This window comes from Borostomias antarcticus (genome assembly GCF_949987555.1).
Source record: "Borostomias antarcticus genome assembly, chromosome: 3".
NCBI classification, from domain to species: domain Eukaryota; kingdom Metazoa; phylum Chordata; class Actinopteri; order Stomiiformes; family Stomiidae; genus Borostomias; species Borostomias antarcticus.
The window spans coordinates 14,536,459-14,680,015 of record NC_140236.1 but is presented as its reverse complement, the minus strand read 5'-3'; the positions used below and the strand labels follow the sequence as shown (position 1 = coordinate 14,680,015).

General features: G+C 48.2%; 7 protein-coding genes across 9 annotated transcripts in view; 3 read left to right on the top strand and 4 right to left on the bottom strand.

The window, feature by feature from the left end:
* LOC311307096 (acid-sensing ion channel 1A-like) overlaps positions 1–4,290 on the bottom strand; it is a gene marked incomplete at both ends in the record, with an annotated part of 62,774 nt that extends 58,484 nt beyond the window's left edge. The window contains 1 exon segment of the mRNA XM_084435857.1: positions 3,929–4,290. Within this exon segment, the coding sequence (XP_084291983.1) occupies positions 3,929–4,290 (362 nt within the window).
* A 2,047-nt stretch (positions 4,291–6,337) lies between these two features.
* Positions 6,338–9,172, top strand: spryd4 (SPRY domain containing 4; the record flags this gene model as incomplete). Its single annotated transcript, XM_084436051.1, has 2 exons — positions 6,338–6,467; positions 8,610–9,172. The coding sequence occupies 2 exons, from the start codon at positions 6,338–6,340 to the stop codon at positions 9,149–9,151; spliced, it is 672 nt and encodes a 223-aa protein (XP_084292177.1). The 3' UTR covers positions 9,152–9,172.
* Positions 9,173–9,683: 511 nt separating this feature from the next.
* LOC311329703 (glutaminase kidney isoform, mitochondrial-like) lies at positions 9,684–28,728 on the bottom strand. Its single transcript, XM_084461600.1, has 18 exons — positions 28,493–28,728; positions 27,909–27,984; positions 24,985–25,106; positions 23,438–23,567; positions 23,240–23,319; positions 22,880–23,043; positions 18,914–18,972; positions 16,598–16,630; positions 16,424–16,482; positions 16,118–16,184; positions 15,951–16,001; positions 15,097–15,273; positions 14,826–14,957; positions 13,111–13,203; positions 12,704–12,765; positions 12,397–12,473; positions 12,156–12,219; positions 9,684–11,333 (listed from the first exon to the last, which is right to left on the bottom strand). Exons 1-18 carry the CDS (start codon positions 28,681–28,683, stop codon positions 11,171–11,173), a joined length of 1,800 nt encoding a protein of 599 aa, XP_084317726.1. The 5' UTR covers positions 28,684–28,728; the 3' UTR covers positions 9,684–11,170.
* Positions 28,729–40,533: 11,805 nt separating this feature from the next.
* On the top strand, positions 40,534–63,179 carry col2a1a (collagen, type II, alpha 1a; the record flags this gene model as incomplete). Its single annotated transcript, XM_084436240.1, has 53 exons — positions 40,534–40,627; positions 42,847–43,056; positions 44,603–44,619; positions 44,833–44,865; positions 45,716–45,748; positions 46,014–46,067; positions 46,626–46,727; positions 46,933–47,010; positions 47,898–47,942; positions 48,173–48,226; positions 48,758–48,811; positions 49,797–49,850; positions 50,174–50,227; positions 50,416–50,469; positions 50,624–50,668; positions 50,862–50,915; positions 51,107–51,151; positions 51,285–51,338; positions 51,731–51,829; positions 51,965–52,009; positions 52,166–52,264; positions 52,500–52,553; positions 52,732–52,839; positions 52,958–53,011; positions 53,229–53,327; positions 53,688–53,741; positions 53,895–53,993; positions 54,148–54,201; positions 54,300–54,353; positions 54,552–54,605; positions 54,731–54,784; positions 55,033–55,077; positions 55,196–55,294; positions 55,507–55,614; positions 55,777–55,830; positions 55,975–56,082; positions 56,398–56,451; positions 56,590–56,697; positions 56,864–56,917; positions 57,286–57,339; positions 57,563–57,724; positions 58,139–58,246; positions 58,590–58,697; positions 59,265–59,318; positions 59,445–59,552; positions 59,681–59,734; positions 59,886–59,993; positions 60,113–60,166; positions 60,747–60,854; positions 61,200–61,488; positions 61,847–62,034; positions 62,370–62,612; positions 63,033–63,179. The coding sequence occupies 53 exons, from the start codon at positions 40,534–40,536 to the stop codon at positions 63,177–63,179; spliced, it is 4,476 nt and encodes a 1,491-aa protein (XP_084292366.1).
* A 2,160-nt stretch (positions 63,180–65,339) lies between these two features.
* Positions 65,340–78,621, bottom strand: aaas (achalasia, adrenocortical insufficiency, alacrimia). Its single transcript, XM_084436472.1, has 17 exons — positions 78,544–78,621; positions 78,169–78,284; positions 77,696–77,823; positions 77,233–77,288; positions 76,934–77,025; positions 76,762–76,808; positions 76,243–76,341; positions 75,118–75,261; positions 74,863–74,983; positions 73,017–73,141; positions 72,814–72,874; positions 72,530–72,620; positions 71,751–71,844; positions 70,803–70,870; positions 69,585–69,666; positions 68,936–69,020; positions 65,340–65,523 (listed from the first exon to the last, which is right to left on the bottom strand). Exons 2-17 carry the CDS (start codon positions 78,277–78,279, stop codon positions 65,368–65,370), a joined length of 1,560 nt encoding a protein of 519 aa, XP_084292598.1. The 5' UTR covers positions 78,280–78,284; positions 78,544–78,621; the 3' UTR covers positions 65,340–65,367.
* A 2,268-nt stretch (positions 78,622–80,889) lies between these two features.
* Positions 80,890–87,522, top strand: map3k12 (mitogen-activated protein kinase kinase kinase 12; the record flags this gene model as incomplete). Its single annotated transcript, XM_084436050.1, has 13 exons — positions 80,890–81,439; positions 82,283–82,466; positions 82,692–82,883; positions 83,059–83,217; positions 83,315–83,473; positions 83,955–84,063; positions 84,205–84,314; positions 84,791–84,907; positions 85,363–85,497; positions 85,607–86,390; positions 86,482–86,549; positions 86,730–87,012; positions 87,346–87,522. 13 exons carry the CDS (start codon positions 80,890–80,892, stop codon positions 87,520–87,522), a joined length of 3,027 nt encoding a protein of 1,008 aa, XP_084292176.1.
* Positions 87,523–89,209: 1,687 nt separating this feature from the next.
* On the bottom strand, positions 89,210–95,516 carry pcbp2 (poly(rC) binding protein 2). 3 transcript variants are annotated; one of them, XM_084462101.1, is made up of 13 exons: positions 95,376–95,516; positions 93,966–94,099; positions 93,719–93,742; positions 93,577–93,609; positions 93,291–93,407; positions 93,053–93,184; positions 92,808–92,936; positions 92,289–92,363; positions 91,727–91,786; positions 90,919–90,991; positions 90,758–90,813; positions 90,347–90,516; positions 89,210–90,020 (listed from the first exon to the last, which is right to left on the bottom strand). In XM_084462101.1, exons 2-13 carry the CDS (start codon positions 94,032–94,034, stop codon positions 89,984–89,986), a joined length of 975 nt encoding a protein of 324 aa, XP_084318227.1. In that variant the 5' UTR covers positions 94,035–94,099; positions 95,376–95,516; the 3' UTR covers positions 89,210–89,983. The 3 variants fall into 3 exon arrangements, with proteins under 3 accessions (XP_084318227.1, XP_084318228.1, XP_084318226.1); XM_084462102.1 differs by having other exon boundaries at positions 91,745–91,786; XM_084462100.1 differs by having other exon boundaries at positions 90,758–90,991; positions 91,745–91,786.
* Positions 95,517–143,557: the final 48,041 nt, after the last annotated feature.

Genomic DNA, 143,557 nt, shown 5'->3' with positions numbered 1-143,557 from the left:
AACTTGATAATTAGCACCTTATTATTAGGAAATTACTAGGTGATTTCAACCTAGTTTCTAAGAAATTACTTGATAATACCACCTCATTACTTGGAAATTATAAGTTAATTTAAAAATTCTTTCTTGATAATTACCACCTTATTATGAGGAAATTATTAGGTAATTTCAACCTTATTTCTAAGAAATTACTAGGTAATCAGCAATTTATTACTAGGAAATTACTAGGTAATTTCGACCCCCTAAAATAAAGTGTTACCCACAAAGCTGCAATCAGCATGTGAGATCAAATCAAATCAAGCTTTATTTGTATAGCACATTTCATACACAGAGGCAAACCAATGCGCTTTACAGAGAGCAATGGGTGGTATGCATAGGTCCTACCCATACATGTTCCAGAGGGAAGAAAAAAAAAACAGTTTCACCCAGGGGCCCAGAAAAGTGAGCTGTAAAAAAATCTTGCCTGACCTCTCAACGAGACAATCAAGCAACCTCGGTCTCTCCGCTCCTCTGACTCTGGACTCCTGTCCATCCCCCACTCCCGCCTCAGCTCCGTTGGTGACCGGGCCTTCAGTGTTGCCGCCCCCACACTCTGGAACTCTCTCCCTGCCGATGTCTGAAATGCCACCTCTCTGGACACTTTCAAATCCACCCTCAAAACTCACCTGTTTAATGTTGCCTTCAATTTTTAATTCCACTCTACACACACCCAGTCTCCATTAGCTTGTAGTCTCTAATATGATATTTAAGTGAATCATATAACAAAGCACAATAAACACTTAGCAGAACTGGCTCATGGAGAATGCCGCAAGGCAGAGGTGAGGAGACAGAAAGCAGAGAGTCAAGAGTAAACCAGGCCAGGTCCAGCCTGGCTTATGTGCGTGGCTGGCTTGTTTCTGTTCAGGACTGGTAGGACGGAAGCTAGTCATGCCACTGAAATAGCTGTGAATTTAAATGACATGAAATAATGTCTGATAAATTAAGATAGGTCTTGTCGCCTGCACACATCAGTTCCAATACTTCCAATGCTAATCCAGCACAATAAGAGCGGGATAGCCATTTAGCTCATGGGCTCACAACACCTAGCAGCAGCTTCCATAACATTAATGGTAGCGGTCAGTGGCTAAAGCACTTACACTGATGATAACATAAAGTCATCCCCATCAGACCCCGTCGTGAACCCTGGTCTCCCGGGTTGGAGTCCAATGCTCTGATCACTACTCTACTTGTAGTCGAGATTGGTGGGTTGGTTTTGGTGTCCTTCTTCCGGTCCCTAGTGTGGGTTGTGGTTAGAATAAGGGTTGGGGTTGGGACAGGATCTGACCTATAAGGAAAGGGGTAAAGGTTGGAGTGAAAGGATGAACATGTGGAGGTTTGGGGTATAGTCCCATAAAGTCATCCCCCCCGGGTCTTGAACCCTGGTCTCCCGGGTGGGAGTCCAATGCTCTCACCACTACTCTACTTGTGCAGTGGAGATCAGTGGGTTGATTTTGGTGTCCTTCTTGATGTTGGTCTGCTGGGACTACTGCCTCTTCTGGTGCCAACAGAGAAATGCAGGCCAACATTGTCCGGAGTGACGGAGGGAGGGAGGGAGTGATAACCGGACAAACGCTATACTAGGTGTGCTGGCTTACAGCCACGCCCAAAAAAGGGGTAGGCTTGGCTGGATAGGGACAGCTGGTGACAGAGTGGGAAGGAGCTGGACAAGAGGAAGGCAGAGATTTCCCAGCTTTTTCAAGAACCCACTATGACAGAAGAGTTCCGGTATGAGAGATAGTTCAAAAAGAAAGAAACTGGGACTGCGTTCAAGATTCCACAAATCAAAACCAAACAGCAAGATGGACGGCTAGTATTGGGCCCAAACCCATCTGCAGCGGTTATCCTCCACATCATCAACAACTGTAACATATATCATCACACCGTATCACTTTGTCACTCGTCCAACCCTTCTCTCACCGTTGTCAGTTCTGTACGTGTCAATTCATTCTCCTTCGTCTCTCTACGAGCTCTTCCACCAAAATACATCCAGCCGTTCTCCCTCCCCCTGTCACTGTGACGGGTGTGTGTGTGTGTGTGTGTGTGTGTGTGCTGATGAATCTCTGGTAGGTGTTGATGAAATGCACAAGCTGTGCCGCAGAGTCCAACACAAACAGAGGCAGGAGGGGGTGTCCTGATTGGTTCGTCATCCTGCATCCGCATGCCCTGACATTTGAGAGGAAACAGACACTGCATGGCTAGGCGTGTTCTAGGACATGGATACCGCAGCGCTAGGCGTGTTCTAGGACACGGACACCGCAGCGCTAGACGTGTTTGAGGACACAGACACCACAGCGCTAGGCATGTTTTGGGACACGGACACCACAGCGCTAGGCATGTTTTGGGACACGGACACCACAGTGCTAGGCGTGTTTGAGGACATGGACACCACAGCATTAGGCGTGTTCTAGGACACGGATACCACAGGGCTAGGCGTGTTTTAGGATACAGACACTACAGGGCTAGGCGTGTTCTAGGACACGGATACCACAGCGCTAGGCGTGTTTCGGGACACGGACAACACAGCACTAGGCGTGTTTTAGAACATGGACACCACAGTGCAAGGCGTGTTTTAGAACATGGACACCACAGTGCTAGGCGTGTTTTAGAACATGGACACCACAGTGCTAGGCATGTTTTAGAACATGGACACCACAGGACTAGACGTGTTTTAGAACATGGACACCACAGTGCTAGGCGTGTTTTCCATACAGCTTCACAGGCCATTATTAGTCACAGTATGGCTGAATGAGATCCCTCTCCCTTCCTTCATAGTCACCCTATGCCTACAGTGGCTGAATATAAAAATCTATATTCTTTTGACATAATTACCTACACAGTTAGCCACAAGATACAGATTGACAGTTAAATACAACCTGTATCTTGTTATCCTGTTATCTCAAGATACAATAGTTTGAAGTTGGCAATCAGAAGACAGAGACGCTTCCCTCCAGACGGGCTGCATTCAGTGGTTCATGGCGGTAAGAGGGCGTGTGCTGAGAAAGGAGGATCCGACGGGAGCGCTTCTCTATCTGTGCTCAGCACAGCGGTTTAGTGTCGATCAAGACTAAGTACGCTCCTTTAGGGACTCATCATCTACAGCTCCTCTGGAGCCTCCTCTCAAAGTAACATGCCTGACCAGCAGAGAAGAAGCAAGGAGGAGGATGTAGGCCTACAGTATGTGACGGATTGAACATAACGCACCCAGCTCTGGGTTATTTATATCCATAAGGTGTATATAGCATGTACATAATCCATCCTTACCGGTACCTTATCTTTATACTGTATATTTGTACTTCTTGTGTAATTTGTACATTTTGTATTTGTAGTTATCTGTAATGAGCACATATCGGAGGCAGCAGCAACATTTCACTGTGTCCACTGTACATGTGACGAATAAAATACTCTGAATCTGATAAACCATGTATCTTGCCTCTAGGCTGGACTCAGTGTTTGGTTGTGAAAGCAGGACATAACTGGTAGAGAGGTTCTGTAATTCAATAGACACACATGAGATAGATCTACAACCTAAACCTAAGCCTAAACCATGTCATTGTATTCTTCCCAGTACTGTGCTTCTGACAGTCATGTCAGAGAGATATATTTGAGATGAATGCAGACAGCTACTGTATTTTAGCCTACATCTGGTGGCAATGTAAGTCAATGGAATAGAGTGCATGGCTATATCAAATCCATCATTTGGAGCCTACGACTGCCTGAGCTACTGTACTTATAGCCTACTATACCGTGGTTCAGTAAATCTGATTCTGTCTGGGCTACTGTACTTAGCCTTCATCTGTATTGTGGTTCGATAAACCTGTTCTACATGTGTATTGTGGTTCGGTAAACCTGTTTTACATGTGTATTGTGGTTCAATAAACCTGGTTTACAACACCTGTGGTTGAGCAGCGCGAGCAGCTCTCCTGCGTGGTACAGGTCGTTGCGCGTGACGCGGCTGAAGCGGAACGAGTTGAGGTTGCAGAAAGTCACCGCGGGGAACACCATCACCGGGGTCGCGATCTCGTCCAGCTTGGTGACGTGCGGATACTCCAGATAGAAATGTATTCGATCCACGCACACGTACAGCAAGAAAGTCAAGGAGCCGAGGAAGAACACGAGCCACAGACAGCGCTTGATGCAGGCCCGCTCGTAGGTGAAGATGTGAGATATTCCGTGCAGAGTTGAGTTGTGCGCAAAGACCTCAACTGGGGGCGGCTGGCTGCAGTCTATTTCTTCGGTTTCTACTTTGAGGTCCATTTTCACCAGTGCTCTAAAACTCAAGCCTGGTTCACAATTCTGAACAATCCACACACCGAACTATTTCAGTTCGGTAGGCAGCCGACTATCTCTCTTTCACAACTTGAAATACATTTATAAGAATATAAGAAAAACACACTGAACAAAATCGTGTGCACATCCATAGTTAGTGTCGCCTATATGCGCTCTAGTTAAGCATCAGATTTCAGTCTATAGAAATGTCCAGTTCAGCACAAAACTACACCTGTGGCATGCAAAGCACTGTTTGACGTTAGCAATACGAGGCTCTCTCTAGGCTATTTAACGGGTGGCGAGCATACTGAATACGCGGGCTTCGCTGTCGTGGTTACCTTCATTCAAAAGCCGGGATGCAGACAAGCTGGACTTACAAACCAAGCGAGCAACACTAGTCAAAACAAAAAATGTAATTCAACAGCATCAGTCTCCAAGATGCCCGTGTTGTCCTTAAAAGATCCCATCATTAATAGTGAACGCTTCAAGACAGATTTTGTCTGGCAGGTAGGCTATAAAACGCCTCGTTGGAAATATCTGTTGTGTTAAGGCTACAACAGGCTATTCCTCTATCGCCAATTAATTAACCTTTATAGTAGCCTATACTATTGTCAAAATAAGACATGTTATTCCTATATCAAAGCATGAGAAAGAAAGAGTTAGACGTCCGTCTTGATAGACCAGTCATTTGATGAAGAGTTCATCCACCCCGTGTTGGTTTTGCGAATCACTTCAGATCGTGTTCTAGTCTGGAGATGCCCCGCCGGACCGCCTGGTCGGTGGATTAGATTAGATCCGGAGCGTCTTTTTCCTCAGCGTCTTTTTAGCCCTGATGTGCGTTTGTGTGTGTGTGCGTTCGTGTGTGTGTGCGCGCACGCGTGCGTGTGTGTGTGTGGCAGAGAGATGGCAGAGCAGAGTGTTAAGGGAGATGACCAATCGTGCTGACTGAATAAGTGGACTGCCGTGGTATTCCGTTACGAGCCAACTCAACTTCCCTTTCGTTATATCCGCCCATGCACAGACCCCGTGGACTCAATCATCAATCATGGACCCATATCAAAATGAAAACGCGTGAGAGAGAGAGCGCGCGCGCGCGAGAGAGAGAGAGAGAGAGAGAGAGAGAGAGAGAGAGAGAGAGAGAGAGGGAGAGCATAAGCAGTCACATTACCATGGATGCATAGCCCGGAGATGCCCAATCGAACTGAAACTGTCGACTCATTGGCAACTAGCCTATATAACACCAAGACGCTGAATTCGGTGTGTAGATTGTAATGTAACATGTAGCCTAACTCATCACTGGCGGTAGGCTATACGCACCAGCGTGGAAGACGCAGTGAGGAGTAATTATATGTGTTCATAAATAACCCAATACCCATATAGCCTCCATGCGACGCTGGTAGAAAATGAATCAAGTTAAGTAGCATTGGAGTCATTCAGGCTTTGGTAAGATAACAAAATCTTTCTATGTGGCATTAAAGATGCATGCATGCACATCTTACATACGTTGGGATCAGTTTCCATACCCTTGCTAAATGAAAGCGTTCCACTTGACACCAGTGTTGTTGCCCATAGGTCAAAACCAGTGTTTGACTTTCAAAGTGGAATACAGTCATTCTTTATCCAACATTGGTAGACATAGCTAGACTACACCATGCATAAAGATTGCACAATATAGTATCTACGATGGCGTGACCTAAAAGCCTAACATGTAACTCACCTGCAACTGCTCCAGAGGCCTCTGCAACAAATAACTCGTAACTGCAATCATTCACACTCATTTCCTTTATTACCACTTTCCAGGTGTGAAATGCCTGTCTAGTCAGCTCTAATGTAGGACCATGAACAGTGGACGATACACCAAACCAACCACATGGCTGGCTAACCGGCGCTCTCCACGGTGCTGATTTGGCAAAATCTCGGTAGTCTAATCCAACATGCTAATTTGGTCTCCCTACCTGTAGGTGGCGCCATTATGCAAGGATCCTAGTTTCGTGAAGACTGCTTGGGAGAAGGAAATACAAACATGTGAGGAAAGATGGCGGTGCCCCTGGGCTTGCTACGGGTCTGTCGCTTGGCAGGTCGAACTTGCAATCAGCCTTTCAGACAGACGCGAGAAACATTTTCGCCAGCACAAAGGTGGTACATCACTAGAGCGACTGGAAACCGTGAGTGGAATTGTATTACCGTAAACACATAACCAGTAGCCATAGTAGAGAGACTGGCTCATTGCTTGGCCTTTTCCTTCAGCTCATAGAAAGTAGCCCAAAGGTCAGCCAGAGGATTGCATTGTATTAATGACTCCTATCGTTGCCTGGCGCGCCCACATGTGTTTACACACATCTCGATTCGTTCGCATGTAGGTCTACGCTATTATTTATGTACCATTATTTAACGACATTAAGTCCGTTTCTTTTGCATTATTATGGTTACGTCACGTAAGATATGCACACCATGTGTAGTTTACCGTTACAATCAGCGGCAGGAATTGGGACAATTTATGATGCGGTTCATCTTCAAAGCCGTAGGCTAACCATAGCCCACTTGGTTACAATTTAGCCAGCTAACGCAACTGATTAGGACATTGTGGTATTGCTAGTTGATGGCACCGCATTGTCTCTTTAATCTGAAATGTGGATGCAGTCATCGTGGTTAGGACATTTAGGCATACATTTCCGACATTTCTTCTGTGTCTGCTAACTGTCTGCTGGGACATTCTGCATTGTAGGGATCTATTGCAAGCTTAGGGCTGTCCCCTGAAAGTCGACGAGTCGAATCAGTCGGCGACCCTTAAATATGGGGTAGGTACTAGGTAGTTTGACATCAACAAGGCCTCCGTTTGGTCATCTTTTTCAAAAGAACCCGCCCCTCCCTCCTGTCAATCATGATGTAGTCCCTCCCTCCAAACATGACTGGTAGGTGTGGCGAGATAGATACCCTGATTGGTCAATACATTCGGGCGCGGTGCATTCTTTGAATCCAAAATACAGAGGCAGCGGTAAACACAGAGATCCAAGTTTATTCTCAGAGCACTTTTGTTACCGATAGCTGAAAGGATATTATGCTCATTTTACCAAATAAAGCCAAAAGCAAACTACCTATCCCACCTTTAAAGGTACCCCGAGGAGTTTATTTTTGGTTACGAAACAGTCTAATTTGAATGTGGGTGAATCTACATTACCCACACTTGTTTATGTGTCCATTTTCGACAAATGTCATTTCTTGTATGTAGTTTATTTTTAGATTATTATTTCGTGGTCGGGTCGTCCAGAAGTTCCTTGGAATGACAAAACGATTTACTGCAGTAGCCTACGGCGCCGACAAGACTTAAGATAATTTAAATATGAGCGTTATATATTGTCAAAAGTAACATTACTAGTAAGACCTATGTAATTACCTCGTCAGTGGCGATCATTCCGTCTTCAAAACACCCGGCTCAGGTAGCTAAGGTTTACGACAGTGCGCGGGGAGGCTACTGGGAAATGTGGCCTTTTTGGGCGGAAAACCTACACTTCCCGAAACTCCTCGTAGGGCCTTTAAGTCGACTGAGATTCTTTAAGTTGAGCAGTCGTTTTTTACTCCACTGTCAAGATGCGCTGATGGGCTAAGACAATTCATTTGCCTTGTGATTTAAAAAGGACAGGCCAATCATTCGTTTTAGATCTAGGGCTATTACTGTAGCTATTTGTTGTGCAGTAAAATGAGACTTAAGACTGATAGCCTATAGCGGAGGGAAGGCAGGGAATCCTTCTCCCCTCCGTTGTGCGCCTAGTCTACTGTGCGCTAGCAATCACGTGCATTTCCCAAATGGAATATCACAACACAAAAATGCTTTCCTAGATCGATGATCTTGTATCTTGTGACTAAGATATCCGCTGGAAAAAAAAAAAAGTTCCGATAGAGAGATTGAGCCGCAAAAATGTTTCCATGTTGACTGCTGCCCAACGCAGAGCCTATTCGCGCACACTTTCAAATGCGCAGTTGAGGAGACTATATATCTTCAAATCGCCCAACAATGTAGGCTATGGGAAACACGGCATAAAACATGGGGGTATCTGAAGGAAGCTAGATGGACACTGTGGGCTAGATGATTCATGTTTAGCAAGAAAAACAAGCGTCTTTTGTGCTGCCTGCGAGTTTGAGTTAGTTTGACAGCTGTCCCGACTCCCGCGGTCTCCCCTCAGACTAACATTAGAAATATGGGGGGGGGTCGAATCTCTGGTTTGAATAGGCAATCTGATTCGACTCACGAAATTTAGAGTCATGGACAGGCCTAAAGTTGATGATGGCATAACTGTTATTCTTCCTAGACCTCCATTTCAAGCTGGACGAGAGGACCGCGCACAGTAGTCTGGACCTGTTCAAGAAAGACACGGGCGTCATCTACCGCATCCTGGGCCTGGACCCCAGCCGCGTCCAGCACACCCAGGAGCGCTTCCGCGAATGGGCCGTCGTGTTCGGGGACGGGCAGATCACCGGTGGACGCCACTACTGGGAGGTGACCGTTAAGAGGTCCCAGGAGTTTCGCGTGGGCGTGGCCGACACGCTGATGTCACGAGACGACTGCGTCGGCACCAACAGCTCCTCCTGGGTGTTCGGCTACGTCCAGCGCAAGTGGTTCGCCATGACGACCAACAAGATGGTGCCGGTGGCTGTGGTGGGGAAACCGGACCGCGTGGGCGTCCTGCTGGACTACGAAGCCGGCACGCTGGCGCTGGTGGACATCCGGAAACACCAGGTCATCCACACCATCAAGGCCCGGTTCAGGGGCCCGCTCTGCCCTGCCTTCGCTCTGTGGGACGGAGAGCTGCTCACTCACTCCGGCCTCGAGGAGCCCCAGAACTTGAAGTGAAGTGTCTCTGTTGTGACGTGGCTGGGATGGAGAGTGGGGTGTGGGGGTGTGTGTTGGTGGTGGGGGGGGGGGGGAGCTGGGATGGAGAGTGGGGTGTGGGGGGGTGTGTTGGTGGTGGGGGGGAGGAGCCAGGGATGAGGACGTGCATGGAGCTATGCAGCTGAACAACCCTTGAAAAGCAATGTTTGTCTTTCAAAGCTGAAGTGTTTTTTGGTCTGATTTTGAACAGGTGCAGAGAGTTGGTCCTCATAGGGCCTCAGGCAAACTCATCCCAAAAGCTGAGTTTTATATCATTACCTCATCTATCTTTGTACGGCGATATACTGATGCAGACAGTATGTATAGTTCTGTATGTTGGGAGATGAGGCTTGCTTTAATATGAAATGTATTTAAACTGTTTCTAAATTAAAACCATACTGTTTCATAAAATAAAACCATACTGTTTCATAAAATAAAACCATACTGTTTAATAAAATAAAACCAAATGATTCATATTTGATTTGAGTTTATTTACAGCAAAAATGGAACAAGTTTTAATTTAAGGAATTGAAGCTCACATCGAAAAGTGAACTTTAGGAAACAGTTTGTTTAACAGCAGCAAGTCGAAAACCAATAAAAATAACAAAGTCTTAAGAAAGCTTTTCCCTTCATCTTTGATTAAAATGTATCAAAACAGCGAAATAGACCACCTAAATGACTGGCTTCCCGATCGGATGCGAGACAATCTGCTCTCGACCTGCTGTACGATGACATGAAAAAATATATTCATACCAAATACAAGCTGCGATTCCTCAATCTTTGGCAATAATCATTAAATAATACAAACTTTATGTTGAGGTAGACCCATGTAAAAATAGTTTTTTTTTTTACTCTGATATATATTATATTTCTAACTTGTCCAAAGAAAATATCAATGTTGCCTCTGATCAATGAAAGCAATTCATTAAGTTTCATAAATAAATTAATTACAAACACTAGACACAAAGTATATATACATAAAATGTGCATCACAGTGGCATTTCAGTGTGCTAATATATACATTTGACTTCCCAGGGTGGGCTGTGGTTATCATGGCCAAACCCATGACAACAGCAGACCACTTGTCGCAGTCTCAATCTCCAAGTGTTGCTACTAAATCCCTGTCATGACTTTACTACCTCCACAACATGATAGCACTACATCCCTCAGTCATGACTTTACTACCTCCACAACATGATAGCACTACATCCCTCAGTCATGACTTTACTACCTCCACAACATGATAGAACTACATCCCTCAGTCATGACTTTACTACCTCCACAACATTATAGAACTACATCCCTCAGTCATGACTTTACTACCTCCACAACATGATAGCACTACATCCCTCAGTCATGACTTTACTACCTCCACAACATGATAGCACTCATTGCTTTCATGTGCAGCAAAGGGGCAGATGTGAAGCCCTTTTCTCTCATGATACCCCCTCGTGGGGAGGATTCCCAACAGTCACACAGTCAGTCACGCAGGTCCAGAACATGATGCTCTGTGTGTAACCTCATAACCAGTCTCCATACGAGACAATCGGAAAACACCGCCGACCAATCATCTGAGGATTTCTATATTTCGAGAACCACCGCTAAAACCAGCGCCTGCTGCTTTGGATTGGTTCAAACCTGAACAAACCTACGCCCTAAAGACTTTGGATTGGTTCAAACCTGAACAAACCTATGCCCTAAAGACTTTGGATTGGTTCAAACCTTAACAAACCTACGCCCTAAAGATTTTGAATTGGGTCTGCAATGCAGTTTTTTTTTTTTTTTATCTCTTGGATTGCTCCTGCCATGCCGTTTTTTTGTTATTTCCACCCAGTTTTAGCAACGAAAGCTGTGAGAATGACCTCATTCTCTAGTCAAGTGAAGTGTTTAGAGACTGACCTGTGGGTCTACCTCATGACAATCACTCATTCCCTCTTCATGCTTCTCAATGCATAATCCTTTATGTTTACAATAAAGCTGAAGGCATCTTTCTAACTGTTCTCAAACCACAACCTTCAGTGTGTCTAGCGTGAGCGGCTTGGCCTGATCGTCTGGGTCGGCCTGGGGGCCAGTGCAGGGGTACATGTGCTGGTACTCCTGCAGGATCGTCACCACCTCATCCCGGCCGAACTGCACCGCATCATCGATCGCGGTGTTTCCCCACCTATCAGAGCACAGAGGGGGAGACGAGGAAGTGAATGACTGTTAAGTGAATTCCGAGAATTTTCCTGATTTTTTAAAACGGCCTGATGATGTCAAGAGGCCCTACTTGGCATGCATTGTGATGCGTACAGTGATGCGTTGATTGGACAGTCTTGAGAAATGGTCTAAACAGCAAAACGAGCTGTTTTTGAACTAGGTTTTCAGTTCTGAATGTTTATTTTCACTCAGATTAGTGGATGAGACAATAAATGAGACACTAAACTATGACATCAAAAATGCATTTTTATTATTTCAAACTAAATTTACAGTCACTTCAATGACTAATTATGTCGGGCTCACACTACAGGATATTTAAAATCCTAACCAATTTCGAAATCGGGTTACATCACGCACATAAGGAGAATCTTAACAGATATTCTTCTTGCGCATCTCAAACAAGCACACACGGCAAGATTTGAAAATAACGGCTCATCACACACTACAGGATCTTATCGTGCCCGAGGGAGCAACGAACCACTGGTCTCGCCGTCTCACTTGTAAAGTCGGGACATACATAATCTTAAATATCAAACATGTTTGATATTATAGGGGCTGCCCCGATGGGTCTGCGAGCCGATCGGGAGGTATAAGATTGGATCTGTAAACCCCTCACATTACAAGATAATCTGGGCTGATCATCGGCCCCAACCAACGTTCCAGAACAGATTTCTCCTCCTATTGTCGGGAGGGGTGAATCGGGGATAAATCGGCCCAAAAATCCTGTAGTCTGAGCCCGGCTTTAGTGAATTCTCCTGAAAGACGTGCAGTAGTAGATGACACCTACCTGTCCTTGGCATTGGGGTTCACTTTACACGTCTCTGTTAAGAAGAGTACCACCTCTACATGACCTAAACAAAGGGTCAGATAAATCCACATTATTATAGGATTGAGTTTGTGAAGAAAGTTATCCCCTCAGTTTGTTCATATCATGAAATTAACGAGACATTTGACTAGCTTCTATACCCTGCTATACACATGCAATGTCATCAATGCTCTTATTACCATAAATTACCATATAAATCTACCTTCAGCTGCAGCGACGTGCAGCGCCGTGCGAGAGTCATAATCCATCTCCTCCATGTTGACGCCAGAGAGGGCAAACCTAGAGGGATGGATAGAGGACAGGGAGAGAGAGAAGGAGAGAGAGAGGGGAGAGTTCAGTAAAAGGCTAATTAAAATGCCAGATGGCTCAGCGTGTTTCCTGATTTAAAGGCGCTGTGAACAGCCCAAATGAACTGTCTGCCGTAGGCTGGACAAACAAAGGGAACAACATAGATATGAACAGTAGCCTCCTCCTTGACGTCAGCGTGTCTGAGAGTGACTGTACTGTACCTCCTCAGGGCAGAGACGTCTCCGCTGTAGGCCGCGAACATCAGGTTCACCACAGACTTGTTCTGATTGGACGAAAAGCAGCATCATGGGTAGTTAGGACAGAGGAACGCTACTGAGAATGGTGTAGCACGGTGGACAGTGTCGCACAGACAGGCCTATCTCGTTTTAGACTAGCTGTGGAGAAAGTCTGGTTGCAACCCATTATTATTCTGGGATAGGGGGAAAAAAATATTTCAACCAATCACAATCGTCTTGGGTTGGGGGGATTGAATCTGATTGGTGGCGAGAGAAATAGCCGGCGCCAATGAGAGGCTTATGCCAAAAACCTACATCCTGTGAGTCAGACTATAGTAGACGTGGCCAGTTCAAGGTGTCTGAGGATGAGGTAGCCGGTGCGTTCAGCTCACCCGGTCATCGTCGAACTGGCGCCGTGGATCCAGCTTCTTGGTGAAGTGTTTCAGGTTGTCGTAGTTGTGGAAGTTGAAGAGGGAAACCAGCTCCTGATCACGGGTCAGATAAACACACTATCAAACGACCGCTCTCAAACTAAACCTTCCAGGTCAGATAAACACTATCCAACGACCGCTCTCAAACGGAACCTTCCAGGTCAGATAAACACACTATCAAACGACCACTCTCAAACTAAACCTTCCAGGTCAGATAAACACTATCAAACGACCGCTCTCAAACGGAACCTTCCAGGTCAGATAAACACACTATCAAACGACCGCTCTCAAACCAAACCTTCCACTGTGCAGGGTTTCTGATATTTAAACCTTCCCAGTTCCCATGGGTACAGATGGGAAGGTTGGACCAAGGGTTCGACTGGGCATGCGAGCGAATGTGCATCATTTACAGTTTTGAAATTAGATTTACAGTGTTGTGTGTTGAAGTAGTAATTAGCCACGTCTAATTCACTAAATAAACCTTTTCCAAATTGAGTGAAATTCAGTTTGAATATTCATCTTTGGTTCATGTTGCACATGATGCCCCCCAGTGCTGGCGTATTTTCTCTGACTGAGAGATGGTCACTGGTGTCTGTATGTCTACTCTATAAAGCCTTGATCAAACAACAACCTTCTTTTATCTCATCTATGTGAAAATGGAAGCGTGGCCAGTTTCCAACGCGCTCTAGTCCAGCGACCGGCTGAGCCAGGAATGACCCTGATAAAACTGCTCTCAGCGTCAGAGCAGCTACTCATTCATCATTCTCCTGCATTGCAACATGACTTCCTGTAAATCTGAATACTCTTATACCTCTTAGAGGCTTTAGGAAATTGCTGCTTGCTAGCCGTCCATTGCCTGCCTGGAATTGTTTTAATTGATTTTGTCAGTTGATCTGTATAATTGTATTAGCAATGGTAGCTTAAATGTTTATTAATTATGTTTATTAAAAATGTTTAACTTTTTTAATTGATTTAGTTGTTCTAAAGTTGTTTTTGTTTGTTAATCTTTGTTGATTTGTAGTTGTTTTCATGCATATCTCGCCTCGCTGTAAATGAGGGTCAGCCCCGTTGCTTCTCTGAGAATCCTACTGTAAATAAAGGCTGAATGAAAAAGCTGTTTATGTAGAGTAGATGATTATATTCATAAAACCATTGTTGGAGTTAATAACCTACTACAGCTATATTCTATGTTACCTTTGACAATAGTCTGTCTGAATCTTGAAGTAGGAAACCTGGGTTGAGAATAGCTAATCTCTTGACATGGGTCAGATGAGCTGGCAACAACAGCTTTGCACAAAATAAACTCCTTCACGCGTCAGAGACCTGGCACAGTAGACAGACACACTGTTGTCACTAGACTGGTTTCCCTGGTCAGTCCAGTCCCTCGCTTGTCCTTTTCATGCTGCAGCCTCTTGTCATCTTGCTCTCGCTCGTCTCCAGGCATGGACGTGCCACAGCAAGACTGACCGACTGGACCGGACGCTCATGTTTGTGGATTAGATGAGCCAGAGAAAACAGAGCCCAGTTGTATCGGTAACGTTAAACAGCTGTCCAGTGGACGTGCTGGTGAGTCTAATTTTGACCCGACTGTTATGCGCTGGAGAAGCACTCTAATGTCCAACCAGACCTCAGGTACAGTAGTGGTAGTATAGATGAAAACCTGCTTGACTGCATACCTGACAGAAATGAATGCCTCGGACGCTGTTCCCCACTCGGTCTAACGGGGGAGACCAACACATCATTCCCATAACATTAGGAACCACCAGCAGCACTGCCCCCGACACACCGGACTTGGCAGGAAGACCCACCTGATAACACAAACAGACAAACAGAGAGACCAAAGGTTGAGTGTGATACTGCACTTACAGTAGTATTATTGAGCCAGTGTTGTCGTATGACTGGGGCATCATTAATAACCAGCCTCTGCCTGTATGTGTTGTGACTCACATGGAAGGCGAACTGTCCAGAGAAGTCGTACATCCCACAGGAGTGCATGAGGCTCAGGGTGTTCCGGACGGCCTCGGCGCTCAGCACGCGGTCGCCTGTGATTGGACAGATCCCCCCGTTGGCCAGGGTGGCAGCCATGACGCTGCCCGACTCACACGTCACCTCGATGGAGCACAGCTGGATGGGGAGAGAAGGATGTGACGCCTCTGCCGCAGTACGCACGGCTAAGGGCGCAGTACGCACGGCTACGGGCACAGTACACACGGCTAAGGGCGCAGTACGCACGGCTAAGGGCACAGTACGCACGGCTAAGGGCACAGTACACACGGCTAAGGGCACAGTACGCACGGCTAAGGACGCTTTCACACCTAAAGGTCTGGACCAAGGTCCGAACCACAATCCTGTTTGGCGCTTTCACATTTGTTCTTTTTTATTGATTAGTTCCATAACTTTTGCTTTCACACCAGCGGACCAAAAGGATTTTTGGTGGCAGACCTACATTATGTCGTCATCGCTTGCATGGGGGTGTGTCTCCCTATACTTGACACTGATTGGTTTGTGGATGCACGCGCGTCTGTTTGATCCGAAAGTGCGAACCTTTGATTTCACATTAGGCAGCAGCGAACCTTGGTTCGAGCCGAGACCACCTCTTGAGGTCGGACCAAAGACCGAGTGTTTGATCTGCGCACCATGGTCCAGGAGGTTTCACACCTGTCAATTTGGTTCGGATCAAACTGGAAAGTCGGAAAGTCCGGACTAAACAATGTAGGTGTGAAAGGGTCCTAAGAGTTTTGACGTGTTTGTAAAGGTGAAAACATGTCCTTCCTAAAGGGAAGTGAAGCCACAGGCCTCACCTGGAAGTAGAAGTCAAGGGCGTCGATCATGTCTGCGTTGTCAGGAAAGCACTGGGGGCGCAGGGAGAGAAGGACACAGTCACACACATGAACATCGCAGAACAACCAACGCTACCGTTCTTAATAGCAGCGTGTGTTACACCGACTCAACCCAAACACTCACTCACCTTTTTCTCCTTGAGGTAATAACCTATCGCAAAATTTCGGTCACCGGTCTCCTTCTCTGACTGAAATCTGTGAAGGAAAGACAATATCAAGTTCAAAATCTGTTTAAGGTCTGGTTATTAGCCATGTATATGGTTCACACATGTTAGGAATTTGACTAGGGTTAAGGCATACGCTGTTGCAGACGACATAGGACAGTGCAAATGCAATACAAAAAATGCAAATACAAAAAACAATAACAATAATAAGCTGAATATCACACCATGAAATGTAGTATGATGTACAGTGTGACAGACAATGACACTCACGTCGCATTGCTGAAGCCCACATACTCAGAACCAGCCATCCTTTTCAAGAATTCCATTATCTACAAAGGACAGATGTCAGAAACACATTATATTTAATGCAAATTATATTTAATAATCGATCCATACAGAAAAGTTGAACAGAGCCAAAACTCTGAAATCTTCAGAGGTACTCACATAGTCGAATTTCTCTGCCTTATTTGCACCCGGCTGTAAAAAAATAAAAAGATAAAAATGATTTAGTTCTTATCAATTCCTTCCATGCTTGACAGAACCAAGTATGCTGCGGCCAGTGGAGCTGCTCAGCCTCTGTAGGGGGCAGTGTTGAGGTGTTTTAGGCGAGGGGGCAGTGTTGAGGTGTTTTAGGCGAGGCGTGAGTCAGTGTGTGAGTGTGTGAGTCTTGTCTGTTCATGTGGTGGTTATGTGAAGACTGCGATGTGGGATTCCAACTCCTGGCAGATTATTGCCCTGCTTGAATTGCAGGGTCCAGTGAAAGGTTATCGCCAAGTCGTTAAGTCACCAAAAAGGGCAGGTCCTGTGCTGGGTGTCTCTGCCCCCAAAGGCCAAATATAAACTTACAGTAAATGTTACCCCGAGCTGTTGACTCGACGCTCTGTCAGTGATCTAAGACTCAGGATTAAATGGCCTGTGGCCAGTTAAATAAGGTGAATAATGAATACTAAACAGTACATAGTCCAGTTCTTTCCACTTGTCTGCTGTGGATTTTCAAATAGGCAAATGCTCCACTCAATTGATCTGAGGGGATATAAAGTGTTTTGTCTGCTATCCTCGCACATCATGTTCTATCACGCTAAAAATAACTATCTGCCATCTCTGTCTGTTCTCCTAAGTGACATGATCACTGTCAATGATTGACACAACACACACACGCCTCAGCACATAAACACACACACCTCAGCACACGCACACACGCAAACACTTCCCGCAAACACGCCTTCTCCTAAGTGACACGATCGTCGTCAATGATTACACGCGCCGAGCCCCCGCACACATGCCTCAGCTCATAAACACATACGGACGCTCGCCGCACACACGCCTTCTCCTCCCCGTCCTCGCATTGGACGAACTGAGAGACACGCCCCTGCTATCTCTCCTCTCCCACCGAGCGAGACGCGGGGATAAGAGATATCTCCACCCGGTCAGCTGCTAAGACAGGCAGCCAGCAAGCAGAAAACACCAGAGAAACGCCATAAACATCCATATCGGCCCGCTAACGTCTGTATCAGCCTGGCCCCTAGCTGCCCCTTCCTCACGCTCTGGGTGTTGGACTACGTCCAACCCTGGCTGATAAGGGCAGCCGAGGGGAAATCCGCTGGTGATAAGATAGCGCCGATCCAGGTCACACTGCATTGGGCAGTGTGTCCATTGGCTGAGTGTATGAGGTCGGGTGAGAGAGATTAGCGTCCGCGGTCGCATCAACGACACACTCTTGACTTGGTACATGAGATTAAAAGAGAATATTAATTTGGTTTCCGGCACTTGTGTGCAGAGAATAGAATAGAAAGTTTATTTGCCATGTGTAACAAGTACAGGTCAGGTACAGGTATGTACACTGGAATTCTTGTCATCGCTTGTCCTTACAATATCTTATCAGTACTAATCAGTTCCTCATTCCAGTCCTGGATACTCAGCTAGACATTTAACGGTTCCCAAACTGGTAATTTACTATCCGTGGTCTAGTGGTCTATCGGTATCATCCTCATCTACTTATCCCATCCGATCATGGATGACTGTGTCTGTGTCCATGATATAGGCAGTGCAATTAAATAACATTTAAGTATACAGTTGTGCAGAGTCAATTGTTGTCGATTGTATAAGCAAGAGTAAATTGCTATTGTTAGGCAAGAGACGCAAATCTAATCATCATCTATGTCGGCTGCTTTTGCTTCTACAGCTGTGCATGTGTGCAAATGAAAAGGTGCTTTAGTTATTAGCGCTGCAGGGTTTTACTAGCCTGGTGAGACCATCCTGATCTAGCGAGCTCACATTCTGTTTCTCTCCTCTGCTCAGTCTGGCCTCCCCCCTGTCTAGAACCATTATTGTGGGTGGTAGGACTTAACTCCTTCAACCAATCAGCATTTTTTTTTTTTTTTTTTTCAAATCCAGTCCTAAGAACGGCAATTACGTCTTTTCCTCCGGGAAACTCAGTGCGTATGGCCAACTTTTGTTCTTGTTTAATCGTTGTTATTGAGTCTATTTCTGCAATACTGCCCTTACGGCTGTGTTTATTCTACTGACGTTAATATTACTGCTCGTTGCTTCCAATCAGGGGCTTCGTTCTCCTGGGGGGAAGAACAGCAGTCAGAACACGGATCCCTGATTGGCCCGGTCAAAACTTAATTGGAGAATAATCGTTGGAGATAGGGGGGAATTCCAGACTGATCTGCGGAGGCAAACTGAAAGTGAGCTTGTGAGGTCGGGATGGGGTCACGAGGCTAGGGTTCTACAAGTGACACTAGAACACCCTCTTACCTTCAGCAGGGAGCTGATGACTATGGCTCCAGCGTTCACCATGGGGTTGTGTGGCTTATCTGTGGAAGGAACCGAAACATGTCACTAGTGTAGTGAACTCCACAGTCAGAGCAATAAACTATCACTCCTATCACGTGCATGAAACCCTAACGTTATGAATCCCATCTTCCGTTATTACTCTGACCAATGCTGTCGCGGGTCATTTAAAGATTCTAGGTCACAGAGACTGTGAGACACAAACCAGATGCTTTGGATGGTAATGAACGATGTATATGTTATTCAGTCCAGCGTGTTTCCCGGGAGGGGAGATATATACTCTGTAATCATGTACTACTTCTGGATGGGAGCCCAGTTGAAGTTGAACTCAGCAATGTGTAAACATGGCCTAATATGACCATATCTGAGGAGCAGGATGTACCTCTCCTCCCAACGCCAATAAACTAGACCTTGTGGATCACATGTTCTGATGTACGTCTTTACCTATAAAAAACCAATGGCTCCTTTCTACTGTAGAATGTTACAGGCTTACCCCCTCCAGTATGTGTTAATCTGAGCACCCAGAAGTGAAAAAACCTTGATGTTCGTGGACACCAATGAAAAAACTCTTGGGGGCGAATTCACTAAAGGATTGCGCAGCTTTTCCTGACGCAAAGCCTGTGCAAATAAGTCAAAAATTATGTTTGCTATTCACAAAGCCCTCGCAAAGGGTGAAATACGGTGTTAACTGCGTTGCGTTCGTCATTGCGTTTCTCTGCGCCGGTGTTATTAGCTCATATTTAAATTAGGTAATATGGGCGGAGAATGTTCCCCTTTCTATGCAAATGAACATTATTGCAAAACCCGCCCAATTCACAAAGATCGGCGCAAATTGCCTCACGCAGTTAAAGTGAAATTAATTGCGTTTTCAGAGACGTGGTGGTATTTAAGCGCAAGGGGTGTCATGGCCAGCCTTTCCACTGATCATGGCAGCAGTGATTGTTGCGAGAAGAATTCGGCATCGCAATGCCAGGCATGTTGTTCGTGAGAGAATATTTAGAAGAAGGTCACTTTTTGATTTAACACTAGAACCACCGCGGTAGCTGTTTGGACACCAGAGAGCGCAGCTCTTCAGCCAACTGGAGGATGCGTCTGGGGAGGCTCAGTTGACTATGCGTCTCTCCACCCGTCCCCAGCGAGTCCAAGCTCCCCCAATGAATAATACTTATTTATAATAGCCTACATAGCACGAAACTGTGCGTATAATAGTCTATACGCGAAACTGCGCATTCCCTATAGCTGTTCATTGAACGGCTGGGGGCCGATATAGGTATAAATAAATAAAAACATAGCCTACACAATATTTTTTTTATTTGAATGGTCTTGAAAATATTTTGCTTTTGTATCATAGGTGACGGCAGGTATCATCTTCAGCCATGGATGATGACTCCCGTGCGTAATCCTTCCAACGTTGTAGAGGCGGCGTACAACTGGGCTCACATCAGGATGCGCGTTGTGATTGAGTGCACATTTGGAATCCTGAAAAGCCGTTTAGATGCCTAGATCGTACCGCCGGGGCAATGTTATACACTCCCCCAAAAGTATGCCAGATCATCGTGCTGCAACTTGCATAACATAAAATGACAATTTTTCCTTTGTTCGTCTTTTCAAATCATTCCACCTCCGTTTGCAGTCTTCCGCGTTTACACACACAAATGGCACTGACTGATTGGGAAATTAAACCCCAAATATGATTTTTTGCTGCAGTCGTGATATTTTTTGCGGAAAGCTGTGTTTTTGAACCTCGTCCGTGAGGCCTTCAAGTTCGCTGTCTGAAAATCGTATCTTTCTTTTTCTGTCTGCCATCGTCCAATGATATGCATACGAGTTGTTTGCGCTGTATGCGCAGTATTTATAGTCATTTCCTATATCAGCAGCAAATTGCACTCAGCCGCAAACACCGAATGGGCGTGTTTGCGCTGGGATATTATTAGCGCAATGTCTTTAGTGAATAGGTTTTTAAAACGGAGCACATAGCTGGCGCAACTGACGCGCAATGTAATGGTGCAATTAGCGGGCGCAATTTGCTTTAGTGAATTCGCCCCTTGGATTTTATGCACATGAGGATGATTGGCTCATGCAGAGAGTGGGTTGTGCGGAGAGGCCTCTGATTGGTCACTGACCTCAGCTTTCCACTTTTCTAAAGACTCCTGCATTAGAGTGAGCTGTAGACATATTTGGTATTGAGTGTGATTTAGGCTACTTGGACTTTCTTCCACGTTAACTCACTTCACACAGAGTTGGGTATAGGGCTGGGTATCGATTCAAATTTCAAGAATCGATTCGATTCCGATTCACCAGGTTCAGAATCGATTATCACAATTCGATTCGATTCAATATCGATTTGGTTAGTGTTACTAAAACCTGTTTGTTTTTTTTAGCTGTAACCTTAATTACATGACTGGAAAGTTATGCAACACATCAATACTAGGGCTGGGTATCGATACTGATTTCCAAAATGAATGATTCATTGAATGAATGAATTAACTATTCATTCTTTCATTTATTCATTCATTCATTAAATAAAAGATCGATTTTGGGATTCATGAATCGATTCAGAATCGATGAATCGATTTTTAAAACCCAGCCCTAGTTGAGTAGTTACAGTTTTCTTCTTTAATAGGATGGATACGTTTTTCCCTTAGTCCCGACTATACGCTCCCAATGTTATGTTAAAAAGCAGCGGGATTTGAAAGGCGCTGGCTCTGCCCTTATGCCCATGTTTTGTTTTCATTCCAGACTAGTGTTGAGTAAACCCCTGAGCGTGAGTACACAGTGTGACCTGCGTGTTTTCCGGCTGAACCAGTCTAGGACCGTCAGGTGGAAGGAGGGTTGAGAAGATAAGAAGTCTAAATCTAATCTCATGTCCTGTTCCTGCTCTATCTTCGCTCCATTCAGAGAGAATCAGTCAGTTATTGATCAATGAGCTGGCACTGCCACTGTTTCCCAATCAACCGAGGGGTAAAAAGATGAATTTCTCTAATATTACACAACTGACTGAAACTTAGTTGAACCTGTACAACTTCACAATCTACAGGAAGTTGACTCATGATGTTAAGTAAGTAGGAAGTGAGTAATAGGCATCACTGGTGAGTGTGACTTCCAGAAGAATCCAGTTGGCACAACACATTATTAATATAGAGTGAGCCATTCATCTTCGTAGCAAGTCAAACATTTTCCAAGGGTTAACCAATGAGTCTAAGACTGGGGCCTATTCGATGAGCCCAGCCCAGCCCAGCCCAGCCCAGCCCAGCCCAACCCAGCCCAGCCCAGACCAGACCAGACCAGACCAGACCAGACCAGACCAGACCAGACCAACCCAGACCAGACCAGACCAGACCAGACCAGACCAGACCAACCCAGCCCAGCCCAGCCCAGCCCAACCCAGCCCAGACCAGACCAGACCAGACCAGACCAACCCATCCCATCCCATCCCAGACCAGACCAGACCAGACCAGACCAGACCAGACCAGACCAGACCAACCCAGCCCAGCCCAGCCCAGACCAGATTAGACCAGACCAGCCAAAACCAGATTAGACCACCCCAGCCCAGCCCAGCCCAGACCAGATTAGACCAGCCCAGCCCAGCCCAGCCCAGCCCAGCCCAGCCCAGCCCAACCCAGCCCAGCCTAGCCCAGTCCAGTCCAGTCCAGACCAGCCCAGCCCAGACCAGACCAGACCAGACCAGACCAGACCAGACCAGACCAACCCAGCCCAGCCCAGCCCAGCCCAGCCCAGCCCAGCCCAGCCCAGCCTAGACCAGATTAGACCAGACCAGCCCAAAACCAGATTAGACCAGACCAGCCAAAACCAGATTAGACCAGCCCAGCCCAGCCCAGCCCAGCCCAGCCCAGCCTAGCCCAGTCCAGTCCAGTCCAGTCCAGACCAGACCAGCCCAGCCCAGCCCAGACCAGTCCTGGCATGTCTCACCTTCCTCGTCCAGCGACAGCTTGTTGAACTTGAGGCCGCTGGGTTCCTTGCCCACGTAGCGGTGCACGTGCTCGGTGCCCACCTCGTGCACGGCCACGGCGTACTCCAGGGGCTTGACACACGACTGCAGACAGAACGGAACCTTGGTGTCGCCCACGGAATGTCTTCAGGACACAGAGTAGGGGGAGGTGAGAGGGTAAATATAGAAAGTACTGTAGGGTGATACGCACACACACACACACACACACACACACACACACACACACACACACACACACACACATACACTTACAGAAAAACACACACGCACGCACACACACACACACAAAAACACACACACACACACTCGTCCGATCTTACCTCTGTCCATCAGTAGTGCATAGAGAGACCCCCCACAGATCAGCACTGAACTTGGCCAGCTGGGGAATGTAATCTGCTACCTGCAGGAAGACGACACAGTCAGTGGAACAGAGAGCCTGAGGGGGCGTAGCGGTGTCACGACGCTGTACGGACGTCCGTGTCTGAGGAGAGTGCAAGAGCGTTTGGTCGGTCACTCACCTGACCCCCGTCCTGCTGCTGGGCGCTGTGGTACAGCTGGTTAATGTGAGAAACAAAATCCTCGAAATCTGGGATGATGAACTTCTTTCTGAAGGCCTGCGTCAACAGGGTGATGTTATTCCCCACGCACCTGGAACACACACACACACACACAGATATCAGACCGGCACATTAATAGATGACATATAAACAGAGACACGGTAGTCTACGGTACCTTGCAGTTGATTTATGACCCCACCGCCTATTAAAGATTACGTAAGTAATCCCACGATGAAATCAGATTGTGTCAAACTGGCCGACAACAACAACAACAACAACAACACAATTAAACTCCCCCAACAGCCAGCCTAAGCGATTTCAATTTTGTAAACACGCCCGCCTTCATCATTAGATTAACATTCGCTATGTTTAGTAAGCCCTGCTGTGATCTCAGAGAATGGCATTCACATTCTGTCATAGCCGAGCCGAGCTGAAATGTCCTTCACACAGCCCTCTCTAATGCAGCACTCTCACTGGGGAGGGTAATGGAGGGATTCCATAATTCATACAAAACCAGGTTTCTAGAAACCCATTTAGACTGGCCACTGGTATTTTCTCAGAGTGAGAGAGAGAGAGAGAGAGGGGCGACAATATCGCAGTCTCGGTCCGAGCTAAAGACAGCGGGGAGAGAGAGAGAGACTTGTTGTTCTTTGTAACCGAGCTCGCTCAAATCCGAGGGGGGGGGGGCGACGATGACTCTGTGACCCCGCCACTGTTGACAGGCTGGCGCACGAACCAGCGCTGCGCTCATCCAGTTAGCTTCGCCACTTAGGAAGTTAATGCTGTTTGGACAGCGGCCTGGACACCCCCAAAGACCGCTGCTAAGTTGAGCCCTCTGATACAACTGTCCCCGTCTGGAGACCAACTCCCTTTTATTAGCCCCCTCCAAGACTTAAGCCCTGCACAGATGTCATACTCTGTGTGCCAACAACTCCAGAACTCACTAACACTGTTAACATGCCTGTGTGTGCTTACAGTACGTGTGTGTGTGTGTGTGTGTACATTGTATGTGTGCGTGTGTGTGACTGTGTTGCGCTAAGGTTGCAGACAGCTGTCAGCCATAAAACTATGACGCTGTAATTCTATGTTTGACTTGCATTAACCTCAGCACAGACATCGTTGTGTGCGCCTGCAATAAAGCACGCAGCGCGGTTAACCTTCTGTGATCTGTACATCCATCTACGCTTCTGGCGCTCTCCAGAAACTTCTAGAATGTTCCCTGTCTCCATTCCTGTGTCCATGTACGAGCGTCTTACATGGGTCTGAGATGGCTTTAGAGGATGATGCAAAGCTGATCAAGAGGAAGTTCCTCTGTGTTTACAAAAGAATATCAATGCGTGTGTGTGTGTGTGTGTGTGTGTGTGTGTGTGTGTGTGTGTGTGTGCATGTGTGTGAGAGGGAGAGAGAGGGACAAAGAAGCGATAAATCAGGACTGCATCCTGGGGAACAAACGGCGGCCTAGCGGATCCCGGTCAGTCACGCCAAGCAGGAAACGGAGCGCTGCTTACTTCCTGAACAGCCCCTGGTTCATCATGACTGGGCCGTTGAAATCCCGCGTGGACTGGCGCAGCTGAGCCATGCAGTGACGCAGCCGGGGATCGGACGTCAACAAACCCGTGTTCTTCAACGCCTGCAGGCCGGGAGGGGGGAGGAGGGGGGGAGGAGAGGGAAATGCTTTGTTGATTTGATGCAAAATAGGACTATGGATCAAACACAGAGCACAGTATCTACGATGAGGACATTGGCAGGTCATCATACACAGTTCACTGTCTGTCAGTAGCACTGTCTGTTAGTAGTACTGTCTGTTAGTAGTACTGTCTGTTAGTAGTACTGTCTGTTAGTAGTACTGTCTGTTAGTAGTAGTGCCTCTCAGTAGCAGTGTCTGTCAATATCAGTCAGTCAGTCAGTAGCAGTGTCTGTCAGTAGGTCCCTTGGGGAGGGTCGCTCCTAGACAGGATATCAGAATCCATATCCTATTTCTGGGCCCTTGTGTGCCGAGCTTGCAGACTTGCGTCATGGGAGAGGCTCCTCGTTATCAGCTGTGCCGACTAGCAGCTCCGTAGCTCGCTCTGTCAGCCGGTCGCTCTGTCAGTCGGTTGCTCTGTCAGTCGGTCGCTCCACTAGAATCGGGTCTGGCCACACGTGCGCGCTTGCACGTGCGCGTGTACCGTGCGTGGTCGTAGCTATCACGCTTGTTTGTCTGTGCAGTTATTGGCCGAGCACACGGCCCGTCTCAGGAGGACAGCAGCACAACTGGTTTTACTCCTATGTCAGTGTGTCCCAGCTGTCCGACCGGGCTAGACGCACATGTTCTTCACTGTAGAAGCCGGCCTTCACAGCAAAGACTTAACAGGAAAACATGTAATCAATGCAGGATCCTATTTCTCCTCTTTCGCCTTATCCTGCGCGCTTTTGCAAGTTGCAAACGACTTTGTCCTATCAATCGAAACAGTTGGACTAGTCCTATTATGTACTTTTGTTCTTCAAACAATCTTCGGTTGTTTAAATGCACACTTTTTTGAATCTGATCAAAGCCTAACCGACTGATTATTGATTTGTTTACATGGAACAGCTGTGTGACACTCACAGAGGCTGGAGTGAGTGAGTTACTAAGGTTACTATATGAACACAAGTGGTCAGCTGGACACATTTGGAGACGCATGACAGACACAGGTGTAAACGGCGATGTGTCTCGCTGTCCACTTGATCTGATCACCCAAAATGCATTTTCAAGTCTAAACCGGGTCTCTGTGTCATATACTGTATTGTATAGATTGTATTTCAAGATTCTTTTTATTCGTCACATGTAATGTACGATGTACATTCACAGTGAAATGTTGCTGCCGGCTCCAAGATTATGCTACAAACTCTAAGACTCAATTTCCAAATGACAAATTAACAAGTTAAAAATGAACAACTTACAAAAATTACAATTTTGCAAATTAACACAAATTACACAATAAGTACCCTTTCTATAAGTATAAAATTAGCTGAGATGGGCTAGATAAGGGTCTGGATGGGTTATATACTGTACATGCTATATATGGGTATGAATAGATAAATAACAGGGTGAGTTATGTACATGCTATAGATATAATACAGTAAATACATTTCTTGTGTAATTGGTCAATTGTGTAATGTAATTAGCCTATCTGTAACTTTTGAGCACATCACGGAACCGGCAGCAACATCTCACTGTGATTGTACACCGTACGTATGCATGTGACCAATACAGATCTGAATCTGAATCTACATGATGTGCCTCAGTGGAATGTGCAGACTTTTCTCTCTTGAGTCATGCGTTTGTTTTAGCTGCGTTGTGTGACTAACCACCGACAGGGATCTCTGGACCACCGTCATTTCCGTTACCGTTGCCAGCTCTCATCACCGAGGACGACATAAAGGGTCCTACGGCCACCGGCGTTTGGCTCGGCAGGCTTCGGCGCTCCCTATGAGGTCATGATACGATGTCTGAGATGCGACGGTCACAGGACGTCCCCGGAGGTTTGGCTCACAGAGGGGCGAGCGCCACATCATGTGAGCCGCGGTCAAGCGGGGCATGACTGGTCACCGTTTTTGTTTTCCAGTGGCCTTTCCAATGGCCTGTCAAATATTGCGCCGTGCACAAACGCCTCCCATTCTTTTAATAGACCTCTGCACCGCTCCCGTGAGCATGCACACGGAGGAGGCCGCGCGATCCTCTGAAGGTGTGAGTTAGCGTGTAAAAGCAGCGAGAGTGAACTCACAGTCTCTTCAGATCTGAACACTGAGGTCAGTGGGAGTTTGTTTGAGCCTGTTGATTTTCCTGCGGCCGAGCCTTCCTCGTGAACTGACCCATTATTCATGCGAGCGAGTGGAAAAGGCATACCAGCATACCAGAGGCCGACATGCCCCAAACACGTCACGTGAGGGAGTCACGTTCTCAAGGTTGTGTTTGGACTTGAAAAGAGGCGCCGGTCTCTTAACAGTCTGTGGCTCTGGTCTCGGCTGCCATCCACCACTAGAGCACGGGCCTACGCCTGAATGACTGTGGATAATCATTGCCCAACAATCCCTGTGTGGACTAGCAAGGGCTGAAATACACAATCATAAGGGCGGCTGCTCCTACTGTGACCATGTTGGCTCTCGGTCCAACAAGTATGTATGTAAGGTCTTTCCTCCACACTATAAGACTTGCGGCTCTCCTTAGGCTACAGTAGCTGGTGATGAATTCCGGTCTCATCTCCTCTTACAGCCCTCAAAATTTAGCTCAGTCAAAGGTCCTTTTAGGAATCTGTTGTGGCGCAGTATGTTGTTTTGAACATTCAGGTACTTTGCGGAAAGTCAACCAATTGCCGTTGTCGACAGTTATCACTGGGAAGGTGTTCCAGAAAAGTCTAAAGAGGGTGGTTTGTCTTCTTAGCTAGTGTGGGGGGTGTAACAGGTGACTTACAGAGATGAACTGGGAGACAGAGATCATCTCTTTGCCCTCAGTGATGGCGTAGAAGAGGAGGTCTTCTAACCTGCTCCTGGAAAAACAAACAGCATGCGTTACAGCGCTGTGATACATGACTTCTACTGTACCATCACTCACCATCAGAATGTGTAGACAGTAGGGACACTATGGCAGATTACATGTTTCCTGTGTCAACATTTTGGCTGACAGCATCAGGGTTATTGGGGTGTGGATGTACATATCAACTTTAAGCTGATGGTCTGTTTGTCAAGAATCAGCTTCACACTTTTTCAAATTCTCTTATTGGGTGGTAGAGTATAAGGGCCTGTTCAGTTTTGGTAGCCTATAGAATGGAGATGGGCATCTATCCACCCATGTAGCATACTGTAGCCTACATCTTCTATACTATCTTCACACTTTAATATGATTTAATAAGCTCAGCCTTTTGATTAATAGTTAATATGCCAAGTACTATTATTGGTGTAGGCATACTTCCATATATAAAATGAGAAGCGACCATATGGTTAGGGTTTAGGTAAGGTAAGTTAGGTAACCATGGTTAGGTAAACCTTTAGGCTTACCTGTATTCTGCATTATCCATGTCCATCGCGGCTTGATGATGTTGAATGTGTGATGCTGCGTTCATACAAAACAGCTGAGCAGGTTGGGTCCTTAAGACATTGTCACCACCAACTCGCGATGAATTAATAGCATTTTTAAGTAGTTGTAAAACTCCCGAATTAGTAGTCCTTAGACGTTTCAGACAGTGCATTATGAAAAGTATAACTGCAACCGCAAATAATTCACGTTAAATAAATGTAAAGTTCGATTGAAAACTTGCGCGAAGTCGGTGACCAAAGCGTCGCTCCTCAGAGACGTGTGTAACGCACGCGGGCTCTGGTGAGATGCAGTATATGTCTGTCTGTCTGTGGGGGAGGGGCTGGAACAGCAGAAGTTGTGACAAATAGAATGGGCCAGTGACCAATGACAGAGGAAGCCTGCTCGCAAAGTTCCCAAAGTTCCGGCAAGTCAGCTTTCACTTTGAATTTACTATCGGTATCAGTAACTGCCTCTCTCGAGGCACTCTATGTACTGGCGGACGTGTCGTGCGACACTTTTCAAGCTTTCGATTTACTGCACTCAACTGAAAAGTGTTTTGTTAGTGCTTTGCTAATTCATTTTCTCACAAAAAGGCCACAATATAGAACAGAGACAACAGACAGACAACATACTAACCTACCCCTGAAGTAAGTCTAAATAACAACAACAACAATAATAATTATTATTATTATTATAGTAGCCTAATAATAAGTAAATACATTTTATTTATAAAACACCTTCTAAAACACGGTTAAAAGGTGCTGTAGGAATGTTAAAATAATAATAATATTATTAATCATCATCATCATCATTGTTATTATTATAATTATAATTATTATTATGTAATGTTGTTAATAATAATTCATTTTATTTATAGGCTAAAGCACTTTTCATTGTGAGACACAAAGTGCTGACTAGGTATTAAACTAAAACGTTGTTCTTCCAACATATAGGCTAATTCATTCATTCAACAGTTGTGATTGAAGTTGAACTGACTCACAGCGATTGAGTCCAGAGAGAGAAGTCGCTGTAGTTCATGAAAGTTGCCAGAGACAACGCTGCACAAACATGGCAACAAGCAAATGCCCTTCCCCTTTCTCTGAAACCACTGGAGTTCTGGGAATCATCTGAGAGTAAATAGTAAGTAAGGCAAAGGTAGTAAGTAAATAAAGGCAGAGAGGTCAAACCCTAACCCCACCCTAAACCTAGCCCTAACTTAACCCTAAACGGCGTTTAGCCTTTATCATGGTCTCACCGGGCGAGGATCCGCCTCGGCCTGGCTCGCCGAGACGGCTTCGGGATATTACCGAGGACGCTACCAAACGCTACTGGCCTACGTGGTGTTGGCTCTCGGCAGGTCAACTGACCAGAGTGGTGAGCCTCTTCTAAGGACAGCTGCCACCGGGTTGCAGTTATGCCGGGTTGCAGTTAAGATGTGGCTTCCGACCACGCTGGCACCACGCTCTTGTGCGACGTCTCCATGGGTCAGCCCTGGGCCGGACGGAGGCGCGGCCCCTCCCACCCGGGAACAACGCCGTCCCAGAGACTGGCGGAGGCCAAGTTTGTCCGGCACGAGCCCGAGAAGGACGTGAGAGGACCACTCGATGGCCGTAAACCGCCCCATTGTCATCGTCGGTTCGTCGGGACCAGGGTCGGCCGCTTTAGCGCACCATCTGACCTGTCCTCAGACCGAGCTGAGGCCCACAGCTCACGTCTGAACGTTGGGCGCAAAGCAACAAGCAAATGCCCTTTCTCTGAAACTACAGGAGTTCTGGGAATCATTTGAGAAAAACTGAAAGTAAATAAAAGCAGAGAGGTCCAACCCTAACCGCTACCCTAAACCTAGCCCAAAAGGCGTTAGCCTTTATCATGGACTCACCGGGCGAGGAATCATCCGCTATGGCCTGGCTGTCTCAGAGGGCCTGGGGGTGAGGCTGTCTCAGAGGGGCTGGGGGTGAGGCTGTCTCAGAGGGCCTGGGGGTGAGGCTGTCTCAGAGGGGCTGGGGGTGAGGCTGTCTCAGAGGGGCTGGGGGTGAGGCTGTCTCAGAGGGGCTGGGAGTGAGGCTCATTCGCACCACCGCGTGCCATCCTCAGATCGCTCCATGAAGGCCAGCGTTCAGGGCCAGCCTCACGGACAGCACCTTGATGGGCAGGGTCAGCAGGGTCACGCTGGGCCTCAGGATCGCCCCTAAGGAGGACCTCCAGTCCTGGTTCTGGCCAACGGCTGCGGGTCCCAGGGCATTTCGGCCCCAAACGCCACTGCTTCCTGGTCCGCCACTGACCAGCGAGGCCTACACACCCACTCCTAGACAACGGCAAAGCCTTCGCACCGGTCCCTACCTCGCAACACGATCTCCCGCCCTACGATGGCCCATTCTGCGTCCTGGACACTGGGGACAAGCGCTTTGTGGTGGACATCGGCGGCCGAACCAGATCACGTTTCCGTGGACCGCCTCGACCGGCTAACCTGGACGTGAGCCGGCTGCCCACCCGGCTGGTCTGCCCCCTACTCGGCCCCTCCCCTTCGGCTCCTCCTGCCCCTCCCCTTACACCCATGCCGCCCCAGGGCTCCTCAAGCTCCGCTTACGGACGCCTCCTCCCTCCCATTCCAAGGTCATGGAACCGTTGCGGACGGGCCACAACCCCCCCCCCCCCCCACGTTGACTTCTCCTGTTAGTGTGAATAAGATAAACTTTAATGATCCCAAGAGGGGCGGAATTTGGGCGTTTCAACTGTGAGAATGTACAGTGTGTAGTGGACTTTAGCATAGTTCACCTCAGTCCATGGGTGGAACTGTTGTGATTGAGGAAGTTGAATGAATGAATGACTCACTTGGTAAGTGAGTCAGAGAGAGAAGCTCATGTAGTTCATTGTTACAAATTCCTACAACGTACCGTAAGCTTTCATTTTCTCCCACTGGAAAGTTTTCTGAGGTGTGTGAGGACGTGACTCATGATGATCGGGCATACTGTAGCACACTTGCAGCAGTTGTGCGTGTGGCGACCCCACATGGCGATGTAGCCCATCGCACTGCATTGAACTGACCCGCAGCATACTCTCTGCCTGTAGGTGGCGTAGTGACTCCAGCAGCTGCCTGCCCCTCAGATCAGGGCTGAGTGTCACAGAGCGCTCTGTGTGTGTGTCTCCATTACAGGGGTCCATTACACACACAAAGGCTCAGTGTCCCCCCCCCCCCCCACCCACACACACACACACAGGCCTGAGAGCGAGTGAAGTGAGAGGGCTGCTGGCTTCTTGTTGTACTTCGGCTGCCATCCGCGCTTCGCCCCTCACCTCCCGACACCTCTCTCTCCTCAGTGTCCGGTGGACTAACACGGTGGACTAACACGGTGGACTAACACGGTGGACTAACAACGCGCTGTAACAACTCAGTTGGATCACAGGCTCGATCCAGATCAGGAAGACCTAGGGATTTATTAGCTATTAATTAGCTGAATGGTTTAGTCAAGATTTAGTAGTGGGTTCCTAAGTTAACACCAGGGTGTTTGAGATTGGGTCAGCCACCTGGGTCAGGGCTGGAGGGTCCAGCCGGAGAACTCCCTCGACGCAGCTGAGAATTGCTTTGTGCACTGTACCCGTGTCATGTAACAAAATATACATGATTTAGTATCAATTAATTTAGTTTTCACGAATCTTGATAGAATACCGATAGACTGATAGACCACGGATAGTAAATTACCAGTTTGGGAACCTTTAAATGTCTAGCTGAGTATCCAGGACTGGAACGAGGAACTCATTAGTACTGATAAGATACTGTAACGACAAGCAATGGCAATAACACGGCAAATAAACTTTCTTTTCTATTCTTCTATGCATCTTTTTTACAGTACTCTCTTTGATAATGATCCATCACTTAGCAGACGACAATGATGGATTACACTAATTTCTCCTGGCATGCCGAGAGGGGCTCAACTCAAAGCAATTTAAATTCTTTCAGGAGACGTGTTATCATAAAGACAGTCAAGGACCCCAGCGGTCCACACCCATCTCTGTAGGTGAGCGTTTGGTGCACACACCCCTATCAGGTTACAGGGCTCTCAGTGTGCACAGATGTTAACCATTCAAGGTTCTGCCAGCCTCCTCCTGGCGGATGGAATGATATCCGTTTGCAGATTGGGTCTTAGTAGTGACATAATACTGCTCTCATGATCAAGTAAATGGGGCCTGGTCTTGCTGTGGTGCGGCCTTAGCCCCGGTAGGCTCGGCAGACTCCGCAGAAGGCCGCAGGCTAACCCGTGGCCTCTACGCTCTACCTCTGCCGGCTAGCTTCTCTGTTTTCAGGAGAAAATGTTTTCCATTCCTCGTCCCATGAATGCCAGCTTTGTCCCCTCGGCCTCCATCTTGGGTGAGAAAGCCCCCCTACCCCACCCTCCATGCCTGCACAAACTTAACCCCCCCACCCCCACCGCCCTCCTCCCCGTCTCACACAGGAAAAGAAACATACCGGCCCTGGTGCTTTGATTCCAGCTCAGTAATCCGAGGGTCTGGGTACAGCCTGGCTGTGCAGACCACATGGGACGGTCAGTACGGGAGAGTTATGGAGGTAGAAAATGTGATGTCGTCTGCAGAAATGGGATGTTGAGAGAGGTGGCGGTGAATTTGATTCACGGCACCCTGGACTTATTATTCAGTCAGGTTATACGGTATGATATATATCTATATATATATATATATATCTATATATATATTTATAAAGTCATGAAGTCGCTGGAATCCGTTCTCACCAACCTTTCCTGTCCTGTGCTTGTTGGTTTTCTCCAATTAGTCCAATACCACTGATGAGTGACGCCTGTTTGTTTTTCTGACCCTCCCAGAATCCTCTTGGGCCTGACTTTTTTTTGGAACCACAGAAGGCTAGACTGAATTGAATAGAACTGGTTCTATTACCACTGAGTAAAAACTGTAGTGGCCATTTTGTTCATTTTATGGTCTTACTTTTATTAGAGATCACAGACGTATTACTTTAAACTTTATATTATTTCTATAGCATAATGTGATATTGATTGTAGAGAGAGTGTTCTTTAAGTGTGTGGAGAAACAAAGCTTGTAATTAGAGAATGTTTAATGCGTTGTAGTGATTTGACGCATCATTTAATTCACCTTTCGAATGAAAGAATAGGGTCCATTACCCATGTGCCTCCCAGGAGCGATTGGAATTCCCTCTCTTTGTCAAATGGACTGTCACATTCCTCCCATAGTGACACATACAGATGCACAGGCCCGACAGTGCACACAGCCACAGCACAAACACACACACACGCACACACACACACACACACACAGGCACACACAAACACAAACAGGCACACACACGCACGTGCACACACACACACACACACACACACACACACACACACACACACGGTGTGGTAGTAATGCAGACATACCACAGTGGTGGTAGCTGTGTAAAGACCATAAAGCTTGTGCCAGACCATAAGACAATTCGTTGAGTGAACATAAAGCAGGTCAGTGGTGCATCAGACAGATGTCGTCTGGTCGGAGCTCTTTAGAATCAGTTCTCCTGGACTTCCACTGGAGGGAGTTTTGTGGCACTCCAATTGCCCTCCAGAAGTATTCAGCCATTTCATATTTTTTCTCTGCAGTAATTGATTTCAGTTTTTGACTGAATGAAAAGATACGGAATGGGATTCTTTTGATCGTCTTCCTGATTGGACCACCCCTATTCAAGTTGTATCCCTCTCTACACATCACATTGTTAATCCCATGGGCTAATATTCACCAGCAGCAGTTTAATACCTGTCCATGTGGAACAGATTATTTTTGGTACCAACAGTATCAAACTTGAGGTGTAATTAAACTCCGTCTAATGAGGAAAGTGTTGCTTCTGTCCTTCGCTCTACTTCCCCAGGTGGGATCAGAACCCCCCCCGCGCCCCCCTCCCCCCCCCCCGCGCCCCCCTCCCCCCCATCCCTGGGCTGTGTACACAGCAAACCACAGCCACCCCTCCGCAGCGGTCACTGTGCCGAAACCTAGACACCCTCTAGACCCCTGGAGCCTCTGTGTGCTCGTACAGTCGTGAAAGATCAACCCCCACGCCCTCCCCCTCCCCACACCCTTCCCCCATCACCGCCTCCTTCCGTCGCCACCACCCCTTCCTCATCCCTCCACCCCCCCTTCATCCTCCTACCCCCCTCTCCCCACCCCCGTCCTCACCGGCCAGCCCCCCACCCCCACCCCCGTCCTCACCGGCCAAACCCCCACCCCCCGTCCTCACCGGCCAGCCCCCCACCCCCACCCCCCGTCCTCACCGGCCAGCTATTCCCGCCGCCCTGACATCTCTCGGCATTCCGTGGGCCGGCCGGGCACACAGAGGCCTATTGTGTGTTCAGGGCAGACGGAGCCGGAGGAGTACAGTCGGCTCGGCGCAGACATGGAGGCCGAGGAGTGGACAGCAGAGCGCTCTGCCCCACGCTGGACTCAGGCACAGATTATAGTACAAATAAGTATTATAGTACAAAGTTGGCCGTTGCCGTTGCTCACATTCATTTAAAAAAAATAATACAATAAAGCAGTGATAGGGGTCAATAGACTGTAGCTTACTGTCTAGTCAACAAAATGGCTGCTCGGCTGAGCACAGTTCACACTGCAGTTTTACCACAGATTCCACCGTACTCTAGTTCTGCTGCATGTGTTGCATTTAAAAATCTCTATCAACTCACTCAACTCAACTCACTCAAATCAAACACTTTTGGGTGAAATGAATAGAGGCAGGATACCATTTTATATTTCTCCTGCCCTCTTTATGCTCTCTGTGCTTTTGTGTTTTTGGGGGGAGGTTGGCCATGGTCAACTTAAGATGTGTTCGAAACCGTTCCCTATTACAGAAATAGTGGACTAACCTGTATATAGTGTGTTCGCCATTTTCCTCTAGTGTCCAAATTCTCAGCGCTTGATTCACAGTCTACTATAAAATACCCACAATTTGCAGCAATTTCTAGTGAACGGAGGACGTACCCTACAATTTCTGGTTCACTACACTACTGTACATAGGGAATAGTGAGTGAGCAGTTTCAAACACAGCTTTAGTCTTTATCAAGCCCCTTCCTGGGCCTGGTGATAATCTGAAACTGGGGTGGACACTGACTCACTCACTCACTCATAAAATGAAAATAGTTTAATGTTACGACACCCTGTTATGATAGATTTATGATAGATAGATAGAATTAATACGCTACCCAGTAATAATACATTGTAATTGTAATTTATCAGTTTATTATCCTTGCAATATCCTACACCGTTATAGTAAATTATCATACACTATGTCATTGTATAAACGTGTTATCTTGGTAGGGAAAAGGCTGATTGAATTATCATGGAGATAATTTCTCCAACTGATATAGCAGCATCTACAGTATACTTCCTATACCAGCAGATAGTGAGCTGATCAAATCCTGTTTGATGTTCATTATCACCCTGGTTTATCACCGGTTCACGTTATATGACCGTCTCACTCTCTGTCCAAACATATTGTGGGTAATAAGCTTCAACCTCGGGCCTTTCTCCCATAGGCTGGCGCAGATCCACTATCTCCGTCCATGTAAACAGTCAACATTGACCTGACCTGCCATGGCAAACTAGAGAGGGTGTGATGGAGCAGCAGACTGCATGGTGCTCTATTGTCTCAAGGGCACCTATTATTGATCCAGCTGGGACAGCCAGAGGAAATTCCTTAGTCCTTTTGCTCGTCCTCTCGTCGGGGTCATCGGCCTCCGCTGTGGTCCCTTCAGACAGCTGGTGTCATAGCTGGTCCTCCCCTGCTCTCTCCACTTTGACCTGCTCTGGGCTGTCCAGTGCTACGGTCAGCAGACTGTGTACACAGTGACACACCACAGCCATGCTACAAACCAAACGGCCAGATAGGAACTCTGCACTGGACACGAGATGCGTCTTGTTCTCACCTAACATCTGATCTTGGAACAGCTTTCCCTCTCCCTGACTGACACCTTAACCATTAGTTGGGGGAGCCAAACTGGTTGTGGACCAGGTGTTACAGTGTAAGCGCTTCAAAAAAGAAAAGCGACTAGAGTTGAGCTGGAGGTGTGAGGCTCTTTCTTCTCTATATGAGGAATGAGGGTACTCTCCAAGAGGTCATGACCCCCGCATTACTGTGCCTCTCCACTCAACAAAGACCCCCTTTCAGGTTGGTTCACCTGGCGCGGTGGTGAGGTACATGATAAGGATGAGCCAGTCATTTCACCGCTGGCCTGGCCCCACAATGAAGACAGTCTGGCATATCTGTGTTATCTTGTCTCTATTGGGAATGTCATGTTACTGTCAGAGAGCAAACACTGCCACAGTCTATTCAGTTTTACTCAAAAGAGTCTTCTGGTCATTTGATGTTAGCAATGTGTTTGCATGTGCAAATTGCTCATTCCTTTTCAGGGACAATTAAGAGCTTTTGTGTAAGGAATTGTACAGAAGCGTACATATTTCCATCCCTGATATCCATAGCAAACAGTTCCTGAAGACATCTTCTTTCTACTGGTTCTCACAGCTTGATATCAGTGGGTCTTTACTCAAACAGACAGGCCTCCTTTCAAAACCCTGACCATAAGCATGGAATGTGAACATATATAGATATACAGTAACAGTGTTGCCGATTGGTCCATTCTACACCAAAAAATCCCCACTGATGTGCAGCAGCCAATCCCCATGCCCCCAGCTGAATCACACTCAGATGTGTTTGTCACGTGTGAAAGTACAGTGTACAATATACAGTGAAATGCTACTGCTGGCTCAGTGATGTGCTCTAAAGATTACAATTACAAATACAAAATTTACAAATTACACAAAGCTATACAAATCTATACAGACAAAGGTACTGGTATGGATGGATTACATACTGTACATGCTATAAATATAGATATAAATAAACCTGTGGGTGGGGATACTGTCAATACAGATAAGGCATGGGTGTACTATGTACATACTATAGCTGTAACATGTATATAATATCTTGTTCATAAATGATGGAGATTTGGTATTGAGGATTCAATGGCCAAGGAGAGGAAGTAATACGCTGGACAGGATTGCAGATCAGACTCAAGGTTTATTGAGCACAACAGCAGACAGGAACCTGGGTCAGTCACAGACACACACCCTGGTGCAGTGTAGTCGGATCAGACAAAATAACATTGAGTTTGTGCTAGCTTTATAGTCACGGTGGATCCTATACATAGTTCTTCAGTTTTACGCCCTTATACAATGTGTGCTTTAGAGCCTATTTGACTGTTTGCACCTGGTCTGTTTTCTATTCCGAGGAGTCTGACCATATGTGTCTTGGCACTGAGAATAGCTTTAAGAACAACAACGACAGCAATAGCACAGAACAGAGATTCATCAGAAAACCTCTTATCACTTATATAACATGTATATAATGCCTTATATAAACAGAAATACAGTTGAAGTTCACAACATCATCCTGGTCGCTTCATTTCTCCCCACACAAACATCAGAATACAGGTATGTCCAGAGTGAACCACCATTTGTGAATCTAGAGGATACAGATATGATGCACCTCTCAGTCTAAAAGAATATTGCAGACAGTTTTATGGAATCCTTCTCTGGGAGAAACGCAGGGACATTTAAAAAGTGTGTCCCGGCCTGACGAGAGCCCTAGCCATAATGGGGACCTAGCCATGACGTGGCCCTAGCAGTGACATGGCCCTAGCAGTGACAGGATCCTAGCAGTGACAGGATCCTAGCAGTGACAGGGTCCTAGCAGTGATGTGGCCCTAGCAGTGACAGGATCCTAGCAGTGACAGGGTCCTAGCAGTGACATGGCCCTAGCAGTGACATGGCCCTAGCAGTGACATGGCCCTAGCAGTGACGTGGCCCTAGTAGTGACAGGATCCTAGCAGTGACAGGGTCCTAGCAGTGACAGGATCCTAGCAGTGACAGGATCCTAGCAGTGACAGGGTCCTAGCAGTGACAGGATCCTAGCAGTGACAGGGTCCTAGCAGTGACAGGGCCCTAGCAGTGACATGGCCCTAGCAGTGACGTGGCCCTAGTAGTGACAGGATCCTAGCAGTGACAGGATCCTAGCAGTGACAGGGTCCTAGCAGTGATGTGGCCCTAGCAGTGACAGGGCCCTATCAGTGACAAGGCCCTAGCAGTGACATGGCCCTAGCAGTGACGTGGCCCTAGCAGTGACAGGATCCTAGCAGTGACAGGATCCTAGCAGTGACATGATCCTAGCAGTGACAGGGTCCTAGCAGTGACAGGATCCTAGCAGTGACAGGGCCCTATCAGTGACAGGGTCCTAGCAGTGACAGGATCCTAGCAGTGACAGGGTCCTAGCAGTGACAGGGTCCTAGCAGTGACAGGGCCCTATCAGTGACAGGATCCTAGCAGTGACAGGGTCCTAGCAGTGACAGGGCCCTATCAGTGACAGGATCCTAGCAGTGACAGGGTCCTAGCAGTGACAGGATCCTAGCAGTGACAGGGTCCTAGCAGTGACAGGATCCTAGCAGTGACATGGCCCTAGCAGTGACAGGGCCCTAGCAGTGACAGGATCCTAGCAGTGACAGGGTCCTAGCAGTGATGTGGCCCTAGCAGTGACAGGGCCCTATCAGTGACAAGGCCCTAGCAGTGACAGGATCCTAGCAGTGACATGGCCCTAGCAGTGACATGGCCCTAGCAGTGACGTGGCCCTAGCAGTGACATGGCCCTAGCAGTGACGTGGCCCTAGTAGTGACAGGATCCTAGCAGTGACAGGATCCTAGCAGTGACAGGATCCTAGCAGTGACAGGATCCTAGCAGTGACAGGGCCCTATCAGTGACAGGATCCTAGCAGTGACAGGATCCTAGCAGTGACAGGATCCTAGCAGTGATGTGGCCCTAGCAGTGACAGGGCCCTAGCAGTGATGTGGCCCTAGCAGTGACAGGGCCCTAGCAGTGATGTGGCCCTAGCAGTGTCAGGATCCTAGCAGTGGGGACAGCAGCAGCACATTAGGCTCATTCTCAGGTATGACATATATGATTGGCAGTTCAGTGAGCAAACCAGATAAGGACATCTGGCTCCACCCTCCACCTTGAGTTTTGGGGGTCTATATCAGAGGTTTGTCTGACCCATAGGCCTATACCAGATCTGGGTCCAAATATTATTTGACATGATGTCAGTTCCTTGTTTGTACTTGTACTTGGCACAATAACTAATTGGTTGTTCACAATAATGCAGACCTACTTAACACTCCAGGTAATTGACTGATTTCACATTTCGAGCAAGGTCCGTCATATCTGGATCTAAGTAGTCTACACAGAGGTTAAAAAAATCTTATTGTTGACAAGTATGCCAAATGTCACCATCTCCATTCCAATCATTGTCATTGATTAAACTTTGTATTACAGGATTACTATACTGACCACGTGAAATACGTTTTTGCCATAATCGATTGCATGGCGGGCCTCGTTAAATAAAACCCAACCACTAAAATGAAATCGCTTCCAAAACCAGATCTACAAGATTCTCGTGTTTTGTGTTTTATTTAGCTCGATATAGTAGACAGAGTTGGACAAGAGACTATAGCGGACTATCCGCTATCCTCTCAGTTGTGGGTGAATAAACTTCAGCTGTCTGTATGTGCGCGTGTCGCCTTTTGGGTACCTCTCCTTCGCGGGTCACGGAGGAAGGAGGGTCCTGGGAGAAAAGGCCCTGAGAATAGATGCTGATGGAGCGGAGGGGAGGGAGATAAAGGCTCAGATTTCAGCTCTGCTGGGGGTCGGGGGGAAGGACTGGTATTTTGGAATATACGAAGATCCATAGAAGGCACAGTGGACATAAAACCGCGGTTCTTGCCCTGACGCGGTGGGTGCAAATTGCCAGACGGGGCCCCGCGTTGGATTCCACTTCGAACTTCTGGAAGGTTGACTGCATGGTTCCGTAGTCTCTGGGAACACACATTTACACACCACTGACCGAGAGAGCTGCATCTGCTCCCATCTTTTCTCACCCAAGGTCCTGCATGTCTAATATTTAGACATGTTCAGCTTTGTGGATTCAAGGACTGTTCTGCTACTTGTAGCATCCCAAGTTGTTTTACTATCCATTGTCAGATGTCAGCAAGAGGATGACCGTAAGTTCTAATTGTATTACATTTTTTATCTTCAAATTTGGATTGTTATGGTTTAACGACGTTTTTGCGGTTGTGTTGTGCTATTTTAGCACAAAACGTTTTTTCCTGTTAATGTTGGACTATTACCAGACAAATTATACAATTGTTTGTATGATAATATTGTCGTTGAACAATGTTGAACCCTTTGAACTGTCATTGAGAAGGATACACACACAGGCTACATCAAGTTTACCTGCTGATGGACCGCTTGGAGTTTGCAATACTTGATTAGCTGTTGTGTTTGGATGTTCTGAGAGTTATGACATAAAAACCAATTCAGTAAATTGACGTGTTTTTTAGAATGTAGTAAATTGTAAGTAGGCTACTTAAAAGTAACGTTCGGATGTTTGTTGGATAGACATTGTTGTAGTTATTATGGCCATAGTTTTGCAGACATGGAGAGCGCTTTTTCCAGGGAGAGAGACATGGAGGATAGGTGAGGCTATCAAGGCACATCTGTGTGGGATGGAGAACTGGGTGAACAAGCATCTGTTTGTTTCACCCCTGGACGTTCAACACTGGGTGCCGTTACTGAGAAGTAGCACTGTACTGCCAGTTCCTCACAGCACACATCTACTCAGTGGAGTAGTCAGTGTAGCCTACAGTGCCAGAGGATGATCACTGTACACTTCCTTCTGCTGCCCTGGCAGCCCAGCAGATCTTTAGACACTTGTAGAATTATCTATACAGCGCCACAAGTAGATTTGCACTGCAGATGCATTTAACCACTGCTATTATTTAAATGTAAAATAATGAGTAGTTTCAGTTGGCAGGAGGCTGAGAGGGAGCCATAGGGGAACAGGCTTGGCTGTGGCCAGCTGGACCGATGGTGTGAAGTGAGGAGGTCAGACATTGCTTGACCTCAGGCTGCCAGGCTCAAAGGGTAGCAGCAGACGAGGGTCATTTAGTGACTCGGCCTGGCAGAGAGGAGGGGGCAGAAACTACTGACAAGGACGGAGATACTAGGCTGCAGGAAGCTGGTTGACAACCCCCTGTGTTCATGCACTGGCTGTTTGGTGTATTTTGCACCCATTATTTTATTTGCCCGTGGAGCAGAACAGGGGCCTCGAGCTCCAGCTCCTCGCTTGAGCTTTCAGCATTGAAGGGAGATGCCCTTATGGTCACACCCAGCTAACGTAAGGTATATCTCACAGATTAAAGACATATTGTGGAGCTATATGCCACTGCCTTATTTAGTGGGGAAAACTTGAATTGAACTTATTTACTCATGGGTTACAGTATAGTCTAATAGTGGGTCCATGCTAAGAACCACTTTCACATGCATGCTAGAAAAACAAATAGTTGCATTTAGCATAGGCCCAACCTCAGGCTGTAGGCTATGCATGAAAGCTGTCCATTCTCAATTCTCCCAATGTGTTTGAACTGGCGCTTGACACAGCTATGAGATCCAGATGGAGAATTTCGAAGGACCCCCCTGTTTACTTAAGGCAGCAGCTTGTCAATTGGGCACAGTCTCCCTGTGAGAAAGACTCATTCATATACCGACCCACTTCAGTCACCAGAGAGCAGAGCGCTCCTTCAGGTCAAATATATACTCACCCCACCATGCAAAATACCTCTGCCGGCACTTCAGACCGGCTGTGCCGCCTCAGAACTCACTGTATGATAAATGGAACGATTCAGAACAATTTTGATTCTAGCAATTTCAGTGCAAAAAGAACTCATTTGTAAAGCTGAGCTGCTTTATTGAACCATAGGCCGGCGTTGATGGAAAGACATATTGTGGTCACCTCTACCCTAGGGCTGATAAATCTAGGCCTGGTGGATCATTATGAGGCAGCTTCTTTTATTTCGGTTGTGCAAAAAAAGAACACTTTTGTGTTAGAATGTTATGCTGGTTCATGTATTGTGTGTGCAATATGTATGTGTGTGTGTGGCGTGTGTCACTCCGCATTTGATGGAAGATAACTTGTATCTCTCTCCTTCCTCCTCCCACGTCCCCCACTCACCTCCACCCCTTCCTTATGCCACGCCCCCTCCCGTATGGCTCCTCCCACCTTCCATTCCTTCACCCCTCCTCCTCCATGACCCCTCAACATCCTATTCTCTTACCCCTCTCCTGTCCCCTACCTTCGCCCCCCTCCCTCCCGCCTGCCTCGCCCCTGCGCCCCCGCGCCCTGCCCCGCCCTCCCGCGTGCGCCCCCCGGTGGCCGCCGCAGAGGAGGAGGCGGGCGGCTGCGTCCAGGACGGCCAGCGCTATAACGATAAGGACGTGTGGAAGCCGGAGCCGTGCCGCATCTGCGTGTGTGACGGCGGGGCGGTGCTCTGTGATGAGATCATCTGCGAGGAGATGAAAGAGTGCCCCAACCCCGTCATCCCGCCCGGAGAGTGCTGCCCCATCTGCCCCGCTGACGCCAGCGCCCCCACCGGTGCTGTGATTTATTTATTCACCCGCTCATAAATAAATTACCTTACGACTCCGGACACCGGCGAACGCTTTGGACCGGGAACTAAACACTGGTCCTAACATTTGGCACCAAGGGGGTTTATCTAGCTATCTAGTCTCCATGAAGTTACTTAGTGTCCGATAATAAGTGGGTGTACATAATTAAAGACATCGCACATTTGCACCTAATAACCCACAGAGTAATGAACAAGTAAAAGAGTTTGGAGAGTTATAAAGTTCCCTGTTCCAAAGCGTTCTTTACCCTGCTTGTTTTTGGTGTAAAGGCATGATCGGTGACATCCTCTCGAATCTCTCCCTCCCTGCAGAGGCTCTCTCTGTGTGGGAGTTGATCTCTTGAGATGCACTGTCAGTTTTTCACCCAAATGAAGTGCTTTCTTTAGCCTGACTAGTGGCAGAGCTGACACATCTGAGCCCAGGCATTGTGGGCTGTTATTCTAGACACTGCCAGTCCCTGTCTGACTCCAGCTGATGGAGGCTGTTCTCAGTATCCACAACGTGGTGAAATAACTTAGAATAATCACGGACAGGAAGTGGAGAGGAATAATAATAGCCGTGGACAGGAAGTGGCAGTCCAGCCCACCGTTTGGGTCCAGAGGCCTCACATCTCCCATCACTAATGTGGATTTAATCATGCTGACTGCTCTGACCAGCGTTCTCGTTTGTTCATAAGCTCCTGGGGGCACATGTGCAGTATCCCTGCATGTGTGGATCTCCTGTATCTAGTGACACATGTGGGAGGCATTACTGTCATGGTTCTTAACAGGCTTGACACAAGTAAATCCCTAGCATCGCATATATACCGGACAGTAAATCAATAAGTATCTGTCACAGAGAAGATTACTGTCCAGGCCTAAGACACTGCTCGGCAAACAACTAAAGCAAATCGCCCTCTGCTTCACTCGCTGTTCCTGAATAACACACACGCTCTGTCTGTTCATTCACTGGCATTTCAACAACAAATTCAGAGATCCTCTTCCAAACCGCCAAACTCTCCGTGTTTTGGTGTCTACAATCTTTAAAAAAAATTGTCATAACTATGTAACACACGGTGATGTGTAACAATTGTATTCTATTACTGGGTTACTGCCCTCCTTGATATTCAATACAATGCACACATTATTCATGCCATACATTCAAGCCAACAATACTGCAGCTTTTGCTTGGTGTGCAACCTGCATCAGGCCTCTGCTTTTTACCTGCTGTCAATCCTCCCAGTTTCCCCTTGCTTCTGCCTCCCTACCTGCAACGAGCTCAAATGAACCTCTTCATCCATTCTAAACTGGTTCCTAGGGCCTGTGGGTTTGGTGTTACCCATTCTGAACTGGTTCCTAGGGCCTGCGGGTTCGGTGGACGCTTGATTTCCATTGGTCTCCACAGAAGACATGATCTAGCGCTTCGGTCCTCGACCCCGGGAGGGCGGTTCCTGTAGCGAGCCGACGGTTTCTGATTAGCCCGTTCTAACCATGCTGTTCTCTCTCTTTCCCTCCCCGCTCCGTGCGCAACATCAGAATCGATCGGCGCTAAGGTGAGACAGCGGCTAGTGCTGAAACCCTCTGCTGTGTGATACTGACGTCAGCGGATGTAGCGATATACCCTAATGTCGTGTTCATACTTAAGATGCTAGTTGTACAACATTTGGTTCTTCAGAACGTGGGCTACATGACATATCTGCTGATTGTGTACCGGTCATGATATCTGAATGCAGACCACTGATTATACTCTGTTGTCTGTTGATTAGGGGCAGAAAGGTGAACCAGGCGAAATTGCAGATGTAAGTAGGAAATATGCTTATGAAACTTTCTGCTTTGATTATTTGATTCTGCATACCTTTGGGTTATTCTCTCCTGAAGTCCACTGAGCTCATCCTGGCTCACACCTGATCTTGTGTCGCTCACCTGTATGGTAGAAGCGACAGTTTTACCTTTCCAGTAACACTTTGCTGAAAAGAGGACTGGGTCTTGTATCAACTTAGCTAATGAAGGGTGTTATCTTATCGTTAACTATTTTTGTTAATGTTCTCAGGGACGCTAGATATGGTTCTACCTATCTTGAATATGGCGATAACCTCCATTAGTTTTAAGCCTACCAGTCTCCTCCTAATGTCCCAGAACAAACCCCTGCTGTGGACAGACTTCACACATTCCACAGATTCATTTTCAGACGAGTTATATGATCTCAGGAGTGGCAGGGTCTCCGGTTGGAGAGTGATTAGTAACAATGTTTAATAGACCTTCAATGACACAGAACAGAACCCCGCATTCCTGGGACATAATGAACCCTATCAAATCCTCTTAGATCCATTCAGTTACATTCTTAGCCGCCGGTATTCAAGACTCCATGGTGAAGGGAACGCACGAAGCCAAGTCGAGATGGGGGTGGGGGTGGGGGTTAATAGGAGGGATGTTTTTGTGTGTTTTTTTACCTGAACCCGTCTTGTCAATCACCAACCTCATCATGTTTTCATGGCCACTGCCGACTGTGTCCAGGAATGTTCTCTGAGATCATAGATATTCAAATTAGCGCAACCTGACCCTGCATGAAAGACGTCTCTTGTGACAAAGAGTCTTTTATCCCGACAAGTACGAGGACTGACCGAGGCCTCCCCTCTCTCTCCTCTCCAGGTGGTAGGACCAAGAGGACCAGCGGGGCCCTTGGTAAATATCCAGCATATTATCAATAATCACTAATAATAATAATAATAATAATAATAATCAGTAATGTGGAATATATTGAGGATTATATAGACATCATGAGGTACTGTACATCCCATCATAATCATGATCACAATCATAATCGTAGACTCATATGATTTATCGTTACATGATCCATTCATATGTTGTGCTTGAAATATCCTTGACTGATGAGCAGCTGGTTGGCTGGTGTGATGTTCCCCTCGCTCACCTGATGATGTTTCTACAGGGCCCCCCAGGGGAGCAGGGAACACGCGGAGAGGCTGGCGCTAAGGGGGATAAGGTACGGACGCAGCCCGCATCCCTGACACACACCAGAAAACACTCCTGTAGGAGTTCATCTAGAAAACATCTGCCGGCGATGCAGAGAGCTAATATTAATACATTTTTTGGTATTCATTTTCCAGCATGTGAATGGCGCGATTGATCACTGAATTTTATGTTTGTAATGGGAAAACAAAATGCGAGCTACTGTATAGGCTATGCCACTGTTGTTGCCGTTCTTAAAAAGTGTATGATGAGTATTTTACACCATAATTTCAGAGTATCTGAACCACTTCAGACAATGTATAATAAGACGATAATAACATTTATCAAGCTAATTTAATTAGATAAATCAAATTTTCGGTCATCAATAGAATATGGCTAGGGTATCTGTTAGTCTACTACACACACACTACTCCACCAGTCGCCTTCTACTTCTAAACTCTTAATTCACCTCAGATCTTTGATACAAAATACAAATACTTTTTTTAATTTAAATTCTGAATCCAGTTGGTGACTAAAAGTGACAGTACTGAAGAAGGGTACGATGTTTAACTCCCTCTCTCCTTTTCCCTAGGGAAATCCTGGCCCCAGAGGAAGAGATGGAGAGCCCGGAACCCCAGGGAACCCCGGACCCGCCGGACCCGCCGGACCCAGCGGAACCCCAGGACTCGGAGGGGTGAGTGTTCCGAAGCGAAGGTCCAGAAGCTGAACAACAGAGCAGAGAGTTCTGCACCCACCCCCCACCCCCCACCCCCCTCCCCCATGGACTGAGCCCATTGTTCACAGTGTGAGGCTTCTGTAATCATTCATGAGAGGAAATCTTCATCTGAATTCACTAACAATATGTTGTTGTTGTTGTGGTATCTCTTGTGTGTTTGCAGAACTTTGCGGCTCAGATGGCCGGTGGATTTGATGAGAAAGCTGGAGGCGCTCAGATGGGAGTGATGCAAGGACCTATGGTGAGGACAGCACGAGGACAGGGGACACACTGCTATAGAGACAGAGACACACTGATATAGAGACAGAGACAGAGACACACTGATATAGAGACAGAGACACACTGATATAGAGACAGAGACACTGTTATGGAGACAGAGACACACTGCTATAGAGACAGAGACACACTGATATAGAGACAGAGACAGACTGCTATAGAGACAAAGACATTGTTATGGAGACAGAGACACACTGCTATAGAGAAAGAGACACACTGATATAGAGACAGAGACAGAGACACACTGATATAGAGACAGAGACACACTGCTATAGAGACAGAGACACACTGCTATAGAGAAAGAGACACACTGATATAGAAACAGAGACAGAGACACACTGATATAGAGACAGAGACACACTGCTATAGAGACAGAGACACACTGCTATAGAGAAAGAGACACACTGATATAGAGACAGAGACAGAGACACACTGATATAGAGACAGAGACACACTGCTATAGAGACAGAGACACACTGACTCAGCAGCTGTATCCCAGCATCAGCCTGACTGCTGTCCACATGCGTTCAGAGGACTGTGCAAGGAAACACATTTGGCTGGTCTAATCATTGACTGCTGAGAATTGTGGTGAAGACTGCCACCCAGTGGCCAAAATAATAGCGGCCTTATCTTCCATGGCAACACAGGATATAAAGCATATTGCTGCTGTTCTCGATATTAAATCTCAAACGTTAACTTTATGGCGGAACAAGAGTAACAGTACAGAGCTTTGTAAATTTGCTCTAATTAGCACGTCTTGGAAGAGTCCCACTGCCACTAGTGGATATTGATTGTCACTCTCTCTCTCTCTCTCTCTCTCTTTCTCTCTCTCTCTCCCTCTCTCTTTCCCAGGGCCCTATGGGTCCCCGTGGCCCCCCCGGCCCCTCTGGAGCCCCTGTAAGTACACACATCTCTTTAACTGTGGGCTGGGTGTCATCTTAAGCATACACAATTGAATAGCTCATGTATGAGATTATTATGTATTAAAGAGTCACTATGGAGCACAGATCACTGTGGGGGTTTTTTAGAACCAGACCTCAAACCGGTTCTGAGATAAGACGTGGGGGTCCCTTGATAGCACTGCTAGGCTGTTCTGATTAACGTGCTCTGTTCTCTCTCAATCCCAGGGCCCACAAGGTTTCCAAGGCAACCCCGGAGAGACTGGCGAGCCTGGCGCAGCTGTGAGTATAAAAAAACCTATCCCAGAATGCACCGCAAGCCACTATATCACAACTAGAACACATAACATTCGGTCATCCAGTAGGTCATTGAAAATGTCTGCCAAGTATACAGTATGCACTCATATGTGCATTTCACACCGTCCTCAGCTTCAGCGCTGCTAGATTCTATTTATAAGGTAATGAGCCAGTCTGACCTCTGAACCTTGACCCGAGAGGCTGACGGAATGTTCACTCATGTGAGAAGGAGTCAGGAGAGTCACGCCCTGCAGGGCTGCGAGCGGAAATCATAACGCCATTACTCTTAATTACAATCAAACAGCTACGATCTGGAGAATTCTGTCGACTCTAATGAAGGATTAGGAGCTCATGATGTGAGTTTTGATTATGACAGCGGCAGGTGTGAGGAGATGGAAATCATGAAATTAACATAGAGGACTTTTACATTTTCTTGTAGGCCTTTATTCCTGTTAGCTTGTCTCTATGTCTGTCTACCCAGTTCCCTCACATCTCCCTCTCCTTCCTCTGTGACAGGGCCCTCTGGGACCCCGCGGGCCCCCCGGACCCTCTGGTAAACCAGGAAGTGATGTAAGTGTCATCCACACAGCCACAGCTGTAAAACCCACTTCCGTGTTCAAGTACATCCACAAAGCACAAGCCCTAACCCCTCCAGATAAACGACTCGTCATTTGTCCTTCTGCTGCCCTGCCTCGGGCTAGACAAGCAAAGTGTGCATAATCACCAATATATAAACACCATTAGCTATATATATGTATGTATATATACTGTACTTCAAAACTTTCTCACATGGCCCAACACAGCGTTATACTGTCCTAACACAGCTGTGCTGCTGTGCTACTCAATCCCATAGACAGCCTCAATCCTCCTACAATAATACGCACGGTATGTCTTATGGAGGAGTTGAAACCACAGACGTTTCTGTCTTAAATCCACCACATCCCTGAGGCACCCGTGAAACAGCAGTCAGTTACAGTATCAATTAATTCATTCTATTTTCCCCAAATGACCGAGTCAGATGATCTTCCTCATGTCTACCTATCGCCTTCTAAAGCCCCTGTAGGCGTACTTCATTTAATTAAGGGAGGACAAAATGATAATCAGAACAGATGTTGTCCCTTCGGAGAACAGATGTTCTTGCCAGAGGGTTCTGCTTCCCTGTGTGTTTGCGGCTCTTCGATATATATTCATATATTCACTAAAGAGTGGAATCCTGACTGTACTGTACTGACGATACTTTTGAAAGTAGACATTTCAAATCCTTACGACTATTACAATCCTGAGAAATCCCCCGTCGGTAAACCATCTACCTCTGCCTGTCTATATCGGCCTCTGAATCTCTCTTTTTCTGTTATTCTTTTTATCTTTCGGTCTCTCTCTCTCTCTCTCTCTCAACCTCTCTCTCTCTCTCACACACACACACGTACACACACACGTACACACACACACGCACACACACACACACACACACACACACACACACACACACACACACACACACACACACACCTCGGTAATAGCCTAAAGAGTATTTTCTTCCTCTGCTTATCCACAGGGTGAGGCAGGCAAGCCTGGAAAGGCAGGCGAACGTGGCCCTGCAGGACCTCAGGTACAGTAACCCAACACATGGCACACACACACACACACACACACACACACACACACACACACACACACACACACACACACACACACACACACTCACACTTTCAACCATCACTGTTCAACTGCCCAGACTCTTTTTTTAAAAGCAGGTTGCTGGCGATGAACGTTGATGTCTAGCCATTGTCGTCCCTAGACTCCTATTCCCAGATCACTATAAGCACAGATTGGATGTTCTCCAGCGAGAACATGCCTCTGTCAGAGAGAGATCCAGACGGAACCTTTTATCATCTCATCCCCTGTGTTTTTGTCTCTGTGTTTGCGGTTCAGGGTGCTCGTGGATTCCCCGGAACCCCCGGACTCCCAGGAATCAAGGGACACAGGGTGAGTGCCTCATACCAGCGTCCTGGTCACGCCACACCGGACAGGACGCCGCCATGTGGCGTCACGTGCGTCCGACCTGATCAGACACGGCAGATAGGACGAGGGGTGGTTGTTGTTGACCGGTGCGATGATGACACGCTGGCGCCGGGACGGTCAATGCTAATCCGTCCCCATCTCTCCAACCGCAGGGTCACCCTGGATTGGACGGCGCCAAGGGAGAGGGCGGAGCCGCGGGAGCCAAGGTGAGACGCCCGTCAGACCCACGCTCTCTCATGGGAGGCTTGCACAGCTCTCTCATGTGTTGGAAACCTTCGTCTGACTCTCTCTCTCTGACTCTCTCTCTCCCCATCTCTCTCTCTCCATCTCTCTCTCCGCCTCTCTCTCTCTCCTCTGCAGGGCGAGGCTGGTGCACCTGGAGAGAATGGAGCTCCTGGACCAATGGTGAGTCGGCGCCACCTTGAAGTTCACCTCCTTGAGAATCAGAAGAGCAGCTAACTTGCCCCAGCCATGGCAACCTCTTGTGCAGCAAATAGCATTGATTACTAGCGACGAACCAGAGTTCAAGTGTATTCTATTTTTTGACATAAAGGTTGTAGTTTTTAGTGTTGAACTGGTCTCTCTGTGTCTGCTGTAGGGTCCACGTGGTCTGCCTGGCGAGAGGGGACGTCCTGGACCTTCTGGAGCTGCTGTGAGTAGCAACCCTCTTCCTGTCTGACCAGATCAACAGTCCTGCTGGTTTTACACTATACGTTACCATGATGTTCCTTGTCCTTGGGCCATAGAGGCCTGTCAATATTCTAATTCATTCTATATGTTGTCCGTCAGTGAACACGTCTCCATCCTCGCTGTAACGTCTCCATCCTTGTCTCTCCTCCTCAGGGTGCCCGTGGTAACGATGGCCTGTCTGGTCCCGCTGGTCCCCCTGTGAGTATCAAACTCCCATTGTTGGTTCCCTCAAAGTCGTCTACTTTCAATGTTACCTTCTTAGTTTCTGAAACTGATAACCGAACCAGGAAGTAGTGCTATCGCTGACCTCTGAACTCTTTGATTCCCACAGGGGCCCGTTGGTCCTGCTGGAGCACCCGGTTTCCCAGGATCCCCAGGTGCTAAGGTTTGTACGGTTCCTAACGTGTATTACCTGTTCTCTGTTTTCTACGCGCTCTGTTTTATGTACTGAGAAACAAGACAACATTGCACACCTTTTGTTCTTGGTCCCACGCCATCACGAAGTGATTGACTAGTGATTGGCTGCAACGAGAAAGAGTTCTTAGAAAGTTGCTGTACTTAAAAATGACATGACTAAGTTAATGACATCTCATACGCAATGGCTATCTAACATAAGGTAGCTGAAGCGAACCTTCACAGTCCTACAGTGCATCTGCTATCACCACACAGTTACAGTACTTCGGTTTTTAAGAAATCATTCTTGGGATACACACACAGAGATGCTGATGGAGACAAGCGCAGGTGCTCATATCACGCTCGTTCTCTCGTCCTCTCCAGGGAGAAGCCGGCCCCACAGGTGCTAGGGGGTCTGAGGGCGCACAGGGACCCCGTGGAGAGGCTGGCACGCCTGGATCTCCTGGACCTGCTGGAGCCTCCGTACGTACTCTAGCCTGGCTGCTTCAGGAAAAAATCTTAAATCTATTTCTCTTTCATATCCATACTGACCGAATTGTTGTCGGTCTTTCTGAGTAATGGATGTGTTGGTTTCATCTCTCTCCTCTCCTCCTTCAGGGAAACCCTGGTACTGATGGTATCCCTGGAGCTAAAGGATCTTTTGTAAGTATACTGTACCATTACACAAAACACAGCATTTCATGGTTTCTGTAAAAACCCATACTTCACTGTGGTTCGGTTCAACAAGATCTCATTCCCCCATCCTTAGTGTATTTCTCTGTAATACTCACTCCTGTTGTCTTGTGTGTGTGTTCATAGGGTGCTTCTGGTATTGCTGGAGCCCCTGGATTCCCAGGACCCCGTGGCCCCCCCGGACCTCAGGGAGCGACAGGCCCTCTTGGTCCCAAGGGACAGTCGGTAGGTCACCTATGAGTTCGTCCCCAAAACCTAGGAACCCCAAAACGGATTTTGGTGTCACTTGTATTAAAGGTTAACTTTTAGGTGTGTCAGCGATAAACTGTTAGGTATAGAGGATGTTAATAAACAGGTCAGATGCTGATATGCGCTATATAAATAAAATATGATTTGATTTTGATGGTCTCATCTGTCCAGGCTGTGTCGCTGTACTGACTTGTCCTGGCCTTGTTTCTAGGGAGACCCTGGTATTCCTGGGTTCAAAGGTGAAGCTGGACCCAAGGGAGAGCTTGTGAGTCCCTGTTCCTTTCCTGACAATTATCTCTCTCACACACTCACACACACACACACACACACACACACACACACATACACACACACACACCTCCATCCACTGTTATGTCATCCATGATGAACTGACTGGGAGCTGAAATGTATTGGTATTGATGCATGTTGGTTTTGTGTTGTAGGGCCCTGCCGGTCCCCAAGGTGCCACAGGCCCAGCTGGTGAGGAGGGCAAGAGGGGAGCGAGAGGAGAACCGGGCGCCGCTGGACCACTGGGACCTCCCGGCGAGAGGGTAGGAACCAGAGGAACCCGCAGACCCGCTGGCGTGATCCGTCTGTCCTGTACATGTGCAGGTTATTGACCAGCGTCATAATTAACCAATCAACGTCTCTGTCTGTCCATGTCTGTAGGGAGCTCCTGGTAACCGCGGTTTCCCTGGTCAGGATGGTCTTGCTGGTGCTAAGGTAGGTTCCCATCCTGATATTGATTATAGAGATTATAGATCATAGCGAATTCTACATTTTTAAACATTGTAAGGAACCCTCATCAGATTGCACCCAACAGAATAATAGAACTCAACCCAATGATTCATACAGATTGTGCTGAGATGCTTAGCATTTTATTATCTTCTATATTCTTCACTGATTTCATTCTCTTCCTTTCTGTCTCTCTCCTCCGCAGGGTGCCCCTGGCGACCGTGGCGTTGCTGGAGTGGGCGGGCCTAAGGGTGGCACTGGAGATCCTGGCCGCACAGGAGAGCCTGGTCTGCCCGGAGCCAGAGTGAGTCTCCCCCTGGTGGTCACCCCAACCATTACATCCACTGTCACCTCCACCATCACATCCATTATCACCACCACAGTCAATATCCACCATCACCTCCACTGTCAGCTCTACTATCACATCCACCATCAGCTCCACTGTCACATCCACTATGAGCTCCACTATCAGCTCCACTATCAGCTCCACTGTCACCTCCACTGTCAATATTCACTATCAGCTCTACTGTCACTATCCACTATCAGCTCCACTGTCATCACAGCCAGTCAGATCACGGTCACTGATGTTGCCATAAGCAGGAGCAGCAGTAGAGGTTTCTGTACTTGAGATCTTTACTCTTCCTGTGTTGTGTGATGCTTGCAGGGTCTCACCGGCCGCCCTGGAGACGCTGGTCCTCAAGGCAAAGTTGGTCCATCTGTAAGTACCACCCTTCTCCTCACCCCTCACCCTCCTCCTCACCTCCTCTCATCCCCATACGCTGTTCTGCACTGGAGTCAGTGTACCTGTTCTGTCCGACCGATGCGACGGCATCCGGCGCTGATGTGGTTGTGCCACGTCCCCTTTCTGTAGGGCGCCGCTGGCGAGGACGGCCGCCCCGGACCCCCCGGTCCTCAGGGAGCCCGCGGCCAGCCTGGAGTCATGGGATTCCCCGGGCCCAAGGGAGCTAACGTGAGTCTGACAGGGGCTTTGACGTTCCATACTTCAATACTGGATCCCCCCCACCAGGGGGAGACAAACACGTTTCGTTTCCAAACATCTGACCCAGACACCCACGGTACAGACATGGCGATGAGACTGACGCTGTGTGATTTCCCCCCCCCAGGGCGAGCCTGGCAAAGCAGGAGAGAAGGGACTTGTGGGTCGCACCGGCCTGAGGGTAAGCAGAGTCGCTCACCGCAGGCTTGTCCGTAGACCTCGACGTTTCGATATCAGGTGCGTTTACGTGACCGGGCGTGTTCCTCTCTCTGCCAACAGGGTCTGGCTGGAAAGGACGGCGAGACTGGTGCTGCTGGACCTCCCGGCCCGGCTGTAAGTGACCATTCTGCTACTGTATATGTGACAAAAACAATTCTCACCAAACCCGCGCACATAAGAGAGAACTCTTGTTGACGTCGTATTTACAAAGGCCATTATTACAGTTGCCTTCGGTGTTGAGCATCCTCCTAGCAGCATGTTGGATAGTGATGTGCCTAGCTGACCTGATCACCTGTGTTCGTCTCATCCCAGGGACCCGCAGGAGAGAGAGGAGAGCAAGGACAGCCTGGGCCCTCTGGCTTCCAGGTGAGTCCAACTGTGCCTTCACAACCCCGGGCCTAGGATTCACGCAACGCTCTCTTAGCTTAACTCCTTAACCGATGTCTCTCTCTCATGAACGTCATAACAACATGGCTGACTGTGTCCTGCAGGGTCTTCCTGGACCTTCTGGACCCCCCGGAGAGAGCGGCAAGCCCGGTGACCAGGTGAGCGTCCTCGCCATCCGCACTTCCTGTCCACGTCACGCCGCCGTCTGATACGCGTGGATCGACATTTCGATTACGCTGTTATCGTGTTTTAAGACTCCTAACGAGAAAACCCTTCAGCACAGAAGAACACCCATTAGAGACAGCTGACTATGTCTTTGTAGTCGTGACCACAACGCTAATTGTCTTAATGAAAAACACAAGTGGAGAGGATGTTCAGCTACATACTTCCTGTCTTGTCCATACAGGGTGTTTCTGGAGAGGCTGGAGCCGCCGGTGCTGCTGGACCTAGAGTGAGTTCCTGTCTTCTCACGACGACATCTTCACATTGTCGCCATTCATCCCCATTCATATGTTTTAGCGCATCCTGTGTCTCAAACTCATTCCATGTTTATCCGTTCCCTGCTATAGGGCGAGCGCGGTTTCCCCGGAGAGAGGGGCGGAGCTGGACCTCAGGGTCTGCAGGGACCTCGCGGACTTCCTGGAACTCCCGGAACCGACGGACCTAAGGTTAGCAAGACGGTCCTCTCCGTGACTGTCCTCCACACAAGACATCTCCGCCAGTTGTGGGGCTTCTAGAGCCTCTCTATCCATCGCCCCGTGCCCATTCCCTCCGTCTATCCGACCCCTCATCCACTGCTATCAACATGCGGTACTCCCTCAGCTGGTTTCAGTGAGCCTCATCCGTGCTAAACTCGTCCACCTTCTCTGTCCCCCTCCAGGGAGCCATCGGGCCAGCCGGCGCCGCCGGAGCCCAGGGACCCCCCGGTCTGCAGGGCATGCCTGGAGAGAGAGGAGCTGGCGGTATCCCCGGGGCCAAGGGAGACAGAGTGAGCGACACACCTGCAGATGACTATCATTAGTCACAATGCACATATATAGGGCCTTTCCTCTGGTACACTCAGTGTAGTATTGTATAGAGTATTTGGGACAGTAGCTTATGTCCAGATAGTCCTATCGTGCCGGAAGCTGACCTTCTCACTGTCCTTCAGGGTGACAACGGAGAGAAAGGACCTGAGGGAGCTCCAGGGAAGGACGGTTCTAGGGTGAGTACTGAGAACGAAGAGACGTCTCCTCCACTCAGCTCCTCATCTCAAAGAGAACGTTTCAAAAGACAGTCAAAGAGTGAGATAACTCCTCTCCTTCTCTCTCCTCTTTCCATCTCTTCTTCGTTCGGTTTTCCTCTTCAGGGTTTGACCGGTCCCATTGGTCCTCCTGGCCCAGCTGGACCCAACGGCGCTAAGGGAGAGACCGGAGCAGCTGGACCTACCGGTGCTGCCGGCGCCCGTGGCGCTCCTGTAAGTCCCCCCCACCCCCTCGGTACCGGGACTCTAGAGGAGACGATTGGGTCGGACCGCCGCACGAAACCCACAGTACCCTAGAGTCCCAACGTCAGAGAGCTAGAGAGGAGAGCCACACACACCGGCACATGAAACATTCACGTCATCATGAATCAGGATAACAAAAAGCTACTCGCTCAAGACAACAAGGATTGTTGCACCGCACACACTCATCTCACAGTAAAACACGTTCCCGTCTCGAGGCCTGGTCTTCCTGAGCAGTATCTCAAGTGTTGCTTGACTTGACCGCTCCTCTTCCTCGTCCTTCTGCAGGGTGACCGTGGTGAGACCGGACCTCCCGGGCCCGCTGGCTTCGCTGGACCTCCTGTGAGTAGAACCGCTCTACTACCCCCCCAGTTCCCAGTGATGGGTTCCACTGGTTCCAGTGACGGTGGACTCTGGAGTATGAAAACCCTGGCTCTGCTCTGACCCCTGCTCTTCTTCCTCTGTCTGTCTTCGCTTTAGGGTGCAGATGGTCAGCCTGGTGCCAAGGGAGAGCTTGGCGAGGGTGGACAGAAGGGTGACGCTGGTGCCCCTGGCCCTCAGGGACCCTCCGGGGCCCCTGGACCTGTGGTGGGTACCCCCCCTTCCCTCTCTCTCTCTGTACTCAGGATACAGTAGCTCCGTGTCCCAGTCCAGCACAATGTGACCATCTGATAAAAAGCTAACAGCATGAGCATGAACTCCCACAGGAAACAGGGAGAGTTGAATGTTAACGGCGGCTGTGTTTTTGTTTCAGGGTCCCACTGGTGTTTCTGGACCCAAAGGAGCCCGTGGTGCCCAGGGAGCGCCTGTGAGTAAATAAAAACGACCTCACCTTCTAATCACAGGACTGAACTGAAGGACTAGCCGAGAGCACAGAAGATCACTATAACTCAGACCAAAGACTGTAGCTGTCATAGGCTGAATAGTGGTAGACTATGTTACTGAATATCCCAGGGCGTACTGAAGTCTCTGGCACTGTTTGATGCTGAATGCCCATATTCTTCACTCCTGTCTAAAATACTGATTCGTGGCCCTGAGTCCATCCCTATAGTTGCTATCTCGTTCATATGAATGATGAGTGCCCATGGCCCAACACACCCGAGCGACAGTTTGAGATATTAGAGTGTAATATTATGTAATGTCAAATGTAATCTAATTCCTCCCTTCCTTTGGTAGGGTGCTACTGGTTTCCCGGGTGCTGCTGGTAGAGTTGGATCCCCTGGTCCCAATGTGAGTATCGCATCAGCAACAGAACCACTTCAAAGACCTCATGTCTACGGCTACAGCTGATCCATTTACAATGTGCTGTGATTTTAACTTCTGTCTGTCTGTCTGTCTGTCTGTCTGTCTGTCTGTCTGTCTGTCTGTCTCTCTCTCTCTCTCTCTCTCTCTCTCTCTGTCTCTCTCTCTCTCTCTCTGTCTCTCTCTCTCTCTCTCTCTCTCTCTCTCTCAGGGTAACCCTGGTGCCTCTGGTCCTGCTGGACCTTCTGGTAAAGACGGGCCCAAGGGTGTTCGTGGAGACTCAGGCGCCCCAGGCAGACAGGGAGACGGTGGGCTGCGCGGAGCTGCCGGCACCCCCGGAGAGAAGGGAGAACCTGGAGAGGACGGACCCTCTGTGAGTGGCCCGGTTTCTCTCGCCCCTCGTCAGATTCACACCTGAAAAGGTCTCCCTTGAGCTTATTGGACGAGATGAGGTGTCACAAATGTAACTGAGCGTAACGTGGAGTCGCTGGTGAAAGTCACTCCTCAAAGGAGCGCTGACAGTCCCTCCAAGAGGGACGTCCCTATTGGCGCAACTGTCAGCACGTCCGCCTCCAAAGTCGGTAACCCGGGTTCTAATCCCGCCCTGGTAAAGTTAAAATGTATGATTTACACAAACCCTCAGCGGGCTGCCTTGCATGTACTGCGCTGTACCCTGGTGCTGTTTGTTCAACTTAGTCTTTATTTTACTGGTTCTGTTAACTCTCTGAGACGATGTTGTGACTGTGAGTCCTGACCCTTGACCCGCGGTCTTCCTGTCTCTCTCCAGGGTCCCGATGGGCCTTCAGGTCCCCAGGGATTGGCTGGATCTCGTGGTATTGTTGGTCTGCCTGGTCAGCGTGGAGAGAGGGGCTTCCCCGGCCTCCCTGGACCTTCTGTGAGTCTCAGTCCTGACCTCTAAACATACCCATCTTTAAACTTTAAACAACTAAGAGGTAGTACCTGAAATAAGGTTTGAGTGAGGAGCTATCACGCTAGCTTTCTCCTCTCAGACAAAATGCGTCATTTCCTGTATGTTGTAAACAGTAGGGAAGAGACTCTTCACTGAGCCAAAGTTAGATTAGTGACAGAAATACAGCTTCATACAACACTCAGTGATTTGAATGGTTAGATGCCTTGAACAAAGCTACGGTCCGTTAGCCAAGACGATAACCTCCGTCATGCTACGTACGTGATGTTTGGTGAAGCCGAGAGTAACGTCCATGTCTTCTGTGTCTCAGGGAGAGCCCGGCAAGCAGGGAGCTCCTGGAGCTGGAGGCGACCGCGGACCACCCGGACCTGTCGGACCCCCTGGCCTGAGCGGACCAGCTGGAGAGCCTGGCAGAGAGGTCAGGACAAAAACACCCACCTTTTCAACAAGCACCATCATCTTCACCACATATATAACAAGCACCATCATCTTAACCACATATATATCAGCGACAACGATATAGTCAATGTGAATAGCAAGACCCCCGCATTCCCACAAGCATCCATCATACACGCCAGCAAAATCACAGCCAGCAATCACCAACTACAGTAACCACAATAAAATAACAGCATCTAGAAAGATGTGCATCTGTTGAATGCCTTTCAGTATTGACCCGGGCCAGTGTGGGTCAGTATTGCTCCAGATAAGAGAAGAGAGGTCCGCACGCTGTTTAAATAGTCCCAATAGTGATTTTAAATGGTAAATGGACTGCACTTATCTAGCGCTTTTATCCAAAGCGCTTTACAATGGCCTCTCATTCACTCAGACATTCACACACTAATGGCGGCAGCTGCCATGCAAGGTGCTAGCCCGCTCGTTGGGAGCAGGTTGGAGTTCAGTGTCTTTGCCCGAGGACACTTGGACATGTGGACAGGAGGCTGCCGCTTCTCAGTTGGTCACCCGCGCTCTCTTCCTGTCCCCTCAGGGTAATGCCGGAGCTGATGGACCCCCAGGCAGAGACGGGTCCCTCGGAGTCAAGGTGAGACGCGCGCCCCTCACTTCCGCCACAGAGCTGCTCGCTCGACCGGACGGGGAACTTTGCTGTAAAGAACTGTACTGACTCGTCTGTCCTCTGCTGCGGTCCTTGTGTGTTCCTCCCTGACAGGGAGAGCGTGGTAACACCGGCCCAGGTGGCGCCCCAGGGGCCCCCGGCGCTCCCGGAGCCCCCGGACCCGTCGGCCCTCTCGGCAAGCAGGGAGACAGAGGAGAATCTGTGAGTAGCCTGTCTCACGCGGGGGATTGCGTGTCCTACTCTGTCCAGACATGTTTCAGTAGTAGTAGTGGTAGTTTGGGGTGGTCGTGAGACGGTGTTGAACTCTCTCTCTCTCTCTCGTACGCCAGGGCGCCCAAGGACCCGCGGGCCCCGCCGGACCGGCCGGAGCTCGAGGAATGGCTGTGAGTATCACCATGTCCCCCCCCCCACGTCCCCCCCTCCCCGCGTCCCACCCGCCTCTAACGCGCTCATCTGACCCGCTGAGCACAAACGGCCAGGTCAGAGCTCAGTCCATTGACCCCCTGACCCTCTCTCTCTCTCTCTCTGTTCCAGGGACCCCAAGGACCCCGTGGAGACAAGGGAGAGGCTGGCGAGACAGGAGAGAGGGGACAGAAGGGCCACCGCGGCTTCACCGGTCTGCAGGGTCTGCCCGGACCTCCCGTGAGTCACCTGGTCCCCCCCCCCCCAACCCAAACCCAGGCTGTTCCTCAGCACCTCAGTCCTAACACCCCTCCCTCCCGCTTCGCTCTCCTGACCTGTCCTCCTCTTTGTCCAAACAGGGTCCCGCCGGAGACGCTGGCGCTGCCGGACCCGCCGGACCAAGCGGCGCCAAGGTGAGTCCAGAGGACAGCGGAGAGGAGAGCGCTCCCATAATCCCTCTCCACTCAGATAAGAGACGCCGGCTCGATGAGGGGCGCGGCCTGGTCTCCCCGTAATCCCCTAATCACTCAGGGGACTAGAGGACCCAGACACAGCGACTTGTTTAAATCCCCTGCCTCTTTGATAGCAAGCTAATGCTTTTGGTGATTACTTTGTTATGGCAGAGAGAGAGAGAAAGAGAGAGAGAGAGACAGGAGTGGCCACTGCTTTGTAATCAGCCTCCCAGTGAGATAACGAGAGGTTCTTCTTCTAATTAACTAATTACGTCACAGAGGAAGAGAAACCAGTTGCTCGTCATGACGTGAATAATCACATCCCATAATAGTATAATACATGAAGCCTGGAATAATGGCTGCTGCATTTAAACTACAAAGAAAGGGTGTTTTCATTTCTGCATTGTAATACATAACAATGCACAATAGCAGGCCAAAACATACGTGTTGCGTCAGGCGCACACTATGGTCAAACCTCCCACTCTGTGAAGACTCGCTGGTGCTGTGTTTGAACCGGGACTGAGGTGTCCTCTCTGTACAGGGACCCCCCGGACCACTTGGTCCTGCTGGAAAGGACGGAACCAACGGCCTTCTGGGACCCATCGGACCTCCCGGACCCCGCGGACGCTCTGGAGAGACTGGTCCTGCCGTGAGTTGCTCTTGTGAAACCATAGAATACGTTTTAACCCCCCAAAATTCGACTGTACTGTAGATGAAGATCACTGTGTTGTCATGACGTACTGTGAAATCCAATAGGTGTAAAATAGATACCTCGGTTATGCTGCTGGCTAAGCTGCCATCAATCAATCAATCAATCAATCAATCATATTTATTTATTCATACAACACATTTAAACATGACACAAGTCAATCAAAGTGCTTTACAAGTGACATGTAGGACACATGGAACAGACAACAAATTGCACGACAAATTCCATGACAGCTGCTCTCGCGTCACCATCTAACCCCTCTCCTCCCCCCACGCCCACCCTCAGGGTCCTCCCGGTAACGCCGGACCCCCCGGGCCCCCCGGCCCCCCAGGCCCTGGCATCGACATGTCCGCCTTCGCCGGCCTGTCCCAGCCCGAGAAGTCCCCCGATCCCCTGAGGTACATGAGGGCCGACGAGGCCTCCAGCACCCTCCGGCAGCACGACGTGGAGGTGGACTCCACCCTCAAGTCCATCAACAGCCAGATCGAGAACCTGCGCAGCCCCGACGGCACGCAGAAGAACCCGGCACGCACCTGCAGGGACCTCAAGCTGTGCCACCCCGAGTGGAAGAGTGGTGAGTAGCGGCAGAGGAGGGGGGAGGACAAGAAGAGAGAGAGAGAGAGAGAGAGAGAGAGAGAGTTACAGGGACATTTGTGATGGGGTTGGATGGGTTTGCATTCTTTAAGATACACATACGGGCGTTTTCCCAAAGATGTCCACTGTAGAAGCACTTTGCACTGCCGACCCATTGACTTATAATGGTTTAGTAGTGTTTGACGCCATTGTGGGCAAAAGAACTGGTATAAAGACAGATCACAAACCGAGAGGAAGAGAAATCTGTGCGCCGACACGCCACACGCTAAGCCACATGATATAGAGTACAATGTCAGGAATAGTGACTGACGTGTCCTTCTGCCTCTCTCCCTCTGCAGGAAACTACTGGGTCGATCCTAACATTGGCAGCACGGCCGACGCCATCAAGGTCTTCTGTAACATGGAGACCGGCGAGACCTGCGTCTACCCAAGCATCTCCAGCGTGCCCAAGAAGAACTGGTGGAGCAGCAAGAGCAAGGAGCGCAAACACGTCTGGTTCGGAGAGACCATGAACGGAGGGTTCCACGTGAGTTCTCCTTACGTTCACCTCAACCATTCTGCTTCTCACCCCAGGGGACTGTGTTTAGAAGTCTTATTGTAGCTATTGTAACCGTACGGTAACGTGATTATCCCAGAAACACTTTAGAAACTCATGTCTGACCACAAGCTTAAACGTCTAGACTTCATCACGTTACATAAATCATTTAGCGGACCCAAAGGGACTCACGATAAGTGCATTGAATGTAGGTACGGTAGTTAGTGTGCTACGACTTGCCAGAACTCACAAGTGCGTCTTCCACGTTAGTGACCGCCCCCTCGTCCAGCTCACTGACACGTCCTCTCTGTCCCTGCGGCCCACAGTTCAGCTACACTCAGGACGGCCCGGCGGCCAGCGCTGCCAGCATCCAGCTGACCTTCCTGAGGCTGCTGTCCACGGAGGCGTCCCAGAACCTCACCTACCACTGCCGCAACAGCGTGGCCTACATGGACGCCTCCACAGGCAACCTGAAGAAGGCCGCGCTGCTGCAGGGCTCCAACGACGTGGAGATCCGAGCCGAGGGCAACAGCCGCTTCACCTACAGCGTGGTGGAGGACGGCTGCAAGGTGAGGACACGCCCCCTACGCCGCCGCTGCCGCTGATAGATACATAGAGACTTTATTTTGACCGGGAAGAAAATGCTGTTACAGATGTGCCCTGCTTACCAACAACATATACTGTACAGTAATACAGTAGCAAAGTACAGAAAACTACAAGATTTAGTTACAATTAATGAATACAGTAATACAGTGGTAGAGTACGAAAAATACAAAGTAGTGATGGAATACAGGGGTACAGAGTAGAACAATTATTAAAGTACAGTAAGGAAATGACTAGCATAACGACAGTCCCATATGTATCAGTTATACTTTAAGTGTTTTGGGGGAATAAAGGATGCTTGTTTCTGAAAGGAGCTACAATGATGTTTCTCCCATTGAAACACTGCACAGGGTTTTTAACGCATGCTATCTGCTGTCATCCCACAGAAACACACAGGTCAGTGGGGCAAGACTGTCTTTGAGTACAAAACACAGAAGACCTCCCGCCTGCCCATCGTTGACATTGCTCCCATGGACATCGGAGGAGCGGACCAGGAGTTCGGAGTGGACGTAGGCGCAGTCTGCTTCTTGTAAAGTGGAATAACACAACGGCCCAAAAAAAACAAACATGAAAGAAATAACTCAACTATGAAACATTACACACACTCCACAAAAAGAAGACAGGAAATAAAAAAAGAAAATTGATACTTTTTTCTCTCACAAAGAAGTGCTCTCCAAGTTGTACTCCCTGGATGTTAGCACTGAAGGGCACCGGCAATATCCGTACGTAATTCCAGCGTTCCCCGTCAACCCAACTCCCTGAGATCCAGTCATGTTTCCCATGGCAACCTGCCCACTGTTGACGGGAATGAGTCCGAGCCAGGAAGAAGAGGGACCAAGAGAAGGACGAGTGATGGAGAACAGAAACATGACTCGATGTCACTTATTTATTGTCTAACCTTGAGGGGTCAGAGGTGAGGTAGGACTGGGCGGGTTCACTGTAAGAGCATGAAGAGCCCCTCCCACTATCGAACACCCAGAATCCTCCAGTCCTGCTCCACCTCCCTCCCTGTCTCCTTCCTGACCCACAAATGCGGCATTTTGAATCAATGTAGACCAAAAAATATTTTCAGTAAATTTTAACAAGTTCAAGTTGCTCCCAATATCACCACCAAAAAGAGCTGGAGCAAATCTTTTACTGTGTATGATAAATCCTTGGTTCTATTGTTGTAAAAGTCTGTGTTTATAAACAACCAGATGGTTTTATATATATTTCCACGTTATGTGTGTACATGTGTCTATATGCACACCAACACTTTTTGGAAAGTGAGGTTTCATTTGGGATGTATTTTTCATTGTCCTTTACCCCTTGACTGCCCATTAGAGGAAAGTGTTTTAACCCAGGTAATGGCCATCCAAAGTTTTTGAATAAAAATGGGGGAAAAATCAGTTTTGTTTTGTTGTAGTCATCCTGATTGTTTAAAGCTACCTCACGCTGAAAAACAAAGTGAAAACGTTGACCTAAAATCTGAGCTGACCAAAAATGAGCTTTTGTGTGGATCTGAGGCTGAACAGCCTTCTTTGCTTTGGGTTGCTCTGTCTTCAGAAGGTGCTATGAGTTCTAGAATTCAGTCTCTGCCATTATTCCCCAACCCCCCCCTCCCCCTCCCCAACAACTCCCACTAGCCTCACATGACACACACACATCCCACCCTGGAGGGCAGACAGGTGCCGTCGGGCCAGCAGGGGCTTCTGGGTAGCCTCCTCTGGAGTCCACGCCCCAAAGTTGAACCATAAGACTCCCAGGAGAGCCACTCAAAACAGCCAGGGTGGGCTGTCTCTGTGTGTGTGAGGGTGTGTATATTTTTTTTGTTATTATTAATTTTATTATGATCATGATCATTTTTTGTTTTGTTTTTGTTTATTTTGTTACACTTTTAATTGATGTAAATTGGAAATAAAAGGAAAAACCAAGTAACAATGAAGCTGATTTTTAATTGAGTTTCTTCTGAATAAATACGGAAATGGCGTGGGGTTGAATACGTTTTAACTGAACCTTCCCTTTATGTGAACTTCAAATGTTTTTTGTTATAGTTGTATTTCTTGAGAGATCAGTTACCCTCCTGGATGTCTGTGAGTGCATGGTATGTGAGAGTATGCATGTGTGTGAGCGAGACTGTGTGTGAGTGTTTTATCTACAGTATGAGAGAATCTCATAACACAGGAATGAAAGTACTGTATTCATTCTGGGGTTTCAGGGTGGGGCCGGGCATGGTTGGTTTCTGTTTGTTTGAACTAATAGGCATAAATAAAGGAAAGGAAATAATATGCTGATTGGAATTGTGAAGTACTGTATTTTCTACATCAACAGTAGTGTTGCTTCAAGGTGTGGTCTCAGAGGCCTCTGCTTCCCTCTTCTTTGTGTCACACCTCTAATCTGCCCTCTATAGCAATAAAAGTTAGACTCAACAGCGATGTGTTCTCATTCAAAGAGCCCCTCCTATATTAAAGCCTTTTAGCTGTATTTCAAACCGTTATGATCCTAGAACACTCAGTGGTAAGAAGAATGTATCGGATTGTAACATTACTGTCTGCTTTACTGGTGCCTACCTAGACAGTGCTTTGCATCTTGTTACAAAATAAATAATATATTAGTCTAATCTTTTCAATTGATCCTGCAGAAATATGAAAGGGGGATTTCAATCAACAGTCTCATGTTACATAAATCTTTATACAAATTTATTCAAAGTCACAAACATGATGTGTGTGTGTGTGTGTGTGGTCAGGAGATGAGCTCAGTGTACAGCGTCTGGTTGGCGTAGTCGGCGGGTGCGCCCTGGGGGAGAGGGAGTGGGGGGCTTCCTCCGAGCCCCAGCTGGGGGACCCCGGCACTCTGGAAGTAGAACGGCACGTGGGTGATCCTCCCACTGGACCAGCACTGGGGAGAGAGACACAAGACCAGTCACTGTGTTTAGACAGAGAGACAAGACTTCGGTCACTGGGGTGTGTTTAGACAGAGAGACAAGACTTCAGTCACTGGGGTGTGTTTAGACAGAGAGACAAGACTTCAGTCACTGGGGTGTGTTTAGACAGAGAGACAAGACTTCAGTCACTGGGGTGTGTTTAGACAGAGAGACAAGACTTCAGTCCATTATCCTAGAGAGGCGGGCTGTAGCTCAGTTGGTAGAGCGGGTCATTCAATGATCGAAGGGTCAGTGGTTCAAATCCCAGCTCCCACTGTCCACATGTCGATGTGTCCTTGAGCAAGACACCGAACACCAAATTTGCTCCCAATTAGCACCTTGCATGGCAGCTACTGCCATTGGTGTGTGAATGTGTGTGTGAATGGGTGAATGAGAGGCCATTTTAAAGCACTTTGAGTGCTGCTAAGGTGGAAAAGTGCTATATAAGTACAGTCCATTTACCATTTACTGGGGTGTGTTTAGACAGACAGACAGGCAGACTTCAGTCACTGGGGTGTGTTTAGACAGAGAGACAGGCAGACTTCAGTCACTGGGGTGTGTTTAGACAGAGAGACAGGCAGACTTCAGTCACTGGGGTGTGTTTAGACAGACAGACAGGCAGACTTCAGTCACTGGGGTGTGTTTAGACAGAGAGACAGGCAGACTTCAGTCACTGGGGTGTGTTTAGACAGAGACAGGCAGACTTCAGTCACTGGGGTGTGTTTAGACAGACAGACAGGCAGACTTCAGTCACTGGGGTGTGTTTAGACAGAGAGAAAGGCAGACTTCAGTCACTGGGGTGTGTTTAGACAGGGAGGGAGACTGCTGTTGCACCAGCACACACATCCACAGCTTTGGTAGAGACACCAGTTGGGCTGAGAGTGTATAGACCGATTCATGGAACGTTCGTATTCAAAATACTTCAACACTTTGGTCCATCTCAACAACCGGTTTGCCACAACGATAACTGTAGCAAACGTTAGTGGCGCTAGCTAGCTAACATTAAAAATGACAAGGAGCTATTTCTTGAGCCTCCCAAAGGCAGAAGAGACGAGATATGTGAACAATCCCACCGCCGAACAAAGTTAAAGGAGTAGTAAAGGGAAAATGCATGTTTAGCCCTGTTTTAAGGTTACTTATGATCATATACAATGGTTCTGATCAAAACATTGACAAAACTAGCACTTTTGAGAAAGTCTGATAATTGCTCTACCACCGTTTTGGTCATACAATGGATGTGGGTGGGCACCATGAAAAATCATTCAAAAAACATGTTAAACCCTCAATTTCAAAGACAATAAACTCACCGAGGTGTTAGTTGGCATTCTGACATATAATTTGCCATAAAGTAAGATTCTAGTTCATCTGGAAAGGCTTTTTAAAATATTTAGCATAGAACTATTTAGTCGCAGCACATACGTGTGTAAACTTCCGCAAACTAGGTAGCCTAGCAACATAAACAATAACAATAGCTACCGTAAGTAGTTCCGCTTCCTGAATCCCCTCTGCGGATTGATCTACACATCTACAACAGTTGCGTCAATACAAGTCAATGGATTTCATAAAATGATCAATAAAACCCTACAGGATTCATACTTTGCGGCGAATTTGATGCCAGAACACCAACGGACACCAATTACCCCCTCGGTGAGCTTCTTGAAATCAAGTTTAACATGTTTTTGAAAGATTTTTCAAGGTGCCCACCCACATCCATTGTATGACCAAAACGGTGGTAGAGCAATTATCAGACTTTCTCAAAAGTGCTAGTTTTGTCAACGTTTTGATCTGAACCATTGTATATGATCATAAGTAACCTTAAAACAGGGCTAAACATGCATTTTCCCTTTACTACTCCTTTAACTTGGACTTTTTGTAAAAGTTTCCGACTTGATTGATGCACCGGAAGTGCACCAGAAGTTTACTTGGACCAAGTCGTTTCTAAAATTCCATTGATAAGGTCTTGAAGAGACTGTGTGAATGTCTAGTCCAGCAGGTCTTATAACCTAGGATAGGACCGAAACGTTTTTTTGTGTATTCAAGTTCTTTAGTGGCATGGAGCTATAGTGTGCGGGCATTCCCCTTCTATCACTGACACTATCCGGCCTGACCCCTATTCAAGTGATGTGCGTCTAGTCCTTCTCTCCTCTAGTCCAGCAGGTCTGACCACGGTGAGTTGAGGGTGTATAACATGTTGATAGTAATACTGAGGGTGTATAGCATGTTGATAGTAATACTGAGGGTGTATAACATGTTGATAGTAATACTGAGGGTGTATAACCAGTGTTTCTATGAGGGTGTATAACATGTTGATAGTAATACTGAGGGTGTATAGCATGTTGATAGTAATACTGAGGGTGTATAACATGTTGATAGTAATACTGAGGGTGTATAACCAGTGTTTCTATGAGGGTGTATAACATGTTGATGGTAATACTGAGGGTGTATAACCAGTGTTTCTATGAGGGTGTATAACATGTTGATAGTAATACTGAGGGTGTATAGCATGTTGATAGTAATACTGAGGGTGTATAACCAGTTTTTCTATGAGGGTGTATAACATGTTGATAGTAATACTGAGGGTGTATAACAAGTGTTTCTATGAGTGTGTATAACATGTTGATGTAATACTCAGGGTGTATAGCATGTTGATAGTAATACTGAGGGTGTATAACATGTTGATAGTAATACTGAGGGTGTATAACCAGTGTTTCTATGAGGGTGTATAACATGTTGATGGTAATATTGAGGGTGTATAACCAGTGTTTCTATGAGGGTGTATAACATGTTGATAGTAATACTGAGGGTGTATAGCATGTTGATAGTAATACCGAGGGTGTATAACATGTTGATAGTAATACTGAGGGTGTATAACCAGTTTTTCTATGAGGGTGTATAACATGTTGATAGTAATACTGAGGGTGTATAACAAGTGTTTCTATGAGTGTGTATAACATGTTGATAGTAATACTGAGGGTGTATAGCATGTTGATAGTAATACTGAGGGTGTATAACATGTTGATAGTAATACTGAGGGTGTATAACCAGTGTTTCTATGAGGGTGTATAACATGTTGATGGTAATACTGAGGGTGTATAACCAGTGTTTCTATGGGGGTGTATAACATGTTGATAGTAATACTGAGGGTGTATAACCAGTGTTTCTATGAGGGTGTATAACATGTTGATAGTAATACTGAGGGTGTATAACCAGTGTTTCTATGAGGGTGTATAACATGTTGATAGTAATACTGAGGGTGTATAACCAGCGTTTCTATGAGGGTGTATAACATGTTAATAGTAATACTGAGGGTGTATAACCAGTGTTTCTTTGAGGGTGTATAACATGTTGATAGTAATACTGAAGGTGTATAACATGTAGAACTCTTACCACGGTGAGCAGGGCTCCATGCGGGAAGTTGGGGTGGAACTGCATCAGCCTGGGCTCCGCCCCCTCCTCCCCCTGGACAAAACCACTGAGCAAAGAGTGTTGATCAACACACAAATACAAACAACAAAACTAGGGTGTATGTCCACGGGGGAGCTGTGTTTTAGAGCTGGCACTGTTTTCTCGTAGTGTACAATCAGTAATGAGCTCTAGGGCGCTATAGAGACGAGAGCTGTGTTCCAAGAGCTTTTTAGCGCTACAGCGCCATGAGCTCTAGGCTTTTTTGGCAGTTGAAAAAAGTAAAACTTTTTGGGCTAGAGCGCAGGCTGTAAACGGCTGTCCTGACAATGACAACGGTGAGTTTTTGGCAAAACCGCATAGACAGCGAACGTTAGCACTAGCTAACATTAGCTAGCTATCTTAACTTGGCTAGTTAATCTGCAGTCTGCAAAAACACGACACTCGTTGCTAACGTAGCTGTAAAACATCGGTAGCCTAGCCGGCTCTAAACTCCAGCTCTATACTAGTGCGCTCTACGCAGCTGTAAGCTTGGCGCTGTTCAGCTACATACAGCTTGTTGGTGGACACACAGCCTAACCCGACTCTGTGTTCCACGTCCATACTGTGATGTATTACACCAGCACGTACGCACCATGGCAGCAGCTCAAAGATGGGGTTGGTTCGCGTTTTGAACACGGCAATCATAGCAGGGCAGTCTGCTGCTTGGGGGTCACCTGACGAGACAAAGAAGGAGTGGGTGAGAGAGAGGAGCGAGGGGAGGAAAGACAGGAGGTGACAGACTGAGGAGAGAGGGTTATATAATGAAAGGAGGTGACAGACTGAGGAGATAGGGTTATATAATGAAAGGAGGTGACAGACAGAAGTGTGTGTTATAATGCGAGGAGGTGACAGACTGAGGAGAGAGGGTTATATAATGAAAGGAGGTGACAGACAGAAGAGTGTGTTATAATGCGAGGAGGTGACAGACTGAGGAGAGAGGGTTATATAATGAAGGAGGTGACAGACTGAGGAGAGAGGGTTATATAATGAAGGAGGTGACAGACTGAGGAGAGAGGGTTATATAATGAAAGGAGGTGACAGACTGAGGAGAGTGTGATATAATGTGAAGAGGTGAGGAGAGAAGGTTATAGAATGAGAGGAGATGACAGACAGAAGAGAGTGTGTTATAATGCGAGGGAGGTGACAGACTGAGGAGAGAGGGTTATATAATGAAAGGAGGTGACAGACAGAAGTGTGTGTTATAATGCGAGGAGGTGACAGACTGAGGAGAGAGGGTTATATAATGAAAGGAGGTGACAGACAGAAGAGTGTGTTATAATGCGAGGAGGTGACAGACTGAGGAGAGAGGGTTATATAATGAAGGAGGTGACAGACTGAGGAGAGAGGGTTATATAATGAAGGAGGTGACAGACTGAGGAGAGAGGGTTATATAATGAAAGGAGGTGACAGACAGAAGAGTGTGTTATAATGCGAGGAGGTGACAGACTGAGGAGAGAGGGTTATATAATGAAGGAGGTGACAGACTGAGGAGAGAGGGTTATATAATGAAGGAGGTGACAGACTGAGGAGAGAGGGTTATATAATGAAAGGAGGTGACAGACTGAGGAGAGTGTGATATAATGTGAAGAGGTGAGGAGAGAAGGTTATAGAATGAGAGGAGATGACAGACAGAAGAGAGTGTGTTATAATGCGAGGGAGGTGACAGACTGAGGAGAGAGGGTTATAGAATGAAGGAGGTGACAGACTGAGGAGAGAGGGTTATAGAATGAAGGAGGTGACGAGCGCTTGACTGATGGGAAGTTTAGATCGATAGACAGATACAGTAAGATAGATAGATGTATAGTCAGACCTTTGAGAAGCACAGCTAGTCTCTCTCCTCTGGGGTCCCAGGCTAGAGACTGGACCTCTCCGCCCACCCTGGGAGACACACACACACACACCCACCCACCCACCCACCCACCCACCCACCCACACACCCACACACCCACACACCCACACACACACACACACACACACACACACACACACACACGATCAGATCATGTGTCAGGAGATAGCGAATCACACATTTGTATAGAGTGCCTAAGCGGAAGGAGGAAGAGAAACCTGGGACCTTAAATCAGAAAAACGGTAGTGATAAAGAATTTCTTGATCCCGTTTGAATTGTGCCATGACCATCACATATGATGTTTGTCAATTAAAACATACATTTTACTCATATCTGTTAACTCGCAAGTTAGCTTATATTAGGTAGCTGACATTACACTTGTTTAACACTCACCAAAACCTTAAGCCAATCCCAAATGCCAGCTCTTACAGAACTGGCTAACTCTCCTTTTGCATTCCTGCAGCACTCAACATGGCCAGACTAATAGTGATTTTCCATCCATCCATCTTCATCCGCTTATCCGGGGTTGGGTCGCGGAGGCCGCAGCTCCAGCAGGGGGCCCCAGACATCCCTTTCCCTAGCAGCATCAACCAGCTCTGCCTGGGGAATCTTTAGTAGTATAGTAGTAGTAGTGATTTTCACCTTTTAAAATAATTTTAGACTTATTCTGGAATAACTGCTTTGCAGTTTTATGACAAACTGCGACTTGCAAAATTATGTTTTAAATTGACAAACATCGTATACATTCGGTCATGGCACAATTCAAACGGGATCAAGAAATTATGTTTATCGGCATTGACTAGTGTACATATGTTTCTGAAATAAGGTGGCATGGGACGGCTCTTCCTGCTTCCGCTCAGACACTCGCCCAGCAGCCCTCCAGCCACGACCCCTGACCCCTGTCCTTACACCACGTCTCCAGCTGGAGTGTTGAACGTGATCTCAGACAGGTCAGCCACCACTGCTGCTGCCTTCGGTCCTCCTGACATCCCCAAGGGCGCCCCTAGTGGGGAAAAACAGAACATACCTGTATCAAACTAGAAATGGTGCTTGGGGAGCACAGACCTCTGTCCCTGAATGCATTTCGTGGCTCTATGTGCTGCAAAATTGAATGGGTTTGATATTGGCCCATGCTACACCCCTCCACCGGCCGGCTCGGCCGTGTTTTGGGCAGCTTGTGGACCCGCCTTTTGATTCGGATGCGCTCCAGAATTGAATGGGTTGTTAGTTGGCCCATGATACACCCCTCCACCAAGTTTCATGAAAATCTGTCAGGTAGTTTTTGTGTAATCCTGGTCCCAAAAATGAATGGTGATGAATGGACGGCCGTGTTTGGGCTGCTCACGGACCCGCCCTATAATTCGGATCAGTTCCAAAATGTAATGTGTTCTAAAGTGGCCTATGCTACACCCTTCCACCAAGTTTCATGAAAATTGTTGCAGTAGTTTTTGAGTAATCTTGCTGATAGACGTAGGGAGGGACATACAGTACATACAGGGACATACAGTATACACAACACCAAACACATTACCACTCCCCCAGCTGTTGGGTTAAGTGAGGTAATCAACTCAAACAGGTAGGCGGTGTGGTATAACATACGTAGCACATTTGAGGGTTGGAGTCTGAATGATTGGTTCATCGAATGTGTGTGTGTATGCGTGTGTGTGTGTGTGTGTGTGTGTGTGTACCTGGTGCGTCTGTGAAGGTCAGGGCGTAGATAACGGTCTCTCCCTGTACACTGAAGAGCAGGCGGCTCCCATCAGGACTCCAGCAGCCAGACTTCACATTCCAAACATATTCACACACACAATGGTTTGTTGACAAATCCTTTCAAAGGGTCTTTTAATTTATAAGACATTTTGAAGAATGTTATCTTTATAAATGTAGTTCCAGATGGACACCAAGTCTCATTCCGGGTAGTAGACACACGAGACACTGCCAGTCAGTGAGCAGTGGCACCGTGACCTCTCACCTGACAGCGTCCCCTCAGACATGGCCATCGCTCACAAGTCCACATCCTGGTCTCCCAAACCCTGCAGGAAGAACGCGCGCAGTGTGAGACATCCAGACCAGCCGCATGGCCTCGGACATCTCACAGTACTGGTTCTTGGCACACAGAGGCCTGACCATGGCGCCCAAACTCCCCCAGCCCCCCCGACAGCGCCCGCCTCTGACCTGAACAGCGCCGAGGGCGTGGAGGCCAGCACACGACTACCGTCAGGAGACCAGGACAGGAGGGTCACCCCTCCCCCCCCCACACGCTGCAGGGGAACACTGCTCTCTGCTGCCACATCCCACACCTGAGAGAGAGAGAGAGAGAGTGAGAGAGGGAAGGAGGGAGAGAGAGAGAAGGAGGGAGGGGAGAGAGAAGGAGGGAGGGAGGCAGAGAGAGAGAGAGGGAAGGAAGGAGGGAGAGAGAGAGAGAGAGAGAGAGGGAAGGAAGAAGGGAGAGAGAGAGAGGGAAGGAAGGAGGGAGAGAGAGAGGGAGAGAGAGGGAAGGAAGGAAGGAGAGAGAGGGAGAGAGAGAGGGAAGGAAGGAAGGAGGGAGAGAGAGAGAGGGGGAAGGAGGGAGGGAGAGAGAGAGGGAAGGAAGGAGAGAGAGAGGGATGGAAGGAGGGAGAGAGAGAGGGGGAAGGAGGGAGGGAGAGAGAGAGGGAAGGAAGGAGGGAGAGAGAGAGAGGGAGACAGAGAGGGAAGGAAGGAAGGAGGGAGAGAGAGAGAGAGGGGGAAGGAGGGAGGGAGAGAGGGGGAAGGAGGGAGGGAGAGAGAGAGGGAAGGAAGGAGGGAGAGAGAGAGGGAAGGAAGGAGGGAGAGAGAGGGAGAGAGAGGGAAGGAAGGAGAGAGAGAGGGATGGAAGGAGGGAGAGAGAGAGGGGGAAGGAGGGAGGGAGGGAGAGAGGGAAGGAAGGAGGGAGAGAGAGAGGGAAGGAAGGAGGGAGAGAGAGGGAAGGAAGGAGAGAGGGATGGAAGGAGGGAGAGAGAGAGGGGGAAGGAGGGAGGGAGAGAGAGGGAAGGAAGGAGGGAGAGAGAGAGGGAAGGAAGGAGGGAGAGAGAGGGAAGGAAGGAGAGAGAGAGATGGCCTAGTTAGTAAGGGTGGGAAGCGGTAGTGATCTCATGGTTTGGTTTGATTTGGATTCTTGGGGTCACGGTTCAATTTCAAATTCGATTATCGTTGTTTCTATACTTGATTCTATTATGATTTACATACATGTCCACCATTTGACTGCACTAACCTACATATAGGGGGCCCTTAATGGTAGGGGAAACACTGAAATACATCCCAAGCACACAATTATTGTGAAAACAGGATACAATCTAAAAATAAATATATTGGGGGGGGGGTATAAATTAGATGCTACCTCCATACGGTATCTGGTGATATGAACAGGCCTACAGTAGGGTCAACGCTGCGCCACGGCAAAACCACCGTTTAACGCGACCGTTATTAATGCGGCTGTCCGTTCCTGCGCCATGCTTTTGACATATGAATGATTCTACAGAAAACTGAAATGAGACTTGTTTTGTTATTTGTTTTAAATCAATGAATCAAACAATTTACAATATTATGTATTATGTATTATGTACCTGTATGAGGTTGGCCTATTTCTCATAATTTTTAGAATATAGTCCAGGCTTACTATAGTTTCAACACTGATTCATGCATGGTAACCACAAAGACTGCATTTAAAAACCCCGGAACCACTTCTGGGTACCCTAAAGCTTTCGAGTCCCTTGACAGACAACTTGGCTCACTGGGCAACAGTCAAATGCCATTGGAAACCAGTACGCACAGCTTAATCTGAGATCAATAGCGATGTTTCCACCCGGTCGCAACTAGACATGCAGTATGTTGAATGACAAATAGGCTGCTTGCTGTTGCTGTCACATTCACTTTCAGACTTCTGTTCTGCTCGCAACAATAGCCTGGCGGGGCTCTGGAATGGAGAGGCTTTTGGGGGGAAGACCAAACAGTAGCACACTTCTAGCAGAGTGCCAGTTCACCAGAGAGCTCCGGATCATACCATCATGGCAGTGTCCACGGGGGAGGCCGACACCAGGAGCGAGCCGCTGGGTGACCATGCGATGGAGGTGACCGGAGAGTGGCCCGGGTGAGACAGGACCTGAGCGCAGCCGGACGACGGTCTGAACAGGAGGGAGCGGGAAAGAGGGGACAGGGAGCAGGAGCCATGTAATACTGGGATATTAGGCATGGATCATCCAGCACTGCATTGACCCTCCGGAATATTCTGTGTGTGTGTGTGTGTGTGTGTGTGTACCTGGTGGATAGCGAGGTGGGGTCCACATGCCAGACCAGCAGACAGTTGTGACAGGCGACGGCCAGGGCGGAGGCACACAGGGGCTTCCACTGCAGGACGGCCACACTGCGCTGCAGACGGTGCTTCAGGGTGGGAGCTGTAGCACTGAGGGACAGACAGGACAGGAAACACATCAGGACAGGACAGGAAACACATCAGGACAGGACAGGAAACACATCAGAACAGGAAACACATCAGGACAGGAAACACATCAGGACAGGAAACACATCAGGACAGGAAACACATCAGAACAGGACAGGAAACACATCAGAACAGGACAGGAAACATCAGGGCAGGACAGGAAACACATCAGGACAGGAAACACATCAGAACAGGAAACATCAGGACAGGACAGGAAACACATCAGGACAGGACAGGAAACACATCAGGACAGGACAGGAAACACATCAGAACAGGACATGAAACACATCAGGACAGGACAGGAAACACATCAGGACAGGAAACACATCAGAACAGGACAGAAAACACATCAGGACAGGAAACACATCAGAACAGGAAACACATCAGGACAGGAAACACATCAGGACAGGACAGGAAACACATCAGGACAGGACAGGAAACCCATCAGGACAGGAAACACATCAGAACAGGACAGGAAACCCATCAGAACAGGACAGGACAGGAAACACATCAAGATAGGAGAGAAAACACATCAGGACAGGAAACACATTAGGACAGGACAGGAAACACATCAGGATAGGAGAGGAAACACATCAGGACAGGAAACACATTAGGATAGGGCAGGAAACACATTAGAACAGGACAGGAAATGCATTAGAACAGGACAGGAAACACATCAGAACAGGACAGGAAGTACATCAAAACAGGACAGGAAACACATCAGAGCAGGACAGAAAACATATTAGCTGAGAGGGACAGACAAGACAGGAAACACATCAGTTTGATGAGACCAAACAGGGACAAATTCAGAGGTGAAACAACAACCAGGATCTGTTTCAACATGTTTCCCACTATGTCTGGAAACTAAAAGGATTTTGGTGACGTGGCGATGGGGGGGTTACTGCACCCCTGCTCTATCCCCAGAGCATGGGCTCAGATCCATACCTCTTTGGGTTGTAGATCTTGATGGAATCATCCAAGAGAGCCACGGCGAACTTGTCTGTGTGTGGGTGCCAGGCGAAGCCGCGGACCGCGCAGTCAGACCTGACACAGCAGAGACACACACCTCACTGAGACAGAAGACTCGTCTTCTACCGTTTAACATCTGTCTAACCAAGACCCCCTGTAGTTTACACCTGGCATTAAAATGGGTCTTGTATCCAGCATCCAAAGGGTGTCAGGGGTGAAAAAATAAATCACCAAAAAGGAGCTACAGTGCGCAGTCTCTTCAATCTTTGACACTATGCGTCCCTGACCACCTCCGGAGGGGGTTTGGGCGATCAGATCACAATCCGTCCTCAAAACTTTTGGGTGCATTTACACCTGTACTTCCATGTGGTCTAGCGCCGTGTGACTGCACTCAGGTCACCCAAAACGCCTTTTAATGCCAGGTGTAAAGGGGTTAAGTGACTCAATAAACACAAAAACAGAGTGGAACGGAAGCCTGGATGAAGAGCTACTTACCAGTCGAGCACCTGGGAGAACTCAGCGATCATACCCTCACTGCTCAGCTACAGAGGGAGGGAGGGATAGATAATTACATTATCATATTGTCATACATTACTGTCATTACCTAGTTATATAAATGGGACATACTGTACATAACACAGCAGGGAAGGCCCGGTAGAACGCTTACTGTGAGGTGGGGAAACAGAGAACCATGGAACGAGGAGACCCAGCGCAGCAAAGCCAGGACACAGCTGGAGCTCATCGTTAGCCATTTGGGCACTGGACACACACACACACCCCCACACACACACACCCCCCCCCACACACACACACACACACACACACACACACACACACACACACACACACACACACACACACACACACACACACATCGTAAGAGAGAGAGAAAGTAACTGTAGTGCCTACAAACGACAGTGTGAGGATCAAACTGCGCTGAGAGCAGGACTCTCTGGGTTCACTCACCCTCCTCACTAGAGTTCACTATTTCATCCAGGAGTCCACAGAGACCAGCATCTCGCCTGGCAGACACACACACAGGGAGGGTTAGGGATGGGCCAGACCCGTCTCCACACTTCGTCTACGCTTTGCCAACGCTGGAGGAAGGTCTGGCTGCACTCATTACCATTCAGGGTTGCGCTGTATTTCTTTATTTCTGTATTTCTTTAAACCAATCACAATTGTCTTCAGCGGAGTGGCTGCTAAGTTGTTGTTGTTGTTTCACGTAGTCTGGATTGCATCTGATTGGACCGACAACAGATTCTGTCGCCACTGATTGGGCAGTAATACACAGGTAATACACAATGACAAGGCTTCCTAAAACCTACATGCGTTGAGTCAGACTAGGGAAGAAGCAACAGCAATGTCTCTCTTCTCTCTCTGTGTGTGTGTATGTGTGTGTGTGTGTGTGTGTGTGTGTGTGTCTCACCATGCAGATGCACTCCTCATCCACAGCGTCTCACAGTGGTCCAGGAAGGCTGCTTTGCTGCTGCTCTCTGGTCGGCTGTGCGGCTTCAGCGACTCTCTTGGGAAGTACAGACTCAGAGGGCCCGACTCCTATAGCAAACAGTCACACACACACACACACACACACTCACACACACACACACACACACACACACACAATAAAGGAGGTTTACACACACACACACACACACACACACACACACACAATAAAGGAGGTTTAGCTATCAAATTCTTCTTCTCTCTCTAATACAGTCACGCTGTTTGCATGAGTGTGTGTGCGCGTGTGTCTGTGTGTGTGTGTGTGTGTGTGTGTGAAAAAAGGTAATTGGCAGGGGGCTAGCTAGCGTTAGTTGGCTAACTGGCGTGTTAAGCTTGGTGGCTAGCCAACTAACGTACCTATAGCTACTAGGTGATGAGCTATCCAGCCAGTTCTACCTGTTTCTGAGAGCTGTCACTCGCCGTCCCAGAGACGAGCTCGTTGTTGGCCTCGTACAGGGTGGTCTGTCCGGGGAGCGGAGGAGGGAACAGCGCCAAGGAACACATCATGCGCACTGAAAAACACACATGATCAATAACTGAAGTTAGGCAGAGCAAGCAAGCTCCACACACTAACGTTAAAGTTGGCTAAGTTAGTGTGTAAAAGCTAGCTACCACCACTAACGTTAGCTAGCACTAGCTACCTAGCTAGCTAACTTAGCTATTAAAGTTAAAGCTGCATCATTCTACAGTTAGTGCTACGCACAAGACACACAGCTAACTAACGCATATACAAGCCACAGTTACACAGACATAATGTTGTTTGTAAAGTACCTTTCTTTTACTATAGGGTTCCTCTTCAAATCAGAGACTGCGCTCTAATGAAAGTAGCCCGCCGTGCTCAAATTCTACGGATGAGTGCAAAGAACAAACAGAACGGAACGGAATTTTCACTACGCGGATTCAAGGACTGCGGCCTGCTGCCACCTATCGGGCAAAAACAGCATCGCATCTCATCAAACCTGACTGTTGATGTTAACCTTTATCAGCGGCAAAATCGTTTTGTAATTAAAAAGGCAAATGTTACACTTTACCCATCATCCCCAAATGTTGGTAAATGACATTAGGGCAAGCCACCATGCACCGGCATTGTCCAATGATAAGGCCTACATACACATATTAATTCCTTTGTGGCCAATCAGTAAATAACTGTATGGTTTAATATATTATACTTGTTATAAAGAATTAAACATCTCTGAAAATAATGAAGATGGAAACTAGTACAGCAGCAGCAGCCTACATTTCTCACATTTCTCTCAGAGAGGGCGACGTTCGCGCCCCCTTGTGTAGCTTCGCAACTCCGTGACGTCAATTCAGCACCGGGGACGGAGACAGCTCCCTCCCCCAACCCCTCGCGAGCCTCACGTTCCATGGGTTCCCGGTTATTGATAACACAATTTGCCCGCTGGGATTCGTTCTGAGAACGTGAACTCGTGGAAAGGGACTTTTACTGGGGTTGGGGGGAAAGAGCGTCCGAAGAGGAGACAAACCCAACGATTGCTCGTTACCACTGCATGTAAGAAAGCTGAGTCCACCCCTCACTTGACAACGCAACACCAAGGAGCCAGAAAGGTATGGGAATGTCACGCTATCAATGAATATGGATCAAATATGAAAGCAAGTGTTGTATGACGTTCAGGTGTGTTGCATTTGCCTCTTGCGTTATGCACAATTCACACATTGCTTCTACGTCTTTCCGGGCCAAAATAGATGATCGTCTATTTAAGAAAATAAATCATATTTGTGCAGTGTGTGATAGCCTATATTACGAAATATCTGTTTTGATGCCAAGACCCAGTATATCTACAGGCAGACGCTGCGGCAGTTTGACTTGGCATGGACTCGTAGGGGCTCGGGCTCAATCCATGCACGTCGGCCGTGATGCTAGTGAGTGTCATCATCACATCCACGGTTATTTAAAGATTGATCTTCCTGCGTTTGTGTGCACGGCTCCTTCCCACGGGCCCTGGCTGTGTTTTTCACCCCCCCCCTCCCCCGCCCCCCCCCCCTCCAATTTCACGCTTTCAACGCGCTCGCTCGGTCGTCGCGGTTCCCATGCAGTGGTGCAGCAGGCTATAGTAAAAGCTGCTGTATAATGGGAATTGGGTCCATGTGGTCTCGCTCTCTTTCCCTCCACGTCCTCCTCCCTCTCCCCCATTTCTCACGCGCACACTACATCATTGGGCTAGTTATGCAATTTTGTCATATCCTGCAAAGAGACAAAGACGTGACAGCATGCGTGTGTTACGGCATGTGATTTCTCCGATTGACATAGTATATAGACTAGCAAATGAGTGATACAATACGTTGCTTATACGTTGCCTGATGTGCATCGCTCAGAAAATGTCCCTAAGGGACACAACCATAGTGAGTACTGTCGACTATACATCACAGTGTCATTAGGATACTCATGTTATCTGGCCTATTAGGATAACGACGCCCAGAAGAGAATGAGGTAGAGTCGACTAGACGTCATCCTTCCTCAAGTCATTCATAAAACTGGCCTATCACCGGTAGATCTTGAAATTAGTCCACGGTATGACTCTGACTCTCACTGTCCGGTGGTAGCAACACTGGATGTCGTGGTTGACTGCTTTTTCCCAGTTGTTCTTCCCCCTTTCTCCTCTCCTCTGATGTTGACTTTTGTTGTCATCCCTTACTGCTGACTGACTAACATTGCTCAAAGACACCCACAAATATATTGTGTTGAAATATACAGCACAAACCGTAGGCTGTATCGCAAACTGCAAGTCGTATGATGCTACTAGTCTATTTCAGCACCGGACAGCTCCATTATAGAGTCCATCAGTGAGGTGCCAGGGAGCTGTCCAGTACTGAAACAGAGACTGGCTTCTGAGTAGTTTTAGTGACATCCAGGCCGCCATTGTAAATACGAATCAGTTCTTAATGACTCGTCTGACGAAATAAAGGTAAAAAAAAAAAAAACATTATTAAGAAACAAAGATATAACTGTTAAAAAAGAACTAAACATGGCCAGACTGTCTAGAGTTCCTGATCATCAACACGTGCATGTCTCCGCCCCCCAGGCCACCACGCCCCGCCCCCCGCCTCCTGCTCTACGTGTGCCCGTCCTGGACGGTGGTGTCGGGGGAGCCCCTGATGAGTGGGACCTGTATCCATGAGGCCCGCGCCCCCTCCCCATCCCTCTCTGGCTTCAGCACGCCCATTTCCGAGCCCCCCAACCGCCGCCTGGACGCCGACACCCCCGCCTGCACCCCCGAGACCGACCTGACCCCCACGCAGTGCGTCCTGCGCAACGTGCTGTCCATCGATACCGGGGGGGGGCCAGGCGGCCCTGCGGGTGGCGGCAGCGGCGGAGGGGGAGGAGGAGGAGGATGTCCTCACACCTGCGGCGGCAGCCCCACCCCCAGCGACGGCGGCGGCCCCCCCAGCCACTTCGACAACAGCGTGCTGAAGCTGCATGAGCACGAGGCCTGCCAGTGCGGAGGAGGGGGAGGGGGAGGAGGCGGGGCGGAGGCGGGGCTCAGCTCCGAGGCCGGGGCCGTCCGCGGCCAATCGGACAACATCAGACTGCAGTCGGGGAGCGGGGGGTTTCTGGAAGGACTGTTTGGCTGCCTAAAGCCGGTGTGGACGATGATCGGGAAGGCCTACTCCACCGAACACAAGCATAACCAGGAAAGCGTATGGAGTGAGTATGACCTCCCTCCACATAACTACATCTATGTACAGTAGTGCTAACTGTCAGGGCAGTCGTCACCTTCAAGGTTTCAGTGTTGTCATCCGAGCAGGGAAAGCGATGCATTCCGCCCTTGCAGAAAACAAACAGGAAAGACAGGCGAGTTCTCTGCCAGCGTTAGTCACTCGCTGAGTTTAGTTGTTGCGCAAAGTCTGTAACCATGGCAATGCATTATATCTAATAAAAGGCTGGGGAGGTTGTTCTTTCATCAGCAGGGATTTGAAGCGATCGCTGACTGACTGCCACCGCATGCGTCCCTCTCTGTGTGTGTCTGACGTGGGCTCGGGGGTCATTCACAGTTTCCGCTATGGTGAAGGGCTCACAGCTGGTTAGAGAGACAGTCAGAGTCTCTCCGTACAGGGGCGAGGCTCCCAGAGAGCTCAGCACTTCAGCGTGAAGAATTGATCTCGCCGGCTAGTCCGTCATCCCGAAAGCCCGCCTGTCTCATCTCTCTCCTCAGTGGCCAAGCTGTCACTATGTGGTGTGTTACAGCTGATGGGGAGATTAGCCTCAGACAAACGCATAGCTGTTCATCGCTTTTCTATATAATACATTTTAAACAACCGTAGTTAACCAATGTGCTGAACAAGATAACATCACATCAACATAACATAATCATAATATCAACATCAACAGATCAAGCTAGTAATAATTAATACACATAATAGCAACATGATCTCTGTGAGTCTACTGAGCTGTATTTTATACAGGACAGCTAGATGACTGGACATCGGTCCTCCTGCCACCCATAACCCCTAGCTAACACGTGTCCCTGTGTTGATGGCGTGTGTCTAGAATCCTGGGAGGTTCCGTTCGAGGAGATCTCAGACCTGCAGTGGGTGGGCAGCGGGGCGCAGGGCGCCGTCTTCCTGGGCAGGTTCCACGGCGAGGACGTGGCCGTGAAGAAAGTACGGGACATCAAAGAAACGGAGATCAAACACCTTCGCAAGCTCAAGCATCCCAACATCATCACCTTCAAGTGAGGAGCTGGGACTCTCCAGCCTTTCTGTTTAAGACTGTTGAGACCTATAGTTTGTAGACTACGATAGGGGCAGAATATCCCAAAATGCCTGCTCAGCAAGGTACTAGCCAAATTCATCGCAAACAATAGACCTACATGTTCTCCTTCATCCCGTCTTCTTTCTTCTCTCCCTTTCTTGCCTCCTCTCTCTCTCTCTCTCTCTCTCTCTGTCCATCCTTTCAGGGGTGTGTGCACCCAGGCCCCCTGCTACTGTATCCTGATGGAGTACTGTGCCCAGGGCCAGCTGTACGAGGTGCTGAGGGCCGGACGTAAGATCACCCCCTCCCTCCTGGTGGACTGGTCCATGGGCATCGCCGGCGGCATGAACTACCTTCACCTCCACAAGATCATCCACCGAGATCTCAAGTCTCCCAAGTGAGTCGCGGCACTCCGACAACTGACCTCGAAACCATCCTCCTGGAGACCGCAAGTGTCTCAGTCGATCATGTTCTGCTTGTAAAAGGCTATTTTAAGCCCAAGGAGCCCTAGAGGGGTAATGCTTTGTTGTTTTTTTAACCTTCCCTGCGTGTCTTTTCTCTGCTAATGCCAGCATGCTGATCACCCACGACGACCTGGTGAAGATCTCAGACTTCGGAACTTCCAAGGAGCTCAGAGACAAGAGCACCAAGATGTCGTTCGCCGGCACGGTGGCCTGGATGGCGCCCGAGGTCATACGGAATGAGCCGGTCTCAGAGAAGGTGGACATCTGGTGAGATACGGGATCCCGAAAATCCCAAACACACCACTTCAGATCACGGCGTAGTAGCGCGAGGTGACCGTGCGTTGCGCCGCTGCGTCCCCCACAGGTCGTTCGGGGTGGTCCTGTGGGAGATGCTCACGGGAGAGATCCCGTACAAGGACGTGGACTCCTCTGCCATCATCTGGGGCGTGGGCAACAACAGCCTCCAGCTGCCCATCCCCGAGAGCTGCCCCGACGGCTTCAAGATCCTCCTGAGGCAGTGCTGGTGAGTGGAGGAGGGAGACGGGGAGATGGTGAGACGAGATCGGAGGAGAAGAAGATAAATAGATAAGTGGAAGGGCCGCATGTGAGACAACAGCAGCTGCAAGGGGGAAGCATTGCGTCTGCTCTTAAACTTTCACCTGACGGAATTGGCCGACGGGGACCTGTATTGATTTTACTGTGGGTCATGAATGTACGTAGTTGAGGGCCCTGGTGGCTCATGGGTTAAGGCGTGTACCACGTGAAGACTAGTCCTTATCACAGCGGCCCGGGTTCGAATCCGGCCTGGGCCCTGTGCTGCATGTCCTCCTCTCTCTCTCTCTCTCTCTCTCTCTCTCTCTCTCTCTCTCTCTCCCACCTTTCCTGTCAGTCTACACTGTCCTATATAATAAAGCACAAATGCCCAAAAAATAGATTTAAAAAATGAAATAAAATATAAATAAATGTACGTAGTAGGCTCTGAAGATATACTCTTGGCGTTGCAGGAACTGTAAACCCAGAAATAGGCCGTCTTTCCGTCAGATCCTGCTACACCTGGACATAGCGTCAGCTGATGTGCTCTCCACTCCTCAGGAGACCTATTTCAAGTCTCAGGTACGGGGGAGTGGCCCTTTTACATCACCTATACAGTAGTGTTGGCATACCTACACACACACACACACACACACACACACACACATAGACACAGATGAAACAGACACAGGCAGTAAGTGTCCGTGTGTGTTTTTTGTGCAGGCTGAGTGGAGGGAAGAAGTGAAGCAGCATTTTGAGAAGATTAAGTCCGAGGGCACCTGTCTGCATCGGCTGGACGAGGAGCTGATCAACCGGCGCCGAGAGGAGCTGAGGTGAGTGACCGAGACGTCATCGTCACCCCTCCCCTGGGCTCAGGTGTGTAGCGAGGCGTTTCGCCAAGGTCACTCCTCTCTCGTTCCCGCCGGAAATGAAACACAAGACCTCAGGGACTTTGTCTCTCTGATCTCAACCAGTACACTTGGAGAACCACTTGGAGAACCACTTGGAGAACCACTTGGAGAACCACTTGGAGAACGAATGTTACAAGGGAGACCTATCAGCCTTGTATTACTAACATAACTATGAGACATAGCCCTATTTGAGCCCTAACCCTAGATGCTTGTTCTAATGTCACAGGGTGCCAGATTATAGCAGCGCTGGTCGAATCGTCCCGGTTCTGTGTTCTAATGTTCTTGCTTTATTGTTCTCTCCCAGACGAAAAACTGCCTGCGGTGCGTTTCCATTGTGTACAGCATTTGTACCCTTGTGCGAAAAACATGATGCGATAAGTGGTATCTTTTCTTGTCAGGCATGCTCTGGACATCCGTGAGCACTACGAGAGGAAGCTGGAGAGGGCCAACAACCTCTACATGGAGCTGAACGCAGTCATGCTGCAGCTGGAGCTCAAGGAGAAGGAGCTACAGAGGTATGGGGCTGAGTCAGACCACTCGGCTGAATTCACAGCTCACAAAACACTCATTACAAGTGTATATTCACTGTAGAGCTTTGGATTACTGTAAAATGTGATTTGAGAGTTTCCAAGAATCTAATCAAATCAAATCTAACTTTATTTGTAAAGCGCATTTCATACACAGGCAACACAATGCGATTTACAGAGAGCAATGGGAGGGTGGGCATATATCCCACCCCTACATATTCCAGAGGGAAGCAAAAAAACAGTTTCACCCGGGGGCCAGAAAAGTGAGCTGTAGAAATTCGTCCCTGACCTCTCTCAACGAGACGATCGAGCAAGCTCCTGGAAAATGTTTATCTATTGGCTAAGAACATATACAGAGCAGTATACATGGGCTAGATACTTCATAAGAGAGACGCAAGTATAAACAGAAAACTCGTTATAACGAAATGTCGTTAACTTCCTAGGAGGGAGCAGTCTTTGGATAAGAAGTATCCAGGGCTGTTCAAGCACCACGGCTCCAGACAGGGCAGCTCCTCCAACTCCATGGACAAACTTATCAAGAAGAGGACCGTCCCTCAGAAACTACCGTCCGGGAAGAGGTGAGAGGTCAACCCCAGAGCCGCTCTGCGAAAACGCACTACTATAGCCGACGGTCGCTGGACGGTCGCCATCTTGACCGCTCTTTGCTCTTCCGTTCCGCTCTCACAGGCCAGACCTCCTCAAGTCCGAGGTGATCATCCCCAAGCTGGACTCGTCCGTGCTGCAGGTGACCGTCCCCTCCTGCCCCAGCAGGGGGTCCACGTCGCCCGGCCGCTCCCGCAGGGTGAAGACTCGCCACCGCAGGCCGGGCAAGGGCAGCAGCGGCGACCTGGCGGGGCCGAAGACCGCCCAGTCCCCCGCCAGCGGTGACGCGTCCACCCAGGCCGACGGCTCGTCCACGGGCCCCTCCAAGCAGTTGCTGGACCCCAGCACGGCCCTCAGGGGCCCCGAGCAGCAGCAGCAGCGCCAGCTGTCCTCCTCCAGCCCCGACCTCATCTGCACCACCCTGCAGGCAGAGGGCCTGAGGAACGGGGAGCCGGCCGGCATGGGGGGGTGCGGTCTGGAGAGGGGGGGCAGCCTCAGCGCCTCGGCGGGCCTGGGCGGGGCGGGGTCGGAGATCGGCAGGGCGGAGGGGGCGGGGGCGGCGGGCCCAGACGACCTGGCGGAGACGCCGCCGCCACGCAGCGACACGCCCAGCGAGGACGCCGCCTCCTTCCCGTTCTCCAGCAGCCCGGACTCGCCCTGCGGGAGGGGGGGGGCAGCGGCGGCGGCGGGGGCGGGGGGAGGCGGACGGGGGTCCGTACTGGGAGCGCCACGCCTGCCCCACGACGGCGAGGACAAGGAGGAGGGGGCGTGGGCCGGGAGGTCGCCCCGGGGCGCGTCGGGGGGGGTCGGGGGTCAGCACCTCACGCCGTCGGCCATACTGTACCGGGCAGCCATCACACGCAAACAGGTACGGACATGACCGGCGGTAAGACTAGCGCTTGATCGCTCGCTCTGTCGCTGCGCTGACCGTGTCTCACGTGCTGTTCTCCGGTCTACAGAGGCGTGGCCTGTCGTCAGAGGAGGAGGAGGGGGAGGTCGACAGCGAGGTGGAGTTGCCACGGAGACGGTGAGTTCGCAGTCGTTCATCATCAAAACGCGCACGGACGGTTTCAGTCTTCGATCTTGGTATTTGTTCTCGGATCTCGCGTTGGGGTGTGAACGGTGCACGCGTTTTAAAGCGGAGACAGGAAATGAAAAGTGTGCCTCTCCTCTCTGTCCCCCCCCCCCCCTCGTTCTCCGTTTCCAGACGTCCGACCAGCATCACCAAGGGCCAGTCGGTGTCCACCTTCAGCTCCGAGAACCTGTCGGTGTCGGACGGCGAGGAGGGCCACACCACCGACCACTCCCACAGCGGCACGCCGGACGTGGTCAGCACCAACACGGACGACCGCCTGGACGACCGCAGCGACGACCTCCTGTCTCAGGAGTCGGAGATCCCGGCGGACAACGCGGACCCGGCGCAGGCTTCCGACGGCCTGTCGGAGAGAGAGGGGGGTCCGGGCCGGGCCAAGGCTCAGAACCCTGGCGAGGTACCGGGACCAAGTCGGCTCGTTCCGTCTCTGTGTTTCTGTCCTCTTATCTGGAGTGTGAAGCTCATTTACTCGCTCTACCTCTTTTCCTCTTTTTACCTCCTTTCTCTACAGTCAGCGAGTTAAAGTGACTCCTCCCATTTTCCGCACATTTCCGTCTCTCTCCCTCACCTCTCCCTCTCCTCTCTCTCTCTCTCTCCCTCTCCAAATCCCTCTCCCACTCCCTCAACTCTCCTTCTCTCTCTCTCCCTCTCCTCTCCCTCACCTCTCCCTCTCCTCTCCCTCTCTCTCTCTCTCTCCCTCACCTCTCCCTCTCTCTTTCTCTCCCTCCAGAGCCGGGGGCTGTGTGACGACTCGGACTGCGACAGCGCCGAGCTCGACCAGTCGGGAAGCGGAGAGCCGAGTCGTCCTCCCAGCGCCGGGGCCTGGGGACCGGCCGGGTCCACGACGCAGCCCGGGCCCCAGCAAGGGTCCCCTCAGGGGCCCCAAACAGGCCCCCCATACGTCTGACACTCCGGACGCCATAACAGAACAAAACTACATCTACCTTACCGACAACAACCGTCACCGAGCCTACCGAGCACCCGTTCTGTCAATGCAGGGCGTTACTGATGTCATAAGAAGTCAGGTCAACTCTGCTCAGACTTTGACAAGTGAACTGATGGTGTCTCATGCAGCAATAGGGGTTTGTAAGTAAGCAAACCTACATCAGACAACATAGTTGATTTGTCATTCATTGTCAGCAGCTTCTTTGGCAGCTTGTGACATCAGACCAGCCGTTAGACTTAGAGGGGGTCTTGGTCAAGGATTTCAATTAGCCACTGCTCCAGTTCAGCAAAAAAACAAATAACTCTCACACACACACGTCTGTGCACTCTAACTCACGTTAATACACACACATGTATACACATAAACGCACGCACACACGCATGCACGCACACATACACACACACACACCCCTTTTCCCTGATACTGGTTCTGCACCATCACTGCTCTGGGAGGAGCCTGATATCTAATAAACTATTCATCCTATATTAATAAATAATTATGTAGATATCCATGACATATTACATCAGAAATAACTAAATTTATTTTGTGTAAAAAAAAAAATCTGATGTGAGACTAAATGGTATGCAGCCCAAATGAACAAATGCATGACTAAACAGGTGTATAATTTAAGTTTTGGATGTGTCTGTTTTATATTTTGTGAGAAGGTTTACACTTTTTTATCCTGAAAGTATTATTTGACTAGACGTTTTTGTTAATGAATTGATGTTGACACTTTAAAAAAAATAATGAATGATGTCATTATGGAATGAAAATCTCACTGAAATGTTTCACTCTTCAGATCATGATGCTTCATGACTAGCGCCCTCTTCTCTTCTGGTAATGTTGAAGTCTGCTGTTGATTTTGAGTCCCCTGCCACTGAGTTTTGAATACTCATCCCTTTAAGATCACAAAGAAGCTCGCCAGATCAGAGATAGAATACTGCTCTCTGGTGGTAGTGGAATAAATATCATTTGAATTTAATAGAGGTTTTGTTTTTATACAGCATTGCACACTACCTGTAACATAGGAGTTATATCAAAATCAAAATATTATGAGCAACAATAAAACAACTGTATTGGTTACAATCAAGGTGCTGTCTCTGCTGGGCTTCTGGAAAGCTAGTATGTGAGGCGCTGGTGCCAGAGCATGACAGAACACAAGTGTTTCATCAGTCTACTGGAAATATGTCCGTTTACAAAACTAGACTAATAACAGCCAGGGACAGTTTAAGGATTTCACATCTTTTTATTTCTGTATTTTAATTATTCAACAATTCAATTGCACCCAAATCTACAATATTCTGAAAACGTGCACAAAAACGTGAGTTTCTTCATCCTGCAAAGAATAATAAAAAATAAAATCTGACCCAGGCAAAAAGGATAGGAGGAACCTAGTGTTATTTCTATTATCTTATACCTCAGCATGATACTTATATCAAGACCAATATGCTTTTCTTGTTTAGTTTAGCCCCTTGCAGCATCCCCCCCCAACCCAGCAGTTAAAAAAAATATTTTCTCTATTTAAAACAAACATTTTCAATGTTATCATCATCATCACTGTCGTCATTACTATCATCTTAGTAATATCAAAGAAAAACAAATCTTTCACACAGGTCCTCTCAGGAGACCGTGCCCCCCCCCCCCCCAACAGAATCCAGTACTCGGCGCTCAAACGTCCTGATTGGGAGAACTTAAAGCGGATGGCGAAACAGGAATGACACAAAAGAATTGTACAGCAAAGAAAAGAGGCGACACAGAATGAAGTTTAAAATACTAACACTCACAAGGAGGATTTAAACCGCATCGTGTCAGCCTTCCACTTCAGAGGGAAATATTTTCAATTAATCTCTGACGTTATCATCTTTCTTAACTTTTTTTTTTTTTTTTAGAGCACATCATTTACACCCACGTAGACCCATTACCCACAATTTCTCATTCAGGAAGTTCAGTTTTGGATAAATGGCAAACATCAGTGAACTAATACAAGGAGTGGTGTATTAAATTAAAATAAATACAGATATATTCATCAAATGAAGGGAAAGAACGTTCCATCTACAATGTTATTTTTTTTTTTCTTCATTTTTACATTTTCTAAGAAAAATCTGACATAAAAAACACTATTTATGTCTTTTCAGATTTTTCCAAAACTTTTCAGCTATATTAAGGTCAAAACATATACATCAGAAACTAACAACGGAAGAAAGCATCTTTAAAAAACTATATGCAAAGGGAATTTTAAAAACAATAAATAAATAAAATACCAATACATTTATGTAATTACAGTCGAGTAGGTGTGTGAACCGAGGGAAAGGATAAAGGGTAAAGGTCAGAGGACTTGGTTTTTGCATTAACTTCAGTGAGGGACCTCTTGGTAAAAAGTAGGGGGCGGGGTTACGTAAGGTGCTGATGAACATCCTCTGAGTCAGTTGGCTGCCAGTCCAGTGGCTTCAGAGGACAGTCTGCAGAAACACAGGGGGGAAAGAATCACATCTTCACTTTAAAACACAACACGCGCCTCACAGCACGACTACCATGACGGTACAGCGAGGTCACAGCACGACTACCATGACGGTACAGCGAGGTCACAGCACGACTACCATGACGGTACAGCCAGGTCACAGCACGACTACCATGACGGTACAGCGAGGTCACAGCACGACTACCATGACGGTACAGCGAGGTCACAGCACGACTACCATGACGGTACAGCCAGGTATTGTGAATTGAAAATGGTTCAAAGTGAAGTGGATTAGATGGGCTTTGCTGCGGCGAGCCGAGCGCTTACCTGGCGTTGATCAGGTACTCGGCCAGGCTGATGCTGGCCGGGGACCCGGTGATGGTGACCTGCCGGTCAGAGGAGCCCTCCACCGGGTTGGCTATCTTGATCTGGGCCCCCGACATCTGGCGGATCTCGTTGATCTTCGCCCCCTGACGGCCGATGATGCAGCCAATCAGCTGAGGGAACGGCAGAGGGTCAAGGCATGAGGGAGAGTCAAATACATGTGAGGGAAGTAAAAGGAAGTTTTCAACCAGGAGAGAGGAAAACCTAGAACGAGTAAAAAGCCTAGTTTTTTTTCCGTTTTAAAACACAAGGTGCATCTGCGTCGCTCCAACGAGACGACAGCAAATAACTCATTAGCCGCGCGGGGTGAAACCGGCTCAAACCAACGGATGAGGGGGCGGAGATTAGACTCACGTCGTTTGGAATGGTCAGCTCATGAGAGCCTGTTTGTGCAGAAGCGTCCATCCCGGCTGCAAAGAGGAAGAGACGGTCAGAAAATAAGCCAGGAATTAGTAAAACTAGGTGGTGCTGTTGTCCCCCCCCCCCCCCCTCCATCCATCCATCCATCCACCTACCCTGGAAGCCCTGGTTGCTGGGGGCGATGGGGAAAGGACTCTGCTGCATGGCCAGCTGGTGGAGTTTGGTGAGCTGGAGGGAGAGGGAGAGAGGGAGGGAGGGAGGGAGGGAGGAGAGAAGGGGAGAAAGATACAGGAAAGAGGAAGCAGTGATGGAGGGATGAGGCAGAGACACAGAGGGCTATCATCAGCACCGGCACATGGGCCCAGATTCTCCAGCAGCCTGGTAGACAGCAGACACAGGGGGTCAACAGGCCAAAGAGGAAATGCTATGCACAGGACTATGTAGGGTAGCAAAATTCCAGGAACAATCCCAAATTTCCCAAATTCACAGGAATAAACCAGAAATGTATGGTGTTTTCCAGTTTCTTCACGTTAATTCTCATAGGTGGTTTGTGAATATTCCTGCAATTTTGCAACCCTAGTACTATATGTTCTGTTAATCACAACTGTCACAGCAACACAACAGAGACGACTAAACAGAGAGCAGAGAAGACCACAGCATCACAATAAAAACAATCAGGCATATTACAGGCCCACTATCAAGTGGACAGAATCATTAAGTGGATCAATGAGAGAGATGGAATGAAGGAAAGATACAACGGCACGATGACGACAGCAGCCATGCTACTTAAATCAATGTTATGTGACCACAACTTTGAAACGGTGTCAAGTCAGGGGGTGCAGCCGAGATGCAGCGGGGGCGGGAGGAGGAGGAACGGAGGGTACAGGAGGGATGGATGGAGGAGAGGGTGTCATGGCCACCCAAGACCATTCACTGTATGTGTAAATATATGGGCTCACTTACAGAGGGACCTTCACTTACGTCAGGCTGGGGGATGGCATGCTGCCCTTGGACAGCGTATGCCTGTAACCAGAGAACAGCGGTTAGGCGGGGTGGACGCGCGCACGCACACACACACACACACACAGTGGTATCCAGTGAACCTGTGTCCTTGGCATGTCGGCAACCAGAACAAAGCCAGCGGGTGTTTTTCAGCCATCGACACGAACACAGCGGACGACTAGTCTAGAACGCGCGCCGAAGCGAGGGTGAGGACATATATGGGGGAGGCACGCGCCCCTGTATCACATCACATCTGATCTGACAGCTACTCAGACTCTGCTTCGGGGGGGCGGGGCCTCTCGCTCTGCAGAGAGAGAGAAACTCTGGGGGGCCGTTCGGCCGACGTCTGCACAGAGAAGACCGACGCAAACCTCCGCAGAGTAGAATTACTGAGTACAAATCACTCAACTGCCTCTTGAACGTGAGCAGGGAAAAAGGCCGCTCCCTACAACCGACGGAAAAGGAAATGGAAATGTCCCAAATCCATTCCATCACTAACAGATGTGAACGAGTTGATATTTACCTGACCACCTGCAAAGATGACAGGAGAGCCTGAGGGTTTGGGTCTGTAAGGGATGGTCACGCCCTTAGGGGGAGACTGCAGAGAGGAGAGAATCAACCGTTAACGATGGGGAGAGGTACCGTGTACTCCCCCTCTCTCTCACTCTCACACACACACACACGCTTAGTTCTGAGGACCAGTTTCCAAAACTAACTTTTTGGCTTATCAGCCAACTGGCCGGATGAAAAGATGTACCAGCGAGACAGATTTTTTTTACCAGCCAAAAATAATAAATAGCTTTTTACTATTACGATTTTCTACTATTACCATTTAGCATGCTGTCTTGGGTCTCATATGTGATCATCAATCCATATTATAATAGTGTGCATATAAATAACATTAACTCTACTACCGGGTCCAGAACTAAATTTTTGGATTACCAGCCAGCCAGATTTTTTTTACCAGCCATTGGCTAGTACCGTAAATAGAGTTCATTTTGGACCCTGGCAAGAAGGCAACAATAGCCACATTCTGCCTTACCTCAAGCATGACCACGCAGATCTGCTTGACACACTCGATGATGGACTGGGGGGTTCCTGCAATAGTGATGGCACGCTCCGTAGAGTTGGGCAGCATGTCCCCTGCTACCTGTACCTGAGCTCCGGTCGACTGGGGGGGGGGGGTTACACATCAGCTTCAACACACCAACACAGTAATTTGTGACGTTTTCATGTCATCGTAAAAAAACAAAACTGCTCAGCCTCCGTCTGCCAGAGGTCACCGACCTCTCGGATCTCCTTGATCTTGCAGCCGCCCTTGCCGATGAGGGAGCCGCACTGGCTAGCGGGCACCACGATGCGCAGAGTCACCGGTGGTTTGCTGGTGGCCGTGCTGTTCGTCATCGAGCTGCTAATGTCCTGCAGGGGAGGTCAATAATCACAACATGACACCGACTGAAAAACTCGCTATGATGTTCCATAAATGCCTTTTGAGATGTATAACCAAAAGGTTGGGAGTACCGACCTCCTCCAGTTTCTCGATGATCATGGAGAAGGCTTTGAAGATGGCGGTGGTGGGGCCAGCCAGGGTGATGATCCTCTCAGGACAGTTCCCCTCAGAGATGTTGATGCGGGCGCCACTCTGCACCGATCACAGGAAATGGCGGTCAGGTGGACGCATCCGTCAATAAACTTTTCAAAGCACAACCGTGCTGCCGACTACAGACTCCACCACTGGTTCCTTTCTGCCACAATTCTTCAGTCAAGATCCTCGTTCCACCTCCCCATGCAACAACCATGCTTTTACCTACCTCCTCCCTCATCTTCTTCACCGACTCTCCTTTCTGCAGAGAGCACAGAGACACAGCGTTTACAAAACACAGATAGGAACGGGGCTATGGGAGTAGTCAGGACTCACTGACAGAAAACAACACCCTGAAGATTAACACCAACCTTGCCAATGATGCTGCCAACCTCCTATATACAAAAGAAACACAAAGAATCCATTTCAGTTCACATTCGCACAAAGTTATATAAAAACATGATCAATGAACCCAGCATTGTCCCACTGTGTAAGTTATATCTTATTTGAAGTTAAGGTGAAGATGACAGCTGATTTCAGCATGAGTGATGTTCACGGATGGGACATCCTCTGTTAGCTATGATTAAAGCTCTTATCGTACATCTGCTCTGCACTCACCTTTCCATGCATTAGAAGTCTAATGGTTAGGGTGACATTGAGTCCTCCTTCAACCACACCAGTGTCCATACTTGCTGCAGTGTCTGAAGACTAGACTTGGCAAGAAAAAACGTCTTTGGTCACAAGTATCTGGTCTGCGAGAAGAGGAAAGTACATGGGGTCACACAGCGGATAGGACACCACAAGCTAGCTGGTTTCGACCAAGTATCACCACTGATGATTAGATTGTTGACTTAGCAAGGAAAACGGGTTAACGTTGCATGTCTGGAAAAATGGCTAACGTTAAGCAATATTAATAGTGCAAACAAGACATTTTCATTTAACTCTCAGCTCACTAACGTAACTTTGTTAGCCAACAACACTTCGAATGTTAACTCGCTTCAAGTAAGTAACGGACTGGACCGCTTCATTAAATTGACTATAAAGTAGTAAATTGTTCATCAATTTAGCTTCTTCAAAACTAAATATTCAAATCAGACAGCTAGATACCAATCTAAGTGCACCAAGCCAAGTCTGCCGGTCCAATGAATGAGTATTCATTCATTTCCATTAGTGAAGACGTCTAGCTAGCTTGCTGCTAGCTAAATTCATTAGCTCCAGTACTAGCCAATCAAACTAACCCAACTAGCTAGCGGACACTAACAAACTAAAATTACCTTAGCTACTGCTAACGATGCTATCCCGAAAACACACTCACTAGCTAGTAACTTATTAATTGGCTTTAATTAACCCTAAATGCAGCAAATCTGCAGTAGCAAACATGGTTGGCTCAGCTAGATAGCAGCCAAAAACGGACCCAGCAGGTAGGCTAACCAGCTAGCCAAGACAGACAGCAGGTAGGCTAACCAGCTAGCCAAGACAGACAGCAGGTAGGCTAACCAGCTAGCCGAGACAGACAGCAGGTAGGCTAACCAGCTAGCCGAGACAGACAGCAGGTAGGCTAACCAGCTAGCCAAGACAGACAGCAGGTAGGCTAACCAGCTAGCCAAGACAGACAGCAGGTAGGCTAACCAGCTAGCCAAGACAGACAGCAGGTAGGCTAACCAGCTAGCCAAGACAGCTACCCAGCATCGTGTGTCTATGCCCAGCACCAGCTTGCAACGTTAAAGTTAGCAAGCTAGCTAATGTAGCTGACCCATTGTCAAGTCTAAGCAAATTATTTCAAGTGCTGTTAATGATTTATCTGAGCTTTCAATATTTGGATAGTATCTAACTTTGCTAAAGTATCTTATAATTGTTAGCTAGCTGGATGGCTAACATGCTAGCTAGGTAGCTAGCTGAGTTTAGCCTACTAGCATGTGCGATAATCCCACGCTAGTCTGAATGTTGCGGCCTAAAGAATGAATCGAGGCGCTCCGTTAACCCTGTCCTTCTCTCAAGAAGAATATACAGAAGTTGGGGCAGTCTTACCTGAACCGTCCCTCGAAATGTGTTCAGGGGGAGGGTAGGGTGTTAAGGGTGGAAGGGGAGAGGTTCGGGAGGGAGTTTTAAGAGGATTCGGGGAAGAGGGAAGAGACGCTGCTGCTCGATCGGGCTCCACTCTCCTGCTTAGCACAAAAGACAACAAAATGAGAATCGTTCAACTTTCACCTTTGAACCGATCCTCCCCCCACGGGTTAACCCCGCCCACACAGACCATCTGACCGTAATATAGGCTAATACAAGCTTTATTTCAATATTTGAACAACAACAACAAAACAATCTGTCTGTAAAGATCGTGTTTAATGTTTATGTTGCTGTGATCAAGTCATGAACTTCAGTTTCTCATCTCCCCAATCATTATTGTTGGCTAAACACATGGCAATTTGGATGGCAGGAAAACTCCATCATCTGTAGTTCAGCATAGCTGCAGTAGATGGAGTCCTGATGTTGTGTCATGTGGAGACATGTCCACAGTTTGTTTGTTTTTTTGCCACAGGAGGAAGATCGTTCAGTTCCTGGTATGGTGAGATCTATTCACTGTCACTTATCTATGCGAGGGCTTTGTTTTGTTGTAAAACCTTCCAGCCAGGTAATCTCCAGAACAGACTCATTTTTCATCCTCCAATTGCACATCCGAGAGGAAATTATTTTACCTCGAAGTAGACATAAAATCATGTTTTGACAGCTGACTACTCTCAATCAGCCACCGCGAGATAATTCCAAGAAAATGTGGACCGTTAATTGAAAATGAGAAACTATGGCAGGTTTAGTAGGCTAGACATATTTCAAGTGCCGGATGATAGTTTGAGCAGACTGCTAATGTGGAGCAGTGGATGTGCCAGATATTTCCAGAGGTTGTACATATTAAACTGGATTACAACAGGGAAAAACACTTCATTTACCAGCCGATTAAGGTAATTAAGTCAGAGAGCCGATGAGGATAGTCACACTATCCTCACACTAGATAGTCACACTAGAAACTCACAAGTGCATCTCCTTTCTAAAACAAGTGACTAAGAGCATAATCTAGTGCTGAAGGAAAAGTGCAAGAATATCAATCTAAAATATAGGACACATGCACACATGCATACGCACACACACACTCACATGCACACACATACGCGCACACACAAACACACACGCATGCAAACCAACCTGTCATCCGCTTGCATTCTGCCAGACAGGCTGATGCTAAGTGCTGGATCCAGAATCAGAACCATTCTGTGCTGCATAATGCAGGGCAGTAATTAGCGTCTCTCAATCTGGAAATGGTCCTTACTGAAATCATTTTCCCAGCCATTATCTTTCACTTCCTGTGCAGCCTGCAGGGCCGACCCCCTCCTCCAAAGCTGTTTGACTGCTTTATACTGAGCAGAAATGTTCCTTCATGTGTTTGCTCTGAAAGGATATTTTGATTAAAGCTTGATTCAAGATATTTTTTCATACAAAACTGCAGACAAGCATTTCAAATAGGAGGATTTCAATATTTCAAGACCTCTTTAACTAAATAAATGACCTAGTGCCCCCCTAATCACTCTGGCTGTATTATGGGCAGTCAGTCCTCCAGTTCACGATTGATGGCTTTGGTTTTCATGATGAATGACTTTGTTTTTCTGTAAGGCTATTGACAATTAGCGTAACTGTTTTTTTTTGTTGTGATTGATAGGGTGATTTATAATGAACCGTGAGATGGATTGTACAGGCATAGTAAAGATTGATTTTGGAGGAGAAGACAGTTACAAAAGACAGATTAGGGAGAGTTTACAGTATATCATATAATAGGCCTTTACAGTATATGGTATATAGGCTTTGATATTATGTTGTACATACAGTACAAGGATACTGCAGAGAGAGGACAAAACTGAACATGCCATGTGCTCATGGACACACTGAAAGGGCAATGACTGACCTCAATCAGCACATGCTCGTTACTTTGATACACACCAGAGCATCCACATTACAATGAGTTAATGGACAGAATGTACTTTTCTGTCTCTGTTACAGTACAATACTCTCCTTCCCTTCAATAGCCCAGTTGATCATGCTTCTCAGACATAGTCACGCCTAGATCAATTTCATGGATCTAGAATATCTCTAATTTGGAGAGATGCTTCAACAGAGCTACAAATGAGCTCTGCCTTTAAAGGCTGTTTTTTTTCTCAGCAAGCATCCTCTTTTGTAAGCATGAATTCAGGCGGTGGATGTTGGAGATCGCTTTGCAAAGCCATCTGCAGCACTGCCCAAACGCTGCCAGGATTACCACACTGATGCTGTCTGTTTTTAAATAGAACCATTGGTTGGCTCAGTCCAACCTGGAGGAAGCCAAGCTCTAGTAGGTCAGCACAGGGCCCATCCCCAGGGACCAGAGAGACAGAGATGATGAAGAATACACTCACTGGACTTAGGTGGGAAACAGGGACATCAATTTAACTAAATACCCATGTCCCTTCTGATACGATGGAGAAATACAATAAACCGCAGACATGAATGACAAGATGCTATTGTGTTGAAGATAAATCAGTCAGGATGTAGAGAGAGATGACACTGAGCACTGGACACTTGGCAATTATACCACTATTTAATTGAAAAAACATTGGTAAGAGTGAGTGAGCATGTGAAATGAATTGCCTGGTTAGAATAGTTTAGAAAGTCACCCATGAATCTGTGAGCTAACGTGTAGCTGCCGTCCATGACGGTGACTGTGACCCGGGAGGGATGTTTATTTACAGGTAGGTTTAAAGAAATACCCCCCCTCTGATCTGAAGAGATACCCCCCCTCTGATCTGAAGAGCTACCCCCACTCTGATCTGAAGAGATACCCCCACTCTGATCTAAAGAGATACCCTCCCTCTGATCTGAAGAAATACCCCCCCTCTGATCTGAAGAGATACCCCCACTCTGATCTGAAGAAATACCCCCACTCTGATCTGAAGAGATACCCCCCCTCTGATCTGAAGAAATACCCCCGTCTGATCTGAAGAGATACCCCCACTCTGATCTGAAGAAATACCCCCCCTCTGATCTGAAGAGATACCCCCCCTCTGATCTGAAGAGATACCCCAACGCTGATCTGAAGAGATACCCCCACTCTGATCTGAAGAGATACCCCCCCCTCTGATCTGAAGAGATACCCCCACTCTAATCTAAAGAGATACCCCCCCTCTGATCTGAAGAGATACCCCAACGCTGATCTGAAGAGATACCCCAACGCTGATCTGAAGAGATACCCCCACTCTGATCTGAAGAGATACCCCCACTCTGATCTGAAGAGATACCCCCACTCTGATCTGAAGAAATACCCTCCCTCTGATCTGAAGAGATACCCCCCCTCTGATCTGAAGAGCTACCCCCACTCTGATCTGAAGAGATACCCCCACTCTGATCTAAAGAGATACCCTCCCTCTGATCTGAAGAAATACCCCCCCTCTGATCTGAAGAGATACCCCCCCTCTGATCTGAAGAGATACCCCAACGCTGATCTGAAGAAATACCCCCACTCTGATCTGAAGAGATACCCCTACTCTGATCTGAAGAGATACCCCCCCTCTGATCTGAAGAAATACCCCCACTCTGATCTGAAGAGATACCCCCACTCTGATCTGAAGAGATACCCCCACTCTGATCTGAAGAGCAATCCCTGAAATCCAGATGACACTGGTGTAGTGTGGCTCTCCAACCTGGTCAAATACTACGCAGCCTCTTTCCTCTTGAAATGTGTCTCCTCCTGTTGACCAATCGCTTACATGTTCATCTGCTTGCTTTAATCTGTCCATCCGTCCATTATTTTCTGTTATTTAATTAAAACGGTGAAACTTTCATGTATTCAAGATCCATTACACAAAGTGAAATATTTCAAGCCTTTTTGGTTTAAATCTTTATGATTGCACAATATGTTCATTTTGTTCATTTATACACTCAATACTTGGTGGGGGCTACTTTTGCACAAATTACTGCATCAACGTGGAGCGTGGCATGGAGGCAATCAGCATTGAAATATTTCACTTCATGTGTAATGAATCTATAATATATGAAAGTTTCACTTTTTGAATTAAATCACAGAAAATAATGAACTTTTCACAATATTCACATTTTCTGAGATGCGCCTGTACACAGATGGGACACACTGACAGAAGAAAATGACTCAGAAGGAAATCAAATCTAGCCTGTTCTGCTATAGATTTCCTGTGCATATTAAGGTAAATGGTCTGCATTATTGCAGTTAATGTAGCGATACATTTTAATAGCCAGAGGGAGAAAGGGATGTTTGGCTCACTTATTTGGTGACCTTTCCTGTATAAGCATATGGGACACTATAGATGCTTTGAACTGCCCAATAGACTTCAGAAAAGAAGTCTATATCCGTGTTGCATGAGGATAGATTGAGATCTGTAACAATGAATATTCTTCATTCAATGATTCAGTTTACAGGATAGGATGACTGCAATGTACAGGGCTACATGATAGCTATAACTAGACTATGTGCTTTGATCCTGCATGCTACACTCACCTATAGGGAAGATGATCAAATCATCTCACTGTTTCTTTTGTTCAGCAGAACAGGAGGATTCTGGGAGAACACTGTTATGACTGGGTTGGATTTGGACCCAAACGCACGACACCGGAGGCAGAGAAAAATGCAAAGCCCAAAGGGCGGTTTAATAATAAATAAATAAGTCCAGTAGGCAAGGTCAAAAACGATAAACAGGCAGGGGTCAGGCGATCAGCAAACAATGTCCAATATCCGTAATCCGTAGTCAAAGTCCATATCCAGAAGGGGGGTCAGGGAATCTGTGTTTCAGTCCAGGGGTGGTGATAGCAGGCAAGCCGAGCACTGCACACTGGGTCTGGAGGGAAAGTAAAACGGAACGAGAAAAAATGGATAAGCAAAAACAGAGATACGGACAGCAATCAACAAGGTAGGCTACGCTGGCTAGGGTACTTGCCACAGGAATTCTATGGGAAGTTCTGGCGATGAGCATGGAGAAAACCAGGGTTCTTGTAGGCAGGCGATGATGATGATTGGGACCCGGTGCGCAGCACTCAGCCGTAAGCGCGTTCACTAATCACCACGATTGCCTTCACCTGTGGCGTTGGAGCGCGCGCTGTGCGCGTGCTGAGGTGCTGGGCGTCTCAGGAATACTCTCAGGAGGCGGGAATTCGGGAGACCCCGAACGCCGCGGGGTAGAGCCGGACCGACGCACGTTGCGTCGGGCCACCGGCAAGCTCGGAGGAGCGGAGGGGAATGCGCGCGGTGGTGCCGCCGTAACAGGACCCCCCCCCAAGCGGGAGCCACCTGGCGACCGACCGGGGGCATCAGGATGGGCCCGGTAGAAGTCGCGGAGGAGAACAGGGGTCATGATCTGGGACCGAGGAACCCAGCTCCGTTCCTCCGGGCCATACCCCACCCAGTCGGCCAGGTATTGGAACCCGCGGCCCTGGCGGCGGACCTTCAGCAGCCGCCTCACCGCCCACTGAGGGTGGCCATCCACCAGCTGCGGAGGGGGCGGCGCGGGAGCCGGTGGCACGAGGGCGCTGGTGACGACGGGCTTGACCCGAGACACATGGAAAACCGGATGGACCCGGCGAAGGGAGGCGGGGAGAACCAACCGGACAGCGGCGGGGTTGACGACCCGGTCGATGAGGTAGGGCCCGATGAACCTCGACGCCAGCTTCCTGGAGGAGACGTGGAGGGGCAGGTCAGCAGTGGAGAGGTAAACCCGTTGACCGACCTGGTACACCGGGGCCGGGACACGCCGCCGGTTGGCACCGCGGGAGGCGCGCGCCGTAGCGCGGAGCAGGGCGGACCGCACTGCGGACCAGACCCCCTGGCACCGGCGGAGATGAGCCTGGACTGACGGCACCGACGCCTCGGCCTCCTGGAGCAGGAACAGGGGAGGTTGGAACCCCAGGGAGCACTCGAAGGGTGACATGCCGGTGGACTCGCTGACCATGGCGTTCAGTGAGTACTCGACCCAGGGCAGGTCCTGACTCCAGGAGGAAGCGTGAAGGGAGGACATGCACCGGAGGGCTGACTCCAGGCTCTGGTTGGCTCTCTCCGCCTGGCCGTTGGTCTGTGGATGGTAACCAGAAGAGAGACTGACCGTGGCCCCAATCCCCGCACAGAATGCCCTCCATACCTGAGACGTGAACTGGGGTCCACGGTCAGACACCACATCCTGGGGCAGACCGTAGAGCCGAAAGACGTGCTCAGTCAGCAGCTCCGCCGTCTCCATCGAGGTGGGGAGCTTGGGTAGGGCCACGAGGCGCACAGACTTCGAAAACCGGTCCACAATGGTGAGGATGGTGGTGTTTCCCCGGGAGGGAGGGAGACCGGTCACGAAGTCCAGAGCGATGTGTGACCACGGACGACTGGGCACAGGAAGGGGTCGCAACAGGCCAGCCGGCGGCTGGTGGGATGCCTTGCTGCGGACGCAGGTGGTGCAGGCGGAGACGAACTCTCTGACGTCCGCTGCCATGGTGGGCCACCAGAACCGCCGGCGTAGGAAAGACAGCGTACGGTGGGAACCCGGGTGGCAGGCAAACCGGCTCGCATGTCCCCACTGGAGGACACGGGTCCGGACGGCAGCCGGGACGAACAGCCGGTTGGGCGGGCCAGTCCGGGGGTCGGGTTGGGTGCGCTGGGCCCTCCTGACCACTGCCTCGACGTTCATGGTGACCACCCCGATCACCCGGGAGGCGGGAAGAATAGTGTCCGGAGTGGTAAGATCCTCCCCTGCCGCATAAAGCCGAGACAGTGCGTCAGCCTTGGTGTTCTTGGACCCCGGACGGTAAGTGATGTGGAAATTAAACCGTCCGAGGTACAGGGCCCAGCGCGCCTGACGGGAGGTCAGCCGCCTGGCCGACCTGAGGTAGGTCAGGTTCTTGTGGTCCGACCAGACGGTGACGGGGTGCTCCGCGCCCTCTAGCCAGTGCCGCCACTCCTGGAAGGCCTCCACAACAGCCAGCAGCTCCCTGTTGCCGATGTCGTAGTTCTCCTCTGCAGGTGTGAAGCGGCGGGAGAAGAAGGCGCAGGGATGCATCTTCTGGTCGGCCGCTGACTGTTGTGAGAGAACCCCGCCGAGACCCGTGTCTGAAGCGTCCACCTCCACGGTGAAGGGCCTCGAGGGGTCGGGATGAAGCAGGACCGGCGCGGAGGTGAACCGCCTCTTGAGGTCGGTGAAGGCGGCACTGGCTGCAGGTGTCCAGGTATAAGGACGCAGAGAGGAGGTGAGGGCAGTGAGGGGAGCGGCCACCCGGCTGTAGTCCCGTATGAATCGCCGGTAGAAGTTGGCGAAGCCAAGGAAGGACTGCAGCTGCTTACGGGTGGTGGGTTGGCTCCACTCGACGACAGCCTGGATCTTCTTGGGATCAGGCCGAGTTTGTCCACCCTCCACAATAAGTCCCAGGAACTCCACAGAGGGAGTGTGGAAGGTGCACTTCTCGGCCTTGATGAAGAGGCGGTTCTCCAGGAGACGCTGGATGACAAGGCGGACGTGCTGGACGTGTTCCTCAGCGCTCCTGGAGAACACCAGGATGTCGTCGAGGTAGAGCACAACAAAGATATCCAGCATGTCCCGGAGGATGTCATTCATCATAGCCTGGAACACGGAGGGGGCGTTGGTGAGGCCAAACGGCATGACTAGGTATTCGTAATGGCCTCGGGGAGTTTTGAACGCGGTCTTCCACTCATCCCCCTCATGGATTCGAACCAGGTGGTAGGCGTTCCGGAGGTCCAATTTCGTGAAGATGGTGGCCTCCAGGAGGGGTTCGAAGTTGGAACTCATGAGGGGGAGAGGGTACGTGTTCCTGATGGTGATGGCGTTCAGCTCCCGCTAGTCAATGCATGGCCTGAGGTCCCCACCCTTCTTCTTCACGAAGAAGAACCCCGCCGCCACCGGGGAGAGAGTGGGTCGGATGAGGCCCTCAGCCAGACACTCAGAGATGTAGCTGTCCATAGCCGCCTTCTCAGGGAGGGAGAGGTTGTACAGGCGACTAACTGGGAGCTGGGCGCCGGGGCGGAGCTCAATGCCGCAGTCGTAGGGCCGGTGCGGGGGAAGGGTGCGGGCGCGCTCCTTGCTGAAGGCCTCTCCCAGGTCGTGGTAAACCTCTGGCACGGTGGAGAGGTCGGGGGGAGCAGGGGGCGGCCGAGACGACAGGGAGGGAGTCTGAGCAGCACGGAGGCACCGCGCGTAACAGACCGTGCTCCAGCTCAGAATGCGGCCGGGGCCGTAGCTGACATGCGGCACATGGAGCTCCAGCCATGGTCGGCCCAGAATGAGAGGAGCCTAGGTCGTGTCCATCCAAGGCCGAGACGGTGAGAGGGGTTTCCAGGGCGGCGAGGGGGAAAGCCGCTGAGGCGGCAAGGTGCGCATCCACAAAGTTGTCATCAGCCCCAGAGTCAATGAGCGCACCGATGGTAAGCGTCTGCCCGTGCCAGGCGAGGGTAACTTCGAACCGGGCAGGGCTGACAGATGGTGGGGAATGGGTAACACGGCTCACCAGAAATCCCCTCCTGGCTGGTGAGCCTACTCTTCTTGGCAGAGTGGGACAGTTGTCCCTCAGATGGCCCTTAGCTCCACAGTAGAGACATAATCCCAGTGCCCTCCTTCGGTCCTTCTCAACAGCCGTGAGGCGAGCCCTACCCACTTGCATGGGCTCTTCGCTGGTGAGAGCAGGCATGGTCAGGGTAAGTGGAACGGTGGAGGAGTTGCCCGGAGAGCGACCAGAGGGGGCGGGATGACGCAGCGCCTTCTCACGCTTCCTCTCCTGGTTGCGTTCGTCGATTTCCATAGCGAGAAAGATGAGTTGGTTAAGGGAGGTGGGGCGGTCCCTGACCAGCGCGTCCTTGAGAGTCTCGCTCAGGCCTCGTCGGAACTCGCTGCGCAGACCGACGTCGTTCCACCCGCTACCCATAGCCAGGGTGCGGAACTCGGTAGCGTAGGCAGCCACGGAGCGGCCACCCTGCTGGATGGTGGTGAGACGGGCATTAACGTCCTGACCATCAGCCGCATGATCAAAAACTAGCCTAAACTCGGCCTCAAAAGCAGCATAGTCATCGCGGAGGTGACTGCCCGGACCCAGGGCTGCCTGGACCCACTTCAGAGCCTCCCCAGTGGTGAGTGTAGCAATGTAGCCCACCCGTGCAGCGTCAGACCAATACATGCTGGGTTGATGTTGGAAAATGTATCCACACTGCATGAGGAAGCCCCTACACTCAGAGAAGGTCCCATCATATGGCTTGGGGTTAGCTAGGTGAGGTTCACGCTGGGGCTGGGTCCACTGCTCTCCAGTGTCGGCTGGGTCCATACTGGCCAGAACTTCTGTTATGACTGGGTTGGATTTGGACCCAAACGCACGACACCGGAGGCAGAGAAAAATGCAAAGCCCAAAGGGCGGTTTAATAATAAATAAATAAGTCCAGTAGGCAAGGTCAAAAACGATAAACAGGCAGGGGTCAGGCGATCAGCAAACAATGTCCAATATCCGTAATCCGTAGTCAAAGTCCATATCCAGAAGGGGGGTCAGGGAATCCGTGTTTCAGTCCAGGGGTGGTGATAGCAGGCAAGCCGAGCACTGCACACTGGGTCTGGAGGGAAAGTAAAACGGAACGAGAAAAAATGGATAAGCAAAAACAGAGATACGGACAGCAATCAACAAGGTAGGCTACGCTGGCTAGGGTACTTGCCACAGGAATTCTATGGGAAGTTCTGGCGATGAGCATGGAGAAAACCAGGGTTCTTGTAGGCAGGCGATGATGATGATTGGGACCCGGTGCGCAGCACTCAGCCGTAAGCGCGTTCACTAATCACCACGATTGCCTTCACCTGTGGCGTTGGAGCGCGCGCTGTGCGCGTGCTGAGGTGCTGGGCGTCTCAGGAATACTCTCAGGAGGCGGGAATTCGGGAGACCCCGAACGCCGCGGGGTAGAGCCGGACCGACGCACGTTGCGTCGGGCCACCGGCAAGCTCGGAGGAGCGGAGGGGAATGCGCGCGGTGGTGCCGCCGTAACAAACACAGTGACAGACGCAGGGCTCCTGTGTTCGACAGAGCCTTGGGCGTGTGGTAAAATCTGTTTCACTGTCCAAAACAGAGAGCCACACTCTGTTTGTGTGGGTCATGTGACCCTCCACATCACTGCCTCGCCATGGCTGTGGTTTGATGGCCCTGCAGGGTCACAGCGAGAGGTGACACGTGCCAGCCTATCTGTCCAGTCAGGAGGAGCCAGAGAGGACGTAGACAGGCTGTGACTTCCTGCTTTTATTTTAAGAAGATCCTCCAGAAATAGGGTTCTCCCCCACGGAGACAAATAATTGTTGTGACATCTCGGGGGCACTGGCATGAAGAGGAGTCTGCGTTTTAATGCCAAACCTCCACAGGGGGGAGAAGCCCAGTTATACCACAAGCCAACGGGCAAATTCTCTGGACTGTGTGTCTGTCGACACAGTCCGTTCAAAGCTGAATGGCAGGAAGGGTAAATGTCCCCTGACCACAGGGATATCGATACTGAAGATAGTCAGACAAGCCATGTTTGTGTTTGCTACCTTTTTGACGACGCTTTAGAGATGCGGGTCGGGTTTTTCAACCAATCAAGTTAAGGAACCCTGGGAAATGACCACCAACATGATAGTTAGTTACTGAGTCTGACTGTACCGACTGTTTTGTCAATACTCCAGCAGAAGTCTGCATGAGCATGCTCAAGGTAACATCAACGTACAGTATGACCTGCAGAATGAACCATGCATTATCACAACAGAAACATCTCCCACTCAGAGAACAGAAGAGAGAGCTCTTCGCCTCCGTGGTAAATCTGAGTGCTTCACATAATCGAGAGTCTCATGTAATACATGAATCATTCATGTGAACCATGGTACTGTACCATAATTGAGTTGCAGGGTTCACTATAAAGACTCAAAAGGTGATGTCATATTATTTATAATAACTATTCATTTATAATTGTCGTGACAATTATAATAAGCACACGCATACATTCCGATTTTACTTTTGCAGGGGTAAGAACATAAACTCCCATAGGGGTAGCTCAGATTCTTACATGGAGGAGGAATACATAACACATCCTATAGATGCATTTGAATGCTGTTAGTGAATTGTGTGAGAGACGGCTTATTAGGCCCAGAATGGCTCCTGTGGGGAGAGGGGAGTGTAGAAAGAACAGCTTGTCATGGAACAGACTCATTTGATCCTCCTCGGATCAGAGCTGGAGGTCTACAGCAGAGTTGATACAAACACTCAAGATATCACCTACTGTTCTTGGTATACAGTCTGTCTGCCTGCCTGCCTGCCTGCCTGTCTGTCTGTCTGTCTGTCTGTCTGTCTGTCTGTCTGTCTGTCTGCCTGTCTGCCTGTCTGTCTGTCTGCCTGTCTGTCTGCCTGCCTGTCTGCCTGCCTGCCTGCCTGTCTGTCTGTCTGTCTGTCTGCCTGCCTGCCTGTCTGTCTGTCTGTCTGCCTGCCTGCCTGTCTGTCTGCCTGCCTGCCTGCCTGCCTGCCTGCCTGCCTGCCTTCCTGCCTGCCTGTCTGTCTGTCTGTCTGCCTGTCTGTCTGTCTGTCTGCCTGTCTGTCTGTCTGTCTGTCTGTCTGTCTGCCTGCCTGCCTGCCTGTCTGTCTGCCTGCCTGTCTGTCTGTCTGCCTGCCTGCCTGTCTGTCTGTCTGTCTGTCTGTCTGTCTGTCTGTCTGTCTGCCTGTCTGCCTGTCTGCCTGTCTGCCTGCCTGTCTGTCTGTCTGTCTGTCTGCCTGTCTGTCTGTCTGTCTGTCTGTCTGCCTGTCCGTCTGTCTACGGCTATCTATCTATCTATCTATCTAAAACTGACATTTTGGCTCTTGAGCCCAAGTCCAAGTGAATGGGTGGCCTTGTTTGCTCTGTGGACCCCCCATCGGGTCAGAGCCAGCAGGGGGCAATTTGGTGCACTCGGGGCTCTACCCCCGCAAACCTGAGTCCAAACTCCGTGTCTCTAGCGCCCCCACACAGAGAGCTTTGTTTTGGTTCGGTGCGCGCGCACGTGCGTGAGCGTTTGGTAGGCTATTGCTGCGTTCATTACGCTGAGAGACCATTATGCCAGTCCAAACCGCGTGCCTCTGCGTGTCGCTATGACCTTCCCACATGGACATTTCAATCCTGTGGCAGTGCCATCTGGTGGCTAGGTGGTGAAGTGCATGGTCAACCCAACCTACCTACCTACAGCACCTACCTACCTACCTACCTACCTACCTACCTGCCTGTCTACCAGGACACACAGGCTAAGCCCTGCTGTGCCTAAAATCAGCCCTCAGCACCATGGACAGCGCCAGGCAGGTAGAGCGTGCTATGGCCAAATTCAGAACCACGGACAGCGCGGCCAGTTGATCAACAGGGTTTACTTCGCTGTCGCCCAGGCAACCCTCCTCCCCACCTGCAGCCCATGCTGAAATCAGGGCCGGATGGGGAGAGCACCGGCTGGAACCAATCGGGTAACGAGCTGAAAAGCCAAGCCAGCGGTCTTAGGACTCAGTGAGTAGAGGATGTGGGAGTATGCTACCTAACCAACCCTGTTTACAAACTGCTAATATTATTTTAGGACGTACATATGAAGTCCTTAAGCGGAGAGGAGGATCGACGCTGTACCCCGAACACCCTCCTCCCAACCTGCTGGGTTCACCAGGGAGCCGCTGCTCCTTAGCTGCCGGTCAGGAGACCAGACCAAATCGAGAGTTTCACATTTTTTGAATGATTTTTCAAGATGCCCACCCACATCCATTGTATGACCAAAACGGTGGTAGAGCAATTATCAACTTTCTTGAAAATGCTAGCTTTGTCAACGTTTTGATCTGAACCATTGTATATGATCATAAGTAACCTTAAAACAGGGCTAAACATGCATTTTCCCTTTACTACTCCTTTAATATTTGATATTGTAACTGAAGCCCGTGGAATTTAGGGACACACCGGGCACAACTGCTTCTGGGGGAGTTCTTTATTTTTGTTAGTGATGTCACTCATAGAAAAATCAAGAGTGACACAAGTTCCTCAAATTGGCAGGAAGAACAAAATTCAGTTGTCCCAAAACAATACGGCAGTGGGCTTCTGGTGAACACAATAAAAGAAATGCAGCAAACACACAATGCGTAAACATACAGTAACTTACAGTAGTACATTAAAATCACTCTATAAATGTCAACATGTATAGAGTCTGAGAAAGAAATCAAACACATCACTAACGAAGGCGGCCTTGCTTAGTTACCTCACTAGCAACGTTCTGTCTCCCGCATGGAGCTCCCAGTACGCCCGCCAACAATGTCAAATCCACCTAACAAAACATGCCATCGGGTCAAAATATCACATACTTAACTATAAACTCGTATAAACAAGATATTAACACCAGATGTACATTCTTTTTATATGAATTAACACAGATTATGCTGGATTCCGAAGATGTGCTTTTTACACAGCGATCAGTGCTTCTCACCAAAAGACCCTCTCTTACTGCGCAGGAAACTATCTCACTGCGCATGATACTGGAACATGTGACATCACCCTCTAGTGGCGGCGGCCCAAATACCCACGCAATTACACGTGAAAACTAAAAGAAAATACATTCGCTACACAGCGTAACACCTGGGGAACACAGAATTATTATTTACCACCCGGTTACATACCTAGTAATTATGTTACTGACTAAAGCTAGGTCAACCATGCTTTCTTGGATACAGTGCGGATGATTTGTCGGGAGATCCATGCAGCATGGCCTACTGTACTTCTTTAAACATGGCATCATTACATGGTTATTTTTACAAGGTGTTTCTGGTTGGATGGTGTGTCTTGATTGTGATCAGCCTGAACGATTAGAAGAACGGGCTGAAGCTGTTACAGATGGAAATCAATACGGGCATGAGTGTGCATACTCAGCTATCTCTGTTTATCAAATCAAATAGGATGATAGTGGTGGAAGGGATTTCACACATTCAAAACAGGGATTCGCATCTATTCACAGAGCTTATGGGTAACACTTTACAATAAGGGTACATTAATAAGCATTAGTTAATGCATTATTAAGCATTAAGTAACAGTTAACTAATGTATCTATTAATAATTTACTAATGTTATTTATGTTAAAAGAGTAGTAAAGGGAAAATGCATGTTTAGTCCTGTTTTAAGGTTACTTATGATCATATACAATGGTTCAGATCAAAACGTTGACAAAACAACAAGACAAGAGTACAAAACAACAAGACAAGAGTTTCTTGTCTTTGAAATTGAGAGTTTAACATGTTTTTTAAAATTATTTTTCAAGGTGCCCACCCACATCCATTGTATGACTAAAACGGTGGTAGAGCAATTATCAGACTTTCTCAAAAATGATAGTTTTATCAACGTTTTGATCTGAACCATTGTATATGATCATAAGTAACCTTAAAACAGGGCTAAACATGCATTTTCCCTTTACTACTCCTTTAACTAAGGTCAACTCACCTAACCCTGACCCTAACCTTAACTAAGGTATTAATTAACATTAATAACCTAACCTAACCCTAAATAAACTAATGTTTTTTGTGACCATTATTGTAAAGTGTGACCAGCTTATGATTACTATATGAACGATGAGGAGCATAGGTATCAAACATGTCTGCTGTCACACAAGTTCAGTTGATCAAACCATGTTAGAGAAAAGAAACCAGACTGACAGTCCCAGTCCCTGTCACTAACTGTATCTGTGGCGTCACCTGGAGGATAATTCATTCAGGTAATTCACATAAATACAAACACACAACACAAATACAAACACACAACACAAATACAAACACACAACACAAATACAAACTCACAGCCTTCAGATCCCTGTTAGAAACTGTCTAGAATGCACTCAACATGCACTGAGCAAATCCCCTCATACACACACACACATACACACGCATGTCCTTTGGGTTTGAAATGCTGAATACATGCATTGCATATACATACTGTACATCTCAAAGCACTAGACAAAAGCGAAGCTGTAACAGATCTTTGATTGGACACAGACATGATGAACAGATAAGCTGGTACACCTCTGACACCCTGAACACTCTTCCCCCATGAACGAGAGCAGGCTACAAATCTGAGCAGAGCCGAATTAATTGCCTGTCTTAGCGAGGGAACGTGACAGGATTGTGTCAGATGACTCAGTTAATCAGCCTCGGCAGAACCCGAGGTACTTTTACAGGTAAAGATCAATCACCAACATGGCTGCCAATTTACATATTCATCCTGGGACTGGATGGAGAGACGTTAGTCACGGTCTTCCCCCTCTCAACCCCCCTTGACACTGCTCCAGGGGGCATTTCTCTCAGGAGAGAGGACATGATGATCGTCCTTTTTTTGCCGTTTCAATTTCAAACCAGGGGATTACATTTGCACAGCTTGCTGATGGTGCAGACTAACACTGACCCCACTGTGTGTGTGTGTGTGTGTTTGTCTGTGTGTGCGTGCATGCGTGTGTGTGTGTGTGTACATGTTTGTGCATGTGTGTGTGCGTGTGTGTGTCAGGATTCATGAATAGAGTTCAAAGCAGGTATGTGACTCCTGGAAAATCCAATCACATAAAGAACGAGGGTTTGGTATTTGACTGACATGGTATTTTGTTACATGGCTTTGCACCGGACCGAAACAGCTGAATCCTTGACAGAAAACGCAAACATTTAATAAATGCCCTGTGGATGTGTGAGGAAAACAAATTTGTTTTTTGGGACAGCAGAGTTTTGTAATGACGCGTCTACTGTATATTTAATGCACTAATGCGCCTGCACACTGTACGGTATAGCTGATGAGAAACAACATCCTGTCAGCTTCTAGAGACTAAAATCCACACGGGTTGTCAAGCGCGCTGTCAGCAGCTGTAACATGTCATGGACAGACAGTACTGTATGTTTTAATAGCTCTTATTAGAGACACAGAAATAGCTCAGCTTTGACACCCCTCTTCAAACATGAACACACACACACACAAATCCCTAAGGCAAGCCCACTGTTGTTTTTTCTGTAATAGTTTGCAGCCTTGTAGAGACAATGATAACCATCCAATTGGTATTTTACAATGAAACCTCAACCATCATAAATATTCTCTCTCTCTCTCTCTCTCTCTCCCTCTCTCTCTCTCTTCTCTCTCTCTCTCTCTCTCTCTCTCTCTCTCTCTCTCTCTCTCTCTCTCTCTATCCCTTCCCCTTTTTGAGGTTAATTTAGTTTTAGAGATACCCCTACCTGAATTAGAACAAAACCAAACCCACCAGTGTTTTCTCATATCCCATATGTCTCCCATTAATGTAATGGTAAATGGACTGTACTTTTATCCAAAACACTTTACAATGGCCTCTTATTCACCCATTCACACACACACACCAATGGCAGCAGCTGCCAAGCAAGGTGCTAGCCTGCTCATTAGGAGCAATTTGGGGTTCAGTGTCTTGCCCAGGGACACTTCGACATGTGGAGAGGAGGAGGCGGGATTCGAACCACGGACCCTACGGTCATTGGACGACCCGCTCTACCTCCTGAGCCACAGTTGCGCCATACCCTGCCCTGATAGTTGAGTATCCAAGGAAGATACGGAACTACGGTCGCAGGGTGTAATCAAAGTCGGTGACCTCGCCCATGAGACCTCACACTGAGCCCTTGAACCGTTGACGTACCTTAGACTGCATCTATTGGCTTTAACCCCTATCTGTCATTCAATATGGTAGCGCTAGATCACAGTGTTATCAAGGTAGATGACCTCGTCCGAGCCCCTACGTGATGTCCTTTGACAAAATATAAAATAGTAATAATACGATAAAAAATAAAAATGCAGTAGGATGCAAGTGCAAAAGGACCTAGTTAAAAAACGTTTTTAGCTTTCTTTAGTATTTAGCGAGCTGGCTTCCCTGACATCTATAGGTATTGTATTCTATAGCTTTGAGCCATAATGGACAAAGGCTGCAGTTAATTGATAAAGGCTAGTTTAGGCAGAAATAGTACTTTTGTGGAGAAATGAAAAGAGGACTCTTTTACTTTTCTCTCATTTATCAGAAAAACATAAATTCCTGGAATTATATATGGTTATTGAATGGCCTAGGATGCTATTGAACAATAGACAGTGGTTGTATGGAGATACCTACAGTAGTACAGTTTTATTGCAAATGCGATTTCTTTAGACATATCCCTTCTATGAAATAGCCAAATTAGGTGATTCCAAATGGGGGATAGGTGACATAGCTTCTAAGTTGAGAATGCTCACTCTGATGGCCATCATATGAGAAGGGAAAGACCAGGTGGCTGTACTACATCACCACAGTCAGAATGTGAGTAACCCAATAAAATAAAGTTAAACTAAAATCACAAGCCTCTAAAACAGAGATAAGACTCTAGAAAATAATTATAGGTTTTACTGAAACGTATATTAAGGGACAGGTTTGAAATTTAGCATAATAAGCCATGTAAGGCTATTTACAACCATACAGTATGCTGTACAACGGCTGATATCAAAGTTTTGTCAAACGATGCACTCTCAAGATATAGCCTGTTACCGCTAACACACTCAATGGAACCATAGGTGCATAGACAAAATCCCTCAAAAACACCATAAACTCTCGTTTTCAAAGACAGGAAATTTACTGAGTGGTCACTGGTTGATGTTCTGGCCAAAATATCACCACAAAGTATGCTTCTCATCTATTATTATATATTATTAACTATTATTAATAATGTATAATAATAATAAATGATAATAGATATGCATGTATTTGCTATAGCGCCAAATCTCAAAGCAATTTACATAATTTTATAACTCAAATCAAACTTTATTTGTATAGTGCATTTCATACACAGAGGCAACACAATGCACTTTATAGAGAGCAATGGGGTATGAAGTCATGTCAAGTATCAGGTTCTTTGGGGACACATTTAGAGATTCTGCACAGCAGGTGCAGAGCTCTATAAAGGAAGGCAATCAGCGAGGCACTTGCACGTTATACTCTTTCTCTCCACAGTTTGCATCTTTGCAATACAAATGAGTAATGTCTCTTACCTATGTAGCTGCTGGGGGTTTCTCATATAGAACTGGTTCAATGGATCCATCTCTGACAATCCACCCCTTGCCGATAGGACTCCATAAAAGGTTTAGGGATGTGACTGGTACCATATCACTATCTGATACTGTACATTGCTCTTTGTACGTGTTGTTCAAATGAATCCTTTCTCTTGCAGAGGCTGCATCTGTTGTTGATGCAATTATGAACCTCAGTTCATCCAAGTTGTGCACAAGCACTCTTCTCCTTTTGCTTTTTTCCATAAAGCAGAAGTGCATATTCCCTTGCTACTGGACCTCGCTAATGTCGATGGGTCTGGGGTCCATATCCCACAAGCTGGTCGAAGAGGCACTGAGCCGGCACCGTAACCCAGGCCAGCTCAGGGACCTCATTCTAGACTACTGCAACAGCTTCACTCTTGAGAGTCTCTGCTGGGTCTACAGGCTCAGAGTGCCACAAGCTCGAGAAGGGAATCATTACTGGATGTACCATTTCAGTGATCCTTTTTGTACTTGCTATGAACATGCTGGTGAAGTCTGCTGACTTCAGTGCAGAGGGCATCTCACTAGGTTCGGTGTCTGACAGGCGCCTATTAGGTCCCTAATGGATGACCTGACTGTGACAACATCCGTCCCAGGAAGCAGGGGGATTCTGAAGGGCCTGGAGGAGCTGGTCACCAGGGCTCGTATGAGCTTCAAGCCGGTGAAGTCCAGGGCTGAGTTTCCCAGAGGCATCGTAGCGCTACGTTCATCGTAAGCTATGGCGTTCATCATAGCGCTACGATGAACGTAGCGCTACGATGCCTCTGGGAAACTCAGCCCAGATCCCTGGTGCTGAAGGAAGGAAAGGCCCTCAAGAAGTTTTGCTTCACACTTGACAGCACCCCAATTATCACCGAGAAACAGTGAAGAGCCTGCAGGTGTTTGACTGCAGCCTTAGAGACACAGCATCCAGCCGAACGACCAACCAAGAGCTGGAAGCCTGACTAGCCACAGTGGACAAGTCAGGCCTGCCTGGCAAGTTGGCATGGCACCAGCATGGCATTCCCTGGCCCCTCTCGGTCTATGAGGTGTCTTTGAGAGGAGAGTCAGCAGGTTCCTACGGAAGAGGCCGGGACTACCTCAGAGCCTGAGCAGCATCGCCCTGTACGGGCGGGCAGAACAACAAATTTAAGCTCTTCATCAGCAGCCTGAATGGAGAGTTCATGGTGAGCCATACTATGGAGGTGCTGCAACCCAAAAGTCTCCCAGGCTGGTATGGAGGTCGGGACAGGACAGCAGTGGAGAGCCGCAGAAGCCGTGGATTTCGCAGGGTCGCAGTTAAGGCACAGGGTGCTGGTGGGTGCAGCGTCTGGCCTGAGTGGCGGCATAACACCTCGCTACGACAAGATGCAGGGGAAGGACAGGAGGTCGCTGATCCAGAATGAGGTGGAAGCAACGAGCCAGCAGGGTGGTTGGAATGCAGAGGTGGAGCACAATGTCTCATGGGCCGAGCTTTGATAAGCCGAGCCCTATTGGATAAGATTCTTAATCCAGGTCGTCTATTATGTTCTACTGAACCCTTCCAGCCTGTTCTGCTGGTGGAAGGTGGAACAAAGTGCTTTATCACTCAGAATTACACACTGTCTCCATTTTCAAAAACAGAAATCAGATTGCATTACTTAGACATGTGTGCTCTACTAATCGGTGCATTTCACATAGGCTACAACTCTCAATTCAGAATAAAAAGAAATCAGAATTGTCTCAAAGACAATAACATCAAGTGCTCATCTATCAGTAAGTTATACCATCTCAACACCACACCTACCAGTCATTTTTTAGATTTATTTGTCTCCCTTTTCAACAACAAAAAACACATTACAAAAACACGAATAGGCCTACATTAATTAGACATCTATGTGTGGTCTACTAATCAGTACATCACGTCTGCTATAACAAACTTTCAAAAGAAAAGAAAAACAACCAGTGCTCTAATCAGTGACTGAAATGGCATTTCTTAGACTTGGCAAGTGCTGCAAAGTTAGGCTCATATGGAGTGAGGGCACTTGTAAGGGAGGCATGTGTTTGTTGTTATTGCATTCATATGTGAGAAGCTTGATACGTTGTACCAAACATGGTAAGTAGAAAAAGGGCCAACCTTCTGGTGTTTGGGAACTGGACCTGGTTAAGTGTCACCCAAAACTGCTCACATGACAGATCTAAACTCCTGCTTTAAGTCAGATGATGCTTGGATGTCGATCAGTTCTAACTGCAGGGAGCCCTCATCCAGTGACAGGAGCACCTGCTTGGCTTCAGCTACAAACTCTCCCCCCCTACAAACTCTCCCCCAGCATCAATAGTAAAGGTCCTTCGTAAATCACATCCCCACTGTGGGTATATTGAAGTTATCAAACCGCACAGCAAAGTTCTCAATCAGTTTATCGATAAATGCTGTCATTGCAGGGGTGATCTGTGACAAGTTGTTGATCAAAACGTGCAGTGTTGGGAAGTGCAGCATTTTCATGGGAGTCAGATCGGTGGAAAACAACTCAAGTTTCTTTTAAACCGATTCAGTTTGACGAGGCTGAAGTTAGAACCCGTTTCTCAGAACCCGTTTCTCAGAACCCATTTGGAATTATCCGGTCCACCTTAAAAAAAAAGGTTCAAATCGGGATTGAATCAAGATTAAAAGAAAACTACCCAAGATGCCACGGGTTCTATGCTACACAGTGGTAGTAGACCCCCTCTTGGTCTGACCTGTGGAGTTTCACGAGATTCTGATGTGCCATTTCAAAATAAAAGCCTTCTAAAGTATCAAAAACTGCTTAAATCAGGATTAAATCTGAATAAAAAAACTACCCATGACGCCACGGGTTCTATGCTACACAGTGGTAGTAGACCCCAGCAGAGTCTGACTCGTGCAGTTTCAAGAGATCCTTGTGCCATTTCAAAATAAAAGCCTTCTAAAGTATTAAAAACTGCTTAAAACAGGATTAAATCAGGATTCAAAGAAAACTACCCAAATTGCCACGGGTTCTATGCTACACAGTGCCAGTAGACCCCCTCTTGGTCTGACTCGTGGAGTTTCACGAGATTCTGATGTGCCATTTCAAAATAAAAGCCTTCTAAAGTATCAAACTGCTTAAAACAGGATTAAATCAGGACTAAAAATCAACGAATTAATACAGTGCGCACTGTTCGTCTTATTGTGTTTTACCTTTTTCCTTTCTTTCATGCAACCATTTATGTTTAAAACTCATGAAAATTTTAAAATCTCTCCTCTATGTAATATGGTTAGCCATCATTTGTTTTAAATTTTAGGCTACCGTTGGCTATATCACTCTAATCCGAATGGATTATTTTTATAATATGAATGATGTGTTGGATTTAGCCTATAAAGCACATTTCACAGAATCAATGGTCCTTTAATTTTTACTTTTTCATTTTTTACTGCAAAGTTAGTTAGGCTAGTTGATGTTTTCAGCTGCGTAAAAGGGATAAGCGGGATTAGATCCTATATAGGACAGTGACAGCGCAGTATGGAATAGGCCAAGATATAGCCTATATATATATATATAATGATTTTGATGTAGGTACTTAGTATAGAACCTGTGGCATTATGGGTAGTTTTCTTTTAATCCTGATTTAATCAGTTTCTGAGACTTTAGAAGGCTTTTATTTTGAAATGGCACATCAGAATCTCGTGACCGTCCACGAGTCCGACTGTGAGGAGGTATCCTACCCATAGACATTATAAAGAACTAGACTGGCCACGCCCCCTTTAGACTCGTCCGACGAGACCGCCATGTTATGCAGGGCATCATTTGGAACATGTTACTGTTGGGCTTCAGAGCTGCTCGTCGTTTTGTTCGGTAAGTGACTAGTGACTCTTATTATATTTTATATATCAGCCTAAATACAGTTAGACTAGCCTTTTAAGGTTTTATGAATACTCAGGCGTTTGCGGGAAGAGAATGGTAGTCTAATATGGGTATTGTAATGGTAATTATTTACTTATCTCACAATTAAATTTCATAGCTAACTGGTTAGGATAACAGACTAGTCTAGCTGCCCTAAGATAACATTACACGGATAACATAATTTATTCCACTCACATCGACTATTAACAGTTTTATATAATGTAGTATCTTGTTTTATGCGGGTATATAGAGATAGTCCCTCATATAGCTAATTGTCAAACTTGTATTTTGCGGCTTAACAGAATTTGTTCATATTTAGGTAAAATGTCCAGTTGGACTCAAGGATAAACTGATTACATTGTGGGGGTCAAAGGTCAAGGGACACTGACATCACAAAAGTTGTTTTTGGCCTGCTGAACATGATATCTCAAGAACGGCTTGACAGAATTTGTACATATTTGGCCAAAATGTCCAGTTGGATTTAATTAGATTATTTGGATTAGATTTTGGTATTCAAATGTCAAAGGTCAAGGTCAAACAAAAGGCCCTTTTGAATGCTAACACTAGCTAGCTAACGCTAACAATAAAGCTAGCGCTAATGCTAATGCTAGCTAGCTAATGCTAATTCTAACACATTAGTGTTAGCATTAGCTATTCTAGCTGTAATGCTAGCTAGCATTAGTGTTAGCTAGCGTTACAGCTAGAATACCAGCAAGCTAGCGTACACAAGCACCATCCACATCAACACAGGGGCCCTCTCTCAAGACCAACTGAATGTTAACTGCAACTTGCAATGTTGGGCGGAGGCATTTAGCCGCTACGTGGTTTTTCTAGTTGATACTGTAATAATTATTGGGATCTACCTCAAAAGAGTAGGCAAGGTTTAAATGTCAGGGACACACCACAAACCACACGCACACAGTCGTCGCGGTACGGGATCAAATCTTTATTAAATAAATATCAATAACACTTAATATACAGTTCATAAGGTGGGGGAACCACCAGGAGGCACAAGGAAACTCCTACTCCTAGGCTGGGGCCTTATTGTCGGCTGCCGTCACACCACACCGCAAACGTGCACGGCACACGCACACATAAGAGGGCCACTCCAACCGCAGCCACTTCACACTTAACCACTGCACACAGGGGTCGCATCAGCGACGGTGAGGACCGGGGTGACACTGCACTACACACACGGAGGACTGCACCCGTTAACACGGCAAACTAGGGCAGCAGACTTGAGTCCCCAGAAGCCTAACAGGGCAGGCTGAACCCCGTAATCCTCTCCGCTATCCCCCACTAATAAAAACAATATAAATGACGAACAGGGGTAGGGAAGGGATACACACAATGCACATGCACACAAAGTATAAGGGTTTTAAAAGACGTAACTCGCCCAACCGACGAGACCCCTCCCCGGGGTCTAAGCTTGTGGCACCGTCCGACTCCCCGGGGAAGACTTGGCCGGCGGTGCAGTAGCGCCCGTTAGCTGGTCGAGCGCTTAAGCGTGAGGCTAGAGATCACCGGCCGAGCGCACACTCTCCTAATCCCTGGCCCTTGCTGACTAAAGGAGGCGTCCAGCCTCCCCTCCTAACACCGGAAACGCTCCCCCTGATCTACCTGGCTTCGTCGCCGGCAGTACTATAAACTGCGAACGACACCTCCCCCCAGATGAGCGTGTACGCCCGCAGTACAACAAACAGACTGGTCTCTAGCAGGCCGATCAACTCATGTCTCTCTCTTTTTATAGAGTCCCAAAACAAGGTGTCGGCCACACAGCTGTGGACAATCAAATCATTGTCATTCAACACCAACCACACACTGTTGGCGAGTCAGTGATTGCGCAATCAATTAGCTCCCTTCAGACATCCCCTCCCGTTCAGGTCTATCACAATACTGATGCAAGTGAGAATCAGGGTTCCTATGGTCATCAAGACGTTATGGAAAAATCATGGAAAAGTTGTAATTTTTATTGGTAAAAATGAATGGGAACCCTGGAGAATACACCAGATACAGAGTAGACCTTAACAGTATACTGGCGGGGGATGCTGCATCTATAATCTCTTGGCAAGTCACAATAAAAAACATTTTTTGTCACAATATAAATATACAAGCATTCCAGCTAATCCCAGTGATAGGAAATGCCACTTATGCACAATTACAGGGACTTTCTCACAGATGATCTAACATCTACCATTTAATACACAGTGAATCTGTGGGATCATTGACGTCACATAGTGGGATGCCCTGCACAAGATGGCTGCCACGTCGGACGTGAGTCCATTGGAATTCTACAGCACAATGGCCAGTCTAGTTCTTTATAATGTCTATGATCCTACCACTGTGTAGCATAGAACGCGTGGCATCTTGGGTAGTTTTCTTTTAATCTTGATTCAATCCCGATTTTAACCTTTTTTTTTAAGGTGGACCGGATAATTCCAAACGGGTTCTGAGAAACGGGTTCGTTTCAGTTTGTCCACTACATCGCTCACAGTTTTGTCCCTCCCTTGCAACTGCAGGTTAAGTCCGTTCAAGTGCTGGAAAATGTCACTTAAAAAACAGACATCTGCCATGAACTCCTCGTCTTGCATTTGGGCTAGGAAAGGGGCGGCCTTCTTGTGATGGCAGCCGCGGAGAAAGTCAATGATCTTGTGCCTGAGTTCACAAACTCTCTTGAGAGCGTTACCCTTACTTAGCCATCCAATGTCATTATGTACAAGTAAATCACTGTGCTCGGCTGACATATCAGATAAAAGTTTGCAAAACAAACGGTGATGTGGCTCTGATTAAATTGATCAAAGACATTATATTGTCCATGGTGCCTTTTAACTCTCCACTTAGCTTCCCGCAGAGTAGGCTACGCTCTGGTGTATCAGACAGTGCAGTGGTTTCATCTGTGACGAGCGGACAGTCTCTGCGCTCGCCCGGACAAGGGGCTCCATCTGTGACTAGCATGCTGACGTTGCAAATCTAGTCCATTCTCGTTGAAAAATGAAACGATCTTTTCAAAAACGATTTGACCAGTTGTTTGTCCCTCCAGTGGAATTAAACCCAGCAAATCCTCACGAAAGCACTCACCATCAAAGAATCTCACGTAGAGACATAGCTCTGCTATCACTGCCGTCTGTAGACTCATCAACAGCTAGTGACATTATCTCAGCCGTTTTTAGCTTGTCCAAGAGTTTCGAAAACATCCGTTGCTAGTGCTTCCACTCTTCTAATTGCAGTTCGGACATAGGCATTTTCCGGATCGATGAAAGGATACTCTTCTTAACCTTTTCATCCGTCACTACGTCGTCTAGAACAGCTAGCATGCATTCTTTCACAGTATCTGAATCGGTGAATGGCTTTTTCTTTTTGGCGACAATCCATGCTACGGATGCTAGGGAGGCTGTTGCTTGCTCGGAACACGACAGGGCCATGATAGCTTGTCTCTGCTCATAGTTTGTGGTTAGGCTCTGACTTTTTGTCTGCGAGCATCCGATCCTTCTGGAAAATGTGTTTTGAAGTTCGAGCGTTGAAGTGTCTTCTCAAATTGTACTCCTTCGAGACAGCGATAGACTCGTTACACAGCAAGCATAGCCTACTGGTTTGGTATAGTGTCGTTTGTAGTAATCGTAGTAAATAGATATTTTGTCAGTCCATTCCTGATTGAACTGGCGATTTTCGTTGTCGATCTTCCTCTTTTTTTTTTAGAGTAGACAGCGATATTTTTTAGCTAATTTGATGATTGTCCTCAGCCTAGCAAGCTATAGTAAAAGCTATATTTGACTCACCGAGATCACTTTGGTGTAGTTCGGAGGCCTGTAGAAGAAATGTAAAATCCAGCGCGAGCCAGTATATCTGTTACGGTCAATGTGAGAAAACGGGGAATGTGAGCTTTTCCCGGTTATTGCGCACATTCCCCGACCTCGCGGGGAATGTAGGAGAAACATGTGCGTTTCTCACATCTCCCGGGTAATGTGCACATTCCCCGACCTTGCGGGAGATGTGAGAAATTGGTTAGTATTTCTCACATCTCCCGCAAGGTCGGGGATTGTGCACATTAACCGGGAAATGCTTACAATTCCCGACCTTGCGGTAAATCTAGCAAAGTCCAGCCGTATGCAAAACCTCTGCGCAGCCGGGTGGTGGGAGAGGGCTCGTGCGCTTAGAACGAGAGGCACTTGACATTTTGCCCATGGCATGCCCATTTTGAATACATAGCATCAATTGCATTAATGGAAACATTAAATTGGGTCTAATTATACATGTGTTGAAAGTTAAGATAATTATCCTACAAGCCGCGAGGCTACGCAACACAATAAGCAAAACAATCTCACTGTTTCACTCGTCCCACTCCTCTGTTTCACTCGCCCCGCACGGCAGGGACAAGAGAAACAATGCACATCTTCTGTTCTCGGCCGTCTTGAATTGAACTGTTACACCACAGAACGAAACTTACAACTAATAGGTTAGTAAAGGAGATGTACATGTTGTTTGTCATCAAAAAATGTAATCTCCATCTTTATTAATTTCTGTGTAAATCTGATCAAACCAAAAAGTGTTTCATTCGTCCCGGTCCTTCCCTACAGTTAATAACAGTCTGTGGTCTACCTTGAACAGTAATATAGCCTATGCTGCACACAGTGTAAGTAGTATTAGGAGGATAGGCCTACACTGGTGATCAAGTTAACAAACGCAAAAGGAACATTGCAACAACAGGAAGGTGGGAACCTCCAAAGGAACCCTACACGTTAGCTAGCCGAAAGACAGACGAAAAGACGAAAAATCTCTCACAGGTGTGCGCCAGTAACGTTAGCCCAACTACCGTGGGTGCCTCTTATGGTGCACGCCATCTGAGGCGTCACATAAGCCCTCTCCCACCACCCGGCTGCGCAGAAGTTTTGCATACGGTTGCGCTTTCCTAGATTTACCGCAAGGTCGGGAATTGTAAGCATTTCCCGGTTAATGTGCACAATCTCCGACTGTACGGGAGATGTGAGAAATACTAACCAATTTCTCACATCTCCCGCAAGGTCGGGGAATGTGCACATTACCCGGGAGATGTGAGAAACGCACATGTTTCTCCTACATTCCCCGCGAGGTCGGGGAATGTGCGCAATAACCGGGAAAAGCTCACATTCCCCGTTTTCTCACATTGACCGTAACATATCCATGTAAGCAAGTGAGGAAGCTATTTCGTGTCTAATGACGTTTCTAAAGATCATATTACAGAGGCATGGGAAATACCACAACAGGCCTATGCTCTCTATATAAGCACAACTAGCGATTCATCCAGACAGATTGATGAAAACAACCGTTTCGCGGCAGAAAATAGATTTTTAGAAGCTGCATTCCCGTTGCCCCGATCACCGCCATTACATACTGGCTCGCGCTGGATTTTACATTTCTTCTACAGGCCTCCGAACTACACCAAAGTGATCTCGGTGAGTCAAACGTCTTATAATATGTCGTAAATAAAGTCCAGGTTGTCAAAAACGAGCATTGTCCTTTAAGGCGGAACGCCATCTCTCATTGGAGGAAATTGACTGAGCGCGTTCTTGCCGAAAAACGGCATTCAATCAGGAACAGATTGGGAAATATCTATTTACTACGCTTGGAACAAAGCCAGTATGCTTGCTGTGTAACGAGTCTATCGCATTATAATTTTAATGTTCTAATAATATTAATCAAAGGGCCAGAAAAATTGTAGGCCAGGGCTAGTCAATTGGCCGGATATGGCCCGTGGGCCGCCAATTGACTAGCCCTGGCCTACAACATACTGGACCTGGCATCACAGGAGCCAGTAGGCAAAGGGCGATCAAGGTGGCCACCGAGGCAGCAGAGGTGGCTTCAAGGTGGCTGTAGATCAAGAGTCATGAGTGGGGTAGCGTTACCTGGACACAAGCCGGGGCTTGATCAACCCTGGCTGGGTCACCTGGGTAAGGGTGTCTGATTGTTGAAAGACCCGAAACACCTGATCCCAGGTTACAACACTGATGTGTCCAGGTGCGTCATTTGGTGATGTACTGTAGCCTATGTCACAAGGTTACTCACATTCTGTGAGACTGTTTGGTGATGTAGTACAGTTTTCCTCCCCAAATATGATGACCATCAGAGTGAGCATTCTCAATTCTCAATTTATAGGCTATTATGTCATCTATCCCCCATTCAGAATCACCTAATTGGGATGTTTCACAGGAGTGTCTCAATAAATTTTAGTTACAGTAAAACTGTACTAGATATCTTCATACAACCACTGGCTCTTCAATAGCACCCTAGACACTTCAGTAACTATATATTTGACAGGAATTTGTTTTTCTGAGAAATTAGAGAAAAGTAAATCAGTCCTCTTTTCCTATCACAACAAAAGTACAAGTTCTGCATAAACTAAAGCTATGTTTACAGAACTATATGTCAGTATTTGTATGGGTATATATTCTGACTGATGTAGGACAGCTGGTACATAACTCAGCACAACTGATAAGAGTGAGCATTCTCAAGTTATGGGCTTTTTTTTGTCACCATTCCCCTATCCGGATTGGCTTAATTTGGCTCTTTTCAGAGATTGGGATAGGTCTAGAGAATAGCCCAAAAAACAAATTCTGCCCAAAATAAAAGTCCACAGCAATTCATTTCATTAATGGGAGACATATGGGATATGAAAAAAACACGTGTTTTGTTTTAATTCGTGTAGGGGTAGGCCTACCTCAAAATATGAGGGTCCCTGCTAGACTGTATCCTAATATAGTTTCAAGTGTATGAAGACGTTGCTGATGTTCTAGGAATTCCTGGGTTATGATATAGTCACATCCTGTAGCTATAGTCATTCCATGTGACAACTCAGATCAGTTAACCGTTTTGTTCCAGGGCCCTGTGATGCCCCCGCCCCCACCTCTCATCCCATGTCTCCGTGGACCAAACGCCGCAGCATCACCGGCCGCCTCAAAACTGCGTTTTCCTGGCAAGCGGGAGTGAGCCTGTATGATGGAGACGCTACGAGCCATTCAGCTCGTATTTAGCCTCCTCGACGTCAGAGGGGAATACATCGGAACACACAGCGAACAGTGATTACACACTTGAAGGACCTTCAGTCGGAGCTCCGGTGATGTTTTAGGACAGTGTTCAGCCGAGACTATCAAACGTTGCCGCTCCTCAAGAAAATAACAGTCGACATGTAAGGTAACAGAACTGGATACTTGCGACCGACTGATCAGTTCTATCATCCAATATCCTAAGATGAAAAAAGGTAGCCTATTTTTTATTTTTCTTCACTAGTCGTAATAGATATTGAGTTTTTTTTTTCCCGGAACGCCGAGATGTATGATGTGGTGGTGTTATTGTTGCAGACAGCTGACTTCATTGCTGACTGAATGGTCTAACGTTATTCAGTTTGAAGCTGTCGTTTCATTATCGCTACTTTCGAGTATAAATCTATCCGAAATAGCCGAATCTAACGCACGTTTAGCTATGTAGTTGTGCAGCTTATGGCGAGCTGCAGTCATAGCATATGGAGTTGTGAAAGGTACTCTATCCAGTTGTTGATCATGTTGAAATCTAACCCATATGGGACCTTGGATGTGATAATTATGATTAATCACGTGTGTGGTGAAAGAGCTGTAACATGGTACTGGATTAAACTTAGTTGTAGCCAGTCTTGATGCTTGATACCAAATACCACCACCACCCTCTCTCTCTCTCTCTCTCTCTCTTTCTCTCTCTCTCTCTCTCTCGCTCTCTCTGTGGCTACATTGGATGCATACATTTTCCCATAGGACAAATCCTCTTGCACGTAAAACTTAACTACAGTTTGTTTGCTGATGTCACAGCAAAGGTAATAACTAAAACAGCTCAGGACCAAATACACAGATGGTGTCAGAGCCATGAGACACACTGTTACAGGACAGCTGACAGACACATAAATTAAGCAGGAGGTTGGCCTCCTGCCTGAGACGGATTCCTGTCTGGATGTACCCTGGCACAATCGCCTCGGGGAGACAAGACCGAGCCAGCGGGCAGATCGATCGGCCAGCTTGCGTCAGGGCCTAGGCCACAGTTGTTGTTGTCAAACAGGACTTCCCACAATTAAAAGCCCGTTTTGTCAGCGAGGAGGTGATTAATAATTCATCCCACCTCGATCGCCACAAATCTGGAGGCGGGGGTTGTAGAGGGATGACAGTGTGTCAGCCTGGAGCTCCTCGGTATGGAGCCCTCAGTCACCCGGCCCCAAGCCCCTCACTAGCCCCAGGTCTCTCAACAAACTATAGTCACTAGGAAGGGCCTCTGGGCAAGAACATGTTTCACCTATCTGCTCAGGTAAAGCTCACAGCAGATAAAGCTACTCTCACCCAGACATCTCATCCATTTGTACTGACTTTTGACTTATTCATAGTGTGTGTGTGTGTGTGTGTGTCTGTGTGTGTCCAGATTTAATGTTCTATCATTCTCAGGTGTTTCTTATCAGATGGGGAGCAGGGTAAAAGCGTCTGTTGAAGGAGCTACCGAGGCTGAGGCTCAGATACAAGCAAACGCCAACTAAAACCTTCCTCTCAGCTGACGGTTCTCTCTGCTTTGTCACTCGAGGGCCGGCCTCATCCTAGCTGCCAGGGATCTATCTACTGCACGGATCTAGTGGAGTTTTATGATGCCGCTGCGGGTGCCAGGATGTTGGGTGTTCCGTTCTCCGTTCAGCCCGAGGTAGGACGGAAGAGGAAGGTCACGGTTGTGCGACGACAAGGTCGACGATGCGCCGCCGGCATCGCCGGCCGCCGTAATGTGACATCGTCACACGGTCTTCTTGGGGTTTCAGGGCGATCTTTGTCGTAGCAAGTCAGTGGTAAAGGTGGGAAATAACAAGGAGGCGTAGCTGACTATTTTTAACCAAATACATTTTAGCTGACACCCTGTGTTAACCTGACGCTGCCAGGTGGTTGTGCTTTGCACTCTCTGTTGGAAACGGTTTGGTAAAGGGCAGGCACTTTCAAAACTCTCGGGCAGGTGATTGGAAGAACCATCTGAAAAAAATCAGAAAAGATCTATCACGCGATAACTAACTCATAAACCCACCCAAGCGTAGCCGTTTGTATTTCAAATTCCTCAGAACCAACGCTTGATGATTGGCGAGATCGTTTTCTGACCTGGCACAAACGGATCTCTATGGAGAGTATCCAGACTGATTTGCATGAGAAACAGAATGTGAGCTCGCGAAATCAGGACGGTCTCACGAGGCTACCCCTCACACTCACAGACAAGACAGAGAAGAACAGGACGCCCTCACACTCACAGACAAGACAGAGAACAGGACGCGGGTGAGGACACGGACAGGGTTCCCATGCCTCAGGAAAAAGCCTCACCAATCTCATCTCTTTGACCTTCAGGCACTATCTAAGTTCCCATTGATCTACAGGCGTTAGATCTCCAGTACGTCTCAGCTCTCAGAAGCACTGTACTTTATTCGGCGGAGGGTCATATGGTGTAGCGGGCTGCACAGCTAGGCGATCGCAGCGCGGTTCTTCCGCCAGCCCCGCGCGTCCCTGGCAGCCCGGTTTCACGCACGGCCATGTGTGACACTAGCGCGGCGTAGGGATCGCCAAATTGGCTGCAGCATTGTGCACGCCGGGGTGCGAGGCTCGCTCTGTCAGAACCCGTGTCAGCCTGTCAGCTGGTGTAATTCACAGCCCCCGGAGGCCGTTTAGACACCGCTGATATCAACCCGCCCAGCACAGTCAGAACATAGATGCAGTTAGAGCATTTGAACTTGTAGCGACGAATAGCGGCAGCAGACCGAGGAGGAGGATGTTATGAAACCATCTTTCGACGTGCTGTTATGAGCGCTGTCGTTGTTTGCAGGGTCGTTTTTAGACTCGACTTGACCGTGTCATGTTATTTTCATGTCTGACCATGTTATTCTCTATAGAAACAAGGCTTGCTATGCAAGCTGAGCGGAGGCAAGGAGAGCGTCATGACGGGGGAGGGGCCTCCCGGTTGACGACCGGTAACGAGGCCGTGGATCAATGTCGCGCCAAACCAAGACCCCATCTTTGTCACGTGCATCGAACTTAATCACTAGGTACGCGTTAGTGTTTGCTTTAAGATTGGATTTCACGGCTGCTTGCAGTCAATTTACATTTGGAACAGTCAATTCGCCCCCCTCGTCGACGAACGAACGGTGAACTCAGTCACGCTCGACGCTCGGCCGGTGCTCGAGCATGTCAGGTTAAATGAGTCCCCCTTCCCTGCCTCTCTCTCTCTCTCTCTCTCTCTCTCTCTCTCATAACTTTCTCAAACCTCGGGATAAAGAGGACTCTATTTCACTAACGGGGGTGCCATTTTGTCTCTAACAAGAAAGCCTCGCCTCGTATGATGTAATGAAATGTGACGACCTTTCTGATGTCATTCTCCACCCACCACCCTGGCATCAGCTGATCAAGTGGCTGAGCTCCATTGATAGAGTCCTGCCCGCCCGCCCGCGCGCTGAGTCAATGATGGCGGAAGGTACAGTAGAACAATCCTCTCTCCTCTCCTCTCCTCTCCTCTCCTCTCCTCTCCTCTCCTCTCCTCTCCTCTCCTCTCCTCTCCTCTCCTCTCCTCTCCTCTCCTCTCCTCTCCTCTCCTCTCCTCTCCTCTCCTCTCTTCCTCTCCTCTCCTCTCCTCTCCTCTCCTCTCCTCTCCTCTCCTCTCCTCTCCTCTCCTCTCCTCTTCTCTCCTCTCCTCATCCCTCTCCTCTCCTCATCCTTCTCCTCTCCTCTCCTCTCCTCTTCCTCTCTCCTCATCCTTCTCTTCTCCTGTCCTCTCCTCATCCTCCTCTTCCTCTGCTCTCCTCTCTTCTCCTCTCCTCTCCTCTCCTCTCCTCATCCTTCTCCTCTCACTGCGACACAGAGAGCCAGGTCAGGGAGGAGTGGAGAGAGGGGTTATACTCTCCGCTCATGTAGACGCTCTCTGACACCCCCAAGGATATTACCTGCACTTACCCAGAACCCCCGTCTCTCGTCACGGTTATTACCCCGCCTCTGTATTCACGGCGCCCTATACCGCTTGTAGCCACGTCCCGTTTTCCCAGCAGGGTTTTTTGGAGAGACGTCGGGAAGCGAGCGTGATACTAACCCGAGTCCCTGACGGATGGCATCCCAGCACATGTCATCATACTCTGCGCCCCCCCGCCCTCTGCGCCCCCCCCCCCCCGCCGAACGGACCCCCTGACAGGAATTTGCATGTTAAGCCGAACGTCGCTCACCAGGGACGATTAATCAGCGGCACAAAACGTCTGAGCGTCTCTCTCCGATTAGTCACGTCCCTTGGACGGCACAGGGAGGATCCCGGAACAGCTGTTCGCTCCACCGAGAGCTTTTTTACTCTCCGTTCTTTAATACTCACTCAGCTTGAAAAGAAAAATACAGTAGCGAGTGATATTTAGGGTTTTTCCTCAGGTGATAAAATCCGATTTGATTTTTTTCTGAGAATGTTTCTCTCTGTTGTGGCTAATTTGTAGTCAGTCATGAAAGGTTTGTGTGCGTTGACGGCTTTATACAGTGGGGCTTGAAACTCTATGAGAATTATAATGGGATCAGAGCGATGGCTTCAGAGCAGTTAATGAGATGAGTGAGACGTCCACTGTGTGGAGAGATGCTGGGTATGCATGAGTACACACAGGGCTGTGGACTGACAGTCACGCACACAAACTCTTTGTTTTATGATCACCAAGAGAATTTCTGTTGCTCTTTCCTACAATCCTTTTGTGATTGTGTCTGTTGATGCGTGCGCGCAAAATCCATTTAGTATGAGGCGGAGGTATGTCAGTATACTGCCATGAATCATGAAATATACGTATCACTAGTCAGAAAATAGAATTTGAGTCTGGCTGTGTGTATAGTAGGCCTAGTAGGCAAAGTCATTGTTCTGTTGAGATACGTGATCTGCACAGCACACTCACACGGAGGCTTAGACACCAGAATATGGGGATCCTGCAGTAGTCTGACAGTAGGGATTCAGAGAAGCAGCACTATGTAGAGATAGATCATACTCTGTCTTTGTACTGTAGGAATGGACAATACTCTGTCAAAGGTACGGTAGGAATGGACAGTACTCTGTTAAATGCACTGTGGGACAATACTCAAATGTGCTGTCTCTGCCAGTCAGAGTACGTCAGGGAACAGTCCCGACTGCTGTCTGCCTTCATCTGAATTCTAATGAATGCCCAAACCGTCAATTATCTCATAGTAATCTCTTACACATCTTTTAAATGGCTTACATGCGTTCTTTGGCTGAGACTGAACGTTGTCTCTGCATGTTATTTGGGTGGCAGAGAGGCTGAGGGAGGGAGGGGAATGTCAGAGCTGTCAGAATGTCAGAGCCCCGCCCCCAGAGCCCAGCCCCCAGAACCCCGCCCCCAGAGCTCCGCCCCCAGAGCCCCTCCCCCAGAGCCTCCGCCCCCAGAACCCTGCCCCCAGAGCTCCGCCCCCAGAGCCCTGCCCCCAGAGCCCTGCCCCCAGAGCCCAGCCCCCAGAACCCCGCCCCCAGAGCCCCGCCCCCAGAGACCAGCCCCCAGAGACCACCTCAGGATATCAAACCCAGCGCCGCAATCAGCGCCGACTGATGATCCAGTCAGAAAATGGCTCTGATGATCCAGTCAGAAAATGGCTCTGATGATCCAGTCAGAAAATGGCTCTGATGGCCAATTCCAATGCTCAATATCGGTTGCCTTTACTCGGCTGGCTACAGTATATTACCCAATAATGGGCAGATCTTTTCTCAAGTGGAAATAGTGAAAAACAAACAATTAAATATCTGGATCATATAACATAACATGAGATCAATGTAGACACCTGCAGGCTTTAGCGCCTCTAGCACTGGAAGGACATCTCCTTCATTTTCTCATCATATAAAATCTAACTGTAAGACTCTTCTTAAAAGCCTGTGGGAGTAATTAAACACACACACACACACACACACACACACACACACACACAGAGGGTGTGATTACTGTTCATGAGCCTGATGGAGGATTTTCTGAAGGCAGCCAAGTAATAGTTCAGTCCTTTCTGAGCCGGTGGATTAAACTAAGCCTGAGTTGGAGGCTTGAAAATCACACCAGGGCTTCTACCTAATCCTGGCCATGAATATTGTCAGTATCGTAACACAATCAACGTCTTTTGACCAAGGTTTAGAAACCAGAACATTTATAACAATGCATTCATATCATACTGTAAGTTTTGATGGAAGTAATGGAAGGAAGTGCCAAAATAAAGTTAAGTAGAAACGGTGCTCTGAGAGCACAGGTCTCCGCCCATGAGTGCAGTTTCTGTGCGTGCACACGTGTGTGTGTGAGCAGGACATGTTTGGTATTGCAGCATTTGTTAGGCTGAGAGCTTTATGACGGTCCAGACCGCGGGTCTGTGTGACCTTCCCACATCGAGATTTGGCCGTTTCAATCTCCGCCATTGACAATGAATGGGAGGGATTTTTCGCTTAGTCCCAAAAATGAATGGAGGTAAAAGGGCCGTGTTTGGACGGCTCTGTGGCACTCCCCTCGGGTCGTGGCTGGTTCCCTGGCTGACTTCGCTCAAAATTCGTGGATCCGCCGCGTGATTCAGATCCGCTCCAAAATGTAAAGGGTTCCAAGGCGGCCCATGCTTGGCTATGCCAAGCTCCTGCCGGCAGTGTGAAGTCCATCCTTCTTCTCATCATGTGATTGGATAGTTGTTTTGCCTGCGGTGGCTCAGTCTCCTGCAGGGGGGCTCAGACATGCTTTATAATGGTCTCTTGTCTCCAATGCGATGTTCAGGAATCTGTCTTGTTGTTTTTAGCACGCTCTGCTGTGGGGGAAAAAAAAACAACGATTAAGAGCGAAGCAGCACAGTCAGGGTTCTGCCTCTGATGGCTCTGCCTGACAGCGCCGGCGTCGGCTAGAACATTCCCCCTCCTGGGGACGGGGAGGGGGGGGGGGGCGTTTGGATTTGCTAAACACAGACTTTTTCTTGACTTAATCCCTGAGGTATACATCTTTGCCAAATTAAGCCGATACAGTAAAGAACAGAGGGCTTTTATCTTGACTGAGGGTTGCTAGTTATTTGCACGCCAATAGCCCCCATATCTTCACACTTCTAACATTAATAATGGCATTAGTGCATATAATTGCTACTCCCACTTTCATGCCAGGCTACTGTACTTTCATTGCACAGTCATGCAGACACACACGCATGCACACACACACACACACACACACACACACACACACACACACACACACACTCAGAGACGTCAGAAGCGTGATAAATCAAGCACAGGTATTAGAAATCACACCAACCACGGCGCCTCACACCCCACTAATGTATTTCCACAGTTTCGATTGCTCTCAAATCTTGCCCATGCTACAGTAGGACCTCCGCGCTCGGGAGATGGAGGAAGATAACGTGTGTGATTTCCTCAGCCTCCCTCAAAGCCCATCGCGGGCGTAGCTGGAGAGGCGGTGCTGCTCTTCGTATGAGCGGTCAGCGGTCAGCAGTGTTACGTTACGCGCTCACGTGTTCACGGTACAATTCGCAGCGCAGGCTATGATGTAGTGCCGGGTGGATACGTGTGTGTGTGTGTGTGTTTTGCGTGCCGGGATATAGCCCCCACAGGACTGTTGTATCTCTGCTGTGGCACGATCTGAAGCCATCTCTCCTCACTCTGCTTGGGTGAAGGGATTAGGCTGTCTCTGACACACACACACACACACACACAAACACAGTCATACTCATGCTCCAGCTGTGGACTGAGCTGTCTGGGACATGACTCGCCCTCAGGTACTGTATGGTGAGCAGCTGTCCTGTGAGGTGTGACATTGCGTCCATGTCACCCTGGCCTGCGTGAGGGCTCTGTTTTAAAAACCTCCTTTAAAGTTCTCTTCTCTCCTCTCACATCACCTCCTCTCCTCTCCTCTCCTGTCCTCTCCTGTCCCCTCCTCTCCTGTCCTGTCTTGTCCTCTCTTTGCATGTCCTTATTCTTGCTTCTCCAGGCGGCTGCACTTTGATAGTGAAACTGGGATGTCCAATGTCTAATGACCGGCAAGTGAGGGAGTGGTCAAGATGCTGCGCTGCCTCACCTCAGCCTGGGGGGGGGGGGCACAGATGACCGGGGCAGGAGGGCGGAACAGAGGCAGTTACACCCGGCCCTCGGCGTTCTCACACACGTAGTTACTTCATCAGCGTCTCTCTGATGATGTGAGCCTTCTCTGGTGAGAAGAGGATCCGTCTGAAACAGAGGCTCCTCTAAGCAAGTGTGTGTGTGTGTGTGTGTGTGTGTGTACGCCAGGCAGAGGGGGCCGTGGGTAATGAGGTAGCTGGAGTCGGGGCCGCCCTGCATGGAGAGCATCTGTCTGTCAGCACCAGGCGATGCTGCTCTTTATTAATCCGTCGGGGGCCTCCTAATGAATTTTTATTGTCTGAAGGTTTTCAAGGGTTTTTTCAAGGTCGCTGGCTGACTTGTTTGCATTTCTTATACGAGCACACACACGCACACACACGCACGCACACACACACATAGACACATACACACACATACACACATAGACACACACACACATAGATACACACACACGCACAAACACTCTCATACACACATGCACACACATACACACGCACACACACAAACAGACACGCACAGATACACACACACAGGCAGACAGACAGACAGACACACACACACACACACCAACATTGATAGACAGACAGACAGACGGATAGATATGAACTGAATGATCCCCGTAGGAGGAAATTGGACGTTTCAACAGTAGAAAATTACACCAAATGATGATGATAATGATGGAAATGCACAATACAGAAAATACATAGTAGCAATTCTACCCATATAGGGGTATGTTCATCTCTCCGGTCAGTAATTGGGGTTCCGTGGAGAGGAGCATTGTAGACTTTGCGGTGAACGAAAGCAGCACCGACCCGTTCTCCCGTGTTCTACGACCAATGAGAACCGCCGTCGGCGTAAACACCTGCGAGGGGTTAGGGGCCCGAGAGCACAACAGGGCCGCTGGAACCCGTCAAGGCTCCAGGGGACTAAAGATAGCGGAGGCAGAGACGTTTTCTGAATGGACAAAGGGGGTGTATGGGATTCCTCCAGATAATAGCCTCTCCGGGAGCTGCGTGATTGTTTTTCTGCCTCGGCCGCTCGCAGGCTCCCGCACTCTGCCCCCCCCCGGCCCCGCCCCTCCGCCTGGGCCCTCATTAGTATGGGTGTCGGCACCTCTCCTTCAGCTCAACCTGCCACAGCGGAGGGGTGGGGGGGTAGAGGGCGGCCTCTTACTGTAACAGCGCCTCAGCTGCCGCATTATCCCTGGACGGCCGCTGAAACCGCCGCCACGTGCGCTCGCCATGCGGCCCAGCTCTGCCCGGGTCCTCTCTCTGTATGTCTCTCTCTCTGTCTGTCTGTCTGTCTCTCTCTCTCTGTCTGTCTGTCTCTCCCTCTGTCTGTCTCTCTCTCTGTCTGTCTGTCTCTCCCTCTGTGTCTCACTCTCTGTCTCTCTCTCTCTGTCTCTCTCTCTCTCTGTCTGTCTCTCTCTCCCTCTGTACAGTATGTCTCACTCTCTGTCTCTCTCTCTGTGTCTCTCTCTCTATCCCTCCGGTCTCTCTCTCTCTCTCTCTCTATCTCTCACACTGTCTCACCCTCTATCTCTCACTGTCTCACTCTCTCTCACACTCTCGCTGTCTCTCTCTCACTCTCTCTCCCTGTCTCTGTGTCTCTCTCTGTCTGTCTCCTTCCTCTCTCTGTCTCTCTCTCCCTCTCTCTCCCTGTCTCTGTCTCTCTCTCTGTCTGTCTCCCTCCCTCTGTCTCTCCCCCTCTGTCTGTCTCTGTTGGTTTATCTGTCTGTCTGTCTGTGTTTCTCCCCCTCCTCTCTCTCTCTCTCTCTCTCTCTCTCTCTCTCTCTCTCTCTCTCTCTCAGGGACACAGCAGTACAGCCAATGCATGGAATCTGTGTGTGTGTGTGTGTGTGTGTGGTGGGGGATGAGGGGGGAATACTTACTGAGGAAAAAATCTGTCTTTTTGTCCACCGTCTGCCAGCATTAATGATCGGGGTCAACACCTGCGTAGTAGGTCATTAATCCCAGAGCCATGATTAACTTCATACAGCTCTACTGTACATAATATATATTATTCCCTCTAACCATCGTGAGTGTGCTGCTACAGTAGGGCTGCATTCCAGAGGACAGCATCTACTGCACGGCACAGTACATGACTGCAGTATCAGTACTTTATATTCAAATCAAACTTTATTTGTATAGCGCAGTATTGGTACTGTACGTTGGGTCTGAAGAGTGTGTGGAGCGTTTTCTTGTACGGTGTGCTCTGTAAACGTGATACTGTATCATCGCGCCCTACTAGGCTAGCGCGGAGCGGCCTACTCCTGCTCTGTTGACACGCACGGTAGCTGTGTTGGCAGCGCACCAAGCGCCCAGGTTGAGCGGGAGAGAGTTCCTCTGTGATCCGAGCGCACGACAGAACTCGGGCTTTTCGGCGAAGCGAGTGGGCGTGCGCTCCGGTCACACCGCACGGACGAGCACGCGTAGACCCGCACGGTACGCCAGCGCCGACCCTCAGAGGTGTGTGTGTGTGTGTGTGAGAGAGCGCGTCTTTGATCTACAGCAGCTCTGCCGACACTCTTAGATTGTGCCGTGTTGACGTAGTGAATGCTAATGTGCCGGCAGACAGGGCGCTCTGTGCCTCTCACGTACGATACGAGGAGGGCGGAGCAACGCCACGCCAGCCCGCCGGTGACATCACCCGCAGGCGTCCGTCCAGGCGCTGATCACGCCCACGGAGACCTTACAGCTCCGGACTTAAAACGGCGCTTAGACGTTCGGTCCTGATTGGGATTCAGGCTCTTCCTTCACTCTACGAGGTACGGGCCGGTCAGCGGTCAGTGAAGCGTCCGGTCCGGTCCAGAGGGATGGACACGTGGAGGAAACACCTGAGTGTAGAACGCTGGTGGGCAGGGAGACGTAGTGTTTCTCTCCACCAGCGCTGTCAGGTGCATCGCTGTGTGTCTCTCTTCAAGGCTGGAGGATAAATCTCTCTGTCCCCCCCCCTCTCTCTCCTTCTCCCTCCCTCTCTCCCTCCCCCTCCCTCTTTCTCTCTCTCCTTCTCCCTCCCTCTCTCCCTCCCCCTCCCTCTTTCTCTCTCTCCCTCTCTCTCCCTCTCTCCCTCCCCCTCCCTCTTTCTCTCTCTCCCTCTCCTCCCCTCCCCCTCCTTCTTTCTCTCTCTCCCTCTTTCTCTCTCTCTCTCTCTCCCTCTCCCTCTCCTCCCCTCCCCCTCCCTCTTTCTCTCTCTCCCTCTTTCTCTCTCTCTCTCTCTCTCTCTCCCCCTCTTTCTCTCTCTCTTTCCCTCCCTGCCTGTTTCCTCACCCATGGCCTCGTTTCAATCAGTGCTTGTCTCCATGACGATAAGTGGAGGCTTCACTGCTTTTGCAATGTCACCCTATAATGTAGCAGAGTCTGTTTTTAGCAGTTTCACCAAAGCCTCCACACCTCAATAAACCCACCGGCACCGACTGGTCTCTACTGTAGCAGCCAGAGCGTCATTCACTCAGCTCAGCTGTTCTGGGTGTGTTACAGTAATCCATCCCTATCAAAACTGACATGTCCATCTAGGGCTGGCTTCTCTTTGGTCATGGTTACTCGTATTACCCACAAATCATCATTACTACAACACACACGCATGCACACGCACACACACGCGCACACACGCACACACACGCACACACACACACACACACACACACAAACACACAGGCATGGCTGCCAGACGCTGGCACCATCCCCAGCCGTGGTGTTTGTCCCTCATATGTCCAACCACTTGACATGGCGTGTTGTGTCAGGGTTTTGATAATGCGTTTTGTCCTGGGAGATAAGGGTCATACATCAGCAGCTGACAGCTCTGCCGAGCACAGCGATCGCCTCATCACTCAATGCACACTCATCCAGTCACTCACTCACTCACTCATCCACTCACTCACTCACTCACTCACTCACTCACTCACTCACTCACTCACTCACTCACTCACTCACTCATCCACTCTGTCACTCATTCACTCCCTCATCCACTCACTCGCTCACTCACTCACTCACTCACTCACTCACTCACTCACTCATCCACTCACTCGCTCGCTTATCCACTCACTCACACTCACTCACTCACTCACTCACTCACTCACTCACTCACTCACTCGCTCACTCACTCATCCATTCATCCTGCACCACTGTCTGTATACTGTAGCTCTCTCTCTTTCTCTCTCTACCCCCTTTCTCTCTCTTTCTTGCCCCTCCTTTTCTCTCTCTCTCTCTTTCTAGCCCCTCCTTTTCTCTCTCTCTCCCCCCTCCTCTCTCTCTGTCTTTCTCTGCACCCCCCCCTCTTTCTTTGTTTTCAGTCCCCTCTTCTCTCTGTCATGTACCTCATATGATCAACCTTTTCTCATTCTCATGTTTTCCTTCTTTACATTACATTACGGTCATTTAGCAGACGCTTTTATCCAAAGCGACTTACAATAATTACATTTAACGTAGGAAGTCAGTGTACTACTACTCGCCAGAACTCACAAGTGCATCTCCTTTCTAAAACAAGTGACTAAGATTACTACATAATCTAGTGCTGAAGGCAAAGTGAAGAATAGTTTCCCTGGTTACTCTCTGCTTTCCTGGTGTTTTATATCATCCCTGGTTACTCTCTGCTTTCCTGGTGCTTTATATCATCCCTGGTTACTCTCTGCTTTCCTGGTGCTTTATATCATCCCTGGTTACTCTCTGCTTTCCTGGTGCTTTATATCATCCCTGGTTACTCTCTGCTTTCCTGGTGTTTTATATCATCCTGGTTACTCTCTGCTTTCCTGGTGTTTTATATCATCCCTGGTTACTCTCTGCCTTCCTGGTGCTTTATATCATCCCTGGTTACTCTCTGCTTTCCTGGTGTTTTATATCATCCCTGGTTACTCTCTGCATTCCTGGTGCTTTATATCATCCCTGCCGTCTGCAGAGCTATTTTAGCGACCTGAGTCTGTCATACTCGGAAATCTGTCAGTCGTATACTCTCTTCTCTCTCTCTTCTCTCTCTCCTCTCTCTTCTCTCTCTTCTCTCTCTTCACTCTCTCTCTATCCTCTCTCTCTTTCCTTTCACCATTCTGACTTTGATCAATGTTAACTTTGATCAATGTGAAGGTACTGTATAGCTCTTCTTCCCTGTGTGGAATCCTCCCTGCTTTCCCAGCTCGCTGGTGTGAGGATGAAGAGTACAGACTAGAGGGTACAGACTAGAGGGTACAGGATAGAGGGTACAGGGTAGAGGGTACAGGATAGAGGGTACAGGCTAGAGGGTACAGGCTAGAGAGTACATGATAGAGGGTACAGGATAGAGGGTACAGGATAGAGGTTACATTATAGAGGGTACAGGATAGAGGGTACATGATAGAGGGTACAGGATAGAGGGTACAGGCTAGAGGGTACAGGCTAGAGAGTACATGATAGAGGGTACAGGATAGAGGGTACAGGATAGAGGTTACATTTTAGAGGGTACAGGATAGAGGGTACATGATAGAGGGTACAGGATAGAGGGTACAGGCTAGAGGGTACATGATAGAGGGTACAGGATAGAGGGTACAGACTAAAGGGTACAAGATTGAGGGTACAGGATAGAGGTTACAGGGTAGAGGGTACAGGATAGAGGGTACATGATAGAGGGTACAGGATAGAGGGTACAGGCTAGAGCAGGGGTCTCAAACTCAAATTGCAATATTTCAGAAAATGTCATTTTTCATTTCCATAACTAGACTCACAACTCAGGGGCGAATTCACTAAAGCGGAATTGCGGCAGTTAATTGCACCATTACAGTTGCTCCAGCTATGTGCTCCGTTTTAAAAACCTATTCACTAAAGACATTGCGCTAATAATATCCCAGCGCAAACACGCCCATTCGGTGTTTGCGGCTGAGTGCAATTTGCTGCTGATATAGGAAATGACTATAAATACTGCGCATACAGCGCATACAACTCGTATGCATATCATTGGACGATGGCAGACAGAAAAAGAAAGATACGATTTTCAGACACCGAACTTGAAGGCCTCACGGACGAGGTTCAAAAACATGTCTCACAGCTTTCCGCAAAAATATCACGAGTGCAGCAAAAAATCATATTTGGGGTTTAATTTCCCAATCGGTCAGTGCCATCGGTGTGTAAACGCGGAAGACTGCAAACGGAGGTGGAATGATTTGAAAAGACGAACAAAGGAAAAATTGTCATTTTATGTTATGCAAGTTGCAGCACGATGATCTGGCATACTTTTGGGGGAGTGTATAACATTGCCCCACCGGTACGATCTAGGCATCTAAACGGCTTTTCAGAATTCCAAATGTGCACTCAATCACAACGCACGTCCTGATGTGAGCCCGGTTGTATGCCGCCTCTCCAACGTTGGAAGGATTACGCACGGGGGTCATCATCCATGGCTGAAGATGATACCTGCCGTCACCTATGATACAAAAGCAAAATATTTTCAAGACCATTCAAATAAAAAAAATATTGTGTAGGCTATGTTTTTATTTATTTATACCTATATTGGCCGCCAGCAGTTCAATGAACAGCTATAGGGAATGCGCAGTTTCGAGTATAGACTATTATACGCACAGTTTCGCGCTATGTAGGCTATTATAAATAAGTATTATTCATTGGGGGAGCTTGGACTCGCTGGGGACGGGTGGAGAGACGCATAGTCTACAGAGCCTCCCCAGACGCGACTTCATCCTCTAGTTGGCTGAAGGGCTGCGCGCTCTGGCGTCCAAACAGCTACCGGCGGCGCCCCGCAGTGTCCACAGAAGAATACCCCCCCAAAAAATACCTGCATTGTGAAGACAAGCTGCAGCAAGAACAGAACTGTCTACCAATGCACGAAGTGCACCACAGCTGTCTGTGGCAGTTGCACTGCCAAGGTGCAGAGGATATGTGCGAAGTGTATTTGAGCTGCCGCCTCAACCGCGCGTAAGAGCAGAGCGCATCAACTCGTGTATAGCCTATAACTAGTAGGCTAGTCCATAGCCAATAAAACGGCTTATTGTTTTATTCATATATCAACTAGATAATTAGATAATTATTAATTTTATTAGATAATTATTAAACATCGAAGTTCTATGCTGCATCTGTAGTAATCACAAGACGTATAGGCCTAGCCTACATAAAAAGCGATGCATTCTCATATATTAGCTTAGATAATTATTAATTAGATAATTATAATGTACCTACGTTCTATGCTACATCTGTACATTAGGCTACTGTTTTATTTGGATCCTTGGCCAAAATGCTGTTCTTGTAGCCGTTTCATCTATTTTTTTCCTTTTGTGAAGTGTAGGCTATACTATTCTTGTTAAAGTGCGAAGATTACATTTTGTTGTGTTATTTTATTGCCATATCGTCATTTTGTGAGTAGTATGAATGGACAACATTAAGCCTTGAGTTGTACAGTACAATCCTAAGACCGTATACCGTAAAAAACGATGCGTTCTTACGGTAAGTCCATTGAACGGCTACTGGCAGATGAAGTTATATAGTGAGCCGCGGTGGTTCTAGTGTTAAATCAAAAAGTGACCTTCTTCTAAATATTCTCTCACGAACAACATGCCTGGCATTGCGATGACGAATTCGCCTCGCAACAATCACTGCTGCCATGATTAGCGGAAAGGCTGGCCATGACACACTCCTTGCGCTTAAATACCACCTCTAGCTGAATCCCAAATCGCGCACTTAGGCGAAAGTGCAGAGCACTAGCGGCCTTGTGGCCTTACATGCCACAAGTCCACAAGGGCTCAGGGTAGTCCCAAAACGGAATCGCTAGGTCCACAAGTGCGCCACTGCCGCCATTTTGCGCATCTTAACCGCACTTACCGAAAGTCCGCAATTTCACGGACTTAGGAGCAGAAAATACCCACAGCCCACCGCGTCTCATGTGACACAGTGCTTGAGTGCATCCGAGTCATGATCCGAGTGCATCACACATAAATGATGACATTTGCAGATAACACAACATTTATCTTGAAATCCACATGCTGCAAACATATCCCACCCAACATAATTTTTTAATTATTATTAAATTAAAACAGACGTCAATCGGTCAATTTGCAGAGCTGAGGGGAGCGTCAGAGCAGCCTCTGCGTCGGAGGAACGCGGCAGCCAATGAAAACGAAGTGGGAGGGGCATTGAGCGAAACTGGAAGTGCTGTCCCATTTAATTCACGGCCCTGCACCCTCTGGCCCTTCCAGCTGACGTCAATTAAGTGCTCAGGCCCTCAGGCCACAAGTGCGAGGGGCCGCAAGTGCGGTTTGCGCACTCAGATTGGGATTCAGCACGTCTCTGAAAACTGAATTAATTTCACTTTAACTGCGTGAAGCAACTGGCGCTGATCTTTGTGAATTGGGCGGATTTTGCAATAATGGTCATTTGCATAGAAAGGGGAACATTCTCCGCCCATATTACCTAATTTAAATATCCGCTAATAACACCGGCGCAGAGAAAGCTATGAGGAAGGCAACGCAGTTAACACCGTATTTCACCCTTTGTGAGGGCTTTGTGAATAGCAAAGATTATTTTTGACTTATTTGCACAGGCTTTGCGTCAGGAAAAGCTGCGCAATCCTTTAGCGAATTCGGCCCTCAGTCTCTAAATGTTGCAAGACTATTCCATAACTAACATTTTCATCATACAAATTCAAACCGGTTTCCATTCATTTTAATATATTTTAACAGTTAGTGCTGCATATCTTTTTTCCTTACTTTTATTTTATCTTGAATAGCCTACATTTGTACTTCATTCTATTTTAGCTGCAAGATGCATCACTACTGTAAGCCTGCCCTCGACCTGTACTTGCATTTATTAAAGTTCAAGTTTGTTTCCATTTCTTGCCAGACACTTGAATACATTTGTAGGCTACTATTCTATTTCTTGCTAGACACTTATCTTGAAAGACTGAGGCGTTAGCCCTCTCAGCTGCGTGGCTCGTTTTTTCCTCTTGTCTCCCTATGACACTGTCCTCCATGTTTAGTAATGAATAATGCTTGTCATTATAAACCTTTAGAACGGCGACTTTGTTCTTGCATATCAGGCAGGTAGCATTTCCATTGAACTCCACAAAAAATACTGCAATGTCCATCTTTCTTGAAACTGTCTGTGTTCCTAACGTTAGTTAACCATGAAAACAGCCTCTCGGTGGCTAGCTGCATTCTGTTCATAGTTCATAGTCGTGTGCGGATTGATTGCACCTGTGACTGTATGCAGCATTCACCTCGCGCACTGCGCACAAACGGCACTGCCGGCGCCATTTACAAGAAATTATTTTGCGGGCCGGATTACATTATATTTCTGACATCATGTCCCAGGCCGGATGGAGGGGTGGGGCAGATGGAGGGGTGTGGCGGGCTGGATGGAGGGGTGTGGCGGGCCAGATGGAGGGGTGGGGCGGGCCGGATGGAGGGGTGGGGCGGGCCGGATGGAGGGGTGTGGCGGGCCGGGAGTTTGAGACCCCTGAGCTAGAGAGTACAGGATAGAGGGTACAGGCTAGAGGGTAAGGCGAGGCAAGGCAAGTTTATTTGTATAGCACATTTCAGCAACAAGGCAATTCAAAGTGCTTTATATTAAAAGCATTTTTTACATTCTTTACATTAATAGCATCAAGACAAAGTGCAAGAAACACATAAAAAGTAATATAAAATGAAATGCAAAAATTTGATTTAATGACAAGCAGCGTGAAAAGGAGTCTTCAGTCTTGATTTAAAAGAACTGAGAGTTGCAGCAGACCTGCAGTTTTCTGGGGGTGGCTGTAGCTCAGTTGGTAGAGTGGGTTGTTCAATGATCGAAGGGTCAGTGGTTCGAATCCCAGCTCCGACTGTCCACATGTCGAAGTGTCCTTGAGCAAGAAACCTAACCCCAAATTGCTCCCAATGAGCAGGTTAGCACCTTGCATGGCAGCTACCGCCATTGGTGTGTGAATGGGTGAATGAGAGGCCATTGTAAAGCGCTTTGAGTGCCGCTAAGGTGGAAAAGCGCTATATAAGTGCAGTCCATTTACCATTTTCTGGAAGTTTGTTGACTCGAGCAGCAGTGTTCTGAATCAGCTGCAGATGTCTGATCGATTTTTTAGAGAGACCGGTAAATACACTGTTACAGTAGTGTAATGGATTTTAACTAATCTAGTCAAAAAGGATTTACCAAGATTCGCATCAAACAGGTTAAGTCTGGTTTATTGAGAAAACATACGAGCGCAAGGACTTCCTGGACAACGCAACATGAGTGGTTCATCCAAAGAAGTGCCGCCTCCTGATCTTGCGCTGCCTTATATTCAGGCAAAACACAGGTACTGCGCTTCCAGGATGTGATTGGCTAATCCATTGTACGTCATATGAAATGGCAGGCGTGGCCGAGAATACAGACATGTGACATGGGAAAAGGCGGCAATTTCTTGGAGACAAAGGGACAAAGGATGGTTATTCTGTAGGTCATCCTGTAGGTTAGCACAGCTATGTGAACGGTTGGACAAAGGTTTAAGGTGTTTGGAATAGAAAGGTCTTAAGGCCAGTTGTAAATTCTATGACAGTAGTCAAGTACTGAAGATAAACACATGGATACGTTTTTCCAGATCCTGTTGAGACATAAATCCTTTAATCCTTGACATATTCTTCAGGTGATATTAGGCTGACTTTGTAATTGTCTTAATGTGACTGTTAAAATTCAGGTCAGAGTCCATGACTACACCTAGATTTCGTTTGTGGTTTTTGGGCATTACTGATTGTACGAGTAATCACGAGTAATTACGAGTGCTGACTTTTAAACATTCGTCTTCGGCTCCAAAGACAATTACTTCCGTTTTATTTTTGTTTAATTGAAGAAAGTTCTGGCACATCCAATTGCTGATTTGTTCAATGCACTTACTCAGCACTTGTATGGGATTATAGTCCCCTGGTGAAATGGTGATATATGGTGATGGTGTGTCATCTGCGTAGCTATGGTAATATATTTTGTTGTTTTCCATAATTTGAGCTAGTGGGAGCATGTAAATATTGAACAGAAGAGGCCCCAGAAAGGGGAACTCCACAGGTCATTTTTGTCTGCTCAGATTTGTAATTGCCTATAGACACAAAGTAGTCCCTGTCCTTCAAGTAGGATTCAAACCAGTCTAGCACTGTGCCAGAAATTCCCAGCCAGTTTTCCAGTCGGCCTTGTACTGCAATATGTTGTGGTCAATCG

Excerpts from the sequence above, each read along its gene's own strand:
- LOC311329703 (XM_084461600.1), bottom strand. The coding sequence starts at position 28,683 with ATGCACTGTCTGAAACGTCTAAGGACTACTAATTCGGGAGTTTTACAA. Across the intron at positions 14,958-15,096 it reads CTGGACAGTTCGCCTTCCAT|GTGGGTCTTCCTGCCAAGTC; the intron begins GTGAGTCACAAC and ends TTGTGTTATCAG. Across the intron at positions 12,220-12,396 it reads GCACGTCGCTGCAGCTGAAG|GTCATGTAGAGGTGGTACTC; the intron begins GTAGATTTATAT and ends CCCTTTGTTTAG.
- aaas (XM_084436472.1), bottom strand. The coding sequence starts at position 78,279 with ATGATGTGTTCCTTGGCGCTGTTCCCTCCTCCGCTCCCCGGACAGACC. Across the intron at positions 76,809-76,933 it reads CTCTGTTTCCCCACCTCACA|CTGAGCAGTGAGGGTATGAT; the intron begins GTAAGCGTTCTA and ends CTCCCTCTGTAG. Across the intron at positions 72,621-72,813 it reads GTCTGAGGGGACGCTGTCAG|TCTGGCTGCTGGAGTCCTGA; the intron begins GTGAGAGGTCAC and ends TGGAATGTGAAG.
- pcbp2 (XM_084462100.1), bottom strand. The coding sequence starts at position 94,034 with ATGGACACTGGTGTGGTTGAAGGAGGACTCAATGTCACCCTAACCATT. Across the intron at positions 93,610-93,718 it reads TTGGCAGCATCATTGGCAAG|AAAGGAGAGTCGGTGAAGAA; the intron begins GTTGGTGTTAAT and ends TGCTCTCTGCAG. Across the intron at positions 90,992-91,744 it reads ATGCCATCCCCCAGCCTGAC|CTCACCAAACTCCACCAGCT; the intron begins GTAAGTGAAGGT and ends CTCTCCCTCCAG.